This window comes from Dendropsophus ebraccatus (assembly GCF_027789765.1).
Source record: "Dendropsophus ebraccatus isolate aDenEbr1 chromosome 6 unlocalized genomic scaffold, aDenEbr1.pat SUPER_6_unloc_1, whole genome shotgun sequence".
Lineage (NCBI taxonomy): Eukaryota > Metazoa > Chordata > Amphibia > Anura > Hylidae > Dendropsophus > Dendropsophus ebraccatus.
Genome location: NW_027208415.1, coordinates 508724 through 614289, shown reverse-complemented (window position 1 = coordinate 614289; position 105566 = coordinate 508724). Strand labels below are relative to the sequence as shown.

The following is a 105566-nucleotide window of genomic DNA, read 5'->3' as shown; positions in this document are numbered from 1 at the left end:
GCTAAATCCTATGAGTGATAAGGACCTGAGCAGTACGAAACCCTCTCAGTCCATAAGAGATGGAAAGGGTCCTTATCAGGCATGGAGAATAGCCAATTCTATGTGAGGCGGCTAAATCCCATGAGTGATAAGGACCTGAGCAGTTCAAAACCCGCTCAGTGTATAGGAGATGGAAAAGGTCCTTATCAGGCATGGAGAATAGCCAACTGTACGTGAGGAAGCTAAATCCAATGAGTGATAAGGACCTGAGCAGTATGAACCCTCTCAGTGTATAGGAGATGGAAAAGGGCCTTATCAGGCATGGAGAATAGCCAATTCTATGTGAGGCGGCTAAATCCCATGAGTGATAAGGACCTGAGCGGTACAAAACCCTCTCAGTGTATAGGAGATGGAAAAGGTCCTTATCAGGCAAGGAGAATAGCCAACTGTACGTGATGCGTCTAAATCCCATGAGTGATAAGGACCTGAGCAGTATGAACCCTCTCAGTGTATAGGAGATGGAAAAGGTCCTTATCAGGCATGGAGAATAGCCAACTGTACGTGAGGAAGCTAAATCCTATGAGTGATAAGGACCTGAGCAGTACGAAACCTTTAAATTGTATAGGAAATGGAAAAGGTCCTTATTAGGCATGGAAAATAGCCAACTGTATGTGAGGCAGCTAAATCCTATGAGTGATAAGGACCTGAGCAGTACGAAACCCTCTCAGTCCATAAGAGATGGAAAAGGTCCTTATCAGGCATGGAGAATAGCCAATTCTATGTGAGGTGGCTAAATCCCATGAGTGATAAGGACCTGAGCAGTACAAAACCCTCTCAGTGTATAGGAGATGGAAAAGGTCCTTATCAGGCATGGAGAATAGCCAACTGTGCGTGAGGAAGCTAAATCCCATGAGTGATAAGGACCTGAGCAGTATGAACCCTCTCAGTGTATAGGAGATGGAAAAGGTCCTTATCAGGCATGGAGAATAGCCAATTCTATGTGAGGCGGCTAAATCCCATAAATGATAAGGACCTGAGCAGTACAAAACCCTCTTAGTGTATAGGAGATGGAAAAGGTCCTTATCAGGCATGGAGAATAGCCAACTGTACGTGAGGAAGCTAAATCCTATGAGTGATAAGGACCTGAGCAGTACGAAACCCTTAAATTTTAAAAGAGATGGAAAAGGTCCTTATCAGGAATGGAGAATAGCCAACTGTATGTGAGGCAGCTAAATCCTATCAGTGATAAGGACCTGAGCAGTACGAAACCCTCTCAGTCCATAAGAGATGGAAAGGGTCCTTATCAGGCATGGGGAATAGCCAATTCTATGTGAGGCGGCTAAATCCCATGAGTGATAAGGACCTGAGCAGTACAAAACCCTCTCAGTGTATAGGAGATGGAAAAGGTCCTTATCAGGCATGGAGAATAGCCAACTGTACGTGAGGAAGCTAAATCCCATGAGTGATAAGGACCTGAGCAGTATGAACCCTCTCAGTGTATAGGAGATGGAAAAGGTCCTTATCAGGCATGGAGAATAGCCAATTCTATGTGAGGCGGCAAATGACCTGAGCGGTACAAAACCCGCTCAGTGTATAGGAGATGGAAAAGGTCCTTATCAGGCATGGAGAATAGCCAACTGTATGTGAGGCAGCTAAATCCTTTGAGTGATAAGGACCTGAGCAGTATGAAACCCTCTCAGTCCATAAGAGATGGAAAAGGTCCTTATCAGGCATGGAGAATAGCCAACTGTACGTGAGGAAGCTAAATCCTGAATGATAAGGACCTGAGCAGTACGAAACCCTTAAATTGTAAAAGAGATGGAAAAGGTCCTTATCAGGCATGGAGAATAGCCAATTCTATGTGAGGCGGCTAAATCCCATGAGTGATAAGGACCTGAACGGTACAAAACCCTCTCCGTGTATAGGAGATGGAAAAGGTCCTTATCAGGCATGGAGAATAGCCAACTGTATGTGAGGAGGCTTAATCCCATGAGTGATAAGGACCTGAGCAGTACGAACCCTTGATGCACAATCAGTATAGATAGGAGTATATTTATTGCACAATATTACGCCAGTCATGCGCGATGTGGTGCGCTAATTATCCATGATTATACAATCATGAACAGCTGGTTCAGGACGTTTGGACTCTGATGCTGCCGCCATTTGCACTGTTTCTGCACTATTGACTTATTAACATTGATTTTTAACAATTTCAAAAAATAACAAATTAGTGTTGTTTATTTTTTTAATATGCACATTTTTTAAAAAGAGAAAAAGTATACTGCAGTTTTAATAGAATGCCGAGCTCCTTCCTGAGAATGGACGTTATCCCTCACTGTGAATCCGCTAAATACTATGGTAGATCAGGACCTAAATGATAGGGAACAAACTGATCCTTACAGATGATAGAAAATAGACAACTGAGCTGGCTATACTCCATGACTGCTGAGGACCATAGTGAGCCGGCTATTCTCCATGACTGCTGAGGACCATAGTGAGCCGGCTATTCTCCATGACTGCTGAGGACCATAGTGAGCCGGCTATTCTCCATGACTGCTGAGGACCACAGTGAGCCGGCTATTCTCCATGACTGCTGAGGACCACAGTGAGCCGGCTATTCTCCATGACTGCTGAGGACCTGGTCCTTATGGCTCATGGACTTTAGCCACATCAGTGTGAGCAAGCTAAGTTCTATGTGTGTTCAGGACATGACCACTAGGGGGCAAAAAGGTCCTTACCACTCATGGGAAATAGCTATTTTCCATGCTTTATAAGGACCAGGTCCTTACGGCTCATGGACTTTAGACACAACCCTGATGGCACCATCGCGTGTAACTAATAAGTGAGCCCTCTAGTGTCAGGGTTGAGACTAGAATGGAGTGTCCAGAAGGAGGTCTCCCTCTGTACACCGTAATCTAGCCCATTCTGTGTAGAGCAGGCTAGAATGGAGTGGCCTGGAGGAGGTCCCTCCTTCTGGACACCGTAGTTTAGCCTATTCTGTATAGAGCAGGCTAGAATGGAGTGGCCTGGAGGAGGTCTCACTCTAGACCACGTAATCTCCTTCTGGACACCGTAATGTAGTCTATTCTGTGTAGAGCAGGCTAGAATGGAGTGGCCAGGAGGAGGTCTCCCTTTGGACACCGTAATCTCCATCTGGACACCGTAGTTTAGCCTATTCTGTGTAGAGCAGGCTAGAATGGAGTGGCCAGGAGGAGGTCACCCTCTGGACACCGTAATCTACATCTGGACACCGTAATGTAGTCTATTCTGTATAGAGCATACTAGAATGGAGTGGCCAGGAGGAGGTCTCCCTCTGGACACCGTAATGTAGTCTATTCTGTGTAGAGCAGGCTAGAATGGAGTGGCCAGGAGGAGGTCTCCCTCTGGACACCGTAATGTAGTCTATTCTGTGTAGAGCAGGCTAGAATGGAGTGGCTAGGAGGAGGTCTCCCTCTGGACACCGTAATGTAGTCTATTCTGTGTAGAGCAGGCTAGAATGGAGTGGTCAGGAGGAGGTCACCCTCTGGACACCGTAATCTCCATCTGGACACCGTAATGTAGTCTATTTTGTGCAGAGCAGGCTAGAATGGAGTGGCCAGGAGGAGGTCTCCCTCTGGACACCGTAATCTCCTTCTGGACACCGTAATGTAGTCTATTCTGTGTAGAGCAGGCTAGAATGGAGTGGCCAGGAGGAGGTCCCTCCTTCTGGACACCGTAACGTAGTCTATTCTGTGTAGAGCAGGCTAGAATGGAGGGGCCAGGAGGAGGTCTCCCTCTGGACACCGTAATGTAGCCTATTCTGTGTAGAGCAGGCTAGAATGGAGTGGCCAGGAGGAGGTCTCCCTCTGGACACCGCAATCTCCTTCTGCACACCATAATGTAGCCTATTCTGTACTGAGCAGGCTAGAATGTAGTTGCTAGAGGTTTCTTCTCCTACCAAACCCCCTCTCCCCGCCCCTTTATCCTTCACACATGGTGACTAGTGATGAGCGAGCATGCTCGTCCGAGCTTGTAACTCGTTCGAGTATTAAGGTACTCAAAGGTGCTCAAAGGAGCATCTCACGATACTCGAGAAAATGGCATCATCCTTTTCCTGTAAGTTTGGGTGCAATTTCTCAGCCAATAAGCATGCAGGAGACTCTTTGGTACATCGTGCAAAGACGTGGGACCCATACATGTCGATAGCAGCGAATGGTTGGCCAGATCAGATGACCTGGTCATCTAAGAATCTGGGCCGGCGGTGCTCGCCTCACATGCATGCTGGAAGAGATTAGGGACAGAGCTGCTGATTGTGAGGGAGAGTGTTGGGGAGGGAATTAGCGTTTTTGTAGACAGGGATACTAGGCAAAGAACCCAACAGCCCTTGTAAGGGCTTAAAATTTTTTATTTTTTTTGGAGTACTCCAAACTGCTAGCTGGGACTTGCAGTGCAGCTACCACGATCTTACCTGCACACTGATGATCAACTGCTGCCAGAAACAGTGTTAGGAAGGGAATTAGCGTTCCTGTAGGCAGGGATACTAGACAAAGAACACAACAGCCCTTGTTAGGGCTTAAAATTTTTATTTTGTTTTGAGTACTCCAGGCTGCCAGCTGGGACTTGCAGTGCAGCTACCACAATCTTAGCTGCACACTGTGGTGATCCACTGCTGCCAGGAAGGGGACAGCAGGTGGTGCATACAGACTCCAAAGAAGTCCTCAGTACTATTGTTTTTTTTGTGGCTGGTACTGCTGCTGTTGTACATTGTATTGCTGTGAGTTGTAGTACAGCTGCAAAGAATCTCACTGCTCATTGTCCTGTTTAAGAGGTGGCATACACCATATAGCACCACTTACACACAGACTCTATACGACTACCTCCAAAAACCAGTATCTGTTGTCACCTGCAGCCAGCCTGCAGGTTTTTTTTTGTTTTTTTTTAGTGAAGCCATATCCGCCAGGCTGTTGCCCAGAATTTGGCGTAATGGTCCGATTATGCAGCCTTTAGAGGCATCCATGCTCGCTGCCCCTGCTGTTTCCATCATTTTCTGAGGTTGACAGGTTTTCACGCAACTATCCCTGGGCCGAGCTTGGGTCCCCTGCAAAAATGCTCGAGTTTCCCATTGACTTCGTCTTGAGTACTGAGCACTTTAGTATTCGCTCATCACTTTCCACCATTGTACTTATTTTTCATTACTTGTGTTTAGGTGTCAGTTGTTAGTATATCCCGTCTTGGATGCAAGCGAGGTATTGATAAATGTATTTAACGTGTTTTTAACTCTGTTATGGTCTTGGGAGGAGGCTTGTCTCCCTCTTATACTAATTTTGTATACTTTAAATACAATGTTGTTTGGATATGCAGCTTTTGTGTGCGTACGCTTTTTTCTGTCCGAGTTGCCAGAGGTAGGTCATAACCCTGGAGTTTATAGTTGGACTTCTATTGAATTCTTATAAAAGTCCCTAGGGGAACTATCAGCAGGTTAGATGAATCTAACCAGATAGCCCCCTATTGCGCAGAGGAGGGGGGTATGTGTCTCTTACCTTCCTCTTTGGTGCGGTTCCCGAGCTGTTAGCAGTGTAATCCTCGGTCATGAGCACCGTTAGAAGTGCTGCCCCAGAACGCCGTTATCACTCTGGGGGCGGGGCAGTGTTCTGGATCAAGGATTACACTGCTAACAGGACGTGAATGGCGCGGAGGAAGGTAAGACATACCTTCTTCCTCAGCAGCTATCAGCAGGTTAGATTCGCCTAATCTGCTGATAGTTCCTCTTTAAAGTACATCTGCCACGTCAATATAATCCGAGCTGCACACAAAACTAGATTGCTTATGAAGGGACATAGGTAAACATACCCGTTTTAAGCCAGCGGTTTGTAACATTTTTAAAAACTAGTTTCCCCCCACCATCTAGGAGGCAGGCTCTTAGGACACAGGTCATGCAGGAGGCAGGCTCTAAGAAAACAGGTTATGCAGGAGGCGGGCTTTTAGGACACAGGTCATGCAGGAGGCGGGCTCTTGGGACACAGGTCATGCAGGAGGCGGGCTCTTGGGACACAGGTCATGCAGAAGGTGGGTTCTTGGGACACAGGGCATGCAGAAGGTGGGTTCTTGGGACACAGGGCATGCAGGAGGGGAGCTCGTAGGACACAGGTTACCCATGAGGCAGGCTCTTAGGACACAGGTCACTCAGGGGGTGGGCTCTTAAGACACAGGTCACACAGAGGGCGGGCTCTTAGGACACAAGTCACACAGAGGGCTGGCTCTTAGGACACAAGTCACACAGAGGGCGGGCTCTTAGGACACAAGCCACACAGAGGGCGGGCTCTTAGGACACAAGCCACACCGAGGGCGGGCTCTTAGGACACAAGCCACACAGAGGGCGGGCTCTTAGGACACAAGCCACACAAAGGGGGGGCTCTTAGGACACAAGCCACACAGAGGGTAGGCTCTTAGGACACAAGCCACACAAAGGGCGGGCTCTTAGGACACAAGCCACACAGAGGGCAGGCTCTTAGGACACAGGTCACACACACATCATTGTACTGAATTGAAAGAAAACATTTTTAATGGTACAAACACACATGACTGATCTGCAGCGGATTTCTCACTGCAGATCACTGCCCTGTAATCTATGTGCAGACATACTCAAAGCAGGATTGACATCCTGCTGCGAGTATGTCAGGAGACCGCCCCGTTAACCCCTGGCCGGAGCATACACATTACCTACTCCGCGATCCGGCTTGCTTTGGGGTTTCCCGGCTACATGTCCCGCTCAGCCAGTGTGCTGCCCTCGTTTAATCATCTTGCACAAGGCGCTCCCGCCAGCTACACGGCGTCCGTGTCTGTTACACGTACAAGAATAAAAGAATCATTTCTACGGTGAATGTCCTCCCGAATTTTCTTTCTTTTTACGTATGAGTGGGACGTGTAGTTGGGAACCCCCGAAGCAAGCCGGATCGTGGAGTAGGTAATGTATATGCTCCGGGCGGGTTAATGGGGCGGTCTCCTGACATACTCACAGCAGGATGGCAATTCTGCTTCCAGTATGTCTGCCCATAGAGATTACAAGGCAGTGATCCACAGCGAGAAGTCCGCTGCGGATTAGTCATGTGTATTTGTACCCTAAAGCTTAAAAAGAGTCAATCAAAACAGGATCGGGTGATTAGCTGTCTCTTCATAAGCAATCTGGCTACGTGTACAGCTCAGATCAATTCACTGTAAAGTTTAAAAATAACAAATAGCCCACATGGAATTGTTGGGATTTTTACAATATTCCTAACCCTGTCAATGAAAAGCGCAGGGCAACAAATCTGCCCTGAGCAGGGGGGAACCCCACTCATTTTTATTTTTTTTTGTACTTAGTCAAAAAACATGTAGGGTTCTCTCTAATTCCATCACCAGCCAGGTTAAAAAACCAAACTGCAGCAGCCTAGTAGTACCAGGGTGGAAGAGCCCTTTATTTGTGCCCTCCCCCGCATAATAATACCAGCCTGACACTGTCTAGTCCAGGAGCACCAAATTTGGCGCTCAGGGACTACTGGTACCCGGCTCTTCCCAGTACCCCTTGTGCGGTGGGTACTGGGGTAATAATGGGTGGGGCGTTAGTGTTAGCCATTTCATATCAGCTAACTCTAAACTCCGACTTGGTAGTGAAAGCTGCCTGATAGACGGCATCCATTACTAAGCCTGTGAAGTAAATAAAAGATAAAAACAAAACAAATGAAAAAAAAATAAATAAATAACACTGCCACAACCCTTGTTGACAATTTTATATTTTTTTAAAAAGCTTGTCATAAGAGATGAACGAATGTACAGTAGGAACAAAGAGCTTTGTTCCTATCTGGATTCTGCTCATCAGGCTGCGGAGCTTTGAAGTCTGCCCCACTCACTGCTGGAAAAAGATTGATCCAGTCCTTGGAAAGTGGAGAAGTTTCCCAGGACTGGATTCATCTTTTCCCAGCACCTCGGAAGGAACAGCAGTGAGCGGGACAGACTTCAAAGCGCTGCAGCCTGATGAACAGAATCCCGAAAAGAACAAAACTGTTTAGTCCTACTGTACATTCGCTCATCTCTACTGGTCATCAATGAAGTTCAACAAATCCTCTGGATACTGATATCTGAAAAACAAAAGGGAAGACACAAAAAACAGGCAGGAGCAGAACACCTATCATTTTGACAGGTATTCTGCACCAGATGCTGTGTACAGTCTGACACACAAGGGGTTAAGTGAGGATGCATTGCATCCACACTAACCCCCCTGGGGTCCGGACTGATCTCACACTACACCCATACCAGCAAGGAAGTGGAATTTGTGCCCCATTCCTTGCTGGGATAAGTGCAGTGCAGGAGAAGGGGAAAGGTCCATACTCACCTCTGTTTTCCTTCTTCACCACAGCCCGACACACTGAGCTTAAAGTGTTTCGGGCTCTGGCTCTTCAAATCTGCCATCAGCCAATCAGTGGCTGAGGCGTGACTCTGATACAGCCGCTGACTGGTTGAGCAGAGATTTGTGCCATGTCAGCTCTGCCAGGCAGCGGCTGTAGCAGTGTCATCTGACTCTTGGCCAATCCCCCTTAAACGGAGGACAATAATGCCCACAGGGGTTAAATTAACCCCCTGGGGACCAGACTGTGGCTTTTTCTCCCTAGAAAAGGGCCACTAAAAATGCCATACATATAAGCTATGACTTTTTTTTTTTTTTAGTAGATCCTGTCCTATTTTCTTCCGGAATTCTGGACACTTTCCTGAGCACATCAGGAAAGCATCCAGACTTTCGGTGACAGGCTGGGGCAGGAGGCTGCACGGAGCGTCGGGTGCAATGCCCCTCGCCCCTTTGGGGGGAGAGTTTCAGTGCAGCGGATGTGATACTGCAGCTGGGAGCAGACCACAGGCGACCAGACCCTGGAAGCAAGCAGACCGCAGGCCAGCAGTGGTTCTACCCCTCCCCCCTGACCACGACAAAGCGATAAGGTCCCCCAGGCTGCAACAGCGATGTATGCAGCCCCCCCCAACCCGAGACCTCTGCCATGATGTCTGCAGTATCTTTTCTCCACCCCGACATGGTTGTTTTGGTTGGGGTGGTCACCCAGCTTACCCAGTATCCTGTTCTCAATATGATGTGGTCACCTGGCTTTCCCAGGATCTTGTAGTCAGTATGTTGGAGGTGCTGGTATGTATCAGGAAATCCTGAAGGCATTGCCTGATGGTTTCCTGGAAGTAAAAATGGATCAGGACCCATCACACGTCCAGAAAATATGCCCAAATTATCAGGAAATCTGGATGGATTTCCAGACCCATAGGGCTACATTATTGGCCAACACCCTTAAGGATTTATCTTGAGAAGTGTCTGTTCCAGAAAAGTGGTCATCATTTTTTCCATCCAGCCTATTTACATCCAGAATTTCGGCAAAGATGCCCCCATAGAACTCTATGGGAGCGCCAGAATTCCTGACACTTTCCTGATACACATGAGGAAAGTGTCCAGAATTCCAGATTGGTTGACAACGCCTCTAACCTCGGACCTCAGCAGCAGTGCTGCCCACCACTGCACACCCCACGGAATCTCAGCAGCGCTGGCAGGTCCCCTGAAAGACCCCCTGCTCCTTGCAAGCGATGACTGAAGAGGGAGGAGAAGAGGCAATACAGGTCTGAACAGAAGAGCAGCCAAAGGACCGTCCTGGACACCGCCTAGAACTACAACTACCATCGTGTCCTGCCAACAGTTCACAATGAAGTTGTGGTTTTGCAGCCTGTTGCCATCCAGGTTAAACTACAACCCCCCCCCCTCCAAACAGTATATGAGGGGGTGGCAGAGTAGAACTACATCTGCCAGCATGGTGTGTGGGGTAATATGCAGAACTACATCACCTAATGGGAGGAGATGATGGGGAGACAGTGGCACAGTACACAAGGGTACATGTGATGTATGTGCAATGTATGTTGGCCTACTAGACCATATTGAAAATCCTGAAGACGATTCCTGATCACCGTTCTCTCCACAGCCTCCCCACTCTCCACTTCCTGAATATCCATTGTAAGAAAAGAGATGCAGGAGTTAAGGCATATGTGTGAGTTACTTAACGACCTTTATAGTGGAGAGACCGTCAGAGATTTTGAATTTCGCGCCAATTCCGCGCCGGGCCACATGATTCCATCAGCCGGGATCCTTCGGTGAGTGCGTGACGTCACAAGTGCATGTGACGCGAGCGACGCACACTGAGAGCGTACGCACTTACGTCAGTACGCACAGGGGAGTGCGCACGCACGTGCAGAAGCTCAATGGCTGAATGGCCACAGGTTGCAAAACTACAACTCCCACCAAGAACTGTTAGCAGGACATGGTGGGGAATGTAGTTCTATAAGTGTATTCTCACCTGTCATAGTTCCTGCTCTGGCCTCCTGGAGATCACTGCTGCCCACCTCCTGGGGAACACTGTTACTAATGCTGAGGTCTGAGGGGGGGTTGGGTTGTTGGTTGCTGCAGGCAAGGCACCACTGCTGCTCAGTTCCAGGTGGGAGTTGTAGTGTGGCAGGCACCACACTGCTGAGGACTGGAGGTGGCGTGGATTGGGGGAGGGGCCTAGGAAAGCGTCCGGATTGCCAGTGCTCCCATAGACTTCAATGGGGTGTTCGTGCCAGAATTCCAGGCGAAAATAGGACAGGATCTATAAAATTTTTCCAGAACGGACGCCCTTCAGGAAAAATCCTGATGAGTGTCTGTCACTAATGCACCCCTATGGGACCGTAAATCCGTCCGGATTTCCTGATGTGTGAGGGGGGGCCTGTCAGGAAATCCTGAAGGTTTGCTGAAGCCTGATTAGGATTTCCTGACAGTAACAACCGACATGGCCGTATGAAGGGACCTGAGCCTTACAAGTGCCAAGTTCTAATAGATATTCAAAGCCGCCTTAGGATGGATGTTCTTCTCTGCTGCAGGAGTTCAGCGATGTTCTGCCCCTTAACTTACTAGCAGCACCTGTCCCGCTGGAGGACCCAGTGAGCTCCAAAGGGTAATTATAATATCTACTAAAACAGTCATACCTGGCACTTGTAAAGGTACGTTCACACGTACCAGATCCGCAGCCGATTTCTCGATGCAAATTCGCAGCGAGACCCACTGCGGATCCTTGCCCAGTAAACTCTATGGGCAGACAAACTCGCAGCATGATGCACATCCCGCTGCGAGTTTGTCCACAGCCCGCCCTGTTAACCTCCAGCCACCGGAGCCTATATGTCACCTGCTCCCCGCTCCGGCTTTCTTCGGGGCTCCCGGTGTCTTCACGTCCAGCTCAGCCAATCAGCGCGCTGCGGCAGGCAGCGCACTAACTGGCTGAGCGGGACCTGCCGGGAACCCTCGAAGCAAGACGGAGTGGGACCAGGTGAAGTATAGGCTTCGGTGGCTGGAGGTTAACGTGGCGGGCTGTGGACAAACTCGCAGCGGGATGTGCATCATGCTGCTAGTTTGTCTGCCCATAGCTTACTGGGCAGGGATCCGCAGCGGGTCTCGATGCAAATTCGCAGCGAGAAATTGGCTGCGGATCCGGTATGTGCGAACGTACCCTAAGGCTTCCACCGATACTTACTGTCATAGACTCCCTCTCTCTTTGTACAGATGGTACGGCCCTTCTCCTCGCCCTCTGCTCCAGAAATTAAACCTATGGGGAAGAATAACAAACAGTGAGACCCCAATAATTACTAGAAGGATTGTGCAGCCCCACATGACGTCAGACCAACCTCTGGCAGCTACTTTATAGCCCTGACCCTGCAGACCATTGCATAACAATGCAACCACACACCCCTAACCCTGCAGACCATTGCATAACAATGCAACCACACACCCCTAACCCTGCAGACCATTGCATAACAATGCAACCACACACCCCTAACCCTGCAGACCATTGCATACAGTGCATCCACACACCCTTCACCCTGCAGAACATCGCATAACAGTGTCCCCACTGACACTGACCCTGCAGACCATCGCATAACAGTGCACCCACACACACTGACCCTGCAGACCATCGCATAATAGTGCCCCCCCACACACTGACCCTGCAGACCATCGCATAATAGTGCCCCCCCACACACTGACCCTGCAGACCATCACATAATAGTGCCCCCCCCCACACACTGACCCTGCAGACCATCACATAATAGTGCCCCCCCACACACTGACCCTGCAGACCATCACATAATAGTGCCCCCCACACACTGACCCTGCAGACCATCACATAATAGTGCCCCCCCACACACTGACCCTGCAGACCATCGCATAATAGTGCCCCCCCACACACTGACCCTGCAGACCATCACATAATAGTGCCCCCCCACACACTGACCCTGCAGACCATCACATAATAGTGCCCCCCACACACTGACCCTGCAGACCATCACATGATAGTGCCCCCCACACACTGACCCTGCAGACCATCACATAACAGTGCCCCCTACACACTGACCCTGCAGACCATCGCATAACAAAGCCCCCCCCCCACACACCATGCAGACCATCGCATAATAGTGCCCCCCCACACACTGACCCTGCAGACCATCACATAATAGTGCCCCCCCACACACTGACCCTGCAGACCATCACATAATAGTGCCCCCCACACACTGACCCTGCAGACCATCACATGATAGTGCCCCCCACACACTGACCCTGCAGACCATCACATAACAGTGCCCCCCCCACACTGACCCTGCAGACCATCACATAACACTGCACCCACACACCATCTCACCCACACACTCCTGACCCTGCAGAGCAGTGCCCTCAATGTGGCTTACCTCCTGCTGATTGTATACACTGCACAAAAAGCCCGGGAAACCAGCTTCCTCATAGAAAACCTAGGAGAGGAAGATAGCTCCTCCCACACATGAGACTGGTCACATGGGCATGACATCATCAAAGGTCCTTTAACCTCCTTCTGGACACTCCATTCTAGTTTCTACCCTAGCGTCAGGCCTCTTGAGATCGGTCCGTCAGCGTCATGACGTAAGCACGGGGTCTGGGCGGATGACAGTGGGAGGAACCAGCGAAAGGGAAAAAAATACCAACATCCGGGTACCTGCAAACCACAAAATGGCCGCCCGGAATTGCGCTTAATCCTCAGAAGTTGGTGGTGAGTGAGTGGAGCAAGTAAGGAAAAGCACCGATCACGAGTTGCTGTGTGACCCCGGTGGAATGTAAGGTGGTACGCGGCCGAGAAACAAGCGCAGGGTTATTTGTAACCATGGCAGCGGGCCTCGCACCAATGTTGTGGAAAGCTGTCCGGTACAGACTGCGTCTTCACCTTTCAGTATAAGCGGAGAAGAGGGTGAAGGCAGCGTGAGCTGTGTCCCTCGAGCCGCTGTACTTGTTGCAAGCAATGGAAGTCAGTAGCACGCACTTCCAGAACAAAGAGTCCGAAATCGGGGGGGGGGGGGGGGGTATTCAGGGATGAGTGTTCTGTGGCATGCGGATTACACAGCTGTAGGAAGCCGCGTTACAGCATAAGAGGCATTGGCCATCCTGCCTGTACCCACTGTACTGTACCAAGTGATACCGTATAGCCATTAATTACATTGTGTGCAAAGACCCAGGTACCTCACATATACTGGATAGTAACCTTAGGCACTATTCACATTAGTATTTTAGCTGCAGTAAATAATGGTGCAGATCAGTCTGCAGACTTATACCAGTGAATTCTGATAGACCCCATTGGCTTGTGATGTATTAGACATGCCTAGACCTCTGCCGTCCATAACCACCCCCTCCCTGGCCAGAGCTAAAAAAAAATACCCCCGGGCTGGAGTACCCCTTTAAACACCGCAGCTCACACTGTGCAGTGGCAGGTAGTGTTAAGCGGACCTGGTAAAATGTTCGACAACATTATCAGAACACTCGGCATTTGATTTCTCGAGGGTGCAGAAGTTGGATGCCATCCTAGGGACTCCCAGCAAACATAGATATGGCCACAGACTAGAGCGGCATCCAACTTATGCAACTGTGAAGAATCAAATGCTGAGTGTTTGGCTAATGTTGCCGAGCTTTGCACAACACTAGTGGCCTGCAGTATTTTCTACACACATTTCCAATATGCTCGAAATGTCATTAAATGTATTGTCAAAATTACCAGAGGACACTCTCCTTCATGACTGACAAATCGGAGGCCACCCTCAGATCCTCTGCCTGGTATTTCACAGCATATTTTCCGCTACTGTAAGGGCAGCTTCACATATAACAGATTTGACGCTGATTTCACGCTGCGAGTATGCAGCAAAATCCGTTGCAAATCCAGGTGCTGTGATCTTCAATGAGGTTACATACCCACAGCGAAATTTACATGCCGCTACGAGTATGTAACGGTGGCCCCTTTAGCCCCCCGCAGCATATGTTACCTTTTCGGCGCCACGGCTACATCTAAGGCTCCTGTCGGTCCCGCTCAGCCAATCAGTTACTGCGGCGGGCTGAGTGGGACCGATGGGAGCCTCAGATGCAGCCGCGGCGCCGAACAGGTAACGTATATGGTGGGCGATTAGAGGGGCCGGCATTACATACTTGCAGAGGAATGAAAACACTGCTGCGGGCCCTATTACATAAGGGTGGTCGGGGGATATATCAGTAATAGGACACTGGCCCTATTACATAAGGGTGGTCATGGAAAAGTTGTTGGTCACTGTTTGGCAGTTTGGACTCTTCCAGCTCAGAAACATTGTGTGGGGGGAGATCTGTGCTGTTCTCTTCCTGAGTGGTGGATGACTGTATATGAGCAGCAGTGTAATATGAAGATATCCTGTGTAGGGATGCACGATGCACCGAAATATCGATACTACTAGGGCTGGGCGATATTGGCCTAAATCAATATCGCGGTTTATCGCACATGTAGCCGCGGTAACGATAATTGAACGATAATTATGACACACCCCTTTTTTGCAAACCACACCCACTTGCTGTGCCAAACTGGCGATATTTTGATTCAAAAAAGTAAAATAGAACTCACTGAGCAGCAACCCATGGTTAGTCTATTATCATTATTATTATTTGTCATTATTAGGGGGTCTCAGCAGAGACCTGGACATGTGTATATACAGGTATACAGCCTCTACAGGGTATACACAGGTCACAGAGGGATAGGTGTGTATGACTATATGGGGGGGGATGGATTGGGGTGTATTACTATACAGGAGGTTGGGATCGGGTTACAGGACTATACAGGCAGCGCATAGGGATGGGGGGCGGATAGGGGTGTATGACTATACAGGGGGGGCGGATAGGGGTGTGTGACTATACAGGGTGGGGCGGATAGGGGTGGGTGACTATACAGGGAGGGCGAATAGGGGTGTGTGACTATACAGGGAGCGTGGATAGGGGTGTGTGACTATACGGGGGGGCGGACAGGGGTGTATGACTAATAGAGATGTATGACTATACAGGGGGGGGCAGATAGGGGCATATGACTATACAGGGGGGGGCAGATAGGGGCATATGACTATACATAGGGGGGCGGATAGGGGCGTATGACTATACGGGGGGAGGACAGGGGTGTATGATTATAAGAGGGGGGGCGGACTGGGGCAGCTGGGGGGGGACTGGAGCAGACACCAGGGGGACTGGGGCAGCAGGGGGGGGGGGGGGAACACAGGGGGACTGGGGCAGCTGTGGGTGACTGAAGGGGGTCTGGGGCAGGCAGGGGGACACTGGGGCAGCTGGGGGGGACACTGGGGCAGACACAGGGGGACTGGGGAAGCTGGGGGACACACAGGGAGACTGGGGCAGCTGGGGGGGACACAGGGGGACTGGGGCAGACACCAGGGGACTGGGGAAGCTGGGGGGGGGGGACACAGGGGGAATGGGGCGACTGGGGCAGACACAGGGGGACTGGGGGAGACACAGGGGGACTGGGGGAGACACAGGAGGACTGGAGCAGACACCAGGGGGACTGGGGCAGCTGGGGGGGGGGGGGACACAGGGGGACTGGGGCAGCTGGGGGGGGGGGGGGACACAGGGGGACTGGGGCAGCTGGGGGGGGGGACACAGGGGGACTGGGGAATCTGGGGGGGACTGGAGCAGACACCAGGGGGACTGGTGCAGCGGGGGGGGACACTGGGGCAGACACAGGGGGACTGGGGAAGCTGGGGGACACACAGGGAGACTGGGGTAGCTGGGGGGGACACAGGGGGACTGGGGCAGACACCAGGGGACTGGGGAAGCTGGGGGGGGGGGGGACACAGGGGGAATGGGGCGACTGGGGCAGACACAGGGGGACTGGGGGAGACACAGGGGGACTGGGGGAGACACAGGGGGACTGGAGCAGACACCAGGGGGACTGGGGCAGCTGGGGGGGGGGGGACACAGGGGGACTGGGGCAGCGGGGGGGGGGCACAGGGGGACTGGGGAATCTGGGGGGGACTGGAGCAGACACCAGGGGGACTGGGGCAGCGGGGGGGGGGGACAAAGAGGGACTGGGGCAGCTGGGGGGGACTGAGGGGGGTCTGGGGCAGGCAGGGGGTGACTGGGTCAGACTGGGGGTGACACAGGGGGACTGGGGCAGCTGGGGGGACACGGGGGGGACTGGGGCAGCTGGGGGGGACATGGGGGGACAGGGGCAGACACGGGGGGACAGGGGCAGACACAGGGGGGACACGGGGGGACTGGGGCAGACACAGGGGGGACACGGGGGGACTGGGGCAGACACAGGGGGGACACAGGGGGAATGGGGCAGCTGGGGAGGACACAGGGGGACTGGGGCAGACACCAGGGGACTGGGGCAGCTGGGGGGGGACAGAGGGGGGCTGGGGCACGGGGGACTGGAGCAGACACCAGGGGACTGGGGAAGCTGGGGGGGACACAGGGGGATTGGGGCAGCTGGGGGGGACACAGGGGGACTGGAGCAGCTGGGGGGGACGCAGGGGGACTGGAGCAGCTGGGGGGGACGCAGGGGGACTGGGGCAGCTGGGGGGGACGCAGGGGGACTGGAGCAGCTGGGGGGGGGGACACAGGGGGACTGGAGCATCTGGGGGGGACACAGGGGGACTGGAGCAGCTGGGGGGGACACAGGGGGACTGGAGCAGCTGGGGGGGACACAGGGGGACTGGAGCAGACACCAGGGGACTGGGGCTGCTGGGGGGGGACACAGAGGGACTGGAGCATCTGGGGGGGGACACAGGGGGACTGGAGCAGCTGGGGGGGGACACAGGGGGACTGGAGCAGCTGGGGGGGACACAGGGGGACTGGAGCAGACACCAGGGGACTGGGGCTGCTGGGGGGGGACACAGAGGGACTGGAGCAGCTCGGGGGGACACAGGGGGACTGGAGCAGCTGGGGGGGACACAGGGGGACTGGAGCAGCTGGGGGGGACACAGGGGGACTGGAGCAGCTGGGGGGACACAGGGGGACTGGAGCAGCTGGGGGGGGACACAGGGGGACTGGAGCATCTGGGGGGGGACACAGGGGGACTGGAGCAGCTGGGGGGACACAGGGGGACTGGAGCAGCTGGGGGGGACACGGGGACTGGAGCAGCTGGGGGGGACACAGGGGGACTGGAGCAGCTGGGGGGGGGACACAGGGGGACTGGAGCAGCTGGGGGGGGGACACAGGGGGACTGGGGCAGCTGGGAGGGACTGGAGCAGCTGGGGGGGACACAGGGGGACTGGGGCAGCTGGGGGGGGGACACAGGGGGACTGGAGCATCTGGGGGGGGACACAGGGGGACTGGAGCATCTGGGGGGGGACACAGGGGGACTGGAGCATCTGGGGGGGGGACACAGGGGGACTGGAGCATCTGGGGGGGACACAGGGGGACTGGAGCAGACACCAGGGGACTGGGGCTGCTGGGGGGGGGACACAGAGGGACTGGAGCAGCTGGGGGGGGACACAGGGGGACTGGAGCAGCTGGGGGGGACACAGGGGGACTGGAGCAGCTGGGGGGGGGGACACAGGGGGACTGGAGCAGCTGGGGGGACACAGGGGGAATGAAGCAGCTGGGGGGGGACACAGGGGGACTGGGGCAGCTGGGGGGACTGGAGCAGCTGGGGGGGACACAGGGGGACTGGGGCAGCTGGGGGGGGACACAGGGGGACTGGGGCAGCTGGGGGGGGACACAGGGGGACTGGGGCAGCTGGGGGAGGCACAGGGGGAATGGGGCAGCTGGGGAGGACACAGGGGGACTGGGGCAGACACCAGGGGACTGGGGAAGCTGGGGGGGGACACAGGGGGAATGGGGCGACTGGGGGGGGACACAGGGGGAATGGGGCGACTGGGGGGGGGACACAGGGGGACTTTGCCCTCCTCTTATTCAGGCACACAGGTTCCCCTCCCGGCCACACATGCAGGTCCCGGTCTCTGCAGGAGGCTGCAGAGACTGTAATGGTGATAGCGTCGCTGCCATTACTGGAGCTGTAGAACGGGATCGGGGGATGCAGATCCCGCTGTTCAGCTCCAGGACCCGCAGGACCATCACCATTACAGTCTCTGCAGCCTGCTGCAGAGACCGGGACCTGCATGTGTGGCCGGGGCGGCGGGACGTGATATGTAGAGCTGGTCAGCCCCGGCTGTTAGGCGGAATGCCCGACCGACCTGCACCTCACTTCCCGACACAAGTCCCGTCCGAGCGTGGCGGGGAGGGCAATGCTGTGTGTGCAGGGACGCCGGACGGGACCGGACTTGACGGGTGGGCGCATGGACGGACAGGTGCGGCGGGACGGGGCCTGGACGGGTGGGGAGGGAAGGGGTGAGGGCGCTCGGACGGGCGGGGGGCGCTTGGCTGCGGGGGGCGGGGCGGGCGGCATTGTCACCTGGACCCTGCTGCTCCTCCACCTCCCGCTCTGATACCGGCGTCCCTGCACAAGTTATTGTGCTGTGTGTGCAGTGACGCCGGCATGTCCGAGCTGGAGGAGGAGCAGCAGAAAAATTACAAAAATACCGCAGATACCGTCCTGGCTAAGTTGAGGTCGGTTAACCGACGCCAGTGACGGTATCGGTATTTTTGCGGTATACCGCCCAGCCCTAGATACTACTATCGATATTCCGGGGCAAAAAACTATTCGGTACCAGGATTTCCTGGTATCAAGACTTTGTTAAACTGCGCAATTATGCAAATTAACAAAGTATAAAGCAGAGAACACGGCCAGCGACTATCTGAGCGCCGGCTGTGTTCTCTGTGTGCCGCCCCCTGCTCCCACCTGTCATGTCTTCGGTCCTGCGCAGCTTCTGCCCCCAGCGGCGCCAAATTCAAATTGCCGGCTATGTAACTGTATACATGCCGCTGTCACAACTGACAGCGGCATTCTCCCCTCCTGAGCGCGCTCTATATGCGGCAGGGGTCGGCTACTATGTGTAACAGACCTCGGCTGCTAATGACTGCATGTAACCCTTTCAATGCCGCAATGTAATGTGATCGCGGCATTGAAATGAATGATTGACAGGTGGCTGTGAAGTGTCCGATCGGCACCCCGCAATGTGAGTGCGGGGGGGGCTGATGGGTCACCTCACAGCCCGAGGTCCGCACTCACCTTCCCGGTGTCTCTGTTGATAGCAGAGCACTGATACTGATCTATGCAATGCTACAGCAATAATATATAGCATTGCATAGCTCAGGTCATCCAAAGGGCAGAGCAGGGTCAGCGGCAGGAGAGAGAGAGCAGCGCGAGGAGGACGGAGAGGAAGGCTGGAGGAGGGGGAGGCTGAAGGAGACAGGGCCATCTAGCAGCACAGGACTGTGAGGAGGAGTGGCAGGCCGGCCGTCAGGAGACTCCCGGGGCAGACATCAGTGCGGGTGAGGAGGGTGTCGGTCGTGCTCTGACTGGGAAGGGGGGGCTGTAGCCTGATTACCCTGCTGCCCAAATCAACAAGTGTGTGTTGCGTGACCACAACCCCCATCATCCCCTTAAAGCTGAAGTGTATTACATTACTACAATCCCCATAGTCCCCCTGATGTCTGGTGTGTGTTACTTGACTACAATCCCCATCATCCTCTGATAGCTAAAGTGTGTGGTGTGTGTGTGTTACATGACTACAACCCCCACCATCCCCCCAGATAGCTGAAGTGTTACATGACTACAGCCCATATCATCCCATCCCCCTGATAGATGGTGTTACATGACTACAACCTCCGTTGTCCCCAGATAGTTGGAGTGTTAATGTCCTTACTATAAAATTATCACCTTCCTGATCACAAACGGTAAACAGTGCAAACGCAAAAAAACACCAAGTTCAGTAGCACATAAAAACATGCTACTGAATAAAACTACAGATCATGGCACAAAAAAAAAGACCCCTCACACCACAGCCAGACAGGTAACAGTGTTAGGAGTGAGAATAGGGCAATTTTTAAAGCACATTTACTTTAAATAATGGAAACTTTTTTAAAGTAATAAAATTAAAGGAATGTGAATGGTTCGTACGGACCTGATGGGGGGCAGGGGGGGCATTTCTAATTTTCAATATAATTTATTCAGTATCGAATTGGTATCGAGCATTGAAAAAAAAAAAGTTGGTATTGATATCGAACTCAAAATTCTGGTATCGTGACATCACTAATCCTGTGTAATATAGAGGAGGAGGAGAAGACATAAGTAGTGTAGCAGTAACCTCTGTTCTCAGTGTGGTGTTTTCTCTCTGGGAGAAGATTTTTTTTTTTTTTTTCTTCTGTTCTATGGCTGCAGCTGTGTGTGTGTGTGCGCGTTGACTGCAGCAGGCTGTGTGTGTGTGTGTGTGTGTGTGTGCGCGCTATTGCGTGCCCCCACAGTGACCTTCTATATCACTATGGCTGACCCCCTGTATATCACTATGGCTGACCTCTATATTACAGGTATCGGGGCAGGCGAGTGAGGAGTGAGGAGTGGGGGGGGCAGGCGAGTGAGAGTGAGGAGTAGGCGGTGGGGGAGGGGTGGTACGGGCAGCGGCAGTTGAGGGGTATATATGTATGCCCCAGGGGTGGGGGACTGCTGCTGCGGGAGCCAGCCGGGACAGGGCTGACAGCAGGGTCTCAGGCTGTTGGGCAATTAGCGGCAGTGTAGTATTTATGTATGCCCACGGGATGGGGGACTGGTGCGGGCGGCGGCACGGACAGTTTCTTTTCATCTCCACGCACATATTATGATCAAGCATCTTTTATCTTTGAGGTTGAGCCCCACAATAAAGACTTTATCCGATATTTTCTTACATGGGATATACTGTTTGTGCCTTGTTTTTTCTCCAGATGGGATTGGCAGTAACGGCTCTGATCCTCTGTGCCTTTTAGCATCATTTAATTGTGTGAGTCCGTTTAAACTTTAGACTTAAAACAGAGATTAGGTCATAAAGGAAAGCTTTAGATTTCTCCCCTTTTCAAATCCATTCCTGGCTTTGGCTTCAAATCTTTGGCAGATAATCTGTCAGGTAATCTTTCTGTGTAAATGGACCCTTACTGCATCATTTTTGTGTATACACTGCAGTACTGCAATGAAACTCCAACATGTGTGAACACAGCCCTTATTTCACTGCAGACTTTTGCACAATCAGTGAAGTTGCAGCACCTGCTTCTGGCTGGTGAGAGATGGTGAATCACTCAGGGGATTGGGGGATCCAGCCAAGCATCCTGTGACATCACGCCCTGCTCCCTGTCTGCATCATCAGCCTGTGCTCAGCAAACACACACAATGTGAGACAGAAGCATGTAATTTTTGTCTTCTAAGGTGGGAGAGCAGTGGGAGCAGGAGACAACATGTATTGGCACAGAGGCCATTTTTCTCCACTTTCTGGATTTCAAACAGCTACCAGTGGTGCAGAACCACACAGATATGGTAATACGTTATATAGACACATCTATATAACTTTTAATGTACTTTTAATAGAAAGCAAGTTTTCTTTATGTGGAATTCCCCTTTTAACAGTCATGCTGCTTGTGGTCCGGTATCTGGGTCTCTGGTGTTCACGCCTGTCAATCATTTTGGAGGAGGCGGGGCTGCAGATACAGCCATAGGATGGAAGACCTGAATCCCGGATCACAAGCAATGCTGATGGTAAGTATAGACTGCCGTTTGTGATCCTATATGTACAGTGTATCCTATATACATATCTGTGCTGTCAGTTTTTCTTTTTTATTGGCCACATATTACTCTGTTTACGCAGGATGATATGCAGCTGATAACAGTAAATTTGAAAGCCTGTTCTGAAGACGGAGGATCAGGCGTTTTCACACTGCTTGGCGGATTATTTTTGCTATTACACGGTCTGATTATCGGCCGCAGGAGTGTTTCTAGCAATAGACCCTGCCATTAATTGGCCTGTGTAAATGGTAAATCGCATGCATTGGCTTTCATTTTTACCAAAACGCAGCATGCTGAGGGTTTTTTTTTTCTTCTGCAAACTGTGTCGTTACTTTCCTTTTTAGTGTTCAGTGGTATTCCAAAGGCAATAAAAGCCGTTCACACCTCAAGTCAAAAACGCCAACCTACCGTATTTTCCGGCATATAAGAATTGCCAGGGGTTCACCTTATACACTGGAAAATGTTAACCCCTGCCTGACCGCAGCCCTGCTGTGGTCAGGCAGGGGTTACCTGCAGCTAAATTAAAAAAAAAAGAGAACATTTAAGTCATCTAGGGCCTGTTCCCTGTCTCTGCGCGCCTCCCTTACCGTACTGGCACAGACAGTGTGACGTACACTACCGGGGACAAAGATCGAGGAACCTCTCCCTGGCAGCCGAGCGTCTCATCGGAGAAGCACGGCTGCCGGGATAGCTTCTGGAGAAAGAGAGAGGCGCTGGAAGTTCCTGAAGCCTCGCTCATTCTCCCGAAGCTCTCCTGGCAGCCAAGCTTCTCCGAGCCTGTCCGATGAGACGCTTGGCTGCCGGGGAGAGGTTCTGCAAACTCCGACGCAGGTAGTGTACGTCACGCTGCCTGCGCCAGGAACGGTCCGAGAGGCGCGCGGAGGCCAGGAACGGGGGCCATAGGTGAGTTGAAAGTTTTTTTGTTTTTTTATATAGTGTTCACCCCATACGGTGGGAATGGGGCCATTTTTGAGACACCCCCCCCCCCCCCCCGTAAGGGGCGACCATACCCGGCATATAAGACGACCCCATTCCCCCCCCCCCCCCCCGATTTTTTTCCGTCTTATACGACGGAAAATACGGTAATCTTTAGCAGATTTTCTGGCGTTTGTTTTGGAGACCGGAAAACGGCACAAAAAAAAGCTGTGTCTGGGTGCACTGTAATGAAATTGTGAGAGCAACGGACGCTGTGTATGGAGAACATCCCTACATACAGCGTATGTCCACCTATGGCTGCTTTACTTTTAGGCCGCCTCCACACACACAAAAATAAGAAACAAACATACTATGAGGCCGGGTTCACGCTACATATAACACTGGCCGTTCTGTGACTGAAGATCATCCCGGCTGGTACTGCAGTACTGACCGGATGATCTTCATTTCTGGTGAATTCAGATGCAAATGCACCCCAGTTCACCGCTGCATACAATGGAGCGCGAGGCCGGAGCCGCATGTTCAATTATGTGAACTGACATGTCTTGTGCGGCCGCTATTCAATGAATAGTGGCCGCAGAAAACTGACATGTCAGTATTTCGTGCCTCCGGATGGAATCCCGGCCGCAGCATATACTATGTGTATACACTCCAGGCGGGATTCCATTCATTCCAATGCATCGTTTGTTTTGTATAAATCATGGATATTGTTGCAAATTACAATAGCATAGTTGTTCTATCCTTAAGAGGAAAATAAAATTATCCCACACTGCAGAATCTTTTTCCCGTTGACTTGTATTAAAAAAGGAAAGGGTTTTTTGTTTTGTTTTTTCTTCACTTACCAGAAGTGGTGTATACTTTCCAGTCTGACACAGTGCTCTCTGCTGCCACCTCTGTCCATGACTGTCCAGAGCAGTAGAAAATCCCTATAGAAAACCTCTCCTGCTCTGAACAGTTCCTTACTAGGATAGAGGTGGCAGCTGATAGCACTATGTCAGACTGGAGAGAATACAACACTTCCTGCAGGACATACAGCAGCTGATAAGTTTTGGAAGACTTAAGTTTTTTAATTAGAAGTAAATTACAACGCTGTATTACTTTGATACCATTCAATTTGAAAGAAAAAAAATTCGCTGGCGTTCTCCTTTAATTATATTTGGTTAACCCCCCGCTGTTTTGGGGTGATAATATTGTATACTAATATTCATATAAACATTCTTGTCTTTTTTTTTTTTTTTTTTTCTTTCTTTTATATCTCAGGTTCAGATTAAATTTTTGTGAGTGCTGGACTTACCCACAAGCTACTGAAAAGACTGTCTTCCATTACTATTTCATACAATTACTTTTTTAGCTTTGTCTTTGAAAGAAGTAACACAAATACATGTGTTTTCATGAAGAGGGGGGAGAAACCAGAGGGCTACAGGCAAATGAGGCCTAAAACATTCCCGGCAAGCAATTGCCCAGGCAATAGCAGACAGATGTTGCTGGAAATACGCGAGAGTCTCCGCCATTTACCCAAACCATCCGATGTTGGAAAGGCTGACCAGGGGCCTTCTAAACCTGAAGATCCAAGGCAGGGTCGTAATCCTCCTAAGTTTGTCCCTTATCATAAAGCTTTGGCTGAGATTCGCAACTCTTTGCAGCCTTTTGCCAACTCCACAAATGCTTCTCAGAGGGGTGGAAATGAAGTTAATCGAAAAATGCTGCATGACCTGCTGACTGCAGGGTTTGATGAGGTAAGGCTTCTAAGGCTTGGAATTACTGTACAGAAGTCAGGCTGGAATCACACATGCAGTTTTTAAGTGAGCCATTTTTCTGTTCTTTTCTCTCTCTCTGCTCACTGCTGCACGGTCTCAGGGAACGACATTATTGCTATTGTATTACAATAATAGAGACTTGTATTTAAAGAGGTTGGCCACCTTTAATTAACATTTTTGTAAACCATATTAAAAAAGTAAATTAGGCACTTACACACTAACTGCAACTCTGTTATCTGTAATAATTCCCTGGGCTGGACATTGTCCTAAGGACACTTTATTGATTGACATCTCTGATGTTTCCATGCTAAATTAAAAGTTATACTGAATCCCTTTTCCCATAAAGATATACATCAATCTGCTCAGCTTCTTCTGCTCTATAACAGCATGCTGATAGCTTAGGCAGCATTTTCATAGTGATGGGTTCCCTTTAATCAAAGGTGGTCATCTCCTTTAACTACTAGAGGGGTTTTCTCTCAGTTTTTGAAGTGTCATCATAGAAAACTCTTGACATGTCAAAAGTTTTGATCAGTCCGAGTCTCTGTCAGACCCGTACCGATTGGGAGAGGACTGCGCTGCAGCCTGTCTTGCTCCCTGTTCTGTAACAAAAAAAGGGTCAGGCTCCATAGACTTAAATTATGAGCTTGACTTTTTTTTTGTCTAAAACAGAGCAGGGAGAGAATGCGCAGCAGCTCATCCATACAGGTCTAAACTCTCAGACCTGGACTGATCAAAACTTTTGACATGTCTCTATGACATGCAAAAATAGAAAATTGCTGCAGCAAACTGCAAGTGTCAGGACTCGTCATATATACTCTCCAGGGGATTGGATTAAAAGCACAGAAAGGCTATGTCCACGCATTGTTGAAGTTAAGTTTATGGCCGTCATTTAAAAAAGTCAGGCGAAAATTTTTATTGAAGTATTGTATTGCCTCTCAAAAGTTTTACAAATCACCAGTGTACACTTATTACGGGAAATGCACATAGTGTTTTTTTTCCCAGCACTTACTACTGCATCAAGGCTTCACTTCCTGGATAAAATGCTGATGTCACGACCCGACTCCCAGAGCTGTGTGGGCTGTGGCTGCTGGAGAGGATGATGGCTGGGGGACACTGAGGGACACAGGGCACTGGAGGGACACTGAGCATCCCTCTGCCATCATCCTCTCCAGCAGCCACAGCCCACACAGCTCTGGGAGTCGGGTCGTGACATCACCATTTTATCCAAGAAGTGAGGCCTTGATGCAGTAGTTAGTGCAGGGAAAAAAGCACTTTCTATGCATTTCCCGTAATAAGTGTAATGGTGACTTGTATAACTTTAACTTCCATGCTTCTCTCCACCATGCTTCTCTCCACCATGCTTCTCTCCACCATGCTTCTCTCCACCATGCTTCTCTCCCGTGCTTTTGTCCCCCGTGCTTTTGTCCCGCATCCCCAGGTATCTCCCCCCCCCCCCCCCCTTCATCCTCACCTCCTCAGAGATGGTCGCCGGCGCTGTCCGCCTCACCTGCTGGCCACCCGTAGGGCCAGGACGTGCTCCTCCAATCAGCGGAGACTGGGAGCGTGGCCCGCCGCAGCGCACCACGCAACCGCCCACATTATAATCCGCCACTTATCGCTGCGTATTGCCGGGGAACAAAACACAGGGGCACCATAGTTTGGGGAACTTTCCCCGTGGCACACCCGACCATGTGTTGCGGCACACTAGTGTGTTGTGGCACACTAGTGTGTGATTTTTAGCGTCGCTGAATTCTGATTTCCCACTGCACACTCCCCACAGCCGCACGCTCTATTGGGTGCACTGACAGGGATTTCTACGGCCACTATTCAGTGAATAGCGGATGCAGAAAACGGACATGTCAGTTTCTGGCTGCGCACCGCTTGGGATCCCTAGGATTCCTCAGGAGGCGGCACTAAGTAAGTACCGCAGGAATCCTGGCCGTTGCTACAAAGGCCGTGATTACTACGGAACCTATGTGAACATAGCCTAAAAAAGCGGCACTGATTTGTCTTTAATGGCAACCATCCACTTAATTTCAACATTGTGTGAACATCCTTTCTGTTCTTTGAATCCACTCTTGGTTTTGGTTGCAAAATACTGTGTGTGAACATAGCTTCAAGTAGTATTTCAGCTACTAAAAATGTATCCCCTATTAAAGGAGTTGGCCACTTTATAGTAAAATTGCTCAGTATACAGTATTAGTAAGTGTAGTCACAGCACTTACTGATAGCAGCTTCCTGTGTACCTTTTATAGAGCTTAAAGCAGACTCCCCTCCTCCAGGCTGGACTGTCCTACTCTGTGGTGTTTCCGTCCATAAGATGGCCAACATGGAGGAGCATGCCCCGTCTCAATGTCCTCTATAGGCATATACAGGCTCAAAGGTGGACACTGGGGGGCGGGCATGGTCACATTCTCCTCCATGTCAGCCGTCTTATGGACAGGCTCATCACAGAGCAGTGCAGGGGAGTTAGAGTTTAGCTCCATGAGGTACACAGGGAGCTGCTGTCAGTAAATACAGTTAGTATACTTACACTGTAAACTGAAGAATTTTACTATAAAGTGGCCAACCCCTTTAAACCCTAGACGACCAAGGACGTACCGTTACGCCCTGGAAGTCTTTCCCCAGACGACCCTGGGCGCACCGGTATGTCCTTTCCTATGAATCGCGCTTCATAGGAGGTGGGGATCGGCTGCAGTGTGCCATCCGCCCTCACTGTTAATGACAGACTGCAGCGATCGCGCTGCAGTGTCATTAACCCCTTAAACGCCACGATCGCGCCGCTGCAGTCCCCTGTCACTGCGGGAGTCCCGATCGTTTAAACGGACTGCCGGAGGTCTCTCGCCTTCCTCTGTGCGGTCCGACCGGTGCTCCTGTTGATTAAAGAGGACCTGTCACCCCCCGTGCCGGGGCAGAGCGCAGCTGAAACCCCCCACCCTCGCTAGAGACCCTTATACTTACCCCGTACACGAAGGCCCACTCCTGGAGCCGCTCCCGCCGTCGAGATATCATCGTCGGAAGCCCTGCGCGCGCATCAGAGATGAGTACGACGATCATAAAGAATAGATGGAGCCGTCATTCTCTATGAGCGTCGACTCCTCTCTGATGCGCGCGACTGGCTTCCCACGGTGATATCTCGGTGGCGGGAGCGGCTCCAGGAGCAGGACTTTGTGAACGGGGTAAATATAAGGGTCTCTTGCGGGGATTGGATGGGCTCTGCCCCAACACGGGGGGAGACAGGTTTCCTTTTAAGTCTGCCACAGGCAGGCTTATTCAGCAGAGCGCCTATCACACTGATCAATGCGATACCTATGGCATAGCAATGATCAGTGTGAATACCGAAGTATTGTATGTAAAAGTGCCCCAAGGGGACTTAAAATGTGTAATGGAAAAAAAAATGTAAAAATGTCTCCCCCAATAAAAGTTTAAATCACCCCCTTTTCCATTATATAAATAAAACATATAAAAATAAATAAACATATAATATACCATAGCATGCGTAATTGTCTGATCTATTTAAATATAACAAGTGTCATCGCGAACGGCGTAGACGAAAAGAGGGGAAAAAAGTGACAGGATTACCAATTTTCTTGATTGATTGATATATATATATATATATATCAATCTATTTCTGTCTTAATTGTGCAGCTGCACACCTAGGTAGATGAGTTGGGTGTCTGCGGTAAGGTCTTGACCCAGGACCTCCTCTTCAATATAATTCACATAAATACCGCGGCACATGAAGAAATTTATTTCAGGTGAAATTACATGATAACACAGCACGGCAACATAATAGGGGGTGCGACGTTTCGACGACCTCACGTCATTCTCAAGTATGCTTAAAAATGACGACGTGAGGTTGTCGAAACGTCACACCCCCTATTATGTTGTTGTGCTGTTATCATGTAATTTCACCTGGAATAAATTTCTTCATGCACTGAACTGCGGATGTCCCGCGTTATTTATGTGAAATATATATATATATATATATATATATATATATATATATATATATATATATATATATATATATATATATATATATCTTAATAAAATGTAATCAAAACGATCTTCACAAATATGGTATTAATAAAAACTAGAGATCATGGCGGAAAAAATGACTCCCCATACAGCCCCGTAGGTAAAAAAATTAAAACCGTTATAAGCGTCACAATAGGCCCATTTTATTAATAAATAATTGCTAAAAAAAAAAAAAGGGTTTCATTAAAAGTATATATAACATTAGAAAATCTGTGTAAACCTGCATATGGTTGTGTTCGGACTGACATAGAATAATGGTGTCGTGTCACTTTTACCATATAGTGCATAACGATTTCACCAATTTATGTCTTCATAAATAATAATTTGGGGATTCCATCATACATATTATGGTAGAATGAAAGATGCCATTACAAAGTACAACTATTCCTGTAAAAAAACAAGCACTTACATGGCCCTGTAGATAGAAAACTGAAAGTGCTAGAGCTCTTAGAAGGGGAGGAGGAAAAAACGATAACACAAAAATGAAAATTTGCAAGGTCCACTGGTTCATTTTGGGCTTGGTCCTCAAAGGGTTAAGTTTTGTTAAAGTGTCACTGTCGTGAAATTTTTTTTTGCAGAAATCAATAGTCCAGGCGATTTTAAGAAACTTTGTAATTGGGTTTATTATCCGAAAAATGCATTTTTATCATGAAAAAGCAGTTTGAAGCTCTCCCCCCTGTCTTCATTGTTCTCCTATGGAGAGAGCTAAAGAAAAGACCAAAACAGGACAACAAAGAGTTAATCTACAAATCCCTCACGGGATATCTCCAGTGACAGTCACCAGTGACCTGTCTGAGCTCGGATTACAGCTGTCACCCAGCTCCATGCCTGTAATCCTCTGTTATCTGCTTTCTGCTGCTGGCTAACTCCCTCCTTCCTCCTCCCCCCTCCCCTCTCCCTAGAACAGACAGGGGACGTCTCCTGCAACAAGTCACAATTTTCAGATTTTTCAAAGTGGATGAAAAAGAGGAAGGAGGGGGGGACCTGGGAAAAGGCTTTTTACATGCAGATAATGGCAGATTTGGCTTTGGATTACGTCATATGTCCGCACCTGCACTTCAAAGCGGGGCCGCGCGGCGGCCCCGCTTTGAAGTGCCGCGATCCCGGGTGCCGCGAGTAGCCCGGGACCGCTGCTATTAGCGGGCACGGTCTGATCGCCGTGCCCGCTAATTAGCTAATAGGAGGCAGCTGTCAAAGTTGACAGCTGCCTCCGATTACCGGAGGCAACGTTTCCCTGGGGTCTAGTGGGGGAGATCGCTCCTCCGGGACAAGGTCGGGACAAGAGCGATCTCCGTTACTGATGCCGGCCGGGGACGCGTCCAAGATGGCGCCGTCCTCGGCTCGGCACTCGTTCGTTTTCGGCAGCAGCCGAAAGCAAACGAGTGCCGATCTCATGGATCTCTGCAGCATATCTATGCTGCAGAGATCTCAATGAGAGATCCAAGTGTATATACTAGAAGTCCCCCAGGGGGGCTTCTAGTATATGTGTAAAAAAAAAAAAAAAAAGTGTTGTTAATAGTAAAAAGCCCCCTCCCCTAATAAAAGTCTGAATCACCCCCCTTTTCCCAGGTTTTAAATAAAAGTAAACAAATAAATAAATAAACATGTTTGGTATCGCCGCGTGCGTGATCGCCCGAACTATTAATTAATCACATTCCTGATCTCGTACGGTAAACGGCGTCAGCGCAAAAAAATCCCAAAGTGCAAAATTGTGCATTTTTGGTCGCATCAAATCCAGAAAAAATGAAATAAAAAGCGATCAAAAAGACGTATATGGGCAATCAAGGTACCGATAGAAAGATCACATCATGGCGCAAAAAATGACACCTCGCACAGCCCCATAGACCAAAGGATAAAAGCGCTATAAGCCTGGGAATGGAGCGATTTTAAGGAACGTATATTGGTTAACAACGGTTTGAATTTTTTACAGGCCATCAGATACAATGTTATACATGTTATATATCGTTTTAATCGTAACGACTTGAGGAACATGCATAACAATTCAGTTTTACCCCAGGGCGAATGGCGTAAAAACACATTTCCCCCAAATAAAAGAAATGCGTTTTTTTTTTCAATTTCACCACACTTTGAATTTTTTTCTGGTTTCGCAGTGTACTTTATGCAAAAATTCAGCCTGTAATTGCAAAGTACAATTAGTGACGCAAAAAATAAGGGCTCATGTGGGTTTCTAGGTGGAAAAATGCAAGTGCTATGACCTTTTAAACACAAGGAGGAAAAACCGAAAACGTAAAAACGAAAATGGGCCATGTCCTTAAAGGGTTAAGTAAGGCTAACTTTTAATGTACATGTTAAAGGAAAAAAGGATGGGTAAATGGACGTTGCTGTATGCAGAATCTGTATAAATCTTACTGACAGTATAAAAGGAAAAATCTGTTTCTTCTACGTGCACAAATTAGGTAGGTACATTAAAGTTGAATGTACTGAAAGTTTGAATCTAGCCTAAAAGTTTGTTAGTCCTCTTTTTTTTTTTTTCTCTTAATTTTGTCATTTTTTGTAGGAGATGGTGGTCAGAGCTTTACAGCAGACTAGTAGTCGCAGTATAGAAGCTGCAATTGAATATATGAGCAGGATGAGTTGTCAAGATTCATATAGGGAAATCTCAATTGCTTCAGGAAGATCACACAACACTGGAATGATTCCATCAGGTAAACTGTTAACTTGCATGTACTATTGATTCAGAGTCCGGACTAGATGGCTTTTGAGAAAGCTATGGTCTGTATAAGGAATCAAAGGATTCCATATAATCTCCTATGAGGACTTGAAATGTGTCACCATCGTTTAATTTTTTTATTAGATCATTTGATTCTAAACATTTTTCCAATATATTTTATTTATTTTCATTGTTTCTCGTAAAAATCCTCCTCATACAGTTTAGCCTCAACTGTTCCAAACAGGGCTGTGAAGTTGGTAAGTCGCAGCTCCGACTCCTGAATTTTATTAGTACCGACATCTACTCCTTCATAAATGGCCAGTCATATGCCAGGGGATTTATCACCCTGGCTCAGCAGCTTCTCCCTAATGTCCTTCATGATCCTGGGGCGACTTCTGAGTGACTTAAGAAAGTTATAAAGTAGCTTCTCCTGTGTGTGCGCAGTGGATGCAGCCAGTCTCCAGCCCCCATGTCCTCAACAACTAACTAAATTACTAACTATTCACCCTACACAAAGAAACACTACTAACAATGTCAGATCCCTGTGATATACAGGGGTCAGCCATAGGCCCAGATGTATCAGCTCTCTGTCAGTGTCCGTGCTCCTGAATCATCACAGGCCCACAGGAACTACCTGCTCAGCCAGTCAGTGACTACAGCTGTGCCTCGCCTCACTCACTGATTTGGTGAGTGGGCATTTCTGAGTGGGGCCATGACATCCCAGGATTGGGAGCGCATTGCATGTTGCACTGTGAGGGGAACAGGGATGGTTAAATAGGACTTCTTTATTATGAACCAACCACCCCCTGTCTCCCCTGGATTTTTCACTGTTGCTCAGAATACCCCTTTAATTTCTGCCTCTCTCTCTCGCACACACAGCCTGCTGCAGTTATAACATATACACACACAGCCTGCTGCAACCTTAGAACACACAGTATTCTCCCAGAGAGAAAACACCACATTGAGGACAGAGGTTACTGCTACTCTACTTATGTTTTCTCCTCCTCCTCTATATTACACAGGATAACTTCATATTACACTAGTGCTCATATACAATCATCCCGCATCCAGGAACAGAACAGCACATATCTCCCCCCACACAATGGACTCTTCCAGCTCAGAAAGGAACTGCCAAAAAGTGACCAACATCATCTCCCCGAACACCCTTATCTAATAGGGCCAGTGTCCTATTAGTTTTGCTCATAAAATATATTGATGAGCAAAACTAGTAAAATTCATATCAAAACTCAATTCTAAATTTTTTTAAAACTGGACTCTGTACATTTTTTCCGACTGACAGTCAAAACTAGCTCCGCCTCCATAGCCCTGGTTCAAAATGTGAGAATCAACTGATTTAGCATGAAAATACTGTTGATTTCTTTACTTCCTCCCTCCTGCGTGTTCTCATGTAAGGCTGTCATTTCATTGAGCAGTTTTGACTGGGCTTTACCTGATAGCCGCACAGGATTTGGACCTGGTCCGGCATGACTTGCCCGGGACCAGTGTCTGAGTATGTAAAGTATTTTATAGGGCCTTTTTTAACTGTTTGTGGGGGTCACTCAGCTTTCCCAGGATTCTGAATGATCACCCAGCTTTATCAAATTACCAAAATTGCATATTTTATTCAAAATACATCACAATTTTTTTCCGACTCGCCATGAATTTTATGGTAACATAAAAGATTTAAATACAAAGTATATTTAATGAACTAAGCCCACATGACTTTTTTTGATGAAAAAATGAAACAGTTGAATTTTAAAATGCAAGGTATGAAAAATCACTGTCTCTAAGGGTTAAGGTTGGGGGCTACACATGTTTGGTCACACAACAGGTCTCATGGGCAACTTTATTACAGGTGCGGCTTTGCTGTAAATAAAATGTCATGTTGCACATGACTATCACTTGAGGTGTCGAAGCAAAGTCTTGTACTACTGGAGACCAAAAAAACATGTTTTCATTGTGACTGTTGCAATCCAGCATTTAGGACCTTTAGGTGTGATGTTGTGTGTTCTTTGTGTCACACAACCAAGCCTAAAGCCTAATGGTCCCATTAGACTAAACAATTTTTTGATTTTGCCGATTAATGACTCTTAATTGCAAACAAGTGTTTTTGGAAGCAACCTAAAATTGTTCACCATAACACACAAAACAAAGTGATTGTTAGTTACTATTGTTACTGAGATCAGTAAGAACAAACAATATGTACAGTCATGGCCAAAAGTTTTGAGAATGACACTAATATTATTTTCACATGATCTGCTGCCCTCTGTTTTTTATGTGTGTTTGTCTGATGTTTTTATCACATACAGAAATATAATTCCAATCATATTATGAGTAACAAATGCTTATATTGACAGAATGAGTTAATGCAGCAAGGCAATATTTGCAGAGTTGACCCTTCTTCTTCAGGACCTCTGTAATTCTTCCTGGCATGCTCTCAATCAACTTCTGGACCAAATCCTGACTGATAGCAGTCTATTCTTGCACAATCAATGCTTGCATTTTGTCAGAATTTGTTGGTTTTTGTTTTTCCACCCGTCTCTTGATGATTGACCACATGTTCTCAATGGGATTAAGATCTGGGGAGTTTCCAGGCCATGGACCCAAAAATCTCTGTTTTGTTCCCTGAGCCACTTAGTTATCACCTTTGCTTTATGGCAAGGTGCTCCATCATGCTGGAAAAGGCATTGTTGATCACCAAACTGCTCTTGGACGGTTGGGAGAAGTTGCTCTTGGAGGACATTCTGGTACCATTCTTTATTCATGGCTGTGTTTTTAGGCAAGACTGTGAGGGAGCCGATTCCCTTGGCTGAGAAGCAACCCCACACATGAATGGTTTCAGGATGCTTTACAGTTGGCATGAGACAAGACTGGTGGTAGCGTTCACCTCGTCTTCTCCGAATAAGCCGTTTTCCAGATGTCCCAAACAATCAGAAAGGGGATTCATCAGCGAAAATGACTTTACCCCAGTCCTCAGCAGTCAACTTCCTGTACCTTTTGCAGAGTCTCTGCCTCTGTGTGTGGAGATGCACTTACACCTGCACTGCTGGTAGCCCGATCCCGCAGCTGAAACACTTTTAAAAGACGGTCTTGGCGCTTGCTGGCCGTTCTTGGGCGCCCTGGAGCCTTTTTGGCAACAATGGAACCCTCTCCTTGAAGTTCTTGATGATGCGATAGATTGTTGACTGAGGTGCAATCTTTCTAGCTGCGATACTCCTCCCTGTTAGGCCATTTTTGTGCAATGATGACTGCACATGTTTCTTTAGAGATAACCATGGTTAACAGAGAAACAATGATGCCAAGCACCAGCCTCCTTTTAAAGTGTCCAATGGTGTAATTCTTACTTAATCATGACAGATTGATCTCCAGCCATGTCCTCATCAACACCCACACCTGTGTTAATGGAGCAATCTGTGAAAAGATGTTAGCTGGTCCTTTTAAGGCAGGGCTACAATGATGTTGGAGTGTGTTTTGGGGGATAAAGTTAATTTTCTAGGCAAATATTGACTTTGCAAGTAATTGCTGTTAAGCTGATCACTCTTTATAACATTCTGGAGTATATGTAAATTTGCCATTTTAAAAACTAAAGCAGTAGACTTTGTAACAATTAAATTAATATTTTTATCATTCTCAAAACTTTTGGCCATGACTGTACATACAACGAATGATTAGCAAACTGTTTAAGAGAAGAGATGAGTCTGATGTCCATAGTGCTGAATGCCGAGGGTGGCTGGGTTTGACCCCAGTCTCCTTGCTGACAGGTTCCCTGTAACAAGGATTTTATGGTCAGCTTAAAAGATGCAATCAGGGACAAACAAACAATATTTTGATCATTGCCTGCATACACACTGAAAGGTTATTGTTAAAATTAGAATTGTTAAAATTCTTTGCACTCTATAATCGTTTCGTGTAATAGAGCCCTAAGTCTGTAACCTTAGCCCAAACCGTAAAGGAGGTAGTGATTGTGTGGAAGGTGCTTCTTTTCTGAAAAACAGTTGATTTTACATACAGTAGTTTTTGATAAGAAAAAGTTGCAGTTTTTGTTGCATTTTTTTCAAGCAAAAGCGAGAAGCTCAAGGAATGGGAAATAAACACTATACCTTCCTACTGTATACACTCCTTGCTTTGGCTAAAAAAAATTGCATTAAAGAGTGCAATGGCTTTTATGTCCAAAACCAGTGTGGGGCACCAACCTAAAGAGGCCCAGGCAAAGGTAAGAAAAGTGTACATAATCATTAAATGCATGGCGTAGAGTAGTGTTCTCCAACTCCAGTCTTCGAGGACCACCAACGGGCACCAACTATAATGAAATCACCTGTGAATTACCAAGGATATCCTCAAAAAACAACCTGTTAGTGGTCCCCAAGAACTGAAGTTGGGTTATACTGGCGTAAGGCATTACAGAAGAAGGTATGTGCTCATAGAAGCTATATAAGCCAAGTAAGTCATTAGTAATAGCATACTCTTTAATAATGGCATAAGATGCTTGCAGCTTTAACGCTTTTGACTATTTAATTTTGTAGGTAATCAGCATTCTGTTAATCGCCGACAGAGCTGGAAAGGGTCCAAGGAGTCCTTAGTTCCTCCAAGACACATATCACCATTGTCTGACAGTGTTGGTTATGGGGCATCAGAAATTCAAAGTACCCAAACAGATATAGGAAGGCCATTGTCTGGATCAGGCCTTCCAGCATTTCCCCAGGCACTTCCAGTAAATGGGCAACGAGTCAATCCTCCACCCCCACCACAAGTTAGAAGTATTACTCCACCCCCGCAGCCTCCACCCAGGGGTACCACTGCCTCCCCACAATCATGGGAACCAAATTCACAGACAAAGCGTTACTCTGCTAACATGGATTTTGTTATTTCTCGTATGTCTCCGGCTCCACCTGGAGGATGGCAGGAAGGATATCAACCTCCAAATCTGAATTCTGCACATTTAATGAACCCACAGTCTCAAGCACAGAGATCTATCAATCCTGTGCCTGTAGGAAGACAGCCCATCATAATGCAGACATCTAGCACTGGCAAATTTGGTTATTCTGGGAGGCCGGGCATGCAGAATGGTAATGGACAAGCTGATTTTATAACACACCAAGGGAATAACAACGTGGGGAGAAGCCAGCCGCCCCCTTATCTGATGTCAAATGGTCCGAACAGTACAACTCTACAGATGCAAGGAAATAATGGTCCAGTGTCTCCTGCTTTTAATAATGGAAATCTTTCCACCTCTGTGCTAGCACCAAATCGAAATAGCCACAACTTGGAACTGTACAACCTAGGCATTCCAGGTCATCCAACGTCGTGGCCTCAGTCATCCTCAGCCCAGTCCCCCCAAGGAAACCATGAGATGCCGTCATGGCAGAATAATATTCCTGTGAGATCCAACTCTTTCAATAATCCAATGGGAGTTCGCCAGGTGCATCCTGCTAATACTCAGCCTTCTGCCACAACTGTGACTGCAATCACTCCTGCTCCCATACAGCAACCTGTAAAGAGCATGCGGGTGTTTAAACCAGAACTTCAGACCGCTCTTGCACCTGCACACCCATCTTGGATGACACAGAGTATACAGCCCGGACCCTACCCTGAAGTAGCTGCACATAGCAATCCTCTGCTGCCGCTACAGCCAGAGGCACCAAATTACCAGGGACCGCCACCACCGTACCCAAAGCACTTGCTACAGCAAAACACAACTGTGTATGAGGCAGGTTTGAAATCTGGCAAAGAGGACATGTCTGTAGCTCCCAGTATCCAAGAAGAAGGGGAAAAAAACACTGACAGTACTGTTGAGACCACAGAAAAAGAAAAACAGATCACAACATCACCTGTGCCTGTAAGGAAGAACAAGCAGGATGAAGAGAGGAGGGAGTCTCGAATCCAGAGCTATTCACCTCAGGCTTTCAAGTTCTTCATGGAGCAACATGTGGAAAACATTCTAAAATCCCACCATCAGCGGCTGCATCGGAAGAAGCAGCTAGAAAACGAAATGTGCCGGGTAAGAATCAGATAAGCTGCAAAGCAGCCTAAAGGTGGTAATATTCTATCATGTAATATTCAGGTATATCACATGTATGTGCATAACATGAATGGTTCAAATAGAGAATAAAAAGAAGTTCCATCTTTATTTCCCTGGCACATACATGACACAGGCTCAGCTAGCAACTGCAAGAAAGCATGATTCAAGGGAATGACATATCCTATTAATAAGCCATCACTTTGGTGTTAAAGGGGAACTCCAGCTAATTCATTTTCTTTCAGATCAACTGGTGTCAGAAAGTCAGATTTTTAATTGACTTCTATTTAAAAATCTCCAGTCTTCCAGTACTTGTAAGCTGCTGTATGTACTGCAGGAGGTGCAAAGTAGGGTTCGGAGACAGCATCCGTATTGTGAAAAAACATTATTTTGCCATTTGCATATAAAAAGACGACGTTTCGGCTCTCAACAATCCTGAGCCTGTCTCAACTCTTGAGAAAGGCTCAGGATTGTTAAGAGCCGAAACGTCGTCTTTTTATATGCAAATGGCAAAATAAAGTAAAGCTTTTTCACAATACGGATGCTGTCTCCGAACCCTACTATGCGCTGAATTGAGAACCAGGTGGTGGCCGACCTGTGGGGACTGTGCATCTAAAGTGGAGATCCCGCTGTTCCTACTGGTGGAGAATACTGCAGGAGGTAGTGTATTATTTCCAGTCTGGCTCATTGCTCTCTGCTGGTACCTCTGTTCGTGGCCGGGACTGTCCAGAGCAGTAGCAAACCCTCCATAGAAAATCTGTACTGCTCTGTCCATGTCAGGAATTGTCAAGAGCAGTACAGGTTTTCTATGGGGGATTTGCTACTGCTCTTGACAGTCTCTGTCACCGACATAGGTGGCAGCAGAAAGCACTGAGCCAAACTGGAAAGAATACACCACTTCCTGCAAGACATGCAGTGGCTGATAAGAGGTGGAAGACTGGAAATTTTAAAATAGAAGTGAATTACAAATGTATATAACTTTCTGACACTAGTTGACTTGAAAGAATTTTATTTTCGCCGGAGTACCCCTTTAAAGGGGTATTCCAGGCAAAAACACAAAATGCAGTGCAGGCATGGGTTGGAGAGAACATAATAAAGAATGTATGCTTACCGGTCCCCATGCCCCTGCAGTGCCATGTCTCTGCTCCTGGACCCCTGCCGTTGTCCTCCTACTTTCCCTTCTGCAACTGATGGATTGCCTGCTCAGCCAGTCAGAGACTGGGACAGGACACTGCTGCAGTCACTAATTGTCTAAGCAGGCACTTTAACTAGGGCCATAACGAAGCAGGGAGAAAATTATATCTGGCGGGGTCCGGGAGCCTGTTTGCCCAGCGCTGCAGAGGCACGGCCACTGGTAAGTATAGATGCTTTATTATGCCCCCAATCCCCTGACTGCAGTGGATTTTTTCGTTTTTGCCCAGAGTATCCCCTTAATGTTAGCCATACACACGAGAGCCACATATTCCCACCTCTCTCATAAGTGCTTACACTGATCAAACATGAACATTAGTCTCAAAGATATTTTGGCATATTAAAATGTGACAGAAGACGTGGGGGGTGGGGCATAAAGGAATGCTAGCTATACTGTCCTGAGACCTTCAGTAGGTTCAGGTTCCTTACGCTGACCCAGGAAATATAAGACATATTACTAATGGTAGACTATCTACTTTGTTGCATTCAGGTTCGTTTAGTAAGCACATTTCCTTTTTATGCGGATGATAAAGGTAGAAAATATAAAATAATTTTTTATATATTTTTTTTGCAGTGTTATTACACTTTTATAGAACATGTATTTGCTGATTGTCACTACATTTCTTCTGAATGTTTCTTCTCTTAGATTTTCCATATCTCTCTTCCTTTTTCCACTCACTAACAGATGATTTAAACAGTTAAGGTTGGAGCTTGGCTGAGCTCTTCAAGCCTCCATTACTGGGTAGGCAAGTAGACACCAGTGACATGGTGCTGTATTAACAATAGCATGATCTTCCTAGGCTGCTGCATGTGTATCATACATGACAATAATGTAAGCATGAGGACTCCTTTACACTTCTAACTTCCAGACCTGAGCCGGTTTCACAAGAGCATAATATCGGCATACATGTGCTGCCGCAAGCCCTGGCCTGACTACGAGTCATAGGGATCTATTAGATCACAGTCAGGCCAAGACTTACGCCCACGATGTAAAGAGAAAAAAAAAAAGCAGTGTTATGATTGTGTGAAATTGAGCTTCAACTCACAATATGTTTTGCTTTTGGTTATATATTTATTTTGCACAACCATGTAACCACTTCTCATTTTTTTTTTCCTCACATTTTTCTGTTTGGTTGTGAATCCTTTTCCTATTTGGTCAGGCAGCAGGGATAATGTTAATGCTGGATAAAAATAATCTATGGAAGTGATGTGTGACTATTACAGAAATCTATTTTCTGAAGTGATACATGTTTGTGGCTACTCAACCCTTTAAGAACACAGTGGAAACAGTGGATTTTGGCCTTAACCTCTTAAAGGGGTTGGCCACTTTATAGTAAAATAGGTCAGTACAAAGTATTAGTAAGTGTACTCACTATATATACTGACAGCAGGTCCCTGTGTTTTTGTTGTGTGTTTTTACGCCGTTTGTCCTATGAAAAAAAAATGTTATATATGTTCCTCAAGTCGGTACAATTAAAACGATATGCAACTTGCATAACTTTTGTATTATTTGATGGCTTTTAAAAAAATAAAACCTTCCAACAGCAAAAAAAAGTTCCCTAAAAGCGCTCTATTACCATGCTTATAGTGCTTTTATCCTTTGGTCTATGGGGCTGATTGAGGTGTCATTCTTTTCGCCATGATGTGTTCTTTCTATCGGTACCTTAATTGCGTATAAGCAAGTTTTTGATCGCTTTTCATTACAATGTTTCTGGATTTGATGCGACCAAAAATGCATAGATTAATAGATTATGCACACGGCGATACCAAACATGTTTGTTTATTTTTATTTATAAAATGGAAAAAGGGGGGTGATTTACAATTTTATTAGGGGAGGGGGGTTTGTATTTACAACACTTTTTTTTTTTTTTTTTTTTCACATTAATTTGAAGTCCCCCTGGGGGATTTCTAATACAGATACACTGATCTCTCATAGAGTTAGGTGTATATAGTGCAGATAGCAGCCGGGATCGCGGCAGTTCAGAGCGGGGTCGCGGCTATTAGCAGGCACTGTCCGATCGCCGTGCCCGCTAATACAGTGCAGCACTAATAAAAGTCAGAATGGCCCCCCTATTCCCATGTTTTAAATAAAAGTAAATAAACATGTTTGCTATTGCCGCGTGCGTAATCGCCCAAACTATTGATCCTATTCCCAATCTCGCACGGTAAATGGCGTAAGCGCCAAAAAATCCCAAAGTGCAAAATTGCGCATTTTTGATTGCATCAAATCCAGAAAAAATTTAATAAAAAATCAAAAAGTCTTATATGCGCAATCAAGGTACTGATAGAAAGTAAACATCATGGCGCAAAAAAATGACACCTCACACAGCCCCATAGACCGAAGGATAAAAGCGCTATAAGCCTGGGAATGGAGCGATTTTAAGGAACGTATATTTACCAATGGTTTGAATTTTTTACAGGCCATCAGATACAATAAAAGTTATACATGTTATATATCGTAATCATAACGACTTGAGGAACATGCATAACAAGTCAGTTTTACCCCAGGGCGAATGGCGTAAAAACAAAAAAACCTTTTTTTTTCGTTCAATTTCACCACACATTGAATTTTTTGCTGACTTCGCAGTGAACTTTATGCAAAAATTCAGCCTGTCATTGCAAAGTACAATTAGTGACGCAAAAAAGGGCTCATGTGGGTCTCTAGGTGGAAAAATGCTATGGCCTTTTAAACACAAGGAGGAAAAAACAAAAACTCAAAAACGAAAATTAGCTCCGTCCTTATGTCACTGTCGTTAAAATCTTTTTTGCAGAAATCAATAGTCCAGGCGATTTTAAGAAACTTTGTAATTGGGTTTATTAGGCAAATATGCCATTATCTGCATTTAAAAAGACTTTTCCCAGGTCCCCCTCCTCTTCTTTCTGTCAACCACTGCTCATTATCAGGAAATCTCAATCAGAGGGATCCGGTCTGTGCTATGGAGAGGGGAGGGGGAGGAGAGACTGAGGAGAAATGTCAGCAACAGAGAACAAAGGATTACACAAGGGGGGGAGGTATTCAGAGTGCTATTCAGAGGTCAGATAGGTCAGTGGTGACATCAGTGGAGAGAGCCAGATGTAGCTTTAAATTAACTTTGTCTTGTTTTGGTGTCTCATTTTCCTCTCTCCATAGGAGAACAATGAAGACGGGGGAGAGCTTCAAACTGCTTTTTCATGATAATTCATTTTTCGGCTAATAAACCCAATTACAAAGTTTCTTAAAATCGCCTGTACTATTGACTTCTGCCCAAAAACTTTTTTAATGACAGTGACACTTTAAGGATCAGGCCAATTTTAATTAGTGTGTTCGCTTTTTCCTCCTCAACTTCAAAAAGCAATAGCACTGATTTTACCAGCTACAGAGCTCGTTGGGGCATCTTTTTTGCACCACAATCTCTTGCTTGTATTAGTATAGCCGTAATGAAACTGATCTCGGCTTGGCATTCTATTGCTTTCGGCTGCAGCAGCCAAAAGCAATAGAGCACAGATCTCATTGATCTATGCAGTTTATCTATACTGCATAGATCTCAATGAGAGATTAGAGCAGTCATACTAGAAGTCCCCCATTGGGGCTTCTAGTATGTGTGTAAAAAAAAAAAAAAAAAAAATTTTTTACTAATAAAAAATTCCCCGCCCCTAATAAGTCAGAATCACCCCCCTTTCCTCATTTTATAAATATAAAAATAAATAAACATGTTTGGTATCACCGCGTGCGTAATCGTCCTATCTATTTAATTATCAAATTCCTGATCTCGCAAGGTAAACGGCAGAAGCGGAAAAATAAATGTAAAAGTGCAAAATTGCGCATTTTTGGTCAAAATTGTAATAAAAAACGAACAAAAAGTTGCAAATGCGCAACCAAGGTGCCAATAGAAGGAACACATCATGGCGCAAAAAATTACACCTCACACAGCCCCATAGACCAAAGGATAAAAGCGCTATAAGCATAGTAGTAGAGCAATTTTAAGGAACATATATTTTTTTTTTTAAAGGGAACCTGTCACCCCCCGTACCGGGATGACAGGCTCCCGACCCCCCGTTAGAGACCCCTATACTTACCTCATCCCGCCGGGTCCCGCTTCTGGATTCGGTCGGGTCCCGGAGATCTCAGCCGCTGCAGCCCGGCGCGCGCGCTGAGAGATGAGTCCAACACCCATAGAGAATGACAGGAGAGTCCAGCGCTCCGTCATTCTCTATGAGCGTTGGACTCATCTGTCAGCGCGCGCGCCGGGCTGCAGCGGCTGAGATCTCCGGGACCCGACCGAATCCAGAAGCGAGACCCGGCGGGATGAGGTAAGTATAGGGGTCTCTAACGGGGGGTCGGGAGCCTGTCACCCCGGCACGGGGGGTGACAGGTTCCCTTTAAAGGGTTTTAATTCTTTAACCTCTTAAGGACATATGACGTACCCCTACGTCATATGTCCTCACTTGCACTTCAAAGCGGGGCCGCGCGGCGGCCCCGCTTTGAAGTGCCGCGATCCCGGGTGCCGCGAGTAGCCCGGGACCGCTGCTATTAGCGGGCACGGTCTGATCGCCGTGCCCGCTAATTAGCTAATCGGAGGCAGCTGTCAAAGTTGACAGCTGCCTCCGATTACCGGAGGCAACGTTTCCCTGGGGTCTAGTGGGGGAGATCGCTCCTCCGGGACCTTGTCCCGGAGGAGCGATCTCCGTTACTGATGCCGGCCGGGGACGCGTCCAAGATGGCGCCGTCCTCGGCTCGGCACTCGTTCGTTTTCGGCTGCAGCAGCCGAAAGCAAACGAGTGCCGATCTCATGGATCTCTGCAGCATATCTATGCTGCAGAGATCTCAATGAGAGATCCAAGTGTATATACTAGAAGTCCCCTAGGGGGGCTTCTAGTATATGTGTAAAAAAAAAAAAAAAAAAAAGTGTTGTTAATAGTAAAAAGCCCCCTCCCCTAATAAAAGTCTGAATCACCCCCCTTTTCCCAGGTTTTAAATAAAAGTAAACAAATAAATAAATAAATAAACATGTTTGCTATCGCCGCGTGCGTAATCGCCCGAACTATTAATTAATCACATTCCTGATCTCGTATGGTAAACGGCGTCAGCGCAAAAAAAATCCCAAAGTGCAAAATTGCGCATTTTTGGTCGCATCAAATCCAGAAAAAATGTAATATAAAGCGATCAAAAAGTCGTATATGCGCAATCAAGGTACCGATAGAAAGATCACATCATGGCGCAAAAAATGACACCTCGCACAGCCCCATAGACCAAAGGATAAAAGCGCTATAAGCCTGGGAATGGAGCGATTTTAAGGAACGTATATTGGTTAACAACGGTTTGAATTTTTTACAGGCCATCAGATACAATGTAAGTTATACATGTTATATATCGTTTTAATCGTAACGACTTGAGGAACATGCATAACAATTCAGTTTTACCCCAGGGCGAATGGCGTAAAAACACATTTCCCCCAAATAAAAGAAATGTGTTTTTTTTTTTCAATTTCACCACACTTTGAATTTTTTTCTGGTTTCGCAGTGTACTTTATGCAAAAATTCAGCCTGTAATTGCAAAGTACAATTAGTGACGCAAAAAATAAGGGCTCATGTGGGTTTCTAGGTGGAAAAATGCAAGTGCTATGACCTTTTAAACGCAAGGAGGAAAAACCGAAAACGTAAAAACGAAAATGGGCCATGTCCTTAAAGGGTTAAAAGCCATAAAAAAAAAAAAAAAAAAAAAAAAAAGGTATACAAGATACATATTGTTGTAATCGTAACAACTTGAGGAGCAGGTATAACAAGTCAGTTTTACCCTAGGGCAAACGGCGTAAAAACAATTGTTGTTTGTTTTTTTTTCCAATATTACCACACATATAATTTTTTTTTCTAGTTTCACGGCATATTTTAGGCAAAAACTATTATTAGTGGCGCAAAAAATAAGGGCTCATCTGGTTCTCTAGGTGGAAAAATGCACACGCAAGCTAATACGGCCTTAAGGCTTGGAAGAAGCTCTGCACCTTGGCGGTCAGTCAGGCCAGACTGGGCCAGATAAGGGGGCACTGTTCTCATCTTCAGGTCCCCAGGCTGGTGTGTGAGGCCTGAGGACCTGAAGGTAAAATTTACTGATGGTCTTTGTCATTGTGACGATCACTACCCTCAGGTCACGTCACTGGAGTGGTTAAGGCTATGTTCACACAGAGCAAAAGGAGCGGATTACGCAAGGAAATATTTCCGCCTGAAATCAACTGACGCTGAATTCCGAGCAGAATATAAGCAGAATGTAAGCAGAATCCCTGCGTATTCTGCTAGGAAAGTGTTCAGCTCATAATCAGCTCATGACAAATTCAGCGCGGAATACTCGAAGAATCCGCGCTGAATCCGCATGCATTCAGCGCTGAAATTCAGCGAGTATTTGGTGAGTAAACTAGACTATCCCAGAACATATACTAGAATCCTCCTCCCCCCCCCCCCCTTTTCCCCATTTCCGCGCTGATTCAGCGAGTAATTTCCGCTTGTATTCCGCGCTGAATACGCGCGTATTCCGCGCTGAAACAGAAAATCAGAGCCTCATTGGTTTGTATAGGCTTCCGCTAGCGGAAGAATGAACATGTTCATTCTTCTGGCGGAAAGCGGATTAGTTCAGTGCGGAAATTCCACTGTGTGAACTGCAGAGCAGAATTTCCATTCAACACAATGGAAATTAGCTCTGCACCTATTTTAACGGCTGAAATTTCAGCGCTGATTCAGCACAGAAATTCAGCTGCTTTTGCTCAGTGGGAACGAGCCCTAACACTATTGAGCTTATCAATCTACCAAATAAATTCCTATACAATCCCCTCGGGGGGATAGAATTATGCTGGGTAATCACATAGGTTATTCCACACCTGCTGCTACCACCTATACTTATCAGGCAATAGGGGCCTATTATTGATATCTCGCTATATCCTAACCTCAAACTAATCCCAATACAACACAGTGGTACAACTTATCTCAATATAACACTATGGTAATGCTCTCTCTCTTTAGAAGTATAAGTTCTATAAGACTACAAGGAAGAAGCTTATTAATTTTTAAGGTTTAATACACAATTGTGCAATGCTATACAAAAAAAAGGTAATTGTCAGATAAAAACAAACAAGGTTACAAAAAATACATGCCAACAGTTATAAAAGAAAAGGGATAAACAGAATAATATCTTACTGCCGAACAGAAGCAGTATCCTTGCTGTGGGGTACAGCAGAGAAATATGGGCAGCCCCTCCAATCGTGATGTGGATTCCCCAAAGACTGACATTGATTCATGGTTGTGCAGGGATTTTAAGGGCCCTATTCCACAGGACGATTATCGTTCAGATTATCGTTAAATCGTTCGAATCTAAACGATAATCGTTCGGTTGAAATGCCGTTAACGATTAACGACCGAACGAGAAATTGTTGATCGCTTTATAAGACCTGGACCTATTTTTATCGTTGCTCGTTTGCAAAACGTTCGCATTGAATAAGACCTTGTTCGGTCGTTCGCAATAAATACGAACGCAACAGCGAAGAAATAGCAAAGAAAAACTATCGCAATTACGATCATAAGTAACGATTATCATTCCATGGAAATGAGTGAACGTTTTCAGGTCTTTCGCAATAGCGGTCGTTTGAGATCGTTAATCGTTAACGATTATGCAAACGATAATCGTCCGGTGGAATAGGGCCCTAAGCACAAATTTTCCCTCCAGAATTCTGTTGGGTGATGTCACTGAGAGGCGGCCGGTCACATGGTAATGAGGGACACTTCTTTTTTATGAATGCACTCTGTGGTGTATCAATTCCACACTAACCACTAATTTAGAGGAAAGGGACCTCCTATAAATATGACATAATCATCAATCATCTGGGCATATCCCAAGCAACCACTTGATACCAAACATGAATGTATACGGTCCACGTTATCAGACAATATCTAATATCACCTGGTTGCTGTGGGCATATCGCCATGATTTTGACATATGTATGGTGGTGCCTTTCCCTAACCGTATATATACTAAATTTGGTAGCTCCAGCTATGAATTATGACAGATTCCTTTGTTGTAATATTTCCAATTTGAATTCTTTGTTCTAAGTCATAGTGGGCTCAGGCATGTGGGTGAGAGGTCAGAGTTGTAAATAATTGTCCCTAGTGTAGGTGTGAATACTATCTCTGTTTACCAGTGTTTACAGGAGAGTAGCTGTATCTAAAGATTTGGGAGTTAAGCCTAACACCTTACAGAGGCCAAGTGTTTCCCCTGCAAGGGTTAGAAACAGGTCAATTAATAACTCTCCTTGTCACTAGGCGGCCCTTAATATCACAGTCATCAATATACTTAAAATCAACATGTTGATGATGTCTGTAATGTTTAATCTCTAGTCATTTCTATAATGAAAGCACTCTATAGAGTACATAGAGTGCTGAAGGGCAGACTAGATGGACCAAGTGGTCTTTTTCTGCTTATTTCCTTTGTTTTTACAACCTCCCCCCCCCCCCCCTTCGGCTCTGCCCACCTCTCGAAACAGACTGTTGATATATCCTTCACTTAGAACATTGCAGGAGAGTCAAATTTTTAATCTCCACGGCACTGTAGTGACAGAGCCACGCAGATCTGTCATTACAGTGCCGCCAAGATTCAAACAGTTTCCCTGCTGCCGGCATGATTTTCATACATTATGCCGGGTAGAGAGAAAACAAACCAGGACAGCCTTTCACCATCTGTAGGTCTGCAGAATTTATATGGACATGTAAACAGTCTTATTTATTTTTAAAGCTAGGGCTTTGGAGTCAGTTAGTTTTAGCTAAGTTGAGAAAATGTACCTATTCCAACTCCAGCTTTTAAAAAATCTTTCAAAATTTGATCTTTTAAGTTTTTATATGAATTTTATAAGTGTTCCTCATGAATAAATTTTAATATCAATCTAAAGCCCTTATTTTTATTGAAACTATAAAAACCCTTTCTCACATACATTTAGTTTCCTCCATATATCAGTAATAAATAACTGGCCCTATTAGATAAGGGTGGGCAGGGAAAAGTTGGTGGTCACTATTTGTCAGTTTTTCTGAGCTGGAAGAGCCCATTGTGCTGTTCTCTTGCTGGGTGGTAGTATATGAGCAGCAGTGTAACATGAAGATATGCTGTGTAATATAGAGAAGGAGGAGAGGAAGCCATAAGTAGTATAGCAATAACCTCTATCCTCAATGTGGTGTTTTCTCTCTGGGAGAAGATTGTGTGTGTGTGTGTGTGTGTGTGTGTGTGTGTGTGTGTGTGTGTGTGTGAAAATAAAGGGGCAATTCTAGGCAACAGTGGAAAAAATCTAGGAGGTGGTGGTATCATAATAAAGAACTGCTATTTACCTGATCCCATGCCTCCGCAGTGCAGTGTCACGGCTCCTGGTCCTCCAGCGCACTCCCAATCCTCTCATGTCACGGACCCACACAGAAATGCCCACTCAGAGAGACTGGGCACAGCAGCAGTCACCGCCTGGCTGAGTAGGTAGCTCTTGTGAGACCGCAATGATTCAGGAGTGCAGACGCTGACAGAGACCTAATAGATCTGGACTAGTGATGAGCGAACATGCTCGTCCGAGCTTGGTACTCGTTCGAGTATTAGAGAACGAGTACTTATCATCCGTTTCCTGTAAGTTTGGGTGCTATTTCTCAGCCAATAAACATGCAGGAGACTCTGGTACATCCTGCGATCACATGGGACCCATACATGTCGATAGCAGCGATTGGTTAGCCAGATCAGATGACTCTGCCATATAAAAATCGCGGCCGGTAGTGCTCGCTTCAGACCTATGCTGGAAGAGACTAGGGACAGAACTGCTGCTGGTCAAGGAGAGCGTTAGGGAGGGAATTAGCGTTCCAGTAGGCAGGGAATACTAGAAAAACAACCAAACTAACTATATTTTCAGATTTCTGTATTTCTTACTCAACCCATATTTAAGGTCACTACTGCTTGCAGAGTGTGTCAGTGTATTTGTGCAGCCAACACCAGATTGTATCTCACAGCCCTCCAAAAACTAGTGGGACCACTATTATATTTCCAGATTTCTGTCTTTCTTACTTTCTGACTTGAGGTGCTGGGCTGCCCTGCCCCTAGTGTGTTGTCAGAGCGGGTCTTCAGTGCAGCTGGTGGCATCATCAGTCCCTAATAAGCACACCCGCCTTTCAACTGACAGTGCTGACAGGCTGACTTTTATAAATATTTTTTATTTATGTCTTATTGAAGCCATATCCAAGCTCACTGCTAATTACCCTGTGTAATTAGCAGTGAGCTTGGTTGCGTGTGACAAGGGGCGGAACCTGGTGGCGGCTCTGCATCTCGACAGCCTCACACATTACCATGCCTGGCTCACTTTTTTTAACCTAGTGTTGCTGCTGTTCCTTAAAACCTACCCCAATTTGGCTGAATTGCTCACTAAGATGATCCGCATCTGTGCGCATTTCCGCAAGTCAACCAGGGAAAGTTACCCCAATTGCTACAGTCAAATTCACAGTCGAAACAGTGGTGGGGGAGAAGTGGGGAGTCACATTATGCAGGGAATGTTACCCCAACTGCTACAGTCAAATTCATAGTCAAATTCAATTTAGCATCCTTGTCCATTTCGAACCATATTATCTGTGGATGTCCTATTATGGGTGTCTTCTGCCGTCCTTTCACCACTACCTTCTACCTTTTTTGATGTTGTAGCCATTTTGAAGGCAGGATTGACCAGTTCTTTTTAATAGAGAGGCTACCGCACTTGCCCTCTCTTAGAGACTCTTCAAAGGATTAAAAGTGTATTTATTCGATCAAAACAAATTTCGGGGCCTCTTAAGAAGACTGTATTGTTCTTCCGGGGCCTCTTAAGAAGACTGTATTGTTATTCTTCGTCCCTACCTCCAAAGATATGACTCTCACGAACAACTGCATGAGGGGTTGAGGCTAAATCTAGCTGTAATCCGGCTATTTTAGTTTTAGGCGCAGCAGCAGTGCCGTGGGTAAGTGCCAACAGGCGGTGCTCAAACTGCTGAACAGCACCTTCTACCTTCCTTGGATGTTTTAGTCGTTTTGAAGGCAGGATTGACCAGGCCTTTCAACAGTAGCTTCTATCTATCCTTGGATGTTGTATTAGCCGTTTTAAAGGCAGGATTAACCAGGTGTTTTACCAGTAGCTTTTATCCTTCCTTGGATATTGTAGTAGCCTTTTTGAAGGCAGGATTGACCAGGTCTTTTTAATAGACAGGTTACCGCACTTGCCCTCTCTTAGAGACTCTTTTAAAGGATTGAAAGTCTATTAATTTGATCAAATCAAATTCTGGGGCCTCTTAAGAAGACCTGTATTGTTGTTCCTCGTCCCTACCTCCAAAGATATGCCTCACGCACAACTGCATGAGGTGGTGAGGCTAAATCTAGCCATAATCCGGCTATTTTTATTGGATGATTGTTTTGTCCATCTTGGTCTGGGTCTGTGCTGTCAGGCTAGTTTTTGGGAGGCTCACTTGCTACCTCACTCACTTTTAATGGTTCTCTGTGTCCTGACTGCCATGCTCTGACGTCACTACGTCTGCGGAGGAGCGGGACTGGTTGCCGGGGGCCCGCCGATTGCGTCCCCTAGCCGCGGCCAGGGCCTCACCACCCCCGGTCGATCACTTACTTTTAATGGTTCTCTGTGTGCTCACTGCCATGCTGTGTTTGGCCTAATTTTTGGGAGACTCACGGCTACCGCTTCTACCTTGGTCACTTTGTCCTCAACCCTAATGCTGTGTCAGGCTAAATTTTTAGGGTGATTCATATGCTACCTCTCTTTTTAATGATTCTCTGTGTAGTCACAGCCATGCTGTGTCAGGCAAAGTTTTTGGGTGGTTCATCTTATGCTACCTCTGTTTTAACCAGGCTGTTGCCCAGAATTTGGCATAATGGTGCGATTAGTTGGCCTCAGAGGCATCCATGCATGCTGCCCCTGCTGTTTCCTGTCCATTACCGTTGTGTTTCCATCATCTTCTCAGGTTGACAGGTTTTCACGCAACCTTCCCTCTACCGAACTTGGGTCCCCTGCAAAAATGCTTGAGTTGCCCATTGACTTCAATGGGGTTCGTTACTCGAAACGAGCACTCAAGTATCGGGCGATATTCGTCTCGAGTAATGAGCATCTGAGCATTTTAGTACTCGCTCATCACTAATCTGGACCTATGCCTGACCCCTATATCACAGGTATCTGGCATGGTTAGCACTTTTCCTTTCCTTTGTCAGCAGAAAAAGAGCACCTGGTCCATCTAGTCTAGTGATGAGTTGTTCAGGACATGGTGCCTGGAGACTAGCTGCATCCACTGCACAGGACAATATGCTTTATCTTTGCCTTATTCACCCCGAGGTCATGTAGGACATTAGGAAGAAGCCTCTGAGCCAGTTTTACTTTACACTAGTGTGGTAAATAACTCCCCTGGTGTCTGGCCATTTATAAAGGATAAAGTTGAAGTCCCTAACAAAGTTCAGGAGTTGGAGCTGTGACTTACTGACTCCACAGCCCTGTTTAAAGGGCTATTCCCCCCCAAAATTATTTTTGCATTAATACATTGCCCACCTGTAGCTTTCCATCTTTCCAATATAAAGTTATTATAGATTCTGCACAGTTTTGCTATTATCTAGTTGCATTTACCCCAACCGAATGCATAGAATCATCAAACCTCAGTCCAACCAGACACGCTCTCTGCTCCTGGCCCGCACTCTCTGAGACTGCATCACGTGTCCTCCATCTCTTTAATGAGCCGGGTTAGTGCTTTTAACCCAGCACACTGAAGTGAGGGAGCTTGCTGAGACAGTGACAGCTGCTGCTGTTTCATTGTGTTACTAAATTATTTGCAGTACTTTAGAATTTCATTGTAGTCCCACCCACACAGCACACTGTATTCTCTACCTGTAAGGCAGATATTGGAATAAAGTAAAGAACTTATTAATTTATTTTTTCTCTACACGCACATATTATGATCAAGCATCTTTTTTTCTCTCTCCTCACCTTCATGACTGCACCATGGGTGTTAACTCATACCCTTTGGACAGGAAAAGCACAAACACAAGAGGTTAAAAGCCCCTCCCCTTCCTACTATCACCAGTGCTTTTCCTGTCCCTGGAGGGTAAGCACGAGAGGTGGTAGATCCGTGGCAAAGGCAAGGAGGTCCCCCTCTAAGAAGACTACTTCTTACAAGTGGGATTGATCGGGTTAACCCCTTTCCTTCCCATGAGACAGCTGGTGGATCCTCGGATTGCATGGCAAGGTCGCACAGGATGTTCTGTGCTCCGGCGTCCAGATCTCCCCTCCCTGGTAATGTGTCCCGGAGCTGGCTACCTGTGGCAGGTGTGCAGCCTAGTTGGCGGGGCACTTGCGGTCTTCTGTCCGCGATGTGTGGCATCCTGCGAAAGTGGTACATGAGGCCTTGCTCTCAGCGGCTCTCTGGATGGAGGGCGTGCTGACGTCACACGCCGGAGGTGGGCAGAACTTCTGGCCTCTGGAGAATGCCAGGCCACAAATTAAAAGGAGTTTGCATTCTTGCAAGTCATCCATTCCTAAGGTCTGACCCACTGCATCACCAATGGAGAATCTTGCTGCAGACAAGCTTCCTCAGCCATCACTGGCGGTAAGTCTCCCAACCATGTCTGCTACATGTGGTGGGGTCACTATGCTCTATTTCATTGTCCTAGCTGTTCCCTAGTCCTTCCCTATTTTATGCAGGGGCATTTTTACACTCTTGAGTGCATCAGTGTGCTGTGTCACCTGGATGCTAAGGTCAGCAGAGTCTATCCCTTAAGTTACTGATACGACTCTGACTAATCAGTATGTGTTTCATGCTTTAGGCCTTTTTTCACTGACTCTACGGATGCCATATCCATGGAATCTGTGAAAAACAGGGATCACATATCCCCTGCAACAGCCACCCCCCCACCTGGCAGCGCATCCCCAGAGATGAGCGCCCGAGCTTTCTATGTCACCTGCATCCCCTCAGATGAGTGCCAGACCCTTGCCCTGGACCTAGCAGCACATCGCCACCCACAGACAAACTCAGGTTTTAGCCCAATCGGTATAGTTCCAAGCTGCTTCCTTCTCTTGGCTCTCAGGCGCATGAGTGATTAGTGCCCCAGGAAGTCAAAAGACTGGAGTAGCGCAGGACTACGCCGGTTGAGCTGCGACCCGAGTTCGTCTGTTGGTGATGGTGCGTTTCCAGGTCCGAGGCTCATATGAGAGGATGCAGGTGACTTGGTAAGGGGGGAGGGGGTGTAGGTGACATGGTCAGGGTGGGTGAAGGTGTTAGGCGCTCATCTGAGGGGATGCAGGTGACATGGTCTGGGAGGGGGGGAATACACTGGGGTGATACACATCAGTTAAAACAATGGACACAGATTTACAGATCATTTCCCATGGTTTGCAGAGAAAAAATAGATGTTTTTGCGGCCCAGAAAAATCACTGAACTTGTGTTCAGGAAGAGTCTGCACAGAAGCCAAAGACTTCCGGAAAATGTGTTAATTGTAATGCACTGCTCTCTTCCATCTACAAGAGAAACATCTTCTCATCCGGTGTCAATGATTTCTTTAAAAAAGACAGGTCATCCTTCCTATCTGAAATTACAGAAGAAGAAGCAGCAGTATAAATGCCCCAGGCTTTAGGAACATTATAGGGGCAATGGCAAGGGTGGTCGCTGGGGTTACCCCGAAGGGGATAAAGGTAAAAATCTTTTATAACAGCAAGCCCTTCCGGGACACAAAATGCCACTGTCCGGGTTGGGGGGAGCTTCTGGAGGCTTGGACAAGAGTCACTTAGAACAACGGGATCCTGGATATTATCTGCCATGGTTACAAGGTAGTTTATCCAGTCTCTCCCCCCCCCCCCCCCCCACCACAGAAGATTTCTAGTCCCCCGCCAATCTTCTCAGCTTCTTTAGTTGTAGCTTATCTGTAGTGTCAAGAAGCTTATATTGTACAATGTAGTGACCCCTGTCCCAGTGATGGAACAAGGGAAGGGGAACTACTCAAACCTGTCTCATTCAAAAACCAAACGGGACTTAGACTTATCATATACTTTAAGCCTATTAACAAATTTGTCAGATACAGAAGGTTTAAGATGGAATCCATAAACTGTACAACTCGACTTGTCCCAAAGGATGCCATGATGGCTTCAATCAACCTAATAGACCCTTATTACCATGTCCCGGGACATACCTAATCTCAACAATACCTAAGGTTTGTAATTTGCATAGACTGAAGAATCCAGCATTATCATTTCAGAGCCCTCCTTTTCGGGATATCGTCTGATCTTCATATGCATCATGGGGGAGGTCACATCCTTTCTTCATCTGCAAAGGAAGAAATATGTTATTGTTTATCTGTCTAATCTTCTTGTTGCAGATTCCTCCCAGAAGTTGTTACAGGACCTGGCAACTGCCAGAGACCAACTTCTTTCCCTGGTATGGCTAATTAACCAGTAGTCAGATCTCATCCCAGATACCATGAAGGTATTTTTGTGAATCCTCCTGGATTCTGGGAAACAAATGTCTTTTCTTCCCTTGGAAAAGAGAATGACCCTGAAGGAGAGGATTAAAGGGGTTATCCATTGCTACAAAAACATGGCCACTTTCTTTCAAAGACAACACGACTCTTGTCTCCAGTTCAGGTGCAGTTTGCAATTAAAGGGATAGTGTCTCTTTTTTTTTTTTTTTTTTATTTTTTAAATGTAATTATAGAAGATAAGTGGTTTAGTATATAATATATATTATATAATTTTTTTTTATTTTTTTTTTGGCATGTGTCATCAGTGTTTTCAAACACTGTGATGCTTGCCAAGGGGGCTGCCATGTTGAGCAGCATCTGTGTATGATGTCATTTTACGACACCTACACAGATGCTATACGGCACACATGCACAGCATTGAAGTGAATGGATGGAGTCTGTCCCGTTCACTTACACTGTGTTTCCTAAGCTGTGTGCTGCACATGTCCAAAGACATGCGCAGTACACAGCAGTGGGAGGGTGGGGGCACCATTTTACAGAAGTCCACAACTTACAGAAAGTGCTGCGAAAGGTCCTGTGTGCAGCCGGAGGTGCAGTGAGGGAGCGACAGTGCTGGGGCTCTGTATGTGCAGCCAGACAGCGGGGGGCAGCAGGCAGGTGAGGAGATTGATGGACAGGCCCACAATGTAAGGAGTTATGTACAGGACTGGACTGGAGCCGGGCCTCTTATCCAGGGGCGGGCTGGGCCGGAGGGCAGGGTGGCATCTGCCCCCGGGCCAGTCTTCTGCAGTACATTAGAGGGCCGCGCTGAGGTTGCATACCGCCCCAGCGCTCTCCTCTCTGCCACATAAAGGAGCTGCAGGGCCGGTCTGTGATGTGAGCGGGCTGAAGCTGCTCCCCCGTTAAGCCCCGCCCCCTGTGGACTGGTGCCATGTTCCTCGTGGCCGTGGACTTCTTGCCACTACTGAAGGGGGAGAGGACAGCAGGGCCAACAGTGCAGGGAAGCACAAAATAGTTATGACACAATGTGGTGACGAGGAGGCGGGCTGCTAACCTCCAGCTACACCTGCTTCCTGACCATCCCCCCTCCTGCCCTACTCTGGGCTTAGCTGCTGGAAATGTAAGGTACTTCGGGCTGTAGATAGCAGGGATGTCGGGACAGAGAAGAGGGGGGAGTCTGCAGAGCTGGGCTGAGAGAAGTAAACACACAGTCTCCTAGCATTTGTCCCCCCCCCCCCTTCCCCAACCCTTTGTAGCTACTGCCCTGTTCCCTCTATAGCTGCACCCTCTCCCCCAGGCTGCTTTGCCCCTCTCCTCCTGAAGCTGATATGTACCTCCTAAGGCCCCCACCTCCAGACTGCTGTGTTCTCCCATTCAGGCTGCTGTGCGCCCCCCCCCACACACTTCTGGCTGTTCCCCATAGCATGAGGATTCCTATTTGTACTACGACTATTATACTGCACAAAAGTAAGTGTGACTGTGTATGTATGACTGAACTATTTATATGTGTCTGTAACATGTATGTGTATTTACAATGTATGGCCAGGTTCACACTGTGTAAAAACAACGTCCGTAATTGAGCAAATAACAAATAAAGGCCATTTTATTGCACAACTACAGCCATTGTTATGAAATACGGCTGTTGTTTTTACATAGAGTGAACCTTGCCTACTGTATGTGAGTAATTATGCACCCCCCCTACCCATACAGAACCATACAGTGCAATATACACAGATACAGTACAATATGCACTCATACAGATCCATACAGTACAATATACACCCGTACAGTACAATATGCACTCATACAGAACCATACAGTACAATATACACCCATACAGTACAATATGCACTCATACAGAACCATACAGTACAATATGCACTCATACAGAACCACACAGTACAATAGGCAATCATACAGAACAATATACACCCATACAGAACATACAGTACAATAGTCATACAGAACCATACAGTACAAAATGCACTCATACAGAACCATACACACCTATACAGTACCATGCAGTGCAATATACACCCATTGAGCACCATACAGAGCAATACGCACCCATACAGAACCATACAGTGCAATATACACCCATTGAGAACCATACAGAGCAATACACACTCATACATTACCATACAGTGCAATATACAGCCATTGAGAACCAGACAGAGCAATACGCACTCATACAGAACCATACAGTGCAATATACACCCATAGAGAATCATACACTACAATATACACCCATACAGACCTATACACTACAATATACACCTATACACTACAATATACTCCCATACAGTACAATATACACCCATACAGTGCAATATACACCCATACACAACCATACTATTATAACATATATGAAAAACAAATTCTGGTGACATTGCCTATTTAAAGGAGAACTCCAGTGATAATATAATTTTAGACTTCCAGCAAAAGTGATAAAAACTATAGTGAAAATACAGAAACCTCAGTTTCCCAGCATATTGTATTGTAGTCAGTATGATGGAGGTCACCTAGCTTTCTACCCATCCTATACTAAGTATGATGGAGGTCACCCAGCATTGCCACTATCTTATACTCAGTATGGTGGAGATCACCCAGCTTTTCCACCATCTTATACTCAGTATGATCTGGTCACTCGGCTTTCCTACCATCTTATACTCAGTATGATGTGGTCACCCGGCTTTCCCACATCTTAGGGCCCCATTCCATGGAGCGATAATCGTCCGATTATCACTCCATGGAATAGAGACAACGATCAGCCAATGATCATTGTCATCGGCTGATCGTTCATATAGGTTTGGACCTATATTTGTTTGTCTGTCAGCCGAGTCAGGCCGTCCTGACACTGGAGAAGCAGGAGAAGAGGAGCCCTGCCCCATGCATAGGTAATGTTTACTAGTTAAGCTAGGGCTGCAAGGATATCGGTAACAATGTCCCTGCAGCCCTTGTTTAACGATAATTGGGCCGTGGAATAGGCCCAGTAAACAGCGCCGATCTAGCAGATCGGCGCTCGTTTATCGGGCCTCGTCGGCCCGTGGAGTTCCGCCCTACTCAGTGACTGGTAGCCTTGGGGAGCCGCACAGTAGATCTATACTGTGCTACTGGTAATCATATCAGCACAATTATGCAAATTGGTTCCCTTTAAGGAGCAGTCCAGCCCTTATTACCCTCCTCACATCAGTGCAGGGACGGTAGATGGCACCCCGGACCTGTACTTCTTCCAGCAGCGATGTTCCAACAGTTCGGATAACGTCTCCAGCCCTTCTGGTCATTTGTGACCAGGGAATTCCTACTGCTCTGTGTGAAGGGGCCAGAAATCACTTTGTCAATGTAAGTCTATGGGACAGTTCCGTGTCAGCGCTGAGCCGTCCCATATGCTTATACAGGAAAGTGACTTCCGACCCCTTCACAGGGAGCAGTAGCAATTCCTTGTTTACAAATGACTGGAAGGGCTCAATGTGTTATCTGAACTGTCAGAACATTGCCGCTGGAGGGCTTACAGGTCTGAGTAGCATCTACCTTCCCTGCACTGATGTGGGGAGCGTAATAAGTTAGGGCCTTTGGGCGCTTGCCCCCCAGGCTAAAATTTGCCAGCCAGCCCCTGCTCTTATCTGTCCTGCAGAGGAGCTCTGGGAGCTGTCAGGAGAATGGAGAGGTCACATGTGAAGCCATACAGCAGGGGGATGGGGAGACTGATGAACTGTGTAAGGAGTTATGGACTGGGCTGGAGCCGGCCTTTCATCTGTCCCACTGTCTTGCTCTGCTGTATCAGGGTGTAGGGCCGTTTCTAGGTAATTTTGACTACAGGGCGAATCTTGCTAAAATCAAGTGATGTCAGGGGTTCGGTTGTTGCTGTGGAAAAGCAGTGTGTGTATTATGACATAGAGCAGTGTTATTTAACCCTTTTTTTAACTTGAGGCAAAAAAAGTAATTCAGTGACTCACAGGTGACGTCGTCTTTGATCTGGGGCGTCACTTTTCTTCCCCTTCTGGCCCGGACCATCATGATGATTTTTTGCAGCAACAATTTATCTCTTCTGAACCTGCCAGACAAACATTTTAGTATCTGCACTTTTACAACAACTTCCACTTCTTTGTGTCATGTGCAGTAAAGTCAGTAGGTATACGTACAGGGGGTAACCCGCATGATCGCCTGCTGTACCCCCATATAGCAATAATGCCCCCTGCTTTGCCTCTATATAGTAATAATCCCCCCCCGTGCCCCCCCCTTATAGTAGTTATCCCCCCCGTGCTCCCCCTTATAGTAATAATCCTCCCAGTGCTCCTTCCCATAGTAATAATCCTCCCAGTGCTCCTTCCCATAGTAATAATCCTCCCAATGCTCCTTCCCATAGTAATAATCCCCACAGTGCTCCTTTCCATAGTAGTAATCCCCATGTTCTTCCCCACCCACCCTTCCCCGCATTGCCAAATATATACACAAGAAAAAAAAAAACATTATACTCACCTTATCCTGGCATACGGCGGGGTCCTTTTCTCTTCTCATCTTCTGCGCCTGCGAGGAACAGGACGGATCCTTCAGCAGAGAAGATGCCTGTGGGGGCGGCAGCCTGGCGGCTGAGCGCGGTCCAAGGGGGAGCTGCAGGGGATCTGTGGGCGGTCATATCAGCAGGTGATGGGGCGGAGGGCGGCGCGCATGCCATTGAGTGAGGCTCCACACGGTCCGGGGAGGGAGCTGTGGCAGGTGATGGGCCGAGCGCAGGGGCAGATGATGGGGCGGGCGGCGTGCACGGCGCTGAGTGAGGTCCGGAGGGTGCCACCAGCGCCCCCTAGCTGTCGGCGACCCATGTGGACGCCTGGCCCACCCGCTGCTAGAAACGGCCCTGTCAGGGGGGAGGGGCGGCTGTTAGCAGAGGAGCTCCCGGAGCTGATCGGAGAGGTGGTCTAATCACTGTGGAGGATCGTGCATGTACTTTCAGCTTATCTGGCTGGGACCCCACAATAACTAACAGTACATACATGCATTATCCTCCACAGTGATTATAGAACTATAGAGGAACACACCAGTGTATTAGCTCCAAGGATAGGAGCAATTAATGCTGCTGTAGAGGCTCCTAATGTAACCAATCACTGACCCAGCATATAGGAGCCCCAGTTACTTATCACCATCAGCTGCTGTCTCACTGAGGTGGCTGCACAGAACAGAGCACAGTCCTTTCTCCAAATCTCTGAATTCGTACAATTAGCCCGTATATACACTTAAAAAAGCCTGTGTTCTTCTGTATTATATACCTCCTCTCCATGTGTGACACCAGAGAGCAATAGTCTGTACCCTCCTTTACGTATGTATGTACAGGGCCAGGACAAGGAGTTTTGGTGCCCTAGGCAGAGAGGGCAAATGGCGCCAACCCCCCCCCCCCCCCCCAAGCCACTGTTATCAGAATTGGCCCGGCAAAGACAGTGTAAAGCCCAGAAAGTGACCCCACACTGTATTATGAGCCCCAGTACATTCGGTAGTTATCTTATAACATTCTTACCACCATACAGTGATTACATATTGCCTCTGGAGAAAACCAAAAGATATCACTAATGATACCATTGAATAATACCGCCACACCATGGCCACTATCACTACAACCCAGATAACAGAGTGCAGTTACATCCAGTTCCTCACAAGTGACGTCTTCTCTGAGTCTTTCACATTTTCTTTTTCTCTCCATCCAGCCTGGGCCACCTTGAAGTCTTCTCCTGGCTGTGAATCCTCTCTCTAGAATCTGCCAGAGAAACATTTTAGGCTCAGGCACATACAGTAGTTAGGTCCTCTCAGTGGCGGATTAAATGTACTCTGGGCCCCGGGCTGTCCACCCAACCTGGGGCCCCCCCCCCCAGTAAATTCGCCCACATTATAATTTGCTACTGCGTCCCCCCCCCCCCCCCCCCCCCCCACTGTCCCCAATAAACACTGCCTGCCTCCCCTCCCTGCTGGCCCCAATAAACATAATGTTTGGTCCCTTGCTGCTACCCCCAGTAAGCATTGCCCATCCCACCTCCACTGCCCCCAAGAAACATATCGCCACCTCACCTGGTCCCCTGATGTTGCCCCCCCCCCCCCCAAGGTCACAGCAGCACAGAGGATGTCAGGAGAGGAGGGTGCTGATCTTATAGCAGAGGACCGAGCAGCACAGAGGATGTCAGGAGAGGAGGGTGTTGATCTATAGGGGAGGTCCCAGCAGCACAGAGGATGTCAGGAGAGGAGGGTGCTAATCCTATAGGAGATAGTCCCCCTTTATAGATGGTCTCCCTCTTTCCCCCTCTATAGATGGTCCCCCCTCTTTCCCCCCTTATAGATGGTCCCCCTCTTTCCCCCCTTATAGATGGTCCCCCTCTTTCCCCCTTATAGATGGTCCCCCTCTTCCCCCCTTATAGATGGTCCCCCTCTTCCCCCCTTATAGATTGTCCCCCTCTTCCCCCCTTATAGATGGTCCCCCTCTTCCCCCCTTATAGATGGTCCCCCTCTTCCCCCCTTATAGATGGTCCCCCTCTTCCCCCCTTATAGTTGGTCCCCCTCTTCCCCCCTTATAGATGGTCCCCCTCTTCCCCCCTTATAGATGGTCCCCCTCTTCCCCCCTTATAGATGGTCCCCCTCTTCCCCCCTTATAGATGGTCCCCCTCTTCCCCCCTTATAGATGGTCCCTCTCTTCCCCCCTTATAGATGGTCCCCCTCTTTCCCCTCTTATGGATAGTCCCCCTCTCCCCCCTCCCTTATAGATGGTCCCCCTCTCCCCCCTCCCTTTATAGATGGTCCCCCTCTTTCCCCCCTTATAGCTGGTCCCCCTCTTTCCCCCTCTATAGATGGTCCCCCTCTTTCCCCCCTTATAGATGGTCCCCCTCTTCCCTCTCCCTTTATAGATGGTCCCCCTCTTTCCCCCCCTTTATAGCTGCCCCCCCTTTATAGATGCCCCCCAGTGAGTAAATAACACAAAAATAACAAAATATAACTCACCTACCCTGCGTTCCCCCGTCGATCCTCTCTCCGGCTGCCTCCGTCTGATGCGCGGCTGCCGGGGGTGTCCGGTCCTCTCCCCGGCAGCGCGTGCATCACACAGCTCCTAGTGCCGCCTGGGCCCTGACTTCCGGTACGTGCGCTCCCAGTACCGGAAGTCAGGGCCCCAGGCGGCACTAGGAGCTGTGTGATGCGCGCGCTGCCGGGGAGAGGACCGGACACCCCCGGCAGCCGCGCATCAGACGGAGGCAGCCGGAGACTCTTGTGACCGCAAGCGAAACAATGCTTGCGGTCACAAGAGTGCAGTGGCGAGGGGGCCTCCCGGGCGGCATTATAATGTGGGCGGCAAGGCATGGGCCCCCCCGGAGCCTCGGGCCCCGGGCGGCCGCCCAAACCCCCTACATTATAATCCGCCATTGGGTCCCCTGTACCCCTATATAGTAGTTATACCCCTCTGTACCCCTATATGGCCCCATAGTTTTAAGGTGTCCCTGTGCCCCCACTTAGTAATTAGGTATGCTCTGTGCCCCAGTATATTAGTAAGGTCCCAATGTTTTATAGACCCCTGTGTGCTGTCCCCAGTAGTATATAGAGCCCCTGTGTGCTGCCCCCAGTTGTTTATATATCCCCTGTGGGCTCCACCAGTTTGTGTGTGTGTGTATATATCCACTGTGTGCTCCCCCAGTTGTATATATATCCCTCGTGCGCTCCCCCAGTTGTGTATATACATATCCAGTGTGTTCTCCCAGTTGTATATATATCCACTGTGCGCTCCCCCAGTTGTGTATATACATATCCCGTGTGCTCTCCCAGTAGTATATATATCCCCTGTGTGCTGCCCCCAGTAGTATATAGACCCTTGTGTGCTGCCCCCAGTAGCATATAGACCCCTGTGTGCTGCCTCCAGTAGCATATAGACCCCTGTGTGCTGCCTCCAGTAGTATATAAACTCCTGTGTGCTGCCTCCAGTAGTATATAGATGCCTGTGCGCCGCCCCAGTTATATATAGACCCCCTGTGTGCTGCCTCCAGTAGTATATAGACCCCTGTGTGCTGCCTCCGGTAGTATATAAACTCCTGTGTGCTGCCTCCAGTAGTATATAGATGCCTGTGTGCTGCCTCCAGTAGTATATAGACCTCTGTGTGCTGCCTCCAGTAGTATATAGACCTCTGTGTGCTGCCTCCAGTAGTATATAGACCTCTGTGTGCTGCCTCCAGTAGTATATAGACCTCTGTGTGCTGCCTCCAGTAGTATATAGACCTCTGTGTGCTGCCTCCAGTAGTATATAGACCTATGTGTGCTGCCTCCAGTAGTATATAGACCTCTGTGTGCTGCCTCCAGTAGTATATAGACCCCTGTGTGCTGCCTCCAGTAGTATATAGACCCCTGTGTGCTGCCTCCAGTAGTATATAGACCCCCCATGTGTGCTGCCCCCAGTAGTATATAGACCCCCCCATGTGTGCTGCCCCCAGTAGTATATAGACCCCCCATGTGTGCTGCCCCCAGTAGTATATAGACCCCCCATGTGTGCTGCCCCAAGTTGTATATAGACCCCCCATGTGTGCTGCCCTCAGTTGTATATAGTTTTGTGTGTGTGTGTATATATATATATATATATATATATATATATATATATATATATTATTTATTTATTTATTTATTTTTTTATGGATATACACACAGACACACACATTTCTGCATATATATATATATATATATATATATATGTACACTCACACACACAGGCACATACTTATGTATACACACACACATTTATGTACAGTTTATACATACATACACACACAGAGGCACACACATTTATGTACAGTACACACACAGGCACACACTTATGTGTGTATATATATATATATATATATATATATATATATTTCACACACACACACACACACACACTCTTATCTATACACACACACACTCACACTCTTATGTATACACACTCACACTATTATGTACACACACAGAGACACAAAACAGCTACCTCTCAGCTAGGTTGCTTGCACTTTCTGTCCTCACCATCCTGGGACTGTCATGGAGGGGCTGCTGATGATGATGCAGCAGCGATGAGCAGCTGACAGGAGAGGTAGGGGCACACACACTTCCTGGTCCCCCTGTGTGGTCTCTGCAGGCTGCCGTTCCTCACCTCCTCCTCCTCCCTGGCCCGACAGCTGAGCAGCTCCCAGAGCCTGGAGGATGTGCAGCAGGGGATGTGAGTAATGCGCAATACCTGCGTAACATATTGCACAGCTGACACCAGAGAGCAATAGCAAGTACTCACCTGTATTATATACCTCCTCTACCTGTGTAACATGTGACACTGCAGACACCAGAGAACAATAGCCTGTACTCATGTGTATGTGTGTGTGTGTGTGTGTGTGTGTGTATATATATTATATTATACTCCTACCTGTGTACTGTATATACACTGCTGACACCAGAGAGCAATAGCCTGTAATATATATATATATATATATATATATATATATATATATATATATATACTCTCTACCAGAGAGCAATAGCCTGTACTCTCCTGTATTATATAGCTCCTCTACCTGTGTAACATGTGACACAGCTGACACCAAAGAACAATAGCCTGTACTCTCCTGTATTATCTATAGTTCCTCTACCTGTGTACTTCTGTGCAGACAACAACAAAATGTCGCTGCCCAACAGTACACATATCACTTTCCCCCTCTTTGTTCTCCTGTGAAAAGAGGGGGGAGGTGATGATCTCACAACAGTTGAACAGAGACTGCCTCTTCAGGTTACTTTTTACAAGCAGTTTTCCTGCTGGAGCTCCCCCTAGGGGCCATCACTGGGAAATATGAAAAATTTGATAATTTTTCATATTTCCTTACATGTAAAAAAAAATAAAAAAAACACAAATTAACAAAAAAATAAATTTTATTTACGTGTTTTTTTTTTTGTTTTTTTTTTACTTTGTGACACATTCCCTTTAAGCTCCATTCACTTCAATGGTACTGAGCAGAAAAAACCTGCATAAGTTGGAGACAAGAGTGGGGCTGTCTCTGGAAGAAAGTGGCCATGTTTTTGTAGCACTGGATAACCCCTTTAAGCTCTTCCAACAAAAGAAGACCTGTCCATTTAAGGATCCATGACCGCCTGTATTCCGGTGATCCCTTGGGGCCAGGCACATTACAGACCATTACAGAATCAGATTCTGTCATTATGGAACAGGCACAAGTCAGGGTTGGACAAAAAAATTTCCATTTCTCAAATTGGTGGTTGAACCCTGCCAAATCCAAGAAAGTTGTTCTTTGAAAATCCCTTTCCCAAGAATATATTTACCACAGATGCAAGACAAATGGGTTGGGGAGCTTAGGTGGACGCTCACCTCTTCCAGGGCTCTTGGTCTCTGGAGATAGCAGCAAGATCGACAAAGTTCAGAGGGCTGCAGGCAGTCTGCATATCTTTACAGCAGGCAAGAGATATCTTAAATTGATCTCATGTTCAAATTGTCTCAGTGTTACCACAGTAGCACATCTGAGACACAAGGGTAATGCAAGGCTGAACTCACTTCGGTCCATTTCAGATTCGATTTTCTCCTGAGTGGAGCAACAACCACACATCTGAAAGAGTACAGACAACACCCAGTCGAATTATCTGAGCAGGCACGCCATTTTCCCAGGAGAATGGTGTCTCAAGGACTCGGTTTTCCACTCATTCCCAAGACACTGCAGAAGATCGTTGCAGAGCTACATTCATTTTTCTTGTATCATTCTGGCCGAGGAGAGCATGGTTCGGCCTTCTGCAGAGACTGCCCCTGGAATCTCCAATTAATCTTCCTTTGAATCCGGATTTTTTTCCATCAGGGATCAGTTTACAATGCAGACCTGCAGAGACTCAGGATGTCAGCCTGGATCCTGAGAGGTCTATGCTCAGGAGTAAGGGTCTCTCAAAGGTAGTAATATCTACAATTCAGAAGGGTAGGAAGCCAGTCACTGCTTAAATTTATCTTAAAGGGAACCTGTCACCCCCGTGCCGGGGCAGAGCCTTGCCGACCCCCGCTAGAGACCCTTATACTTACCCCGGTGCACGAAGTCCCGCTCCTGGAGCCGCTCCTGCTGCCGAGATATCTCCATTAGAGAGGAGTCTGATGCCCACAGAGAATAATGTCACTATCGGGGGGTGGGCCAGGCTCTGCCCCGGCATGGGGGTTGACAGGTTTCCTTTAAAGGTTGGAAAGTATTTTCTTGCTGGTGTCGTTCCAATTTGCTCTTTTCTAGCTGATCCAGAAATACCTCTTATCCTGGACAACTTACAGGCGGGGTTAGACAAGGGTCTTAAACCAGCTATCCTTAAAGTGCAGGTATCAGCCTTGTCCACTATTTACGATTCTAACATTGGGGATCAGGTTCATGAACAATGCTTCTAGACAGAATTCTGCAGAATATCCTACAAGACAGCCTTCTTTGTAGCCATAGTCTCTGCTAGACGAGTAGGAGAGATCCAGGCTCTTATTATCTGTGAACCTTACTGTCTTATCCAGGATGACAGAATAGTGTTAAAGACTGATCCCAATTTCCTTCCCAAGGTAGTGTCAACTTTATATCGGTCTCAGGACATTGTCCTGCCCTCATTTTGTAATTCTTCCAGAACTGATCTAGAACGGAAGTTTCACTCCTTGGATGTCAGGAGGGCGGTGCTATAGTGCCTGGAATCTTGTGGTCCCTGGAGGAAGGATGAGACTCCGTTCATTCAGTTCCAAGGGAGGATTAGGAACTGGATTAGGAATGCCATCTTAGAAACATGTAATTTACAGGATTTACCATAACCTCTATTGATTAAAGCTCATTCTACCTGAGCCATTATCTACTATTTGGGCTGAGAGAGCCTGCGTTTTAATAGAACACATTTGCTGAGCTGCCACCTGGTCTACTCCACATACTTTCATGAGGCATTACAGACTGCAGCTTCAGTCTAATGAAGACCCTTTGATTTATCAAAGGGTGTAAAATTTAGACTGGTGCAAACTGCCCACAGCAACCAATCACAGCTCTGCTTTCCTTTCAGCACTGCCTAAAGCTGAGCTGTGATTGGTTGCTGTGGGTAGTTTGCACCAGTCTAAATTTTACACCCTTTGATAAATCTCCCCCCTAGTGTTTGGCAGGAAGGTTCTTCAGGCTGTGGTCCCACCCTACTCCTGTGACCATGGTATTACTCCTGTGGTGCCGTTGTGAAGGTGAGGAGAGAAAATTGTATTCGTCTCTGTATTCTCCAAAACCTTCACAACGGCATCTGCATCCCTCCCTATATTATATTGCTAAATATAAAACTCACATGATGCCAAGAATTGTTATAATGCACTGGTGATGGTGGGAAGGGGCTTTTAACCTCTCGTGTTTGTGCTTTTCCAGTCCCTAGGGTACAAGCTAACTCCCATGGTGCCTTTGAGAAGGTTTTGAAGAAATTCGCTCATCTCTAACCCTTAGATGACTGGGCCAATTAAAATTTTAGCGTTTTTGCCTAAAAGGCCATAGCACTTGCATTTTTTCACTTAGAAACCCACACGAGCCCTTATTTTTTGCGCCACAAATTGTACTTTGCAATGACAGGCTGAATTTTTGCATAAGGCTATCGCATAAAGTACACTGCAGAACCAAAAAACAATTGAATGTGTGGTGAAATTGGGAAAAAAAGGTTTGGGGTTTTTTTTACGCCGTTCGCCCTGGGGTTATATATGTTTCTCAAATTGGTATGAATACAACGACAAGTTTTATTTTATTTGATGGCTTTTAAAAAATTCAAACCATTTAAAAAAAATGTTTCTTAAAATCGCTCTATTACCATGCTTATAGCGCTTTTATCCTTTGGTCTATGGAGCTGTCTGAGGTGTAATTTTTTTTGCGCCATTATCTGTACTTTCTATCGGCATCCTGATTGCGCATATGCGACTTTTTCATCGCTTTTTATTACAGTTTTTCTGAATTTGTTGCGACCAAAAATGCGCAATTTTGCACTTGGAATTGTTTCACGCTTATGCTATTTACCGTGCGAGATCAGGAATGAAATAAATTACCAGTTTGGGCAATTACGCGCGGCGATAGAAAACATGTTTATTTTATTTTTATTTATAAAATGGGAAAAGGGGGGTGATTCAAACTTTCATTAGGGGAGTTTTTTTTTTTTTTATTAATAAAACATTTTTTTTACACATATACTAGAAGCCCCCCTGGGGGACTTCTAGTATGACTGCTCTGACCTCTCATTGAAATCTATGCAGTATAGTAATACTGCATAGATTGATCAGCGCCATTACGGTGCAGACTCCGGCCGGTATGAGATGCGGGGATCGCTCCTCTGCGACCACCATCCCCCCCACTAGACACCAGGGATTGTAAAAAGCTAGTTTTTAAATGCAGCTGTTAACTTTGACAGCTGCATTTAAAAAGCTCATAGCCGCGGTCCTGGGCTGCATAAAGCACCCGGGATTGTGGCGGTTCAGAGCGGGGCCGCCGCGCGGCCCCCTTCTGAATCCCTCTGGCGACCTTAGGACGTACGGGTACGCCCAGGGTCGTCTAAGGGCTAATTATAATGGTATTGTTTTTCCATAATGGTAGTGAGACAGTTACAACTGGAATTAAAGGGAACTCCAGTAATCCCATAAAAATACAAAAATAAACAATGCTGAGAAAGCACATAGGTGCATTCACCGATCCCTCACAGATTGTCTGACACCTTTTCCCGCTTGTCTACTCTGCTCCTAGCCCCAGTTTCAACTGGTGGGTACCTGCCCATCTTGTAGTATCTACCCACTGGCTCCATCTCCTTCTGCTTTGCAAAGTAAACAGTATTTATATCTAGATTAGAGCTAGAGAGAGATGAAACAACAGTGTCACCTTTCCCCTATACAACAGGGGTGGCAGGAGAGGCTGTTGTTTTCCCTGGTCAGGTGATCACTGTGTCAGCGGTGGGCAGGTTACAGATAAGGTGTTACAGCTTGCCTGCCACCAGAAGAGACAGATCATGTGACCTCTGTCTTAGAAGGGAGGGGACAGAGAAGTGGAGATAGAGTGGAGCAGGCATGTGAGAATTGTCAGCAGCTTCAGGTTAAGGATGTACTGCAGACAAACTGACTAATTCATGTGATTGAAACCTATTACATACAAGGTTAGATTATGGGTGGGGATTGAGCAGAGTTAAACCTATGTTACCTGGAGTTCCCCCTTAATGTTCATATTATTAATATTCTCCTATTTAATGCACATATTCTGAAGGCCTTGGCCATTTATTTGGGCTTTCTTTAGTAGTCATACTCATCATAGATTATCCAGCATTGGAAGTGAAAACTACTAAAACTGGTATTTACATGACATGTATCATGTTAACATTGTAGATGTGCCCTGGTACCTCATTGTTATATTGTTTCTTATTAAAAAATTATGTTCTCATAATGTTACTTTTTAATAGGTGGGTTTGTCGCCAGATGCTCAAGACCAAATGAGGAAAATGCTTTGCCAGAAGGAATCTAACTACATCCGACTTAAGAGAGCCAAAATGGACAAATCTATGTTTGTAAAAATCAAAACTCTGGGAATTGGAGCCTTTGGAGAAGTGTGTTTGGCTAGAAAGACCGATACCAATGCTCTGTATGCAATGAAAACTTTACGGAAAAAGGATGTTTTACTACGCAACCAAGTAGCCCATGTCAAAGCTGAGCGAGACATCTTAGCCGAGGCAGACAACGAGTGGGTAGTACGACTGTACTATTCCTTCCAGGACAAAGATAACCTGTACTTTGTGATGGATTATATACCTGGTGGGGATATGATGAGCCTACTTATCCGCAAAGAAGTTTTCCCTGAGGATTTGGCTCAGTTTTACATAGCAGAGCTCACCTGTGCAGTTGAAAGTGTTCACAAAATGGGCTTCATTCACCGCGACATCAAACCTGACAACATCCTTATTGACCGTGATGGGCACATCAAACTCACCGATTTTGGCTTGTGTACGGGATTTCGATGGACACATGACTCAAAGTACTATCAGAGTGGTAAGGATTAATGTAGAAGGTGTTCTAGAACGTGATTCAAGTAGTTTCACCTGCTCTTGAGGTCTGTGCACTTGGGTAGAACATAATCACAATGAATTTCAATAGATATAAGATATTGTCTCTTTTCCCCAACATTTCCCCAATGGCCGACGAGGGGGCAGGGCCAACAGTGGCGTTGTGGGTGGGGCTAAGTGGCGCTAATCCCGCAAGGCCCCGCCCACTTAACACAATCTGCCGTTGATAAAAGATCACTTTTTACTTCAACAAGCACCATGACATATGATATAAAATAAGTTATGAAAACCGCTAAATTTACCCTTTACACCTGTGTAGAGATGTCAGAATGCAAAATGGAGGTGACAGTGTCACTTTAACCTTTAGGGGACACAGTGATATATATATAATATATATAAGTAGTCGAATGAGGCGGCACTCCAGTATAAGTGATAAAAAAGTGGTTTTTATTCACCCATTAGTAATCAACGTTTCAATCTCTCTTTGAGATCTTTTTCAAGCAACAATATCAGAGTGGCAATGCTCAGTATTTAACATAGAGGCCCCTCTCATTACACATCCCATTGTTAGTGACATCATCCTCATTATCATATGTAAACAATATAAATAACAGTGTAAATACCGTACTCGAACAGTGTAAAACATCAATACATATAACTACAGCGTGTACACAGTGTCATGTGGGTAACTGATACTCCCGATCTGTATGCATAAGTCCATAAAGTAAATATAACTAGTCCATAGTATGGTCCAATCATCATTCGGTTATTGGAGAAGGCCGTCACTCACCCCATCACTTAACAATCAGCTGATCACTCCACAGTAGGTTCATGGCGTCTGTGTTTGGTAAACTTTGAACCACGCATGCGTGGAGTGAGCGCAATGTCCTTCGGGAGGTCCGGATCGCGTCATCAGATTCTATCAGCAACAGATGTCTGCGCATGCGCATACTTAATCCAAGCCCCGCGGACGCCATCTTGGGAAAGGGTACAGTTTGCCCTCAATGTGGAAGCAGAGTAGAAGCCGCACATGTGACGCTCCGTTACCGCAAGTGTCACAAACATGTTCCACCTGTTACAAAAACGTCACAGGTCTGGATAAAGGAGTGTAACAGTATATCCTGCTGTATCGCCCAGCACCTACCCGGTGTCTCTCAGGGCACAGCTGGACTGGTTGACCCCTGGTCTAGTAAAATGTCCAAGGACCTTCACCCAATTCACTGGGTCTCCCACAACTGTATTAGACTCCACCATAGCGTGCCAGCCTCAAATTTCGCGACCACTAGTACCAATTCCATAGGGTTGTCCGGACATGGGGCTATTCCGATGCGATCGTTTTTCTGACGTTCACAGGACCATCCAATTAAAACAAGATCTCAAAAATATATATATTAAGAGGTGAGTATATTCAGCCCCCTTCCATAACCGAAATCTGGAAAAAGAGAGAAAAATAAATTAATAAACAGACATATCATAGGAGACAGTCCCCATAGTGTAAGTGGCCCACAGTGAATAAACTCTATCTATATATAAATGATATAGGGAATCTAAAACCTAAACTACAAGAACAAAGGGGGGGCAGAAATCAAAAGTGGCATAGGGCATGGTCTCACATAAATGCTCTCAATGAAAAGTCCATGTTTAGTCCATTCGGATGTAATGAATTCAGTTTAGCTATTCATTGAGCTTCTCTTTTTTTCAACATTTTTTTGTCTATCCCCTCCTCTACGTGGGGCCGGTATGTGATCCACTATACAGAATCTCATCTGATTTACAGTATGGGAACATTCTTTAAAGTGTCGTGGCACTGGTAGCTCACATTTCTCAGTTCTTATGGATGATTTATGATTGTTAAGTCTAGTTTTACATTCAGTGGTCGTTTCGCCAACATAAATCATAGGGCATGGACATTGTAGTACATATATCACAAAGTCTGATTTGCATGTCAGGTGATATCTAATCCTGAATCTTTCTTTAGTAACCGGATGTGTGAAGCTATCCCCCTTCAGCATGGAACCACAGTTGTCACAGCCCATGCAAGGATAGCTCCCTGGTTTCAAAGTAGATGATAGATCCAATTTTGTAGGGGAAAAGTCAGCATGTACAAGTTTGTCCCGGAGGCTAGGGGCTCTTCTATAAGAAAATAGAGGAGGATGATTAAGCAGAGGTACATTAGGATAGAATCTTGTCAGTATGTTCCAGTGCTTCCTAGCTATGGCTGCTACCATGGGGCTATGGTCATAGTAAGTGGTCACAAATGGAATACGGTCACCATGCCCTTTTCTTTTACAGCTTGTACCCTCCCCCTCATGTTTGATCCTCTCAATGCTACGTTTTACTAATTTTCTAGGGTATCCTCTGTTTACAAACTTGTCGCCCATCTCATTTAGCCGTTTTTCGTACAGAGTAGGATCATCAACAATGATTTCATTTTTGCATTTTCATTTTTTGCTTCTCGGATTCTAAAATTCTAAAAATACTTTTTCATTATAAAAAAAAAAAGTCATAAGGGCATTTTTTGGGTAAACGAAATTCACTTTGCATTAACATCTTTATTTTATCATAAAATGCATGGCAAAAAGGGGGGATTTTTGAGGTAAAGTTAAAATTCGTGGTAATTTTGGGGTCTCCCATTTTTATGCAATTTATTGTTAAACTGACACATTGGGGAGATTTGTCAAACTGGTGTAAAGTAGAATTTCTTAGTTGGCCTTAGCAACCAATCAGATTCCACCTTTCATTCCTTACAGATGCTCTAAAAAATGAAAGGTGGAATCTGAACAAACTGGATATTCGCATAGACCCGCCTAATATTATCAAAGGTAGTCCTGCCGGGCACAAACCCACGTTAATCTCTACCAACCAGATCTTGAATCACCTTTATCAACCTATTGGCAAGTAGTTTAGCCAACACTTTCATGTCCGAATTGATCAACAAAATGTGCCTATAGGATTCCGGCTCCCCTAGCTCCTTGTCAGCTTTCGGGATCAATACAATCTCCCCCCTATACATAGACTCAGGCAATCGTTCTTTCATGTAGGAGTTATGCAGCACCTCACAGACATGCCTTTAAGCGTTAGCAATAACTCCTCCACCTCAATAGGACATTGGCATTTCAAGCAAGGCAAAATACTCATCCAATACTAGCCCCTCCTGCCATCTGTTAGAGTATAGCTCCTTATGAAACTTACAAAAAAAACACCTACGATCTCACTTGTTTCTCTGACTACTACACCATCCTCCCTCCTTGTCTCTGTAAAAGTACGGGTTGTCGCCTTCCCTTTTACCTGTTGGACAAAAGTCGCTCCAGTTTTCCTCCCTGTGAGTAATGATAAGGCCCCCGCCCTAAACCTTTCTTGATTAAGGGCCTTCTCAAACATAAAATCCCTAAGCTCTCCAGTCGCACCAAGCCACTTACATCTTTCCTCCTCCAAATTAGACTTAATATACTACTTTTCAGTTGCAAACACCTCACCCTTAAGACGATCTTCCCGCTCTTTAAGCTTCCTCCTGGTCTTACTAACCACACTTATTAAAAATCCTCCAAGATTCACTTTTGCCATATCCCATACTATATTAATATTAGCCGTTCTCACATTACTCTCTAAGAGCTTTTTCATTTCACCCTTAATATACTGCGTATCAATCAGCTAAAGCCAATGGGGATTACATCTAAACCGAACACCACCTATACTAACTTTCCCACCTATCTCAATATCCATACAGACTGAGGCATGGTCCGACAAACTATGAGGTTCGTGACTAACCTTTTTGATCTTAGACATGGCTATGTCATTTACCAATACCTGGTCCAACCTGGGGAGTACTTTATGCGAACCATTATAACAAGTGAACTTAACCACTCCAGGATGTAATTGCTGCCAAGCATCTAACCAGTTAAACTCTTCCATTAGTTTAGCCACAGGAGATTTTGTACCTACCAACACTGCCCTCCCCTTCTCCTGCCTTCGATCCAAAATCTCATCTGGCACGCAAATAAAGTCACCCATCATATATGTTGGACAGCCACTATACCCTAAAGAAAAACTATCAAATTTAAGACACACGTCAGCTGCAAAAGGAGGGGGGATATTTACAAAGGCAAGGACTACCAGAGATCCCACTAACTGCCCAGCCAGGAAGACATATCTTCCATCCTCATCTATCTCTGCCTGTATGAGGGTCCAATCTATAGCGTTGTGTACCAGAACACTCACGCCCCTAGAATAGGCCGAGTACACAGCATCGTACTGATGAGTCACCCACCGGCGATCCAAAACCTGGATCCTATCCTTAACTAAATGTGTTTCTAGAATATACACAAGAGCCGGAAAGTGCCTCAGCAGCTCCCTCATCACAGCATATCTCTTCAGTTTGTCATTAATACCTCTAACGTTCCAAAACACCACTCTTACCATATCAAAAACTAAGGGCTAAAAGGAAAGAAAAGAGAAGCCAAAAAAAAAAAACTTCTCCACCCGCCCTCCTCCCTCCGCCAGCTAAGAAACCACCCTCCCCAGCCTACCAACCAACACCCACCCCGCACCCTTATGGTGCCTAAGCAATACAACTCAGACACCCCTAATCTGTGTGTCATCTAGTGTCGTTCCGTGCCACTGCATGGCTGCAGATCTTACAAACGAGAGAGCGCGGAAAACATTACCAACATTACCCTCTTACAAACCCAGTGATTCCAGCCATGCCACTACTTCTACTTGCTCATCAAAAAAATGTGTTTGCTGCTAAAAAATCACCCTAAGTTTTGCTGGATACAACGCTGCAATTTTTAACGTTATTCTGCTCAAGTCTGCGCTTCACCTCTATGAATCTTTCACGCTTTTTCTGTGCAGCTGTTGAGTAGTTGGCGTAGACGAAAATTTTAGACCCGTTAATCTCACGTGGAGGGGAATCTCTTAGTTTACACAGTATCCAGTCTTTATCTCTAACACAATGGATTTGTGCTAAAACGGGCCTAGGATTATCTCCAGGTATTTTACACCTAGTTGTCACCCTGTGGGCTCTCTCAGCGCAAAAGTGATCAGACACTTTCTCATTGCCCACCCCCTCTAATAATAATTACTCCTCAATAAATCTCGTGCATTCATTATTTTCAGTACCCTCAGGAACCCCTATAATCCTCAGGTTAGCCCTTCTGCTCCTATCTTCCAAATCCGTCACTTTAGCCTGTACCCCTGGGTTAGATAGCCTAATATCTTTCATCTCAACAGACATCTGTTTAACAATGTTTTCTAGGATCTTAATTTTCTGTTCGGTCACAGTAACGCGCTCCCTAACCACATTCATATCACAACGAATTATTGAAATGTCCAACTTAATTTCACCAATCTGAAGAGTAATCCCCTGCAGTGCTTCCTTAGATAGATTAACTGTGGCCAGTATCTCAGTCAAAGTTGGTTCCTCACCCTGCCCCCTCTGTGATTCCTGACAAACAGATGTTTCCATAATTGACTGGTCATTAATATTCCTCCCAGCCCCATCACTGACTATTTACTTTGCACAGAGTGACTCAGAAATGTATCCATCTTTTCCGTTTTATCAGCCTTTTTTCTTGCTGAGGGAGAGTTGTTTTTAGCATTGTTATTAGCATGCCTCATTATTAAGCAGAAAAAGCGGACAATAATACTAGGCTGTCACTGTGGGTACTCACATCCAGACCCTTGATCCACTGCAAAGCTCAATCCTTAAAGAGTATTAACCCCTCAACCACCACACCGTCCCCACTAAATGTCTTATGATCACTAAAGGAAAGCCAGCAAGCACAGTATCCCCATGCACAGATAGTTAGCTGCAGTCACAGTATCCCCCACGCACCAATGGTTAGCTGCAAGCACAGTATCCCACGCACAGATAGTTAGCTTCAATACCCCCAGTCTAACCAATCATAAGCATAAACAGGGTAGGAACCTATGTGCAGATGGCTAGATGGAGTTGCATATCTCCCTCCACCAATGTCCACTAATGTCCCCAAACTCCATCTTGCAACTTTCAAGTCACCTTGAGAGTGACTCTTAATCTGGGAACTCCAGGCAGGTTATAGACTGAAAACAGTACAAAAGTGCTGAAAGGATCTTACCCAGGCTGCTGCTAGACCCCAGCTCACACGCAGAGACTGATCCCACCAGCTTTCTAGCTGCTTCCACCAGCGATGCTTCGACCTTGCTTCCACCAGCGTCCTAGCTTAGCCTCCGTCGCCCTGGTTAGCCGATTTGTGTCATACGCACGTTGTCACAGTTCCTCTGCTCTTGTGGTCCACCGGCCGCCGCGTTTCCTGCGCCCGAGCTCCTGCCGCCATGCGTCCTTACACCTCTGCAAATACCAGGGCCGTCACTCTGCTCCTCGCGCTCCACTCAGCCTGCTCCCACTCATGGCCACGGAACAGACACTGCTCAGCGTGACGTCCTTTTGTCATCACACCAACACGCCCCCTTATTTGATTATTTAACACATTTTATTTTGAAAAAAGGTAAAGGAGGGTGATTTTTAACTTTTACTTTAGGTTTTTTTTTTTGTTTTTTTTTTAAATACTTAGGAGATTAATAATAGGAATAGGAGCCCCATAGGAGACAAATGATAGGAATCCTTTCATTCCTTATACAGATCATAGCTTATAGGAAAGCTATGATCAGTATTATCTGTGATCGACAGAGGGAGGCTGCAGGGGAAGAATGTCAGTCGATCAGGCCGCAAAGAACACACACAGACACGTGAGGCTTGTGGCCATCGAAAGAAGAGGAGATTGGCCACTGGACACAATCGCTTCTGGGCAACCAGGTCACACAAAAATTGGATTTATGCTGTTAGTTAATGGAGACACTGTGTTTGGACTGTTCCGACATGCAGTGGCAGCCCTCTGCCACACGTAGTAATGGAGGGCCGCCCAGTATAATTGCAGGTTGACTCCCTATTTCCTGTTGCACTGGCAGTGCTGCACCAAGACGAACAGTAACATGTCTGAGATTAATCGCCTTTCCAAGTTCTTGGCAGTCTACTGTCCAGATACTAGTAACATTTGCCGTCCTTTTGTTATAATTTTGTGTGCCAAGTATTTGGTTATATCCTGTGGAAACTTTATAAAGTAAGGGAAATTGGATTTTCCATGCATAATTTCAGTTGAACCTTTATTATTTGTTCTGATATAGGTGACCACCTGCGACAAGACAGCATGGATTTCAGCAGTGAGTGGGGTGACCCAGCAAACTGCAGGTGCAGTGACAGACCGAAACCTCTTGAGTGGCGAGCAGCAAGACAACATCAGCGCTGCTTAGCTCACTCTCTGGTTGGCACTCCTAACTACATTGCTCCAGAGGTCCTGTTGCGTACAGGTAAAATCTAAATGTAATGGCTTTAAGTCTGGACAGTTTTCCATGTTTCAATGTTTAACCCCTTCCCCCAATATGACGTCCAGGGACGTCATGAAAAGCAGTGGCAGAATGCATCATGACGTCCCTGGACGTCATGCTTTCCCTGCCTCCCCCCTCTGTCCCTAGGTGAGATCGGGCAGCAGGAGGAGGCTATGTCACACAGCATCCTCCTGCTGCCACTGCCCGGAGGGGAGCCGCGCTCCCCCCCGGGCAGTTAACCCCATAAACGCCGCGGTCAATGCGACCGCAGCGTCTATGGGGAGATTCATGTCCCCCGCCGATCGGGCGGCGGGGGGAGGCTGCAGAACGCTGCCTCCCCCCACCGCCACTCAATCTGTGTCCCCCGGCCCCCTCCCCTCGTCCTCCGATACCGGCGGATCGCCGCTACTACCGTTTTAGCGGCGATCCGCCGGTACCGGGCATTACCGGCGCCGCCGATAGTTTTCATCTCCCCCCACCGTGAATCCACGGTGGGGGGAGATGAAAAATGTCCCCTCAGACCCCAGATCAGCCCCCCGATCACCCTACCCGGGCGGCCATCAGATCCAAGATGGCCGCCCCCATCCCTGCGAACAAACGATGTTTGTTCGCAGGGATGGAAATGAATTAGTGATCAAAGCCCCATGCTCTCCGCCACCGGAGGTAGCGGAGAGCATGGGGCAGTGATCGGGGACCCCCCCGTGTGGTCCCGGAGCAGGCGATCGGCGGTATATACTATATACCGCCAATCGCCTGTTCCCAGTGTTTTTATCCCCTGTCACCATAAATCATTGGTGACAGGGGATAAAAAGTGTCACCGTGCCCCCCCCCAAGTCACCCCCGTCCCCTAGTCACCCCCCCTTCCCCACATACGTTACCTGATCCACGGAGCTCCGTCCTCCTCGACGTCCAGGCTGATTCTGAAGTGCGCATGCGCTCCAGAATCAGTTATCTTAGAAAATTTAAAGTGACAGAGACCAATTTGGTCTCTGTCACTGAACTATGATTACTGTGATAGAAAATATCACAGTAATCATAGTAATACAGTGATAATTAATGTATAAAGTAGAAAAAGTGAAAAACATACAAAAAAATAAAATACACACTTTTTATTATAGTAATAATTGCACTTTACTCCCAGATTACCCCTAGCCCCCCCAAAGTACCCGTAACCACCGCAGGTTGCCCATATCCGCCCCAGATTGCCCGTATCCGCCCCAGATTGCACGTAATCACCACACATTGCCCATAACCACCGCACATTGCCACTAACCACCGCACGTTGCCCATAACCACCGCACGTTGCCCATAACCACCGCACGTTGCCCATAACCACCGCACGCTGCCCATAACCACCGCACGCTGCCCATAACCACCGCACGCTGCCCATAACCACCGCACGCTGCCCATAACCACCGCACGCTGCCCATAACCACCGCACGCTGCCCATAACCACCGCACGTTGCCCATAACCACCGCACGTTGCCCATAACCACCGCACGTTGCCCATAACCACCGCACGTTGCCCGTAACCACCGCACGTTGCCTGTAACCACCCCAAATTGCCAGTGAGCCCCTCCAGATGGTCCGTAATCAGCCCCGATTGCCCGTAACCCCCCCATATTGCACGTAACCACTGCACGTTGCCTCTAACTCACACACGTTGCCAGTGACCCCCTCCAGATTGCCCGTAACCACACCAGATTGCCGTAACCACCCAAAATTACATGTACCCACCCCTGATTACCTATAAGCACTTCAGTTTATCCTTAACCACCCCAGATTGTCTGTAACCACCCCATGTTGCCCGTAACCATCGCAGATTGTCTGTAACCACCCCATGTTGCCCCTAATCACATGTAATTCCCCCAGATTGCCTCTAACCACCGCACGTTGCCCCCGACCACCGCACGTTGCCCCCGACCACCGCACGTTGCCCCCGACCACCGCACGTTGCCCCCGACCACCGCACGTTGCCCCCGACCACCGCACGTTGCCCCCGACCACCGCACGTTGCCCCCGACCACCGCACGTTGCCCCCGACCACCGCACGTTACAGGTTCCCATCCCAGATTACCTATAAGCACTTCAGTTTATCCGTAACCACCCCACGTTGCCCGTAACCACCGCAGGTTGCCCATAACCACCGCAGGTTGCCCATAACCACCCCTGGTTGCCCGTAACCACCCCACATTACCTGTAATCTAATTTTTTTTATTGTATTTTAGTAACTTCGCTATTCTAATAACCATTACTAGCTGCGGTTTTGCTCCAGCAAATTGGCGCTCCCTTCCTTCTGAGCCCGGCTGTGTGCCCATACAGTGGTTTATGCCCACATATGGGGTATCTGCGTTACAGATTTTGGGGTACATTTTTTCTCCCATTCCTCGTGAAATTGAGAAATTTTAAACTAAACGAACATATATTGGAGTTTTTCATTTTTACTGTCTTATTTTGAATACTTTCCTCTAATACCTGTGGGGTCAAACCGCTCACTGCACCCCAAGATGAATTCTTTGAGGGGTGTACTTTCCTAAATGAGGTGACTTTTGGGGGGGTTCTCTTCTGCTGACACTACAGGGGCACTGCAAACGCACCTGGCGCTCAGAAACTTCTTTGGAAAAATCTGCACTGAAAATGCTAATTGGCGCTCCTTCCCTTCTGAGCCCGGCTGTGTGCCCATACAGTCGTTTATGCCCACATATGGGGTACCGTTCTACTCAGGGGAACCTGCGTTACAGATTTGGGCATGCAGCTTCTCTCCTGTTCCTCGTGAAATTGAGAAATTTCAAACTAAACAAACATATTATTGGAAAAATTCTAGTTTTTCAATTTTACTGTCTTATGTTGAATACTTTCCTCTAATACCTGTGGGGTCAAAATGGTCACCACACCGCAAGATGAATTCTTTGAGGGGTGCACTTTCCAAAATGGGGTGACTTTTAGGGGGGTTCTCTTCTGCGGACACTACAGGGGCTCTGCAAACGCACCTGACGCTCAGAAACTTCTTCAGCAAAATCTGAACTGAAAATGCTAATTGGCGCTCCCTTCCTTCTGAGCCCTCCTGTGTGCCCATACAGTGGTTTATGCCCCCATATCGGGTACCGTTGTACTCAGTAGAACCTGCGTTACAAATTTTGGGGTGCGGATTCTCTCATGTTCCTTGTGAAATTGAGAAATTTTAAACTAAACGAACATATTATTGGAAAAATTCGAGTTTTTCATTTTTACTGTCTAATTTTAAATACTTTGCTCTAATACCTGTGGGGTCAAAATGGTCACCACACCCCAAGATGAATTCTTTGAGGGGTGTACTTTCCAAAATGGGGTGACTTTTGGGGGGGTTCTTTTCTACGGACACTACAGGGGCGCTGCAAACGCACCTGGCGCTCAGAAACTTCTTCAGCAAAATCTGCACTGAAAATGCTAATTGGCGCTCCTTCCCTTCTGAGCCCCGCTGTGTGCCCATACAGTGGTTTATGCCCACATATGGGGTACCGTTGTATTCAGGAGAACCTGCGTTACAATTTTTGGGGTACTTTTTTTCTCTTTTTCCTTGTGAAATTGAGAAATTTCAAACTAAACGAACATATTATTGGAAAAATTCGTGTTTTTCATTTTTACTGTCTAATTTTGAATACTTTCCTCTAATGCATGTGGGGTCAAAATGCTCATCCTACCCCAAGATGAATTCTTTGAGGGGTGCACTTTCGAAAATGGAGTGACTTTTGGGGGGATTCTATTCTGCTGACACTACAGGGGCACTGCAAATGCACCTGGCGCTCAAACTTTTTAAAAAAGCTAATTGGCGCTCCTTCCCTTCTGAGCCCGGCTGTGTGCCCATACAGTGGTTTATGCCCACATATGGGGTACCGTTGTACTCAAGAGAACCTGCGTTACAAATTTTGGGGTGCAGATTCTCTCATGTTCCTTTTGGAAAGGAGAAACTTTAATCTAAACATATATATTATTGGAAAATTAAAATTTTCGATTTTTTTTAAGGCCTAATTGTGAATACTTTCCTCCAGCCCCTGTAGGGTTAAAATGCTCATTATACCCCTAGATTAATTCTTTAAGGTGTCTAGTTTCCAAAATGGGGTCACTTATGGGGGTTTCCAGTATACAAGCCTCCTAAACCCACTTAAAAAAGAACTGGTCCCTAAAAAAATCAGTTTTGGAAATTTTATGAAAATGTGATAATTTGCTAATAATTTTCTAAGTCCCATAACAGCCTAAAAAAGTAAAATATGTTTCCCAAATTATGCCAGAATAAAGAGGACATATTGGTAATGTGATTTAGTAACTAATTTATGTGCTATGACTTCCTTTTTTAGAAGCAGAGAATTTCATAAGTTCATAAAATGCAAAATTTTCAAATTTTTCATGATATTTTGATGTTTTTCACAAAAAACACACAAAGTAATGACCAAATTTTGCCACTAATATAAAGTGCCATATGTGACGAAAAAACAATCTCAGAATCGCTAGCATACGTTAAAGCATCACTGAGCTATAAGCGCATAAAGTGAGACAGGTCAGATTTTGAAAAATGAGCCTGGTCATTAAGGCCAAAACAGGCTGCGGAGGCAAGGGGTTAAAATCCATATATCACCGGGCCCAGAAGGTATCCATCCTAGAGTTTTGCAGGAATTAAGTACTGTGTTAGACAGACCCTTATTGCTAATATATAAAGATTCTATAATGACTGGGATTGTTCCTCATGACAAGCGCATAACTTATGTGGTACCAATATTCAAGAAGGGGTCATAGAGTGATCCTGGAAACTATAGACCTGTAAGTCTTACATCTATAGTTGGTAAGATGGGTTTGTAAGGCAGTGCTTCTCAATTCCAGTCCTCATGCCTCACCAACAGCTCATGTTTTGAGGATATCCCATGCCATGAAAAAGGAAAAAATCCTCAAAATATGACCTGTTGGTGAGGTCTAAGGACTGGCATTGAGAAGCTTTGTTGTAAGTGATGCTATATTAGAGTATCTTAAAGAAGTCCGGCGAAAATTTTTTTAAAAGTATTGTATTGCCCCCCCCCCCCCAAAAGTTATACACATCACTAGAGATGAGCGAACCGGGTTCGGGTTTGAGTCCATCCGAACCTGAACGATCGGCATTTCATTATCGGGGGCTGCTGAACTTGGATAAAGCCCTAAGGTTGTCTTGAAAACATGGATACAGCCAATGACTATATCCATGTTTTCCACATAGCCTTAGGGCTTTATCCAACTTCAGCAGCCACCGCTAATCAAATGCCGAAAGTTCGGGTTCGGATGGACTCTAGCATGCTTGAGGTTCGCTCATCTCTACAAATCACCAATATATCCTTATTACGGGAAATGCAGTAGTATCCCTTCACTTACTACTGCGTCAAGGCTTCACTTCCTGGTTAAAATGGTGACGTGACAACCCAACCCAGCAGCCACAGCCACCACAGCTCTGGGAGTCGGGTCGTGACATCACCATTTTATCCAGGAAGTGAAGCCTTGATGCAGTAGTAAGTGCAGGGAAAAAAAGCACTTTATAAACATTTACCATAATAAGTGTATATTGGTAATTTGTATAACTTTTGGGGGACAATGCAATACTTTTAATAAATTTTTTTTATCAGGCTTCTCCTTTAACCCCTGGCCCACTTTTAAAGCAGGTAGTTCCTGCAACATGACGTTTCCCAAACGTCATGCTTTCCCTTCCCCCCCCCCCCCCCCCCCCCCCCCCCCCCCCCCCCCCCCCCCCCCCCTTTGTCCCTATTGGAAGATCGGGCAGCAGGAGGAGGCTGTGTCACACAGCATCCTCCTGCTGCCTCTGCCCGGAGGGGATCCGCGCTCCCCCGGGCAGTTAACCCCATAGACGCCGCGGTCAATGCGACCGCAGCGTGTATGGGGAGATTTGTACTATGGCGGCGATCGGGCGGCGGGAGTGGGCTCTGGCTCCCGCCGCCACTGCTGATCCTCCCCCTGACCGTTCCGTGTCCCCCCTGGTACCGGCGGATCGACGCTATTACCGCTGAATCCAAGGTGGGGGGAGATGAAATAAGTGTTAATCAGACCCCAGATCAGCCCCCCTAGTGGCCAATCACTAACCCCCCTCCCCGGGCGGCCATCACATCCAAGATGGCCGCCCCCATCGCTGTGAACAAACTATGTCTGTTCACAGCGATGGAAATTAAAAAATGAATCAAAGCCCCATGCTCTCCGCCATTGGAGGTAGCGGAGAGCATGGGGCAGTGATCGGGGACCCCCCTGTGGGGTCCCGGAACAGGCGATCGGCGGTATATACTATATAACGCTGATCGCCTGTTCCCAGTGCAAGCTGGCACTTTTTATCCCCTGTCACCATAAATGATTGGTGACGGGATAAAAAGTTATACTTTGCATCCCCCTCCCCCCACCCCCGCGCAAGTCGCCCCCCCAGTCACCCCCGTCCCCCAGTCACCCCCCCCCCCTTCCCCATATACGTTACCTGATCCAGGGAGGTCCGTCCTCCTCGACGTCCTGACTGCTTCTGAAATGCGCATGCGCGTCAGAAGCAGTCAGCTCTGAAAATTTAAAGTGGCAGAGACCAATTTGGTCTGTGTCACTAAACTATGATTACTGTGATAGAAAATATCACAGTAATCATAGTAATATAGTGAAAATAAAAGTGTAAAAGCACAAGTGGAAAAGTGTAAATGTGAAAAAGTGAAAAACATACAAATAAAATAAAACACACTTTTTATTATAATAATAATTGCGCTTTACTCCCAGATTACCCGTAACCACCGCAGGTTGCCCGTAACCGCCCCAGATTACACGTATCCACCGCACGTTGACCGTAACCAACCCAAATTTCCAGTGACCCCCTGCAGATTGTCCGTAATCACCCCAGTTTGCCCGTTACCGCCGCAGGTTGCCTGTAATCACGCCAGATTACATGTAACCACCGCACATTGAGAAATTTTAAACTTAACGAACATATTATTGGAAAAACGAGTTTTTCAATTTTACTGTCTAATTTTGAATACTTTCCTCTAATACCTGTGAAGTCAAAATGGTCACCGCACCCCAAGATGAATTCTTTGAGGGGTGTACTTTCCAAAGTGGGGTGACTTTTGGCGGGGTTCTCTTCTGCTGACACTACAGGGGCTCTGCAAACGCACCTGGCGCTCAGAAACTTCTTCAGAAAAATCTGCACTGAAAATGCTAATTGGCGCTCCTTCCATTCTGAGCCTTGCTGTGTGCCCAAGCAGTGGTTTATGCCCACATATGGGGTACAGTTGTACTCAGGAGAACCTGCGTTACAAATTTTGGGGTGCGGATTCTCTCATGTTCCTCATGAAATTGAGAAATTTCAAACTGAGCGGACATATTATTGGAAAAATTCGAATTTTTCATTTTTACTGTCTAATTTTAAATACTTTCCTCTAATATCTGTGGGGTCAAAATGGTCACTACACCCCAAGATGAATTCTTTGAGGGGTGTACTTTTCAAAATGTGACTTTTGGGGGGGTTCTCTTCTGCAGACACTACAGGGGCACTGCAAATGCACCTGGTGCTCAGAAACTTCTTCAGCAAAATCTGCATTAAAAAAAGCTAATTGGCTCTCCTTCCCTTCTGAGCCCGGCTATGTGCCCATACAGTGGTTTATGCCCTCATATGGGGTACCGTTGTATTCAGGAGAACCTGCGTTACAAATTTTGGGGTACTTTTTTTTTCTCTTTTTCGTGAAATTGAGGAATTTCAAACTAAACTTCTTCAGCAAAATCTGCATTAAAAAAGCTAATTGGCGCTCCTTCCCTTCTAAGCCCCGCTGTGTGCCCATACAGTGGTTTACACCCACATATGTACTCAGGAGAACCTGCGTTACAAATTTTAGCTTGGTTTTTTTTTCTCATGTTCCTTTTGAAAATGAGAAACTTTAATCTTAACGTATATATTATTGGAAAATTTAAATTTTCAATTTTTTTACGGCCTAATTGTGAATACTTTCCTCCAGCCCCTGTAGGGTTAAAATGCTCATTATACCCCTAGATTAATTCTTTAAGGTGTGTAGTTTCCAAAATGGGATCACTTATGGGGGTTTCCAGGATACAAGCCTTCTAAATCCATTTAAAAAAAGAACTGGTCCCTAAAAAAAAAAAATCAGTTTTGCAAACTTTCACGAAAATGGGATAATTTGCTAATAAATTTCTATGCCCCATAACACCCTAAAAAAGTAAAATGTGTTTACCAAATTATGCCAGAATAAAGAAGACATATTGCTAATGTGATTTAGTAACCAATTTATGTGCTGTGACTTCCTTTTTTAGAAGCAGAGAATTTCAGAAGTTCATAAAATGCTAAATTTTCTAATTTTTCATGTTATTTTGATGTTTGTCACAAAAAACACACAAAGTAGTGACCAAATTTTGCCACTAATATAAAGTGCCATATGTGACGAAAAAACAATCTCAGAATCGCTAGCATATGTTAAAGCATCACTGAGCTATAAGAGCATAAAGTGAGACAGGTCAGATTTTGAAAAATGAGCCTGGTCATTAAGGCCAAAACAGGCTTTAGAGGCAAGGGGTTAATAAAAATAATCTTAAAACACAGCAACAGCATGGCTTTGAGGGATTGGTCCCGTCAGGCAAATCTGATCAGCTTCTATGACAGTGTTTCTCAACTCCATTCCTCAAGACCCACCAACAGGTCATGTTTTGAGGATTTCACAGGTGATGTAATTATAGTCAGTGCACCAGTAACTGCCACAGCTGTTCGTTGTATGGGATATCCGCAAAACATGACCTGTTAGTGCGCCTTGAGCACTGGAGTTGAGAAACACTGCTTTATGAGGAGGTCCGTTATAGACTGGAACTGGGGGAGGCTGTGGACGTTTTGTATCCGGACTTTTCAAAGGCATTTGATGCTGTGCCGCATTAAAGGTTGGTCTATAAAATGAGGATGCTTGGACTAGGGGAATATATATGCAAATGGGTAAGTAACTGGTTAAGCGATAGAAAACAGAGGGTGGTCATTGATGAAACATATTCAGATTGGGTTTTAGTTACTTGTGTGGTACTGCAGGGGTCAGTGTTGGGGCTACTTCTTTTTAATATGTTTATTAATGACCTTGTAGAGGTGCTACAGAGTAGAATCCCCATTTGTGCAGATGATACTAAACTTGGTAAAGTAATCACCATAGAGGAGGATAATATAAAATATTTGAATGGACAGTAAAGCGATCTTTGTAGTGATCTTCTAACCATAACATAAGGGCATACTCTACAACTAGAGGAAAGAAGGTTTCACCATCAGCACAGATGCGGATTCTTTACTGTAAGAGTAGTGAGACTATGGAACTCTCTGCCACAAGATGTTGTCATGGCTAATTCATTAAATGAGTTCAAGCGAGGTCTGGATGCTTTTCTTGAAAAATATAATATTACAAGTTATGGGCATTAGATCTCTGGTGATGCTTTGATCCAGGGATTTATTCTGTTTGCCATTGGAGTCAGAAAGTTTCTCACTGTGGTGGGGCAATTGTTATCTGCCTCATAAGGGTTTTTTGCCTTCCCCTGGATCAACACAGTAGGGTTTTTCTAGGTTGATCCTGATGGACTCTAGTCTTCTTTAAATCTTATTAACTGTTACTATGGATGTGGAGGGACAGTAGATCTTCTTTCTCCAGGTATGGTCGAGATCACAGAAGGTCCTGTAATGTGGATATGTTATAAAATTCTATCACATGGAATAATGACTTTCTTTTTATTGTAGGATATACGCAGCTTTGTGATTGGTGGAGTGTTGGTGTCATACTCTATGAAATGCTTGTTGGGAAGGCTCCTTTTCATGCAGGGTCACCGTTGGAAACACAAATGAAAGTAAGATGTAAAAAATTTCTCATAATACTTAAGATCTGGGTAGTGAGATGTTTAACCAGTTTAAAGGGAAACTAGCAATAAAGGGATTATCCAGGCTTAAAAAAAATGTCGCCAATTTCCTCCAGAAAAAGAACCATACTTGCCCTCAGTTTGGGTGTGAGGATTTTGCAGCCTAATTTCATTAGTGAACTAAGCTGATTTGTAATAACACACACAACCAGAGGACAGGGGTGATGCTGTTTTTGCAAGAAAGTATCAGTCTTTTTTCCTAATCCTAGATAACCCCTTTAACATATAGCCCATAGTAATTTCCTCTGTATGGGGAGATCAACATAGTGACAGTGAGCTCAGTGATGTTCAAAGTTTTGCATTGGTTGTGCCATTTCAGAGAGATGTGTGCCAAAAACAGTATATGTAAAATTTATTATGGTGTCCATTTAATGGAAAATAAAAGATGTATATGTTAGAGATCCTTCCATCACATATACGGCAAACAGATCACTGATCTTCGGGAGGCCAGCCAAAGAAGACACTGCAGGCTGTGTGCGCAATATAGTGCAATCCTAGGTGCATTGCCCCTGGGGAAACATTAATATGAAAAAGGTCAAAAGAGCCTCAGTTACAAGTCTCAAAACTCTGGACTAACCCTCCAGGGAAGGACCTAGCAAGGGAATGGCTCCTGTACGGAGACCTCCAAAACCACCGTATTAACCCCTTCACAACCAAGGACGTAACAGTACGTCCTTGGCTGGAAGGGGAGTTCAGAGTGGAACTGCCACGATCCCGGGATCTAAATGGCTGGCTGTCCACCTCTGAGGTGGTCTAGTGGGTGGATCGACAAACCCCAACAACTGCCCATGGGCGCTTCGATTATGGGGGGGGGGGGGGGGAACGAACCATTCAACTTACCCGACCAGGCCTCAGCGTTGGAATGACGCTGATCCAGGCTCTGTATTCTGCTGATCTGGTCTGCAGACCAGACCAACAGAGCACCAATCTAATGGATCTGTGCTCTGTAATATATGCAGCATTGATCTCAATGGGAGAGCAATGCTGCATATATAGAAGTCCCCCATGGGGACTTCATATTTCTGTGTAAAAAAGAAAAAAGTATTTAATAAAAATTCAAATCACCCCCCTTTTCCTATTTTATAATTAAAAATAAAGATATTTGGTAATCGCCCGAACTAATAAATTATCACATTCCTGATCTCGCACGGTAAATGGCGTAAGCGCAGAAACACACCAAAGTGCAAAATTGCGCAATTTTGTTTGCACCAAATCCAGAAAAATTGTAATAAGTGATTAAAAAAAAAAATCGCATATACGCAATCAAGGTACTGATAAAAAGAACAGATCATGGCAAAAAAATGACACCACTCAGTCCCATAGACCAAAGGATAGAAGTGTTATAAGCATGGAAATAGAGCAATTTTAAGGAGCATTTAGATTTTTAAAGCGACTCTGTACCCACAATCTGCCCCCCCCCCCCCCCCCCCAAACCACTTGTACCTTCAAATAGCTGCTTTTAATCCAAGATCTGTCCTGCGGTCCGTTCGGCAGGGGATGCAGTTATTGCCATAAAAACAACTTTTAATCCTGCAGCGCTGTCTCTAACGGCCGGGGCTTACATTTGTATATGCATTAGGCTGGCACACCCTCTCTGTCCTTCCTCCCCACCCTCCTCATCATTAGGAATGCTCCAGGCAGATTGCTTCCTATTCCCCACCTGTGTGTATAATGAACATGGGCTGGATCGTTAATACACCTGTGCAAAGCTCAAAGAGCAGTAAATGTTCCTGGATCATTCCTAATGATGAGGAGGGGTGGGTAGGAAGGACGGAGAGGTGGTGCCAGCCTAATGCATATACAAATATAAGCCCAGCCGTTAGACACAGCGCTGCAGGATTAAAAGTTGTTTTTAGGACAATAACTGCATCCCCTGCCGAACGGACCCCAGGACAGATCTTGGATTAAAAGCAGCTATCTAGCTCTTTTGAACTCTGACCTTATACTATATGCTAAATTGTTGGCTAATTGCCTTGGGTTCTGGCTCCCCTCCCTGATTGACAAGGACCAGGTAGGCTTTGTTCCTTATCGCCAGGGGGCAGACAACACCCGACGAGCGATTGATATTCTAGATATAGTCAACAAGCAGACAGAGAGGGCCCTGATGCTCAGTCTGGATGCAGAAAAAGCGTTTGATCGCTTAAGCTGGCCGTTTCGTTTTGAAAAATGAAAACGGGTGAGTGTGAGATCTACTGACCAGAAGTCAGACGAGGTTAAGCTGCAAAGCTCCTATACCCCAGGAGATAGAAAATAATAATTAGAAAAAACAGGGATAGCAGGTCCTCAAGAACTCAAGACTGATAATAGGGGAAGTGTTTGAATAAGAATAGAGTATACTTATTAATACAGGTATTTATTAGCTAAAATGTTGAGAGATGGCAATGATATTAATAAATAGCAAATGCAAAGAATGATATATATGGTATAAACAAATAACAAATGCAAAGAATGATAGATTTAAATGTAAATACCACTTCAAAATGCAAAGCGATAAATATACAGAGTTATTATTAGGTACACGTGTGTGTATATAATGTCTCTAATAATAAAATAGGTAAGTGGTAGTCTCTGAAATAATTTTCCTAATACAAGTCTCTGAGCCAACCAGCAAGGGGTGATCAGCCCCGAGAGCGTTGGAGAATGGTAAAAATCAGGGGGAAAAAAAGAGTAAGAAAAATAATGGGCAAAAAAAAAAAAAAAAAAGCAAAGAAATAAAAATAGAAATATAAAAATAAAGGTTGCAATGACCTTATACGCTAATATAAATGGATATAGCCGTATATCGCGACTGACACTGCAATGCGATAATAAAGGATTGATATTGATGGCCCGTTGTAGTAGCGGTGCGATGTTGTTGCCCGTTATTGCGTTGGCATTTGTGGAGTGCTCGCTTTTATGATGCAGCAGTCCTGCGCATGCGTGTAGTCCTCTGTTGCCCGCCGAACCTCGTGAGGACTTGGCGGTTAGAGTGTGAACGGCAAACTGAATGTTGGTATGAAAAGTTCATAAATGGAATATCAATTATAGCTGGACGTGTTTCAAAGCCTCCTTTGGCTTTTTCCTCAGCAGCAGAAAGAGTAATGATAGTGAACTGCACTGTGTCTGGTATTTATATAGTTCAACATCAGGTAATCAGACTCTTAATTGATAGTGAGTGCAAAAAGATGTACTGGAACAGCTGGACTGGAGTGCTTTGAGTCCACTGATTTAAACAATTACATAAAAAAGCATATATGTAGATACCTGATAAATGGATGGTTCTACGAATAGAACAAAACATTAGATACATAAATAAATTGAAAAATAAATAAACAAATAAACAATCAACATATTTAAAATATCAATATAACTCATTAACGGTATGGAATGAGAGACAAACGGACTGGTAATCTAAGCTAGTAATTGAGATAGTAAAAAATGGTATGAAGTGAAATAATTGACAAAGTATAAGTACATGATAGTTAAATGTTTGGTCAATCAATAAATATCAGCAGAATCAGAATATGTAGCTACACCACGCGGAGTACCTTCCACGACAAGACGGGTGAGCGGTGCTACTAGCACCTTTAATGTATTAACTATCAGCAAAAGATCCATCAAGCTACAACCTATGGGCTATTCACAGAGACAGGCTGTCCTGTGATATTTATCAACTCACCAACTGCTACTTTGCTGCAATAACTGGCAATTTCTATATACAACATAGCACCGCTACTACAACGGGCCATCAATATCCATCCTTATATTATCGCATTGCGGTGTCAGTCCCGATATATACGGCTATATCCATTTATATTAGCATATAAGGTCATTGCAACCTTTATTTTTATATTTCTATTTTTATTTCTTTGCATTTTAATTTTTATTTTTTTTGCCCATTATTTTTCCTACTCTTTTTTTTCCTGATTTTTTTACCATTCTCCAACGCTCTCGGGGCTGATCACTCCTTAACTTGTATTAGGAAAATTATTTCAGAGACTACCACTTACCTATTTTATTATTAGAGACATTATATACACACACGTGTACCTAATAATTTTAACTCTGTATATTTATCGCTTTGCATTTTGATGTGGTATTTACATTTAAATCTATCATTCTTTGGATTTGTTTATTTATACCATTTATATCATTCTTTGCATTTGCTATTTATTAATATCATTGCCATCTCTCAACATTTTAGCTAATAAATACCTGTATTAATAAGTATACTCTATTCTTATTCAAAGACTTCCCCTATTATCAGTCTTTCTTGAGGACCTGCTATCCCTGTTTTTTCCGTTTCCTTTTGAAACTTTAAGTGTTTATGGGTTCTCGGGTCCCTTTCTGTCTGCCATTCATGGCCTTTATTCATCTCCTACTGCTTCCGTTAAACTCCTTCACCAGATTTCAACCTCCTTTCACCTTCGGAATGGCACTTGTCAGGGCTGCTCCTTATCGCCCTTGCTGTTCATTCTATGTATAGAACCTCTAGCCGCGGCGATTAGAAACAACTCAGACGTTCGAGGGGTCCTTGTAAAGGATAAAGAATTTAAGATTATGCACTTCGCTGATGACATCCTCCTTTTTCTTACTAATCCTCTTATTTCCCTACCTATACTTAATGACCTTCTCACCTCTTTTGGCACTTTGTCTGGCTATAAAATTAACACTACGAAAACGGAGGCACACTACCCCTTAACTTACCCACTGGATTGCTTTCCCAATTGAAGGCAGCCTATCCATATAGATGGAGTGACTCCTCCATTTAATATTTAGGAGTCCGTCTCACACCGACTTATGGTTCCCTATATGCTGCCAATTACCCACAATTATTCAAGGATCTTAAGACCCTACTGGCCAAGTGGAATGTTCAACATATCTCCCTCTTGAGTCGCATAGCATCTGTGAAGATGCTAATATTACCAAAACTTTTTTATTTCTTTGAGACTATCCCGATTAGAGTCCCTATGCAGGAATTGAAAGCATTGCAGTCGGCAATTTTCCAATTTATCTGGGCACATAAACGACACCATATACCTAACTCTGTACTGATGAGTAATAAGACCCAGGAAGGGCTGTCGGTTCCCAATATCCAACTTTACTACTGGGCCACCCATTTTTGCCATGTCTTTGGTTGGGCTTCACTTCAAACATACAAAAGGTGGGCAATGATAGAAAAACTTTGGTTAACTCCTATCCACCCAAACTCATACTTATGGGCCCCTAATTCCTCTCCCTCCCCTCCTCTCCCCCTGCTAGGTCCGATCCAATTCACTAAACATGTTTGGTCCGCTTGTGCCACAAAATGTGGTCTCTTTTCCCAATACTTCCTTTTGATCTCGTTTCTATTCACTCCTTCCTTGGAGGTGGGCGGACATAGTAGACCCGCTGACTCTGGTAATACTCCCCTTTAAAAAGCTATGCGAAAAATACTCCCTTACTAATTCTGAATATCTTACTTTCCTGAGCATTCGTCATTTTATCCAGACTGCATTCGGTACTCTGGCGGTTTCCAGGCCCACCCCCTTCGAAATGCTCGCCAGACTGGGCCATTTATACCCTTCTGAACTCACCGGTGGGAGACTCACCAGCTCGCCATAAATATATGGACCACTGGGAGGCAGTCTTAGCTCGGTCTATATCACCGGAGCTATGGCATATCATATGGAGCAGGGCAGTGGCCTCCTCCATTTGTACTAACTATAAGGAAACGCATTATAAATTTATGATGCGTTGGTACCATACTCCCGAATTACTGCATAAATTTAATGCCAACATATCCCCATTATGTTGGAGATGCAATAGAGCCACAGGCTCCCTGCTCCATATCTTCTGGAACTGTTTGGGCATTAAGGTGTACTGGGCCCAAGTAGCGGCGCTGATCCACTCAGTTCTTGGGATTCATGTGGCTTTAGATCCCCTGATTTATTTCTACAATGTTACCCCCAAAACTTTGGGGAAAAAACCTACTAAGCTTCTGCTCCTCATCCTGACGGCAGCCAAATCACTGATCTCGCGCTCCTGGAAGCAGACCTCGCGACCCCCCTCCCTGGATGAGTTGATCGCTAGAATCAAGGATATCAGGGCACTGGAGAAACTGACTGCCTCATTGAACAATACAATGCCGCTATTTAACTGTTTGGGCCGCCTGGGACGCTTACTGTGTAGGCGCTGACCCCATGTAATAGCCTTCACCATCCTTTGGCTTCCAGCATTCCCCCCCTTCCTATCCGACCTACCCCCCCTCCTTCCTGTTTTGTGCTTTCCCTTGTCTTTTGTCGGTCTTGTCTGTTCGTTTGACTTGCTTGGTACAATCCAGGTGTTCTATAATTGTTGTAGTTCCATATACTGGTCATTGTTATGACAAGATATGGAAAACTGTGAAACTTGCTTGGAATTCTCCTTCTGTTTGTATGCTGGGTTATGTTGATACCCTACATTAGCTTTGATAATGCTTTACACTGTATGTTACAATACCTGCTGTTTCTGCAGGACTTTGTTCTTATTTTGTCTGTTATCCCTTAAAAATTTCAATAAAAAGTACAATTTAAAAAAAATAAATAAAAGCAGCTATCCGAAGGTACAAGTGGTTTGGGGGGGTCAGATTGTGGGTACAGTCACTTTAAAAAGGTTTTAATTTTTTTATCGTACTGACTTGAGGAACATGGATAACGTGTCAGTTTTACCATAGGGGCAAATGCTGTAAAGACAACCACACTGTGTTTTATTTTCAATGTCACTGCGCAAATATTTTTTTTCCCGGTTTCGCAGCATATTTAATAGTAAAATTCTGTCTGTTATTTCAAGTCTGTCATTTCAAGGTACAATTAGTGGCGCAAAAAATGAGGGTTCATCTGGGTCTGTAGGTAAAAAAAAGGAAGTGCTATGGCCTTTTAAACACGAGGAAAAAACGAAAGCGCGGAAACGAAAATTTGCACAGTCCTGAAGGGGTTAAGTGGCCCCTTCAGTTAATATTCAATTCAATTACAAGTCTGACGATATTACCAGGGAAGTATCAAAGCCAGGTATCCATTCACAGGGCTTTCAGGGCTTTGCCCCTCATCAGTGTTGGGTAGGATTCTGGCTAGGAGAGAGCAATACCTAGTAGACTAATGTGGCAAACAGATTACATATCCATCACACGTAGACTATTATGACATCAGTTCAGTGGATATGTTTTTGTAAAGATCCATCTGATGAATATAATAGTCTATGCTGTACCAAGCTTAAAGGGACACTCACCCCCCTTCTGTATGAGGACTTCTCTACACAGCTTTAAAGCCTAAATTCTGCCGTTTCCATACCTTACTTTATTTTAGATTTCTTGGTGCTTGGTTCAGTATAAAAATGCTTTTTATCCTTGGTGATTTGTGCGACCTGGGCAGGGCTTCACCTTTACAGCATCACCTAGCCCTGCTTAAATCTGCACTACGTGATGTAATTGGCCTCTGGGTCCACCTGCTTAGCAGCCACTAAAAAAGGTCCGGCCTAGAAATCGAAGGCCATTTGAATGGGCTGACCTGGGGGCGAGGCCTAACTCAGATGACATCTTGGAGGGGCGGGACCTACGGCACTGATTTGCCCAGGGCTAAGTGGCGCTGCGCCTGTGAAGCACCGCCCAAGTGGCATAATCCACCAATGATAAAAAGAACTTTTCTGTGGACCTAGCAGCAAGAAATCTGTAATAAAATAGGTATGAAAACTGCAGAATTTAGGCTTTATAGCTGTGTAGGGAAGTCCTCATACAGAAAAGGGGGTTGACAGTATCACTTTGTGGGTCTGTTCACACGTACAGACTCGCTGTGTAAAACTCGCACAGAACTCGCATCAAAGTCGCATAAAAGTAGCTGCGTTTTTTGTGGTGTTGAACTTGCCTGTGAAAATCAAAACTCGCATGTAAAAATCGCACCAAACACGCAGCGAGAATACACATACATTGACTTGATAGCAATTAGTATCGCTGTGAATTTATGTGCGAGAAACTCACAGCGATAAAAATGCAGCGAGTCTGTACGTGTGAACAGACCCTAAAGGGGAACTCGGCTGGGGGTTTTTTTTTCTTTCAATTCGGGTGGTGTCAGAAAGTTTTATATAGGTTTGTTTAATGTAAAAATCCTGTATGTCTTGCAGGAAGTGATGTATTTTCAGTCTGATACAGTGCTCTCTGCTGCCACCTCTGTCCATGTCTGAAACTGTCTACTGTCCTCTCCTGGTTTTCTATGGGGATTTGCCACTGCCTTGGACAGTTCCTGACATGGACAGAGGTAGCAGCAAAGAGCACTGGGTCAGACTGGAAAGAATAAATCACTTCCTGCAGGACATACAGCAGCTGATGGGTACATTCTTCAGGCAGACGGCGGAATCCGCCTGTACATAGAAGGGAGTCTGTGGCATGGGCGGAGATGCGCAAAGGGGAGCTGTGGTAATCCGCCTGTATTCCTCAGTGTGCACATACCCTTACATTGATCCCTGATTTGTGCTGATGTCCAGCACAGGCAGGGCCCCCGCTAAAATTACTGCCCTATAATAAAGGTGGCCATACACCTTTAATAACTGTCGGACGACAATTTTTTTTCTCCCCATCCTCCCTGTTCATGTAAACATTCGGCACAGCAAAATTTCTACGGGGAGGGGCAAGCTGCAGCCAGACTGCTTTGGTGGTGGCTTATCTCTCCAAGAACAAAGGGTTCAAGCAGTAATTTTCTCAGTCATTGCATCTTGTGGAAAAACCCAGTGGTTAATCTGACCGCACCTGTAATCATCTACATTTCTGCCTGAAATTTCAGCATTCCGCAATTTCTATTAGGCTATGTTCACACTACGGAAAACTACGGACGTAGTTCTCGCTGCAGAACTACGGCCATAGTTTTGAGGGTTGGAACATAGCCTTATTTTAAATGGGATCCCGGCCGGAGCGTACACACATCGTATGCACTCCGGCCGGGATCCCATGCGGCGCCGGAAAAAACTGACATGTCAGTTTTCTGTGGCCGGAATTCAGTGAATTCCGGCCGCAGAAAGACCTGTCGGTTCACACAGTGAAGCAGGCTGCTATGGCCGCTTGCTTCACTGTGTGCTATGGGAAGCTCTGATGCTGATCAGCGCCCGCATCAGAGCTCCGCTGCCAGAAAGATCACCCGGCCTGTCCTTAACTTTTTGTTAAGGAGTGTATATGAGATATAGATAGAGATAATTGGCTATAGCTAGTTCTTACAAACCTAACCAGATTAATTTAAATATTTTTGTGATAAATGTTTACGTTTCTACATTTTTATTTATTTTTTTGTAGGTAATAAAATGGCAGACAACCCTCCATATCCCTCCTCAAGCCAATCTTTCCTCAGAAGCTTCTGACTTAATAGTTAAGCTCTGCCGAGGGCCTGAAGATCGCTTAGGCAAGAATGGTGTGGATGAAATAAAAGCACACCCTTTCTTTAGGAGCATAGACTTCTCGAGTGACTTGCGTCAGCAACCTGCTCTCTATATTCCCACTATTACTCATTCCACGGACACTTCAAACTTTGACCCAGTGGATCCAGACAAACTCTGGACTGATGATGATAAAGATGGAAATAAAAATGACACCCTAAATGGGTGGTATAAAAATGGCAAGCACCCTGAGCATGCATTTTATGAGTTTACCTTCCGGAGGTTCTTTGATGATAATGGACACCCTTACAACTATCCTAAGCCATTTGAATATGACAGTGATGACACACAGAGCAATGGCTACCAACAGCCTGATGCACAAGATATTGGACGTGGTGGGAAGAGACCTCCAAACAGGGACTTGGTATATGTATAAATAAGGCCCAGATGGATACATGGAATTGCTCCTACATGCTCTTTTCTAAAGCTTGTTTCTGCTACTTTGGAAACCTCAAAAATCATGGAGTGCACTTACCGTGCTACCTCTAGTGCATTAGCACTACTGGTGAAAATGTAATTGTAAGAGATTTATCTAAGCAGTACTTGTCGCTGCTTTCAAAGTGATGCTGGAATTCATCCCCACTGCATTTTAAATATGAAAAAGAACATTTTTCTTATCACAGCACCTTGTTTTTACACTCTTCCGTGTTTTCAGATGATCCTTTTTATTGCGCACACAGTATATTTCTTCAGAATGAGCTGGGAGGTTTAATTTAAATTTCAACTGTAAAGGTACAGGTTTTGCAAGACAATGAAGGACGTTAATATAAAGACGTTCATTAAAAGTCTCGTAATGGTTATATATCAATTTATGTATTTATGTAATTTCAAGTATTTATAAGACATTGTAAAAAGGAATATTCAAATTAAAGTTTTGTCAAAACTCTCCATAGGATCCAGAGGTTTCAAGTATGGGTTGTTACATACATCCTTTACGTTAAGAAATCCGCTATCCGTTTTTACTCAAAGCAGTAAGTTGGGAAAAAACATGCATATTAAAAGTTATGGATTATTTATTAAAGATGCATTAGTTCTGCTTCTGTCACAATAACCTTTTCCTGATTGTACCTTGTTACTTTATTGTTACTAAAGAGTGTTACTCCAGAATGCAGGATTTTTTAATAGTCTTTAATCTTATTCCCATGTTCCGTATTCTACCAGGCTATGGACTTGGAAGCCCTGTAGTCAGGGCCGTTTCTGCCATGAGGCAAAGTGAGCTTTTTGCCTCAGGCGGCAGATTCTCGGGTCCCTAAGGGGGCGGCAACTCTGCCTGTCATTTCAGTGAAGTCAGTCTGACAGTGCCGACCAGCTCACTGAATGTTGTGTTTGTTAGGTGCTCTTGGCGTGTGCAGCGGGCGGCAGCCTCCCTATCTACAGTATCTGCCCTCCTGTCAGTCCTCCCCAGCGCTTAGAATTATCTGGTTCAGGACCTATGTGTGTTCTGTGCAGCTTCATCATCACACACAGGTCCTCAACCTCATCTGTGTTTGGAAGCCGGTGCGGTGTTTGCTGGGCTCTTGGTGCTGCTGTGACCTGTCAGGACCTTCCTAACAGTGCAGACTGCTGGTGTTCCCCTCCCCCCTACCCGACCACCACGCTGCTGCCCTTCTCCTCCTCCTGTCGGCTGGTGTCTGAGGCTGAGGTCTGGTGAGTGCTAATGAGAGGGTCAGGGAGTGATGGGGTTAGGGAGGTCACTGGACCATGTAACAGAGCAGATTCCCCCTGATGCTCTGGACCCAGGTTACCCCCTGCAGCCCCATAAGCCATGTGTTTAGTGTATGTTCCCTCTTCACACTGTGTCATATCCCTGGGGAGGTCAGATTGTGGTTAGTTACCAGGGAATGGAGCCATGAGTTCTTGTGGGACGCTGCTAGTTACACTGCTGCCATGTTTCAGGCACTTGACCAGTACATTGTGTGTTCTATATTGCACTACTTTAATAAGAGGGCACAGTATGTCACTCTATTATATTTAGGGGACGTGGTAGGGGGCACAGCATATGGCACTGCTCAGGGGATGAGTTGTGTTTGGCACTATTATAATAAGGGGTATGGTATGTGGCTGCATTGCATTTAGAAGGTCCAACATGTGGCACTCGTCAAGGGGGATTATGTGTGGCAGCATTATGTTCTGGAGGCGCAGTATTATATCCAGTTGGCACAGTGTGTGGCAGCGACTACATCATTACAGGGCATACAAATTTTACAAAGCTCAAACAATCGTGTGGCCTATTAAAGGAATTAAACATGGCCGCTTTCTTCCTGAAGCAGAACCTTTTCTGTCCTCAATTTCAACGTACGTTCCCACTGCAGAATCCGCACAGAGACTTAAAGCGGAGTGCACCAGGCGGCCTCCGCTTTAAAGTGACTGTACCACCAGGCCCAGGCTGAAGCACTGGGGGCGGGCCGACCCACCCTTAGTGAGAAGAAACCCTAGCCCCTCTATGATAGGGTTCCATTGATTCTAATGGATTCACGTCATGGAGGGGCTGGAGTTTCTTCCCACTAAGGGTGGGTCGGCCGCCTCCAGTGCTTCAGCCTGGGCCTGGTGGTACAGTCACTTTAAGTCTCGCCAGTTCCATAGGCTCAATGATATTCCAATATCTGCCCAAAGGATGGACATGATTGAATGTACCCTCAGTGTGGCTTTGCTGCTAAGTTCCATTGAAAGGAATGGAGCTGTACTGTAATACTGCACACAACCTGAGGATAGGGGTGGTGCTGTTTTTTTAAGAAAGTAGCTGTGCTTTTCTAATTCTGGAGAACCCCTTTAACTTCATGATGGTTGCCCACATATTCCTTTATACATGGGAGAATGGAAGCAACTACCAATTAATGCCTGCACAGAAGCTGCTGTCAGGTGCTAAACAAGAGGGGGCGCCATTTTAATTTTCGCCTCAGGCAGCAGAAAAGCTAGAATCGGCCCTGCCTGGAGTGGAGTCTTTTCCCGCATGATGTATCAATTTGATGCCAGGAGCAGGGAACGTGTTTGAATTTTTGCGACCCTGTAATGACACGGCCACGCAGCTGCTTTATTACATGGCTGCAAAGATTCAAACACTCCGCACATGGCATTATACTGATAACTATGCCGGGCGGGGAAAGACTCCACTACAGGGCCTCTCCATCCATAACTTTTTGGAATGCGGGGTGTGGAATTGGCCCTTCATCTTAATCATATGCTCTGCTCGCTAAAAGGGAATCTGTCTACACCCGGGCCTTACCTGAGGTGCTGATAGTGTGCTGTAGTTGGCAGTCCCCTTGTGAGCATGATACCTTTTGGTAATTTGTCCGTGGAGTGGATTATGCATAATCTCTGGTCTCCTACTGTAATGAGGAGTCGTGGTTCAGTGCTTGTGCTGCACTTTGGCACTCCTCCCACTGCTTTCTTCTCCCTCTTCGTGTTTAATCTCTGCTGCCTGGCCTACTACTCACTTAGCTGTCAGCCATTGTCTCGGAGTTTGTGGGCCATAAACTGCTTACAGAGGACTGCAATCATACCTTTAAATCCCCAAGCCTATGTATGAGCTGTACATAGGGCAGGGCCAGGGGTAGCATTGATATGGCAGCAATATGAAGGTTGCAGTTTATTGGATTGCTAAGCAGTTGCATGAATGTGCTGATAAACTGCTGTCATACCACCAAAAAGTGGTATTTTGTCAAATAAGAGAAAGAGGGCGCGGTTATAGGGGTGGGAGACATTCTATATGCAAAGACTACTGGGAAATGTAATCTAATAGCAGGTCAGGGTAAGTGCTTTTTCACACGTTCTGTGTTTTTCAAGGACCATGATTTTAGTCCGCTAGCTAAGCCGTGATCCGTAAAAAAAAAAAAAAAACAGTCCTTGATTGCATCTGTCTTAACCTCCGTGCCCATTTTCATCACATTACGCCAGTATACACATTCTAGGTGTAGCAGTGCTGAAAGTAGTAAAGTAAAGTGCAGTCTGCATGATGACAATCAGACCTGGCAGCACATCACTTCCCACCCCAGTACCCCTTTACCCCCGAGCACTCATAGGGCATTTGACATCTGTTGTTGATACCCCCCAGCACATAGGCACCAGGCAGGGCATCAGCTCGACACACACTCCCTAGCAGCACATGGGGACACCAGCACGGCGGTGGCCAACAAGTGCCACCCTGCCCCCTGGCAGCAGAGTCACACAGCAGGCTCCCATCTGCAACAACCTCCCACCCCCGGCAGCAAAGTGACATTCATTCATGGGCTTTGGTGAGGCCCCTGCAACATATTCAATACACCTAGATGCCGGCCGGGAAAAATGAGCAAGATGCTACCGGACGGTCTTCTAACATGCGCTGTCTTCCCACTCTGCGTGCTCACATCGTGCACCATGCTGCAGAGAGGGGGAGGAGATCTAAGCAAGCCGCCGGTGACTTCTCTGAGCCCAGTAGCTAAAGCCCGCTGCACCCACCTACATGTGATCTGTGTTTTCCCTGGATTTGGCATCTGTGGAATTGGTGAAAAACACGAATCCCATAGAGTTCATTTGGGGGGGATCCATGTCGCAATCCACCTCTGCACTGCAGCATGTTCTATTTTTATTTTTATGAATAGATGGGTAGGATTCAATGTGCCCTAAAGTTGTCCGTGGTCGCAGATTCATGTGCACGGACAATTTCACAGAACGTATGAATAAGGCCTAAGAGAAATAGCAAGAGAGATGGAGCTGGCAGAAAACGGCATCTGAAAAGCCAGACTACTGTACATCCACATAAAGAGTGTCGGTGGGAAGGGGAGGGGCATTATTTGGAAGTTATTTTGTTTTGTTTTTTAAAAGGGTTATTAACTACTTCAGAACCAGGCTAATTTTTGTTTGCGTTTTCATTTTTTCCTCCGTGTTTAAAAGGCCATAGCACATGCATCTTTTCACCTACAGAACCACATGAGCCCTTATTTTTTGTGTCACGAATTGTACTTTGCAATGGCAGACTTAAAGGGGAACTCCAGGTAGAAGTTGAAAAAAATGAAACTTCTGCAGAAGCATAAAGCATTACTTTCCTATCTATCCCAGTTTTGAAACTACCAAAAATCCATTTGTTTTTTTTTTTTTTGGGGGGGGGGGGGGGTTGTTCTGTATTGTGTTTCTGTACTTCCTGGTTAAGCAGTTCCCAAAATGCAGTACTGGTTCCAGAATGTAATGCTTTTCCTCAGCAGTTCATCACAGTCCTCCAACCTGTCCATTCCCTGCCCAAATCTGTTGCAAAACATCTAGGCTGTATTCACACATTGCAGTTTCATTGTGTTACTGAATTATTTGCAGTACTTGATCATTTCATTGTTGTCCCACCCGCACAGCGCATTGTTACTACCCGTAACACCACACCACAAAGTAAAAAAAAACTTTTAGAAATTTTTTTTTTCTTTTCATTTCTACGCACATATTATGATCAAGCATCTTTTATCTTTGAGGTTGAGCCCCACAATAAGAGTTTTTCCAATACTATCTTACATGGGATATACTGTTTATGCCTTGTTTTTTCTCCAGGTGGGTTTGGCAGTGCCGACTCTGATCCTCTTTGCTGTTTAGCATCATTTACTTGTGTTACTGCATCATTTTTGTGAATACGCTGCAGTACTGCAATGAAGCTTCAGCATGTGTGAACATAGCCCTTATTTGTGCAGAAGTCTACAGTGAATCAGTGAAATCAGTGCAGCAGCTGCTTCTGGCCATTCAGATATGGTGAATCACTCAGGGGATTGGGGGATCCAGCCAAGCCTCCTGTCACATCACACCCTGCCCCGTCTCCATCATCAGCCTGCACTAAGCAAACACACACAATGTGAGACAGAAGTATGGAATATTTGTCTCCTAAGGTGGGAGAGCAGAGAGAGCAGGAGACAATGTGAATTGGCACAGAGGCCATTTTTCTTCACTTCCTGGTTTCAAGCAGTTACCAATGTGGCAGAACCGTACAGAGATGGTAATACATTATATAGACACACATCTATTGACTTTTAATAGAAAACAAGTTTTCCTTATGTGGAGTTCCCCTTTAATTTTTCCATAAAGTATGCTGTGAAATCAGAAAAAACTTTTATGCAGTAAATTTGAAGGAAAAAAAAAGGAATTTGTTTTTCTTTTTTTTTTTTTTTTTTTTTTTTTTTTGGGGGGGGGGGGGAGCTATTAGTTTGATAGTAAAACTGACATGTTATATATGTTCTTTAAGTCGGTTCGATTACAATGATGTGTAATTTATCATTTTTCTTTTATCTGACAGTTTTTAAAAAATTAAAACATTTACAAAAATAAAACTGGGGGAGATTTATCAAACTAGTGTAAATTAAAACTGTCTCAGTTGCCCCTAGCAACCAATCAGATTCAACCTCTCCTTCCTCACAGACTCTTTGGAAAATGAAAGGTGGAATCTGATTGGTTGCTAGGGGCAACTGAGACAGTTTCACTTTAGATCATGTTAGATAAATCTCCCCCTAAAGGCCCTATACCACCAACAGATCTGATGACAGATTATCTGCCAAAGATTTGAAGCCAAACCCAGGAGTGGATTTGAAAAGAGGAGAAATCCAGTCTTTCCTTTATGACCTAATCTCTGTTTATAGTCTGTTCCTGGGTTTGGCTTCAAATCTTTGGCAGACAATCTGTCGTCAGATCTGTTGCTGGAGTAGGGCCTTAAGTGTGTTTAAAATTGGTCTATTCCCAGCCTTATAACGCTTTTATCCTTTGGTGCATGAGGTGTCATTTTTTGCGCCATGATCTGTACTTTCTATTGGTACCTTACTTGCATATATGCGACTTTTTGATCACTTTTTATTACAATTTTTCTGGATTTGATGTGACAAAAAATGCACAATTTTGCACTTTGGCAGGTTCTGGCAGTTACGCACGCGGCAATACCAAATATGTTTATTTTTATTATAAAATGGGAAAAGGGGGGTAATTCAAACATAGGGGAGGGGAATTTTATATCGATAACACTTTTTTTTTTTACATAATACGTTTACTTTTAGTCCCCCTGGGGGACTTTCAGTATTACTTCAGTGATCTCCCGTATACTTAATACAGCAGTGATTGATTAGATCATTGCTGTATTGCTTTGGTCTGCAGCAGACTAGATGAATAGATTGCCAAGCTGGGATCAGTGTGAGTGCGACGCAGAGCCCCGGCCCAGTAAGCAGAAGGGATCTCCTCTATGCGATCGCATCGTGGGGTGGAGATCCCCCACTAGACACCAGGGATAGGGGGAAATAATACATTTAGGTGCATAATTAGCAGGCACGGCAATCGGACCGCGGACGATAATAGCCGCGGTCCTGGGGTGCACATAGCACCCGGGATCGCAGCGGTTCAGAGCGTCCTGATGCGGGAAGGGGTTAACAAGAGTTCCCCTTTAAGGTAAAATGGAAACAGGATATAAAAATTGTAAAAAAAAAAATTTGCAGATACTACATTTTTAAGGACAATTCCAGTGCAAATGTCTTTATGGTCATTGAAACACATTACATAGTGTGGACATGTCACGGGAAAAGTGCTCGAGGGGGTGTACATCTCACCCAGGTTAATACGGAGTGTGAGATGGTAAGTCCAGGAGGCATCTGTGCTCAGCAGTGTTATGCTGCTGAGCTATTATTTATTATTGCCGAGCCTGGACTTACATGGAATGGCAGATAGGTTTTGGTAGTGGGATTTGCCATTCCCTCCCCCCGATCCAGGTCAGGTTTTGGGGTCAGGTGTCTCTGGCCCTAATCAAGCCTGACAGAGAAAAGCCCTGCAGAGGATCCTTGGTTTGCTCTCAGACAGGAGTGAACAGCCTGCATGGTGTGTTCGCTGGGAGCTGGGGCTTATGCACACCCTGCAATATTACCTGCCAAGTGAAGTGTCAGAGAGGTAACCTGCTGTATTAGTAAGCGCCCAGACGGGCAGGACTTTTTGTTTTGTTTATTCTCACTGCACGGGGTTGCTGTATTTATGTTGCTGGACCGTTTATGCTACAAATAAACACCAAAGCTGTTTTTAAGTCCAAGTTTGCTGCCTGAACTGTGTCCTAACACACCATCCCCGGGAAGATCCCTACAATAGTTATATAACTTTTGTAATGTGCTTCATTCACCCCTTTCCCCCCTTACCTTATCATTTGTTCTGCTTGCTTAAAGTGAATCTGTCGTCACTCGGACCCTACCTGAGTATGCTGCAGTTTGCAGTCCCCTAGTGAGCATGGTACTTTTTAGTAAATTGTGCGTGCTGTGGATTATAAACAATCTCAGGTCAAAGAGGAGTTTTGGCTCATTGTTTGTGCTGCACTCTAGTACACCCAGCTTCTCCTTCCTCTTCCCTCTTCTTCTTGAATAGTCATCGCTGCCCAGCCTAATGCTCGCTCAGCTGTCAGTCAGTGTCTCTGATTGCATATCAGTCCTGTAGTTTGCAGACCACTTGTGAGCATGTTGCTTTTTTTTTTTACAATTGTAAAAAAAAAATTATTGATTTTTCAACAACAGTAAACCAACAGTCAGACAGACTAGGCAAGTCGTAGACATTTCCATTAAAAAATCGTAGTAGATCCAAATATATAAGGTACTTAACAGAATCCACCCCAATAGCCCCGACCGGGGATGAGGTTCGTCTCTTTATAACACAGATCATCGGGAGTCCGGTTGGAACATATGACGCTAACTGTTACCTAAAAGATTTTAAAGAATGAAGAGAGGAAACTACGTAGCAGACTAGCCATTTTGAGGACATATGACAAAACAAAGACACAACGTTGAAAGGGAAAGGGGGGGAGAGGGGGGTCTAGGATATACCGCTGGTGGATGCCGAAGGAGAACTGTATGAGTCCCAAGGAGCCCATATTAGGTCGAAGGTTTCTAGTTTGTTGTTTGAGGATGCAGTAAGGCGCTCCAGGGAGCGTAGCTCCCTGATCCTAGCTTGAAAGTGTTGGATGGGGGGGGGAGAAGTCTGCTTCCAGCATTTAGCGATCAAGGACTTTGCAGCTGTTAGGAAGATTAACAATAACTTTGCTTGTTTTTTACGGAGAGTCTTGGGGAATAGGTTAAGCAAACAAAAGCTCGGCTCGCAGGGAATACTCGTCCCAAGAACCGCCGAAGATATAGCACAGATTTCAGTCCAGAAGGGCCTCACAAGCTCACATTCCCAGAAAATATGAAATTGGGAGCCTAGCTCTCTGGTACACCTCCAACATAGCGGGGAGACCGAGGCATTAAGCTTATGGACTAATTCTGGAGTATGGTACCAAAACATCATCACCTTGTGGTGGGACTCTTTATATGTGGTATATATCGATGAAGTGGCAGTCCTGTCCCATATGACATTCCAGCATTTCGGGATCAGTGCCCGTCCCAACAGCGACTCCCACTTCACCATATACGAGTGTCCCACCTGGGCGTCCCCAGCAGGCGAACCCAGAATACGATATATATCGGAGATGAGACCAGAGGTCGAAGTCCCCATTCTGACTAGCTGCTCGAAAGCGGATGGCTTAGAGACCGTAAGGGCCCCCAGGCGGGACACCATAAAATGACGGAGCTGAAGGTACGTAAAGTTCTCTGAAAATGGAAGTACGTTCTTGTCCATTAGCGTAGCAAATGGATAGAGCGTGCGAGTCAGGGGATCAACAATGTCAGCAAATTGAAAGAGATTCTTTGACCCCCAGAGCCGTACAGTTTGTGATTGGAGACCAGGGAGGAAATCAGGGAAAAGTAAGAAAGAATTCATTGGAGACTAACCCAAACCTGGCAGAGCAAGAAGACCAAATATGGAGAGTGAAACGAATAGGGCCCAATAGGGAGAGATGAGAGAAACTAGGTGGGGTAGAGT

The 105566-nt window shown here is 46.1% G+C and overlaps 1 protein-coding gene across 6 annotated transcripts; it reads left to right on the top strand.

Moving 5' to 3' along the window:
* The first annotated feature begins 12864 nt into the window (after positions 1-12864).
* On the top strand, positions 12865-96774 carry LATS1 (large tumor suppressor kinase 1). 6 transcript variants are annotated; one of them, XM_069955645.1, is made up of 8 exons: positions 12865-12952; positions 24159-24634; positions 31215-31362; positions 35891-37365; positions 68463-69045; positions 76221-76403; positions 86167-86273; positions 95614-96774. In XM_069955645.1, exons 2-8 carry the CDS (start codon positions 24290-24292, stop codon positions 96127-96129), a joined length of 3357 nt encoding a protein of 1118 aa, XP_069811746.1. In that variant the 5' UTR covers positions 12865-12952; positions 24159-24289; the 3' UTR covers positions 96130-96774. The 6 variants fall into 6 exon arrangements, with proteins under 6 accessions (XP_069811746.1, XP_069811743.1, XP_069811748.1 ...); XM_069955642.1 differs by lacking the exon at positions 12865-12952 and adding an exon at positions 12973-13079; XM_069955643.1 differs by lacking the exon at positions 12865-12952 and adding an exon at positions 12976-13096.
* Positions 96775-105566: the final 8792 nt, after the last annotated feature.

Bases quoted from the DNA above. Each gene is read 5' to 3' on its own strand.
- LATS1 (XM_069955645.1), top strand. From the start codon at position 24,290: ATGAAGAGGGGGGAGAAACCAGAGGGCTACAGGCAAATGAGGCCTAAA. The intron at 37,366-68,462 runs GTAAGAATCAGA...ACTTTTTAATAG, and splicing joins TAGAAAACGAAATGTGCCGG to GTGGGTTTGTCGCCAGATGC. The intron at 86,274-95,613 runs GTAAGATGTAAA...ATTTTTTTGTAG, and splicing joins CGTTGGAAACACAAATGAAA to GTAATAAAATGGCAGACAAC.